The sequence below is a fragment of the Balaenoptera musculus genome, chromosome 10 (genome assembly GCF_009873245.2).
Source record: "Balaenoptera musculus isolate JJ_BM4_2016_0621 chromosome 10, mBalMus1.pri.v3, whole genome shotgun sequence".
NCBI lineage: Eukaryota > Metazoa > Chordata > Mammalia > Artiodactyla > Balaenopteridae > Balaenoptera > Balaenoptera musculus.
In genome coordinates this window covers 99949939-100090787 of record NC_045794.1, presented here as the reverse complement: position 1 = coordinate 100090787, position 140849 = coordinate 99949939, and the positions used below count along the sequence as shown (strand labels likewise).

The 140849-nt window shown below is 53.8% G+C and overlaps 1 protein-coding gene and 1 long non-coding RNA gene across 5 annotated transcripts; one reads left to right on the top strand and one right to left on the bottom strand.

Moving 5' to 3' along the window:
- The first annotated feature begins 31276 nt into the window (after positions 1-31276).
- PHF21B (PHD finger protein 21B) lies at positions 31277-131674 on the top strand. Of its 3 annotated transcripts, none has more exons than XM_036867113.1 (13): positions 31277-31705; positions 32564-32629; positions 106601-106693; positions 108737-109087; positions 111415-111555; positions 119477-119528; positions 121917-121993; positions 124369-124423; positions 125167-125189; positions 126192-126350; positions 127703-127778; positions 128102-128205; positions 129680-131674. In XM_036867113.1, exons 1-13 carry the CDS (start codon positions 31652-31654, stop codon positions 129896-129898), a joined length of 1470 nt encoding a protein of 489 aa, XP_036723008.1. In that variant the 5' UTR covers positions 31277-31651; the 3' UTR covers positions 129899-131674. The 3 variants fall into 3 exon arrangements, with proteins under 3 accessions (XP_036723008.1, XP_036723010.1, XP_036723009.1); XM_036867114.1 differs by lacking the exon at positions 31277-31705 and adding an exon at positions 32250-32394; XM_036867115.1 differs by lacking the exon at positions 111415-111555.
- LOC118902590 lies at positions 117401-122286 on the bottom strand. 2 transcript variants are annotated; one of them, XR_005021580.1, is made up of 3 exons: positions 122111-122286; positions 120734-121128; positions 117401-117619 (listed from the first exon to the last, which is right to left on the bottom strand). It is a non-coding gene; the product is annotated as an uncharacterized LOC118902590 (long non-coding RNA). The 2 variants fall into 2 exon arrangements; XR_005021579.1 differs by lacking the exon at positions 117401-117619 and adding an exon at positions 119113-119389.
- Positions 131675-140849: the final 9175 nt, after the last annotated feature.

The following is a 140849-nucleotide window of genomic DNA, read 5'->3' as shown; positions in this document are numbered from 1 at the left end:
ACATGTTCCCATTTGGTGAATGAGCTGAAAGGAGGCGGGGCAGGGCAGCAGGGCCACAGGAGGTCTCCAGGTGAGAGAAGCATGCGGGTAGTCTTGGACACGGGAAGAGCCACTTTGCTGTGGGACCTGGGGCCTCACTGTCCCTGGGGGCAAGAGCCGGCTTGGGGATGGCCCAGGCTACTGGGCAGCATGGGTGGGGGGCCATTCACCCAGGTCCCAGATGCAGGGGGAGGAGGGGGCTTGGGGAGAGGGGGTGTTCTGTTTTAGACACATTCTGTTTGCTTCTCCGGGGGGACGTCCTCACAGACATACCTGGAAAGTGCACGTGCGGGAGGCCACCTGCACAGAGACGGAGATCTGGTAGCAAATGGTCATTTCCCTTCCCCCAGTTCCAGCAAAATCCTAACAGCCAAGCATGACAGCACTGGAAGCAATATTAACAATATTAACTTTAATATATACATCAACATGTAAATATTTATACTTATTTATAAATTTTTGTTTATAAGTACTTATATTTAATATATTGTCTATTATATATTAATACATATTATAAATCTATAAATATTAAATAATCTTTAAAAATTTTAAATTTAGAACAAGATTTAAAGAAATCCTTGGACACGATTTAGCTCCCTTGCCCGGAGTCTTGAGTTGGTACTACTCTGCTTAATCCCACACTGTTTGTTTAATCCTAGGCTCGAGGCAAACCATTTCCGATTCACTTTAGTTTTTTTATTTTTTATTTTTTAAAAATATGTATTTATTTATTGGCTGTATCGAGTCTTAGTTGCAGCTCGCGGCCTCTTCGTTGCAGTGTGTGGGCTTCTCTCTAGTTGTGGCGTGTGGGCTCCAGAGCACGTGGGCTCAGTAGCTGCGGCGTGGGCTTAGTTGCCCCGCAGCATGTGGGATCTTAGTTCCCTGACCAGGGATCAAACTGGCATCCCCTGCCTTGCAAGACGGATTCTTAACCGCTGGACCACCAGGGACGTCCCCTGATTCCCTTTAAACTGCTCGTCTTGTCTTCGCTCCATCTCAGGGGCCCCTCCTGCTTTGACTCCAGAACCCCTGGGACCGGCTTCCTCCAGCTGATGGAGGTTTGCTCTGCCATCGCTCTGGCCCAGCACTTCGTCTGTTTGTCTCCTGATGCGAAGCAAAATGAAATACTTTGGAAAGCAGGGCCTCCTGGTGATCTCCCGAGCACTCTTCACATCGGCTTTGGACAGATATTCCAGAGTGTCCTGGGGTAAGTCCCCCTGACCTAATCCCCCGCCCACCCTTATGCTGCACACCATACAGGCCTGGCTTTCCTTATTTCCTCTCTGGCTTTGCCACCTGTGGTGGGTAGAATGGTGGCCCCCAAAAGATATGCCCACATCCTAACCCCTGCATCCTATGAAGGTGACTGAAAGTTCTGGGACCAATTCCGACGTGAAGTGGGGTCCCCACCCCTCCAAGCAGTGCCCCAACACCAGCGGGGCATCCTGAAATTCAACTCAATTCCGACACTATCTACCCGGAGACGGCAACAGATCCCACAGGTTAAGGCTCTGTTTCCTAAGACCGCCCCACTTCAGTGCCAATCTCAAGTCCAAGTTCTTACCTGTGCTTACAAATCAGAGGTTCCCATGACCCCCGCCTTGGGTTCAATTAATTTGCTAGAGTGGCTCACAGTACTCAGGAAACCTGCTTCCTCGCTAGATGACCAGTGTGTCACAGAGGACATTAACAGATACCAGTCGACAGCCAGATGGGGGGATACACAGAGCGAGGTCCTGAACAAAGGACTTCAGTCCTCGTGGAGTTTGGGGCCCTGCATCGTGGAAGCCTTCTGGTTCCCCAACCTGGATGTTCTCTGAAGCCTGTCCTTCTGGATTTTTATGGAAGCTTTATTGCTTTGGCACGGTTGATTAAATCATGGCATTGGGCATGGGCATTGATTCAACCCTCCAGCCCCTCTGCCTGGTCCAGAAGTCATGGATGTGGGGCTTGAAGTTCCAACCCTCTGACCACACAGTTGGACCTCCTGGTAACCAGCCTCAGCCCTAGGTTTCCAAAAGGTGCCTCGTTAACATAACAAATTATGCCCTAAGTGATGTTGATGAAGGGGTACGTACAATCAAGCGCACATCCTGGAAGAAGGTTACCGCTATTCTCCAGGAGCAGATACCTCAGTTAATGGTTTTAGTGCTTTTCTAAGTATGGGAAGATGCAAGAATCCAGGTTCATAAAAATTTTCTCCTGAAAATATCTGACTCTCTCAGGGCCACTTCTGTCAGTTTTCCCAGAGCACAAAGTGCCTCAATCTGCTCTTTGCCCTGAATTCCTTTCAGCGTGTATTGTGGCCACTACAGTGGATAATGACTTGATTCTTGTAGAACTGGAGGGCGGGCAACATTCTTTAGTTTATAATCCCTTCCCTTTCGATCTTAATTTCAACCAAAGTTTAGGAGACATTTCTCCACCAGTTTCTCCCACTGGTCTAGGAATGCTCATTCCCAGGTCAGGTGAGGATTTCATTGATAGGCCACTCAATGTGCTATTGGTAGACTGTTAACAGCAGCCAAAAGCCTCTGGACCACCTGTCTTACTAGTCTGTTATGGTCAAGGAAATGGTTCCCTCTTGTTGCTTCTTCCCATAGCTAGAGTTACACTATGACAATCACTGATCTTATAGGACTATATATTTGGTCAATCATTGCAAGTTGCCTAATCATCGTTAGTTTTATCTGAGGCTCAGTCACACATCTGGTAATGCAAGAAACAACAATCATGCATTTGGTAATGCAAAATAGGCAGAATACATGTAATATAGCTAGTGACATTAATTAGGTCATAAGGAAGTATTTAAGCTAAGAACTTCAATTAGGTGCAGCCCAGTATCTCCCCAGGTCATCTGACCAGTCTGTTCTGCACCAGTCATTATCTTTAAGGGAAATGTTATATTGGCATTGTACGTAAAGCTCACCAAAGATATCTGCACGTACAAGGTGAGTGGTGGGTCATCACGACCCCATCATGATTGAGAAAGGAATGTTATCTCCTAAGGAGTTACATGGCTGGGGCCAGAAGGAGAAAAATGGATTTTTATGGTTGAGCAGGTATTTCTGCCGTTGGGGAGGTCTGGCTAATGTAGATGCACAACGCACACTAGAGGAGAGGGAGGAGGCCCAAACAGGCAGAGTAAAATTTTATGTTTAAATATTTCTGGTGTTGCCTTAAAATATGAATTTTTATTTCATCACCTAACACATTGCCTGTCACAGTTAACCTTCAAAAGAGTTAACTTTTGGGGTGAATAGTGGGATACGTACATTCTCATTCTTTTGGTATATCTTTAGCCAAACAGACCTTAGACATTTTTAATTAGAATTTGAGGAACACCCTCTTGGGAGCTGGCCTTTCAGCAGGACAGGTGCCCAGATTGCTTCTGGGTCTAGCTGGGATAAACGCCTGCAGGAATCTGCACGTCAAGAAATAAAAGTTTATGTAAAGGAAAGAACAGACCTGTGGAAAGAGCACAGATTTATTATAATCTCTAACTGAATAAAGAAATAGAATGTAACGCATATGAGTTGTTTTTTAGTGGATAAATAGTGAACAGGGTATAACTAAGATCTATATTGATGAATTTTTTAAAAATCCACAGATAAGTTATTTCACCAAAAACATTTTTTTAAGAAAAAAGCCTTCTGTTATAAATAGAATGGTGTAAAGTCAGGAAACAAGGGAAAGAATAATCAAGCAATTCTCTGGAGAAGTCTCCAAGAAGTATGACTGTAGGAGGGCCCTTCCTAGTGATTAACATTTAATACAGTCTCTGGAAAAACCTGAGTTCCTGTTGCTCTCTCTTCTGGGAATGACCTGACAAGCCGAGAGGGAGAAACTCAGTCAGCCTCCTAAGGATGCTGGGGGGTGGGGAGCTGGCAGTGGAACTCCAGGTCCGCAAGCATCACTTCGTGGCTTGAGGGGAAATAATGCCGTCATGCTGATAAAATGATGACTCTGAGCTATCAGTTATGATTCAACAAAGAGCGTTCAGAACAATGGCACGTGGAGTGATGGAATTCTAGAATTGGAAGAACCATGCTGACGATTGGATCTGATCTCTGTTTAACAGAGAGGAAGCTGTATCCTAGAGAGGTGAACTGACTGGCCCAAGGTCATTGTGTACCAAAGAATTTGGCCTTGGCCAAAGACGGGTCTGGCTTTTGTCCCCGGCAAAAATTTAGATTTCTTCTAAACCCTAGGAATTTCCCGAGTGATAGAAGTGTCTTTATTATTCGTGGAGTTTCCCTCAGACCACACCTGGCAGCTTATGCTGATAAAAGAGGCTCACGATGGGCTGCAGAATGGAGCCCCAGTAAAAACCCTGGACACCGAAGCTTGGCTGTGCTTCCCAGGTTGACCGTGCTATGTGCGCATTGTCACACATGGATGCTGGGACAGTAATGCATCCTGAGGCCAATGGAAGCTTTGAGTTTGGAACTTCGCTGGACTCCACCCCACACATCTCTTCCTTTGGCTGCTTTCAGTCTGTATCCTTCCCCTGATAAACCATAACCATGAGTATAACAGCTAACAGCGAGCTCTTCCAGTGAATTATCGAAACTGGTGGTGATTTGGGGAACCCCTGAACTTGCAGTTGGTGTCAGAGGGGAGGGTGGTCTTGTGTAGACGATTCCCTCATACTCTGTAGTTGACCTTGACTCCTTGAGGTTGGGATCAGCTGTCTTGAGCAGACAGGGCCAACTCCAGGAATTCATGTAGTGAGTTTTGACTGAGCCAGGGCTGGCATGCAAAGCAGAAGGGCCCTTTAGATGATGACAAGGCCAGTGGTGGGACGGAGTGCGCAGAGGTGGAGAGCCTTGTGTGAGCAATCGAGTGGAGTTAGAGGACAAGAAAACAGGAGCCCCTCCCAGAAAACTGTTTCCACGTTTGCAATGCAGAGGGAAGCCAGGCCAGCTCCTCGTGTGTAAGGCTCTCCAGGGTGGTCGGAATTCCAGGGAAAGGCAACCTTGGGATTGAAGGGTCTCCACGGTTTGCAAAGGCAGAGGCTGGTGATCGAGAGGCGAGGGGCTGCCCGAGTGACCCTAAAACCAGGAAGGACACACGCAGTCCACGTCCAGTCTTGACCCCAGATCTGTGTTTGTCTCCTGTGGCTGCTGTTACAAATTATCCAAAACAGTGGCTTAATTAATACAACATTGTAAATCAACTATACTTCAGTTAAAAAATGGACAAATATAAATAGCTAAAAACATAATCGAGTCATAGGAGTAGAATCATTCGTTAATTAAAAAACAAAAACAAAAACAAAAACACAGTGGCTTAAAACAGCACGAATATATTCTCTTAAAGGTCTGGAGGTCACAGGTCTGAAATCAGTTTCATAGGGTAGAGCCAAGGCGTTGACAAGGCTCCACTCGGACCCCTCTCTCATCTCAGTGCCAATGACATTCATCATTGTCACAATCTAGTGTTGAGAGCCTACAGGCAGCTCCCAAGCCGCGGCAGGACTCCCGTCTGTGGGGTCCTGGGAGAAGGCTCGCTAAAACTTCTTCCTCTCCTGGTCAATGGCCAGCCTCATGGGTGTGTACCCTGGGCAGTTACACAGGGTCTGGCGCTCAGAAGGAGTCCATGCTGGATTGAATGCTCTGCTGTCACTGCCTTGAAATTCTTAATCATTTTTGAACAAGGGGCTTGCGTGTTCATTTTGTACCGAGTCCTGTAAATTATGCAGCTGGTTCTTGCCCAGCCCTAACCCCTTACCTCCAGCAAAGACACCTAGAAATGAACTTCATAGTTTTTTGGACACTTGACATAATTTTGGTTAATATTTCATTGCATTTTTCTGGCCTAAGCATTCATAAGTGTTATTACTGTCCCTGGGAATAAAGTTTGTGGCAACAAAGAATGTCCTTGTAAGGCGTTCTTTTCATTAAGAGAGGCAATCTTGTCAATGAAGATTCAAACACAGGCACCATTTGAATTAGGGAGTGATTATTCCCATTAAGAAGATGTTCTCATTTTTAGAAAATGATTCCCTATGGAATTCCTTTAAATAGCCCGCTTTCCTAATGCATTTTTAATGTGTTTCAATATATTAAAAATTATTTACACGCAGTCCTCCCAGGTCTGTTCATTTAACCAGCTCGCTGACTCCCACTCGGTGTCGGCCCTGCAGTGTTCTGGAAGGACTGTGGCCAGCGGGGCGGGAAAGAAGGTGGTCCCTCCCAGAGGAGCTCCGCCTGGTTGGGAGTGGCCCGCCCTGCGGTGAGCAAGGGGACAGGGGGGTGTGTGAGCCCAGGGAAGAGTGCAGCTACCCAGGGAGCCCGGGACGTTTTCCCAAAGCAGGGGAGATGCAGATAGGACCCAATGGGTTGCCCTGGAGCTTGCCAAGCGGAAGCGGCAGAAATGCGAATTCCAGGGACAGAGGAGCTTGTCACAGGGGCTGAGGTTGGAAAGTGGGTGAGGACTCTGGGAAGACCCCAGGCATCGTGTGTGGGGAGGAGGGGGGTCGGCTTGGTTGGCTGCAGATCAAGGGTCCTCGTGCTAGTCTGAGGAGCCAGGTATTGGGCAGTGGGGAGAGAGGAGTGTCACCCCCAGAGCCGTGTTCTAGGAAGATAACTGCCCAGGGGAAGGCAGGTCAGAGCCTCAGGATCCTGGAACCGCGGGCAGCTGAGAGGCGCGGTAACAGTCATCGGAGAACAGTGGGGCCGGGGCAGGCGGAGGCCCTGGGGGCTGGCATGTAGGAGGCTTGCAAACAAGACCTGCGGACGGCTGACCCTCAGAGGGTCCTGAGGGTAGAACGCGTTGAGGGGAGAAAAGACTTTACCTGCTGCACGCTCCACCACATCTCAGGATCGGGGCAGGAGGGGCAGGTGTCAAGGGAAAAGGGGTGCAACGGGCCTGGTCCAAGTCAGGTCTCAGGGGGAGAAATTGTGTCCCCGGCGTCACAGAGAACCTGGTTTGTGGGCCCCAAGCCAGAAGGCGCTATTCGATGGGTCAGGACGGCACTTGTTTTATTTCCCGCAGGTGCTACTCTCTCCTCCAGCCAGAGTTCCACGTGACCAGAGCCTCTTGCAGACCAGACGGGGTGGGACCCCCGGATGCCATGGGACAAGCAGGGCCATCTCTTCACCTGGGTGGGGAGAACCACAACTGGCTACGGCCAGTCCATCGTCAGAGATGAGGAAGTGCTGGAGCTTCACTACCCTCCTTGGTCCTGGGGTACAGGCTGATAGGTGGCATCTCTCCCCTTTTCTTTTTCATTCAGAAAGAGCTATTGTGGGGCTTCCCTGGTGGCGCAGTGGTTGAGAATCTGCCTGCCAATGCAGGGGACACGGGTTCGAGCCCTGGTCTGGGAAGATCCCACATGCCGCGGAGCAACTGGACCCGTGAGCCACAACTACTGAGCCTGCGTGTCTGGAGCCTGTGCTCCACAACAAGAGAGGCCGCGATAGTGAGAGGCCCGCGCACCATGATGAAGAGTGGTCCCCACTTGCCGCAACTGGAGAAAGCCCTCGCACAGAAACGAAGACCCAACACAGCCAAAAATAAATAAATAATTAATTAAATAATTTAAAAAAAAAAAGCTAGAAAACATTATAAAAAAAAAAAAAGAAAGAAAGAGCTACTGTGTGTCCGCGCTGGGCCAGCTCAGGGTGTCCCTTGGCTGCTCCCAAGCTCCGTTTCCCTGTCATTGGCCAGGCAGTGAGGGAAATACAGGCTGGCCTGTGGGGCTGGGGAGGGGCAGCCCGTGGTTTTGGGGGAGCAGGCTGGTCTGAGAAAATGAGGCAGGGGTGGCTATGGCCAAGGGGAGGGGTGATGCAGCTTCCCTGGTGGTGGCCAGGCCCCTTCCTTTTACAGACGAGGTGCCTGGCTTGGGGAGAACAGCAGAGCATTTCTAAAGTCTCCCAGCAAGGAGGGTGCAGGGACCAGAGGGGAGCCCCCGAGCTCGGGGATCAGCCCCCTCTCTCCCCAGCCGTGTCCTACAGTGGGAGGTACCGTGGCCTTGTGCTGGCGGAAGTTGGAGGTGCTGCCCCCTGCACCTCTTACCTGCAAGGACCTTGGCAGATGCTCTTATCTCTTGAGCCTCTGTGTTCTCACCTGGACCGCAAGGCTCGGAGGCCCCTCCGGTTCCGAACCCTCCCGGGGTCACATGGGGATCAGACCAAATGAGGTGCCTGGGCGGTCCTCTGTGCGAGTTCCAGACCAAAGCCACCCAGGCCTCCCCCCAGGGGCCGGCTAGTGTCCTGGGCCCCCCAGACAGAATGCGGGGACAGGCCACTTCCTCTGTTAGAGGCAGCCAAACAAGAGAGGACAGAAAGGGCCGGATGCAAACATTTGTTCCCAAGGGAAATGGGTGTTGCTGGCAAACTGGAGTGTTCTCTTCTGCTTTCAAAGCGCACCAGGTCAAGCAGACCCAGGATAAGCCGCCAGGCGAGTTATTGGTGTGACACACATCTGTGGCCACCGAGGAAAACAGCATCTAAATATCACCCAAGATCAAGGCCATTCACTAGAGGGCCTGGAACAGGGGTCGGTGTGCACCTGCTGAGGAATGTTTTTCGTGCTGGGACAGGGTGTGGTGCCAACGATCTGGTTTCCTTTGTGGAAATTTGCAGAATGTGGACAGAACTGACTTTCCTTCCGTGGGCTGAACAGAAAGATCTCCTGACAAAGACGTTCCTGTTCCAGTGTCTGCGCCTTCCTGGGCAGGTGGGAGACTTGAGCCCCCAGGTGAGACCCCACGGGGGGTGGGTAAGATAAGTCCTTAGAGACGCTGTGAACACAAGTGCCCTGGGCTGGCCTGGCTCCGGCCCCCTGCTCTTCTTCACCCCTTAGCGGGCGTCAGGAAGTGAATTCAGTGTCTACTCCAGACCTTCGACTGCCATGGGGTTCAGCAGCCCCTCCCTCCCCCAAAGGGACACAGAGCTAACATTTTGATGAGTCCCTCTTATGCAGCAGGCCCCCTGCCCACTGATTTCATTTTGCAGAGTGGACACTGGGGCTGGAAGTTTAGGCAGCTTGCCCAGGCCCCCCACTTCATCGGGGAAGGCTGGTGTGGTAGTCCAAGGGGAGGATGGGGTGTGGGCTCAGGGGAGGCCAGACCCCGGCCCAGGTCCCCTGTCAGCTCACTTCGAGGACGTGCCAGCATCCCGGGGTCTCGGTGCCCTTGGAGGGTAGGACAGAAGGAACTCATTCCAGACTCCCCACCTCACAGAGTATTGAGAGTTTCTAGCGAAAATAAGGTCACGGCCGCCTCAGGACTTCTTGGTTCCCAAAGCAGTTTTCATTTCAACCCTCACTGTAGTCTGTGGGCAGGAGGGGGCAGGAATTATCCTCCCCTTCAGAGGTGCCCCCAAGCGCCCCCCAAGTCCAGAGACCAGTCCAGCTCACCTGATCCCAAGTGTGGGCCCACGTGTGGGTCCACAGGACCCACCGGGCACGTCACTGCCCCAGGTCCTTGTCCTCCACACAGCTCAGCCTCTGAAGGCGGTGATGTCCCTGCAGCCCCGAGCTGTGGTCCTGACTCCACCTCTCATAGCTCTGTGACCTTGGACAATGACCTCTTTGGGCCTCAGTTTCATCACCTATAAAGTGAGGTTAAGAACTCTGAACTGGGGACTTCCCCGGTGGTCCAGTGGGTAAGACTCCGCACTCCCAATGCAGGGGGCCCGGGTTCGATCCCTGCTCGGGGAAATAGATCCCGCGTGTGTTCCGCAACTAAACGTGCCGCAGTGAAGATCCTGTGGCCCGCTACTAAGACCCGGCGCAGCCTAAATAAATATTTTTAAAAAAAACAATGAATATTCTCTTTCTGACTTACTTCAGTCTGTATGACAGTCTCTAGGTCCATCCACGTCTCTGCAAATGACCCAATTTCGTTCCTTTTTATGGCTGAGTAATATTCCATTGTATATATGTACCACATCTTTTTCATCCATTTGTCTGCCGATGGGCATAAGTCAGAAAGAGAAAAACAAATATCATATATTAATGCATATATGTGTAGCCTAGAAAAATGGTACAGATGAACTGGTTTGCAAGGCAGAAATAGAGACATAGATGTAGAGAACAAAAGTATGGACACCAAGAGGGGAAAGTGGTGGCAGCGGGGGTCATGGTGTGATGAATTGGGAGATTGGGATTGACATGTATACACTGATGTGTATAAAATAGATAACTAATAAGAACCTGCTGTATAAAAAATAAAAGAAAATTCAAAAAAAAGAAACAATGAATATTAAAAAAAAAAAAAGAACTCTGAGCTGGCAGGGTGGTTGTAGGGAAGGGTGATGAATACAGAGGTCCCAGCCCAGCTCCTGGCAGACAGTTGGTGCTCAGTTAACAGCTGCTTTGGTTGATGTCTGCAAAGATGACACTTGCCATGAACACGGAGGCTTTCTGACAGCGTCTTGGGGCTGCTCAGAGGATGATGCTGCCTTTGTGCGCCCTCCCTCCCCCCTTCTCCCTCCCCCTTTCTCCCTCCCCCTTTCTCCCTCCCTCCTTCTCCCTCCCCCTTTCTCCCTCCCTCCCTTCTCCCTCCCCCTTCTCCCTCCCCTCTTCTCCCTCCCTCCTTCTCCTCCCCTTCTCTCCTTTCTCCCTCCCCCTTCTCCCTCCCCCTTTCTCCTTCCCCCCTTTCTCCCTCCCCCTTCTCCCTCCCCCTTTCTCCCTCCCCCCTTTCTCCCTCCCTCCCTTCTCCCTCCCCCTTTCTCCCTCCCTCCTTCTCCCTCCCCCTTTCTCCCTCCCTCCCTTCTCCCTCCCCCTTTCTCCCTCCCTTTCTCCCTCCCCCTTCTCCCTCCCCCTTTCTCCCTCCCCCATTTCTCCCTCCCCCCCTTTCTCCCTCCCCCCTCACACCTCTCTCCACCTGCCCTGATTCCTCCCTTTCCTCCTTTCATACATGTATTTGGAGTTGTAACTTGCCAACTTGTAAAAAGGAGCCAAGGTGGCCATTAATAAAACAAAACTAATACAATCACTACAATGGGGGGAAAAAGAGAAGCCGATGTCCCTGGAGATGGGCAGTGAGTGACACTGCCTTCAAGATCCTGGTGAGGTGTAGCGTCCACCCCTTTACACAGAAAGTGTTTGAACGCAGGGCCGTCTGCATCTTCTTCAGGAACCAGGGTTCCTGGGGCAGGTCTGGAGCTGGGAACCTTTTCAGGCCTTCAGGTCCTCCTGTCACCTTCTATTTCCAGGTGGGAAGGCTGAGTCCCACGGTCAGTGTGAGATGGGACTAAATATCACAGCTCTGGACGGTCTGAAGCACCGCGTTCCTTGGCTGTACCTGCCCCAGCAGGCAAACACCTGAGACAGGAAGGGAGTGCGATTTCCCGTGTGACGGGGCAGCTCTGGGGAATCTGCTTTGGTGAGAATTCAGGTTTCAAAGTCTAGAGAACATGACGTGGAGTTGCAGTTAGTGGGGATTTGCTGCTCTCGGCCACTCTCTGGGCTGGAATTCACACGTCATCCAAGCCCCATCTCCCACGTCATCCATTTAGAATCAGACTTTGGGGAAATCACACTTAACTTGCGTCTTGGTGGGGTCTTTCCTGTAAAATAGAAATGATACTTCCTCCGTCTGCTCACGGGACTTTTTGTGAAGGAAAGGAGAAGGACGTTGAAGTATTTCTTAAAGCACAAAAGTGCCGCCAAGGGTAGGATGTCACCAGACTCACTTGCCTTGGTCCGGGCTTCCCTGCCCCATCCATCTGTCCATCGGTTGTGACTCAGAATGCCTGGAAGTTCTGGTTCCACCTTGCGCCCTTCAGCCCTGGAATCCGTTTGCGATTCTTGCCCCAGGTTTCTCTAAGACTTCCTTATGTGCCTCTACTTGGTAGCCTATCAACACGTCATTTCATTTTTTATTTTTAGATTTTTTTTTTGATGTGGAACATTTTTAAAGTCTTTATTGGATTTGTTCCAGTATTGCTTCTGTTTTATGTTTTGGTCCTTTGGCCGCGAGAAATGTGGGATCCTACCTCCCTGACCAGAGATCGATCCTGCACCCCATGCATTGGAAGGTGAAGTCTTAGCCACTGGACCACCAGGGAAGTCCCGACATGTCATTTCATTTATAAACTCGTCCACACTGGCTGTTTGACTTGGATTTGTGTAAATGGACTGACTTCTACATTGTGGTTCTTCTCTGGATACGTGTTGTCACACATCCAATATCATACGGAGAATATTAAGCAGAAGAAAGGCTTTAAATAACGTAAGAACTACCAAATCTCTCTGCCCTCATTTCTTTTAATAAACTAAATTCCTTCCCTCCCTCCTAAATATAGTGCCGACTGTATCTGCTCCTGTTCACCTGGAGTTAGTGAAAAACAAACCCTTAGATAACAAACAAACTCCTGTTAAAATGTTCCACCTTGTACTTTGGGGCTACTCCCCAGATTCTGAGCTCAAATCTCAGATTCTGAGCTCAAATCTCAGGGTTCTGAGCTCAAATCTCAGGGTTCGGCTCTGTCAAGTTTAGCAATCTTTGCCCACAAGGCAGGAACCGAGCATCATAAACCCCACCCCCTGAAAAAGACCTGCCCCGCCCCCGGCCTGTCTTGGAGAGGAGGCAGCTGTGAGGGAGTGGGCCCTTCCTGTTGGCCCTGGGCAAGGGTTTCAACCTGTGTGTACCTTTGGGGTAATGGTTGTATCTGCCTGGTCCAGTTGGTCTCATCAATAAATGGGGTTCCCATCTTGGCACTCGAATTCCATTGTAACACCTGAATTCTTGCTCCAGGGATGCACTAGTTTCCCAGGACTGCCTTTAACAAACTTGGTGGCTTAAAACAAGAGAAATTTACACTGTCACAGTTCTGGAGGCCAGGAGTCTGAAATCAGGGTGTCTGCAGGGGTGCACTCCCTCCGGAGGCCCTAAAGAAGGATGCTTCTTGCTTCTTCCAGCTCCTGTGGCCCCAGGAGTTCCTTGCCTTTTGGCTCCATCACGCCAACTTCTGCCTCTGTCTTCACATGGCCTCCTGCTCTGCTCCCACTGGGTGTCTCTTACAACGACACTTGTCATGGGGAAACCCAGGATGGTCTCATCTCGAGACCTGTAAGTTAATTGCATCTGCAAAGACCCTTTTTTCCAAATAAGATCACAGTCACAGGTTCCAGGAGTTGTGACGTGGATACCTTTTTTTCTGAGGCCACCACTCAACCCGCTAGGGGTACTATGTCCAGATCTCCTCCTATTGACTGCATGGTATCAGGTGATCAGTCTCCCAGCTGTAAAATGGGGGACACAGCCCCCAAGAGCCCTGAGTCTCTGACACTGTGATTTTGAGTAGTCCTAGCTTCGCCTCTGCATCCCTGGGAACATTGGCCGGCAGCTGTTCCCCTGTGCTTCCATTTCCCCATTTTTTTTTTAATAGTACTATTTTTCCAAATAAGTGTTCCTTTTTTAAAATTAATTAATTAATTAATTAATTTATATTTTTTGGCTGTGTTGGGTTTTCGTTTCTGTGCGAGGGCTTCCTCTAGTTGCGGCAGGCAGGGGCCACTCTTCATCGCGGTGCCCGGGCCTCTCACTATCGCGGCCTCTCTTGTTGCGGAGCACAGGCTCCAGACGCGCAGGCTCAGTAGTTGTGGCTCACGGGCCCAGCTGCTCCGTGGCATGTGGGATCTTCCCAGACCAGGGCTCGAACCCGTGTCCCCTGCATTGGCAGGCAGATTCTCAACCACTGCGCCACCAGGGAAGCCCTCCCCATTTTTTTAAATTAAGAAGCTTGATGGGATTGGCTGGATGATTCTCAATTAGAAGTTGAGGGTAAGAGTCAACTTACCAAGTAAGTAAGTCAACTTACTTGGGATATTTTCAAACTCTAAATGGCCAGACCCTGCCCTGGGTCTAGTGAACTGATATCTTACAGGGAGGAGGTGAGACTCACGGGACAAACTGATGCTACAGGCTTGTCTAAGATTAATAGTCTCACAGTTTTACTCATTTTATTGGGACAGAGGTAACATAGCAGCCAGCTATTCACTGGCTTGTTTAGTTAATTCTTTACTATCCATTGTCCTAACACTGAAGGTAGAGCTTTGGGGAAATGGAGGAGTTTGATGGGAAGAGAAATCAAAGTCCCAGGAACGTGGAGACACTAGATGTGAGAGGTCACTTAGAGCTGTGGTTTTTCACATCGCACATGTGGGACATGAAATCAATTTAGTAGTTGAGAATACTATGAAAAATAGAATTGAAACTATCAAACTACATAGCTGTTTTGTCCATGAAGCTCTGATTCAGTTGCACATGTGTACATACATGTCTGTGGGTCCTGGGTTTCTATGTAAAGTTTGTCTCTTACTGTGGGTCAAGGCCGAAATAGTACGGAGGCTGCTGCTCTGGGGGAAACCCTCAAAGAGAGGTGTTGGGGTCTCAGAACTGGCCTTCTTCCCATTGGTAGAGGGCCCACCGGGCAGGTTCCCCCCCATAGTCCCTGCTGTCGTGCAGAGACCCACAGGATCTCTGGCTGTGGCTGGCGTTGCTGACACAGCTCCCAGGGGACAGCATGTGCTGCTGGGGACAGCTGGGAAGGTGAATAGGACCAGCAAGTTACCAGTTAGTGGTGGCTGCCTGGCAAGCTGTGTTGAGAAGGATTTGCAGACCGAGTTCAGGCTCAGCCCAGAAGAGAGCTGTGATTGATTGCTCATGTCTGCCTCGGGAGCACATGGTAGCACATGTGCCTCGTAGTTGCTCTCTCGGTCTCGGGAATTCCCTGGTGGTCCAGTGGTTAGGACTCCACGCTTTCACTGCCAAGGGCCTGACTGAGTTCGATCCCTGGTCGGGGACTAAGATCCCACAAGCCGCCCGGCAAGGCCAAAAAAAAAAAAAAAAGGAGTGGGGCCTGGGCAAAAATCATCCCCCGGCTGCTGACTTGAGACGTAATCAAAGTTCTCCAGACCATCCTTTCTTCATCTATAAGGTGAGAGAACGGGCAAGGTGAGGTCTCTTCAAACTTTGAGGATTTAATTGGATTAATCGGTCAGGGTCTGTCTCCACTCAATTTTGCCTAGAGTCAGGGTGGTGGTGGTGGTGGTGGTGGTGGTGGTGGTGGTGGTGGTGGTGGTGGTGTGTGGTGTGTGTGTGTGTGTTTGTGTGTCTACTCAGGGGGCAGGGGGGCCGGAGAGGAGTCTCTGCTGCTCAGGACACGGTGGATGGTTTTCTTTGGCTTGAAAATGGGGAGCTCCGTCAGGGTTGGGGACTGGGAGAGAGGTACAGGTGACACAGCACCCGAGGGAGGTTCCAGGCCACCTCCACTCTGCTTCTCCTAATAGGGCTCTGCACCGTCAACCCTGGACCGGCACTTACTGAGTGCCTACTGTATCCCAAGGATGCCTGCTTAGCACACGCCCCCAGACTAACTGACGAACCACCCCTGGAAGACCCACAGGGCAGAGAAAGTCCAGAGCAGGTGTGGGTGGGGCTGGGGTCTGGGGCCGCTTGCTTCAGCGTACTTTGGCTCATGCTTCCAGGTGGCCAAGTGACATAGTTCAGGTCAATCACCCTTGGTCATCCGGACAAGGGAAAATAAACTGTGTATCTTCTATCTGCCTCATGTTCTTCTTGGATATATTTTTACCCCTCAGACTATTTAAAAACGCCGGGTACCCGCTCTACTCAGCGCTGCAAACGCGCCCCTGCGTAGGACTCCTCCTCCCTCTCTTGACCCATGGTGGTCCGCATGCTGGGACCTGGGCTGAACTCTGTGGGGCACGTGGGCAGGAGCTTCCTGGGGTCAGACAGACAGACACGTACCCAGATGACAGTGGCACAAGGCAGGAAAGTAAACCTGACCCCGGGGGGCCCAAAGGAGGGAAGAGGGAAATTCATCGCTCTGGGAAACTGCTCATCCAACAAGCATGGAGTGCAGGGCCAACACAGCAGGAGAGACCCCGGGGGGGTCAGGCAGCGGGCGGACACACCAGGGGGCCGGGAGCAGAAGGGAGGGTTGATGAGGCTGCAGGAAGCACGGGGAGGGGGCCCCTGGGAGGTTTTCCTCTGTCATCACTCCAGTCTCTGCCTCCGTCTTCACATGGCCTTCTCCCCACGTGTGTCTGCATCCGAATTCTCCTCTTGTAAGGACACCAGTCATCGCATCGGGCCCCGCCCTAATCCAACATGACCTCACTTAACTCCATTACATCTGCAAAGACGCTGTTTCCAAATAAGGTCACATGCACAGGTGCTGGGGGTTAGGACTTGAGCCTGTGTTTTGGGGGGGACACACTTCTACCCACTACATGCACCAAGTGCCTGGGACATAGGTTTAAAGGTATAATCCTCCCAATGGCCCCATGAAGTAAGTATTGTTCCTGCCCGCACTGTGAAGTTAGGGAAACTGAGGCACACAAGTACTAAAACCACCCTCCCGTGGGAGGGCTCTGAGGTCGTGCACTGACCACTGACTCTTCCAAGCTTCCAGGTAAACCTGAGGTCACTATGTAAAGCCCCTGCCTTGCAGCCGCCTTCCCTTCCCATCACAGTCGTCGGAAAGCTCCACTGGCCAATGAATTAATTTGGATGTACTAACTCTTTTCGATACTAATGTTTTGCTCATTTGAATTAGACTCTGATTATGAAAGCCTGGGTGGATTAAACTTTTAAACATTATATTTGAAAACTCAGCCTTCATTTTCACCCAGAGGTACCCTGATGAGGGTTTAGGGTTTTGTCTCATCTCACAAACGAGTCTCCTTTACAAAAGAAGCAGGAAGAAAGCCAGTGGAGTAGCTGCTGGTTCTTCCTGGCTATGTACGTTAACCTCCAACCTCTGGGCAGCTGGAAAGCAGACGTATAGACACAGGTGATGCAGGCAGAAGTGTCAGCGGACACTCTCACCGCCGTTTAGATGGACAGAGGGCGTCTGGGGCTTGTTCTTTTCCTGTGATGTGCAAGGATGTCTAGGATCCAAGGCTGGGGATGCTTCCTACACAAAACCTAGGTTTGCTGCTATTTCAGCTGGTCAAGGTTGATCCTGCAGCCCCGAGGTTTCAGCGCACTTGGGGGAGGTTGTCAGGGAGGTTGGGTTAATGACCCTGCGATGAGGAGCTATTTGACACTGCACTTCTCAACACCCTTGTCTCCTGCTCTGGATCCATCCCATGTCTCTGTGAGCCAGGTGGGCAGAGGCTGTCACCTACGCATTCACAAATAAGAAAGCATCGGTCAGATTTTGCAACCTGAATCTTTTTGTAGTGCACAGTTTCGAGTTGGAAATTTAATGACAAACCACAAATTTACACAGCTTGCCAATTTTTAGAAAGTTTATTTAGCACCAAGTTGAATCCATATTGGAACACAGAGGCACACAAATAAATACACACACACACACATGCAAGTGTACCTAAACCAAAGCCTCTGTTGGTCTTACCTTAATCAAGAGGAGCGGGGGTAAGCCAGTGGTTGGCTGGATGAAATGCCCCAGACTTGGTGTTCATTTACGGTGACACTCCTACCAGAAATGACAATCACCATCACTTTTTTAAGCACCCACCCCGTGGGACACTGTGCTTCCCCTCCCCTACTCTTCCCATCTGCCCCTGGGTTTAACTGTGCTGCAGGCTTGGTATCTAAACAGCTGACACCTTAGCTTGAAGCCTTAGAATGATCCTGGGGTCCAGGGTGTCTTGGGTTTTTTTGCTTGTTTGTTTGTTTTGCATTTTTAGGAGATCCATTACATCATCAGCTCTCCCGGGAGAACAGCCTTGGGTAAGCAACTGTTTTGAAATTCTTCTCTGGCCACTGTCAGGCAAATCTTCAGAACTTCCAAATTCACATATTTTCTCACATACTTAGCTTTCTCGTTCCTCCCTGATTTACAAACCTTGAACCATCTTCTAACTCCCCAATAAATTAGTAATTATTGCCATTGACACCAGTTCATGGCCCCTCTCATCGTTATAATAATGATTCTCATCTCATCATTATAAATGTTATTAATAACTCATAATTCCTTAACTACTATTCTCGCTAGTGACTGCCACGTGGCAGTTGAGAGATTTTTACCTGTGTCCTCCCCAGAGAGTGACAAAGCAGGGACTAGAAGCTTGTACCCCTCCCTCCCAGCCAACAGTGTGGTTCACAGGCCACAGCGGTCAGCCCTCTGGCCAGTGTTTGTTGGGCATCTTTTGTGGGGAAAAGGATCTATTGTTTTAATTAATTTTTATTGGAGTAGAGTTGATCTACAATGTTGTGTTGGTTTCAGGTGTACAGCAGAGTGAATCAGTTATACATATACACATATCCACTCTTTTGTAGATTCTATTCCCATATAGGTCATTGTTGGGCATCTTTTGTAAGCCCAGCAGAGCTGCGACGTGGGAGTTAGGACACCTAGCTTGGACCTGGGCTAGTTTCGGTCAGAAACAATTACTTACCAGCTGTGCTTCCTTAGCTAAGTCATTAGATAAGTTGGCCTCAGTTTCCTCATCTATATAATGGGGCTGATAAACACCTACCTCAAAGGATCATTGTGAAGGATTAAAATGAGACAACATGGAAAGCCCTTAGCATGATGTGTGGCATTTAACATGCACTTCACTCAATAAGCATCTTATTCTTATGATAACTTTAAAAGCCTGTCAGGTACTTGGCACATGGTGGGTGCTAACAAGGGCTCTCTAATTTGGACTCTGCATGCTAGATGAGAAGCAGGGAGACAGGGTGGGTGAGACAGGAAGCAAGGCACTCTTCTCTTCTGCTGCTTTGGCATTCAGCTAACTGAATGGGTAGAGAATAAAAGAGATTTTTTCGAAAGTCCTTGAAAGTTTTTGATGAACTACGGAAAAAATATGTGCTGAATATGTGAATGAATAATTGAACTCACTTTCTATGCCTGCAAACATCAGCCACCACAGGAAGAGGTAGTGGGATTTGAGGACAGTAGAATATCAAGGTTGAAGATGGTTTTTCCCCCTCATCATGACCAGAGGCAGAATATTAAACCCAACCCTCTGGAGAGTATGGGAAGTACTATCTGATGAAGTCAGACCGGGGTGATACTAATTAGGAGAATCAGGTCCAGCCTCACCCCTCCAACCAAGGAGATTTAGGACTTTGATCAGGGTGGCTCCGAGAAGGAGGTGGAATTCTCAGATAGGGTGAGGGGTGAGCCTTGGTTGAGGAAGGAAAGACGGGGAGCGTATTGGTGTCCTGGGGTGGCCATGACAGAGTCCCACAGTGGGCAGCTTTATTTTATTTTAATTTATTTTATTTTTTGACCGAGCTGTGCAGCATGTGGGATCTCCTTTCCCTGACTAGGGATCGAACCCGCGCCCCTGCATTGGAAGCGTAGAGTCTTAACCACTGGACCACCAGGGAAGTCCTCCGGTGGGCAGCTTTAAACAGCAGAAATGTATCCTCTTAAGGTTCTGGGGGCCAGAAGTTTGAGATCAAGGCGTTGGCAGGGCCATGCTCTGTCTGAAGGCCCTAGGAAGGAATCTGCTCCATGCCTCTCCCTTGGCTTCTGTGTTGCCGGCAGTCCTAGGTCCGATGTCACGTGGCGTTCTCCTCTGTGTCTGTCTCCGTGTCTCTCCTCTTCTTGTAAGGACACCAGTCATACTGGACGAAGGGCCCACCTTACCCCAGGACGACCTCATCTTAACTTGATAACATCTGCAAAGATCTTGTTTCCAAATAAGGTCACCTTCTGAGGTTCTGGGAAGGTTGTGAGTTTTTCGGGGACATATCCGACCCCATACAAGAAGGAATGTGAAGGAGAGAAGGAACAAACGGGACTGACCACAAGCCTTGCTCCCCCCTGCCTGCCCCTGCACCAGGACCTGGCCGTTTATGGTTCACAAAATGTCCCCCAAACAAGCCTGGGGGAGGGTGGGACCATAACACCCCAACCTTGTCATCTCCCCAGCCTCCCCTTCCCCGCTCACCCAAACCCGCTCCACTGTCCCGTCCCCCAGGCCAGAATCCTGAGGCTGCCCTGGACGCCCTCCTCTCTCTCGCTCCCCTCCCCTCCCTGTCAACCTGTGTCACTTTCACCCTTCCTACCCCATGGGTCCCACTGCTTCGCTCCATCCTGGGTCCCCGTCCCAGCCTCCAGGGTCGGGGGCTGAAACCCCTCCATCCAGTGGTGGCCGAGTGACTGCTGATGACCGGCAGGTCCTCGCCGCAAACCTTCAAGGCCTGTCCTCTCGGCCTCTGATGCCGGGACTTCTTCCAGGTGGCTGTTTCGCAGCGGTGCCATGTGTGCTTTGGGGATCCAGCTGAACCCAGCACTGGCAGTTCAGGGGTGGGGGCCACGTTGTCTCCTGCCCACTGTAGCCCGGGCACTGGTGCATCTCAGCACCCACTGCACAGCTCACTTAGCAGTGTTGCCCAGGGGGAGGAACTCCATTCTCTTGCTTGACGTTGCCCCGGCACATAGTGCCTACCCTGTGACTGTCTGCAAGTGCGTGATCCCCCTTTTATACGGAGAGATGGACACTCAGAGAAAACAGCTTGCATCGTTCAGCCAGTGGGTGACAGCCACGCTTCAGACCCCCCAGCCTCAGCCAGCGGAAAAGACAAGCGCAGGACCCCAGAGTGACACCATGGCGCCCCGTCACCAGCCCCCAAGAGGCTAAAGTCTGGGCAGATTTGGGGCAGCACATCAGGGACCACAGAGAGTTACTGAGCTCTTCTCTCGGTGCTCAGACCAAACTTGCAGCCCCTGCTTGGGGTCCCACCCAGATACCCTAACCACCAGCGTCTCCCTCGGCCGCAAGCCCTCCCTGACCTGCCCCTCGGCCCAGCAACCCGGTTTGTTTGGGGCAAGATCACTGTCCACTTGGGCTCACAGGTCAGACACGCAGAAGTACTGGGGAGTCGTCTCTGTCCCCGCAGTCTCGCCTGAGGTTGGCCTCAGCTCTAACCATCCCCTCAACCCACCTGCCTCTCCACCTGGGCAAGGCCAGATCTGGCCCGTCCTCCCAGGGCTGCATCCTAACCTGTCGCCCTGACCCACATCCCCCGACATCTGGAATCTGCAGACAGTGACACTGTCACGGCAATTTACGTGTCAATGGCTCCCCTCGCCTACTGACCATCCCAACTGCTTTGGGAAGCGTCTGGCCTCTGTCTCTGTTCCTGGCATATCTCCTATCCTCTCAGGATAGGGCAGTTGCAGCCCTGCCCTGTCCCTCCCGTGCCCCCTGAGGCTTCTGTGATCACCTGAGACGCTCCAGTCTCCCAAGTGGGCGTGGCCTATGGGTTCAGAATCAACAAGAGAGAAGTAGCTCAGCTCTCTCCCCTTGAGTAGGACAATTCGGGAACCCTGGGTCCCATCGCGGTAACCTGCTCCTTAAGTCACCTTGCTTAGGCTTCCTTCTTAGACCCCACAGGTGCTTCCTGGGATCACCCCCGGGGATCACCTCCCAGCTAAACTCCTTCACTTGAATCCTAGTTCAGGGTCAGCTTCTGGCTTAAATCCAAGCTAAGCCACCACCTCCTTCCTCTCCAGGCATAGCTGTGTCCACACTCACCTGTGCATTTATTCCTCCACGCCAGGGCTCACTGGGCCCCTCGCCCTGCAATGCCCTGCCCCACAGCTATACTTTGAAAGCAATGGAGCTCAGACTCAAGCCCAAGCCTCCAGGATCTCAGTCGTCACTGACATCTACCAACTAGGTGACTTGCAAGTAAACTAACCGCCTAGAGCCTCAGTTTCCCCACGCAGAGTGGAGGTATGGCAATCCCCCTGCCCTCACCCCAGGGTGTCGTGAGGGGTCAGTGAGATAATAGAGTGTGAAGCCCGCCAGTGGCGATGGGGACTGCCTTCTCGGTGCTCCCCACCCTGTTTCTACGTCTTGCTGGCATCTATTCTGGGCCCTCTTCTGAGGTGGTGGGTTGACGGTGTTGTCCCCGTCAGACTGGGAGCCCCTTGAAGGTACCAATGTCCCCATAGCCTCCAGCACGACACCTGTCACGTGGAGCAAAAGCCAGTTCTTTCTCACTCTGTCCCCCGATAATCACTCCCCTGGAAGCACTTTGGCTTAGTCCACGGAGAGAAGAACCAGGCTTGGGGTCAGACAAATAAAAAAGAACTTCCACTCTTGCTCTGCAGAAAGGTTCCAGGCTCAGAATCACGGCTGTGTCAGAAGTCTGGAAGTAAAACCATCACCAAATGAGAGAGAAAACCAGAGAACCAATTCCACTCTCGGGTTCGTTCGGTCTTGCACGTGCAAAGGTGAGAGAGACCAAGGGCTTGTCCCGCTTCCCCTCCCCGCCTGCGTGTTCCCTTCCTCCTTATAGAGGGCGTCCTCCATGTATGTGCAACACATTGACACGTTCTTGAACAAGAACTGCACAGCTGACTTAGAGCCTCTGATGATGTGGGTGCGAAAGTACTGATTAGGATGGAGCTCTAATAATAGGAGCTTTGGGACAGAGACAGTGTCAGGTGGGACCGAGGCTCGGCTCCCGTGGGGACCGCGCTTGCCTTTGCAGTACCCGCAGTGGGGCTCCAGGCCATCAGGGATGCACCCGGGGAGCACCTGTCCTTCTCTGGGCACCTTCTCACTGGATGCACATCAGCCACTTTCACCAGGGGAACCAGGCCTTGAAACCAGTTTCTGACTCCCAAGATGGCGAGGTACCACCTTCCCACTCTGTCCTTCCCAGAGAAGTTTGTGCTGGGAGGTGGTGCAGAGATGCTCCCCTGAGGCTGTGGGCATGGCGGCCGCACCTTGCATACAACCCCAGTCTCTCCTGTTCCTGCTGCTTCTCCCGACGGGGGTCCCGGAGTGTCTTCCTTTGGGGCTACCTCCTCTTGAATTACTGAGAGCTGACATTTGGGGATCTGGCAGACCCGGGTTCAAATATAGGGCTCCCAACACACAGGCTGGGTGACTGGGTTAGTTCACATCGCTGCACCTCAGTTTTCCCATCTGTAAATGGGGCACCATGTTACTATTTCCCAGGGCTATTATGAAGAGACAATCAAATAACATACGTAACGATACCTAGTCAGTGCTGGCACTTGAACGTCCTCTGCAAGCGCTAATTCTAGTCTCCTTCCCCGCCCAGCCGCCACCTTCCTGGTTCTAATGCTCTACCTCAGCCCAGTCGACATCCGTTTTGGGGGAACAGAGGTGTCCACTGGGGCTGAGGCAGAGGAACAGATTGGAGGTCTGCTGTAGAACCTAGCACTTATCATTGGCAATGCTGTATGGAACACTTGAAATTCTGCCAACAGGGTAGATCTGGTGTCATGTGCCCTTACCACAAAAGAAAAAAGTAAATGAAAAACAAGTTTTTAATAAAGGAGGCTGGGGGAAACTTTTGGATGAGTAAGTTCATGGTCTCAATTGTGGTGATGGTCTCATGGGTGTATCCTTATCTCCAAAACTCATCAAGTTGTACACAGGAAATATATACAGCTTTTTGTATTCCAATCATACCTCAATAATGTGGTTTCTCTGGGTTTTAAATTCTGCCTCTGAAAATCATACTGTTGCTTGCAGCGTAGGTAAGAAAATGCGTGGGTAATAGAAAAACCACCACCCCACCCCTGCAAAGCTTTTTTTTTTTTTTTTTTTTAAACGGCTCTGATGTCCTGCTAGCCATCTTTTTTTTTTTTTTTTTTTTTTAATTTATTTTATTTATGGCTGTGTTGGGTCTTCGTTTCTGTGCGAGGGCTTTCTCCAGTTGTGGCAAGCGGGGGCCACTCTTCATCGCGGTGCGCGGGCCTCTCGCTATCGCGGCCTCTCTTGTTGCGGAGCACAGGCTCCAGACGCGCAGTCTCAGCAATTGTGGCTCATGGGCCCAGCCGCTCCACGGCATGTGGGATCTTCCCAGACCAGGGCTCGAACCCGTGTCCCCTGCATTGGCAGGCGGATTCTCAACCACTGCGCCACCAGGGAAGCCCCTGCAAAGCTTTTGATTCTGAACCTGTAATAACATGAGGAAGGAGACCCAACCAGAAGGGCAGGTGGCCAGAGGTGGTGGAAACGCCCTGGGTTTGGAATCAGACAGCCCTGAGTTGGAATCTTTTTTTTTTTTTTTAATAGATTTATTTATTTTTATTTATTTATTCTTGGCTGCGTTAGGTCTTCGTTGCTGCTCGCAGGCTTTCTCTAGTTGCGGTGAGCGGGGGCTACTCTTCGTTGCGGCGCGCGGGCTTCTCGTTGCCGTGGCTTCTCTTGTTGCAGAGCACGGGCTCTAGAGCGCAGGCTCAGTAGTTGTGGCGCACAGGCTTAGTTGCTCCGCGGCATGTGGGATCTTCCTGGGCCAGGGAAGATCCTGGACCCGTGTCCCTTGTATTGGCAGGCAGATTCTTAACCACTGTGCCCCCAGGGAAGTCCCCTGAGTTGGAATCTTGACTCTAGCCCACTCTGGCCAAGACCTGGGACAAGTTATTAGCTTCCCTGGGCTTCTAAAAACTCCTTTACAAAAAGCGAGTAATTACATCTGCCCCCCGGGTGGGCAGGAGGCATGAGATTTACTTAGATGATGACGTAGTGAAACAGTCTAGTCGGCCTGGCGGGGTGGGCACATATGGTGATGGGTAACCCATCCATGCTGGTTTCCTTTCTCATCTCTCCCTCTTTAAATACCCAGGGAGCCTCAGCCTCAGACCGGCACCCTCAGGACCTCCATCTCAACCCATCAGAACCTTCCCCATCCTGCCCCTCCAGAGCAGTCTTGTGTGTGTGTGTGAAGGGATTTGGGATTGCAGGAACAACCTGGTCTGGTTGATTGTCAACCTATAATCCACAACACAGAGGACGCGTCCTTCCTTGTCAGCTGACTTATCAAGAGGTGTACAGTTTAGAAATGCGACTGTGGATCAACGCAGGTTTTTGCAGGGAAAAGCTTTGGGACTTCTTGGAATAACTGTATTTGAAACAAAAATGTCAAACTGTAGTCAACCAATGTGTGGCTGATACCCATGAGGAGAACCCAGGAGGCCGGAGCTCCAGTCTGTCTCCCCCTTGACCTTGAACAAGGTCTTTCCACTGAGTGCTGGGGCAGGAAGGGCCCGCCCAGGTCAGAGAGGGGAAGCACCACCCAGGGATCCCTGGTCAGGGAACTAAGATCCCACGTGCCGTGCGGCGGGGCGTGGTCAAAATAAATAGGAAAAAAAAAAAGCGGGGGCGGGAGGGGGTGGGATTTGGACACAGACACACAGGATGGAGGCCGCGGGAAGACCTAGGCAGACATCGGGGTGAGGCGTCTACAAGCGAAGGAGCGCCAAAGATGGTCAGAAAGCCTTCAGAAACCAGGGGAGAGGCCTGGAACTGTCTCCCTGGGAGCCCTCGGAAGGAACCTGCCCTGTGCACCCCTTGATCTCGGATTCCGGCCTCCAGACTGTGAGAGAGTAAGTGTCTGTTGTTTAAGCCTCCCTGTGCGTGGTGCTTTGTTAAGACAGCCCCAGGAGACTTCCACGGGGGCCCTGTAGTAAGTGCTCATTTCTGCTCCGGACCAATCAGCCACACAGAGTTCCTCAAGCTCACTTGAGCCCGGCTGCATCCAGAGTGGTTGGATCCCCTCTACTGAGAGGCTGTGGGAGGGATTGAGTGGGCACCTCCAGTGGACAGATGCTTAAGGGAAGATCTTCCTTTCTGGAGATCATTTCCTTTTTTTTTTTTTTTGGAAAACAGCACTTTTAGGAAAACATATATCTATAAGTCTGAGTTCAGAGCAGAGGCCCTGAACACTGCAGGGCCAGTGGGTCCTGTCTGGTGCCCGGAGGAGGGGATGGGCAGCCCTCCCTCCAGGGCGTCAGCGAGGGTCCAAGGGGTGGGAACTGTGCTGTGATGGACGTGTGTCCAGGGCATTCGTGGCGCCCCAGGTCATGTCCCCGTGACCGTGAGCAGGTCCCGGTAGCTCCTCTGTGCCTGCGTTTCCTCACTCGCTGGGGGGGTGATCATCACTCCTGCCCTCCCAGGCCTCTGGAGCTGCTGTGTTGGTGGCATCAAGCAGGCTCTCCGAGGGCCAGGGCGTGGAGTTGACAAGGGATATCAACGCGTTTCTGGCGCGCCGTCCACGTGCACAGCCCCCCGGGGGGAATTCTGAGGCCCAAAACGTCCTGAGTTTCCTCCACCACCAAGTGTGATGCTTATTTGGCAGGAAACCCCGCCCTGAGCTGACAGGAGACTCTTCACTGCTCTTATTCCACTTCTGGTGAGTAGAAGTGCATCTGGCTGTGGAAATACCGAGGTTTGATTATTGAGGAATGAGATGACCTGCTGGAGAGGTCAGGAATGTTTGGTACATGCTTCAGGTGACTATTAAAATCTGAGAAATTTTGGTCACTGTGTATCAGAACGTACCTGGCCCCGTGCTGGGTGCTTGCTGGACATCGTGCTGTCTTCTTATGAGGAGATGCAGGAGCGAGGGTCCCAGAAACCGCCCAAGAGGCCACAGAGCTGCGGGGCAGTGGGACCTGGAGTAGAGCCTCATTGGAACTAAACTGTGTGTGGGATTCCTGGGGCCACTGTAACAAGGTACCACCGACTGGGGAGGGGGCGCTTAAAACCACAGAAGTGTTTCTGTTCACAGTCTGGAGGCCAGAAGTCCTAGATCAAGGTGTCAGCAGGGCTGGTTCCTTCTGGAGGAGAATCCTTCCCAAGTCTCCTCCAGCTTCCTGTGGTTCCGACAATCCTTGGCGTTCCTCGGCTTACAGACGCCAACCTCTGTCTCCGTCATCACAGGGCCTTCTCCCTGTGTGTCTCTCTCCGCTCCCCTACTTATAAGGACACCAGTCACTTTGGATTTAGGGCCCACCCTGATCCAGTACAACTTCATCTTAACTAATGACCAGAAGTGTGTGTGATATGGGGCTGGAGAGAGGAGAGCATGACCCCAGGAACTGATGGGTGGGGCCGATGCCCTGTGGGGCTGCTGAGCTCAGACTAGGATGTGTTGAGTGGAGATGCCCAGCAACATCCAAGGAGATGCACGGGGGCAGCTGGGGTACAGGTCTGAGCCTGCCAGTGTCTGGCAGATGTCTCCCAGGTACGATACCGCGCAGCCTCTGAGCTGGTAGGCAAGTGACCGGACAGGGTCTGGCCACCCACTTTGCAGGAAGCAGAGTGACAGTCTGTCACACTGCTGTTGGCTCTGTGGCTCGACGCAGGTGAGGCCTGAGTCTTCTGCGCCAGCGTCCCAGGCTCTAGACAGCACCGTCCCTGACCTCCAGCCACCGCTCTGGACCAAGGGGAACTGTGCCAGGGTAAGATGAAGTGGAGCATTGGGAAGACAGCAGGCCCTGGAGTCACGAAAACTGGAGGGTGAATCCTGTCTCCATCCCTACAGCTGGCTGACCCTGTAATTCATCATCCAAGCAGGGACACATTTGAGAGTAGAAGGGGGCACAGTTAAGTATTACCCAGGACAATAGGCATACACGGGACAGTCCTAGGCACCTGACATGTGTGGATACCCCATCTGCAGCTTAGGAAAGTTACTGAACCACTTTGAGCCTCAGTGTTCTTACCTGTAAAGTGGGGATAGCTGTACTCACCTTCATAGGATCAAATGAAATACAGGATGCCTTCTAGAGAGGGCAGAGGGAAGGCTCTCAATAAATGGTACCTACAACAGTAACACTAATGGAAGTCAAATCTGTACCCTCCCTGAGAACTCACTCATATGCCTGTTCAGACATTCAAGCCCCCTCAAACCCTCACTTCCTCTGTGCTGAGGCTGTGGTAGCCCCAGGAATCTGCACCTGCCTCCCTGAGCTGCTTGTGAAGTCCTTTTTCAACATTCACCTTGGCCTTTTAGGAATCTTTCCCAGGGGGAAGAAACTGAAGACTCATTCTTTAGTCTGAGAATATTCACGAAGATGTTTGGTTCTTTCCAGTGGACTAAGGGCTTCTGTAGACGTGCTCTCATTAACCCTCACCAGAACGCTGCGTTATGAGAGCTATAGCTATTCCCCTTCTGAGTCAGGGGTCCTTCCAAAGCAGAGGCCAAATCAAGCTTAAAGTCTGTTTCTGACGTGCAATCCTAGGGCAGCAAGAGTAAGGGAAAGAGAAGGAGAGAAAAATCACGGGGACGGATTATTGAGCTGTCCGCCGCTTCCCACGAATGACAGCTGTTTGCTGGGTTCTGTGGGATGTTTAACAGGCCTCCTGGTGGGCCCACTGGGCCCCAGAGCATTCTAACCAGCTAGGGACGGAGCGATGTTGATTTGCTGGCTCCTTGCTGAATCCTGTTTCTAGTTGGTCCAAGTTCATTTGATGAAGTAACTCGCTCCCCTGGACTTCTGAGTTGTGTTTTTCAACCCGTTGGTCGGTTCACCCCAAGGTGCAGAGCTTCACTCAGAAGCCAGAACAGGGCTTCCCTGGTGGCGCAGTGGTTGAGAATCTGCCTGCCGATGCAGGGGACACGGGTTCAAGCCCTGGTCTGGGAAGATCCCACATGCCATGGAGCAACTAGGCCCGTGAGCCACAACTACTGAGCCTGCGCGTCTGGAGCCTGTGCTCCGCAGCAAGAGAGGCCACGATAGTGAGAGGCCCGTGCACTGCAATGAAGAGTGGCCCCCGCTTGCCACAACTAGAGAAAGCCCTCACACAGAAACGAAGACCCAACACAGTCAAAAATAAATAAATAATAATTTAAAAAAAAGAAGCCAGAACAGGCGGAAGCAGCAGGGCCCCCAAGGGTCCACAGGGTTGGACACGGTGCTGGAGCCACTGCAGCTCCCCCTGTGGCAGGAGCGTGACTGAGGCTGTGCTCCGGCCCTCACTTCGAGGCCAGTTAAGCTGGGGGTGGGCAGAGACCGCGATTGGGGCTCTCCACTGAGCAAGCAGCCAAGGTCTGGGGCCAGGAGGAGCCGAGTGGGTCTGGGGGTAACTGTGGTTGGGTGGATAATTCCCATTTTACATCCGAAGAAATGGAGGCTAGGAGATGTTCAGTAACTTGCTCAAGAGGTGGACCCAAGTCTCGAACCCAGATATCCAAGCTCCAGCCCAGGCCCCCGTCCCCTTGACCACCATGCAAGTAAGAGAAATGTGGACGCTGGGATGAATTGCAGACACGGCTCATGTCTATGGCCATGATTAACAGCCCACCTTTCCAAAAATGGAACCTACCTTCCTTTTAACCTTCATTCATCCATCCCCGCGCTCACTTATTCATCAGGTAAGCACCTACTTGGCTCCAGGGCCCTGTGCCTTCCTTCAACACCCGTATACTGTGCTCTGCCCACAAGCCAGACTCAGAGTCGGCTCAGGCTCCAGCGGGGAAGCAGTTACCTTTACTCTGGGGCAGAATGTCCCCCTTGCTAAGTAAGCTCTTCATGGTGAGTCTTCAGTGGGAGGAGTGAAGAATTGATGTGTAGGAATTAGAAGAAGTTCCCAGAAAAGGTGGCATTTGAAGTGACTCTTGGGGGATGAAGAGGATTTTAAAAAGCGGGTTCTGAGAGAAAGGGCATTCCAGATGGAGGGCATAGGGAGGGCACAGCATGGGCCAAGGGAGGGTGTCCCGGCGTGCAGGACGCTTTCAGGGAAAAGTGTGTCTGCAGCAGCAGAACAGGACTCCTTGTAGGTTTTTTTTTTCTCCACATAACCGGTTCCCTCACTGTCAGAGAGCACCCAGCCCTAGGCCTTTGTCACTTGCTCAGGAATTAGGTAACTGAAAACAACAGAGAGGCATGTAGAGGATCATTGACGGAAACTTGCAAACAGCACTATTCCCCAGCCAGTATCTGCCTGAGGCTGTGTAGGTCATGGACAGCTTGAATATCCTCTCTGTTGATTTAATTACATACATGGCCAATGAAATGATTATGAAATTTTACTAAAAAGCCAGTGACATTTACAGAGATTACAATAGGAACCCTCTCGCATGCACTCTCCCTCTGGCCCTGGGAACACTGGTCCCTGGGCAGTCCACTTTCCCTGGCTGGCGTCCAGGCCAGCTAAAGTGCTAAGTAGAGGGGACACCATCCAAGTTGGGCTGAACCTGGAGTGGAAGGAGCCAGAGTCAGACTTTTTGTTTTGCATTTGGTGAGCCCTGCTTCTCCCCAGCTGGCGCTAGACGAAACCGATGACAGCACTTAGCACACGCGTTAGTTTTGTGAGTTTTTAACAAAGCTCACAAAGTAATCCGTGATTCCTCATTGAGTGTTTCCCAAAGGCTAGGTGCTGGGGGTGGGGAGGAGAAGCCCCTGGTGTTTGGGGGGCCCAAGAAACACAGAAGTCACTTGTGGCAAATGTCCTGAATAGGAGGTCAGAACAACACTGGGGTCCCGACCTGAAAAAAATTCCAACAACTTCTGCTGACAGTAGAAGCAAGGGGCGGCATGTTGGCACATGCTGAAAGGGGCCATTTGTTAACTGCCTGTGCCTGGGTATTTTTTGTGCTGCAGAGGAATACGAAGCTATAATGATGTATCGGTGTAAACGTTTAACGTTTACTTTGAGTAATACGGTTGCACCATTTCTCCCCAGCGTCTCTCAAACATACCAGGATGCTACCGATACGGCACAAAGCTTTCCGACGTTAACTGGTAAAGATGGTAACTCCACGATGCTAATCGACTCGAAGACATTAACCTCCTGGCTGCGAGGCTGGGAGTTCTGAAATGCGATCTCGGCAGCTGTAGTTATAATTGTTTAATGTCACATTGACCGGGCACGTTTACGATTTTTAACAACGGTCTTAAAAAGTCCAATGACATCTGTTGAGAGTTTAATTGTGAGTGTAAAAAAAAATCATTAAAGGAACAGTCAAGAGATCAATTTTCATACTGTTTAAATAACACGGTGGCCATCAGGCGGTGGCGAAATCTGGCGACATGAGTAATTTAATCTCTCAAGTCGCAGCGCCAGTGCACAGGAGGCAGTAGGGGAGGGAGGCGGACGGAGACAGAAAAAGAGGGAGCAGGGGGAAAGAGGGATCGGCGAGAGCCAGAGGAGAACAGAAATGGAAAAGTGGACATTTCCCCTCCCACCGGAAAGTATCTCCAACCCCGGCCTCAAGCTGGGGGTCCGGTTTTCCTCGGGTTTGGCTGGGGGCGGGGGCAGAAAAGAGGAGGAGCGGCCGGCGCGAGCGGTCCGGGGGCTGGCGCCCCAAGCCGCGGGCTCGGGAGTTTGCGCCCTTCTGCGCCGCCACTTTTGTTCTGCGCTCCAGGCGCCGGGCCGCGGCGGGGCGGCAGTGCGCACGCGCGGGCGGGGCGGGGGCGGGGCGGGCGGCGGGCTCCGGCACCGCCCCCCGCCGCCCCGGCCCGCTCCATCCGGGCACTGCCGAATTAGCATCGTGCCGAGGCACAACTTTGCCGAGGCCCAGCGAGATCCAGGCGCGCGCGCCGGAGGAAATATAGTCCCTGCTGGCTGGCGGCTCTCGCGGGCGGCGGCGGCGGCGGCGGCGGCGGGGCGGGCGCGCGCGGGGCTGCGCGGGGCTCCCGGCTCCGGGGGGCCATGCGCCGGGCCGCGCCGGCAGCCTGGGGACCCGGCGCAACTTGCCGGGCAGCCTGAGGAGTTGGGGCGGCCGCGGGCTCGGCGCCGCGGCGCCCGGCCGCCTTTCTTCCCCCTCGCCAGAACCCGCCTCCCTTTTGGCCGTGGGGGAGGGGGCTCGTGTCCCCCCCTCCCCGGAGACCCGGTCGGCCCCCGTCCGCTCCAGCCCCCGCGGAGCCGCGCAACTTCCCCGGAGCCGGGGCCAAAGTGAGCGCAAAGTGCTGCCCAAGTTGCCGGGATGGAGCTGCAGAGCCGGCCCGAGGCGCTCGCCGTGGAACTCGCGCGCCACCAGGTAGGCGGTCGGGGGCTGCGGGCCTGGGGTCGGGGCTACAGGCACCGGAGACCCGCGTCCTCTTCCCCGTCGCAGGGTCTTCAGGGCTGGAGGGGCTCGGAGGGGCCCCTCCTTGAGCCTGCCCCAGGGGCGGGGGGAGTATGTACATGAACGGACCCCCTTTGGGCTTCCCCTCTACCCACCCCTTTCGTACAATCCTGCACAGTTTGGGGGTCGAGGGCCCGTGGGACCCGAGCCTGGTGTCTTCTCTTTCTCAAGCAGGGTCTGCAGGACAGGGGTCCCGGGAGGGGACCCCTTGGTGCGCCTGCCCGGGGTGCGTGTGAGAGTGTGTGCGCCGACCCCCTCCGGCCCCCATCCGCCGGTGCAATCCTGCACAGTTTGCAAAAGTAGTTTTGGCGATTGTTGCTCGGGCGAGCAGCGGCGTGGCGGCCGGAGCCCGAGCGGTATTGCGGCGTGCGCGTGTGTGTGTTGGGGAGATTAGGACGCGACTTGAATATTTATGAGCTTTGCTCGACACGGACTCGCCGTGTTTACTTGGCTCTTTGTTCCTCCCCCCTCCCCCGGCACACACTCACACTCACTCGCACACGTACCCCGGCCTGCAAACTTGCACGGCTCGGGCCGCGCCGCCGGGTGGCCACGGCCCCCGCCCCGCCCCGCGAGCTGCCCAGATGCGGCGGCAGCCACAGGTAAGCGGCCCCGTGCGGCACTGCTCGGCCGCCGCGCGTGCGGGACACGGCCGGGGGAACTTGGGGCGCGCGGCTGACGGCCTGGGCCAGGGGCTGCGGCCCGCGGGGCTCCGGGCGCACTTGACGCCCGGGGCGGCCGGCCTGAGCCCGCTCCTCCGTGTTTCCGCAGAACGGCGACCTCAAGAAACAGCTCCACGAGAGGCAGCCGCGGATCGCCGCGCTCAGCGACAAACAAGTAAGCGAGCTGGAGCCTGCCCCCTGCCTCCCGCCCGGGGTGGGGAGGAGGGGTCGCCGGGCACTTTGGCAGCACCCTGAGAAGTGCCGGCCTCGGCGCCGCGCGCTTAGACTCCCAAAGGAGTCTCTCCAGCCCTCAAAGTTACCCGCCCCCCCTTTTCTGGAAAGAAAGAGCCGGATTCTTGGAGGCCGAGGGGGGAGATCGCGGCTCCCGCGGTGGCCGAAAGAGAGAAGCTGCACTTAAAAGGCGGCGAGCAGCCCGGCGTCCATTTTGAGTTGGTGGACATGTTTTTGGAATGTGGAAATTTCTCCCGGCTCAGTGTCCCCCGCCTCACGCTCTTGTGAGGGTGGGGGGAGAGGGGGCGGTAATTCGGGCCTGGACACCAAACTACTTGGAAGCGATTTCTGGGTTCCGTTGCAAATCTTATTTAAAGAATCGTTCCTCCGGGCCCCCCTCCCCTCCACTTCTCCAGCATCACTTTTATTCTTGGAACCTGACGCCAGCTCCCGGGGAACAAAAGAAAGGCGCCCCCAGGACCCCCCCAGTTCTGCCCCAACTTTGGTCTCCGGGCATCAGGTGTAGACTGGGACACGCAAGAAGCTCCTTGCGATGAGGGGCACGGCCGCCGACCCCTCCCGGCCTCTCGGCGAGGAAAAGTTGTCCATTGTGACTTAGTTGCGCTGAGCTCAGCGGTAGGGGTTTCAGCACCACGAACAGATGCCGCCGCCGGAGCGCGGCCGGCCGCGCGCCCCCGCCCCCTCCCTCCCCGCCGCTCGCTCCCCTCCCCCTCCGCCCCTCCCCCTGCGCTCCCTGCCGGCACACGCACTCCCGCCCCTTCCCCGAGCGGCCCCGAGCCGAGAACTTTGAGCGGCGCAGCCAATGGCGCTCTCGGGGCTCCGAGGCTGGCGGGGGCGGGGGCAGGGGCGCCCTCCCCGCTGCCCCCTCCCCTCCCTCCGCCCGCCCCGCGGGCCCGCCCCCGCCCCGCCGCGCCCCCGGGCCATCGATCGCGCTTCCTTCGGAATGCCGGCCGCCGCCGTCGGCATCAAACTTGGCCCGCGCTGGCCCCCGCCCCCGCCCTCGCCCCGCCACCGGCCGCTGAGCTGGCCCCCTTCTTCTTCCCCCAACTCCCGGCGGGGGCGGCCCGTGCAGAAGCCCCCTCCCCGGAGGGATTGGCGGTGCGGGGAGAGACGTGGACGAGACTGGCGGGGGAGAACTCGGAGGCCGGGTGTTCATTTCGAGTCTTTAAAGTTGAAAAGTGGTGGGAGGGGGCGTGCGGGAGAGGAGGGGGCCGGGGGTTGCGGAAAGAAAGATGGCTGTTCCCGCGGGTCCGCGCCTGGTCGGGGGCGCCCGGCTGGACGGGAGGGTTGGGAGGAATGCATTAACCCCTTTCTGGCGGTGCCGCGGCCCCCCTCCCCGGCCGCGCGCGCCCGCCCGGCCGGCCCGCGCCCCCGCTCAGGAGTGGAAGCTTCCATTCCCGCCGGAGGGGGGGGCCGGCGCGCGGCCCCGGCGAAGTCGGGGAGTTCGCGGGGGGAGGGGACCCAGGCCCGGCATTACCATTTTGATTGCTTTGATGCCATTTTTGGAGGGGGAGGGGTTGGAAGACCCTTCTCCGCTGAGCACAAAGATGTTTAATCACTGTGTGGAATCAAATCAAATACTTTCTTTAAAAAAAAAAATCCACCACCAAATCTGGTACAGTGTGATAGCCGAGGGTTACTAAGCCTTTTTTTCACTGGGTAAAACGGCAAGTTGTTGACTCTTATGCTCGGAGTAGAAGATTTAAAAGCGAGAGAGAGAAAATCCAATAATCCGGCAGCTTTTATCGCAACAATGTCTCTTTATGTATGCTTCTACATGGCAGTAGTTTTACTGTTTGGAGTGGCTTTTCGGAGCTTAGGTTTGATCATCTCTGTATTGTAGCAACTATTTCAAGGCTGTTTAAATTTTGATGATGATAGTAAATGAGTGGCTATTTATTATTTGTCATGCTTGAATTTAGATGAGGCAGAGAGAAACATTTGAAAATCGTGTTTGAAGGTTGCGGTGCCGCTCGGCGAAGGAACTGTCCTACTCCAGGCTGCCTTTGCCTTTAAATTAGAACTCGGAGAAGGATGCTTGTGAACGGAATGTACCTCCATCTTTTTGTGTGTGTGTGAGTGTGTGTTTAAAAAAAAAGAAAAAAACAAAAACTTTTGTTCTCTGGCCTTTTAAAAATATTTCTCTTTTAAATGACTAAAAATAACATCTGGTAAGTATCCAGCGTTTGTCCTGGCCCTTGGAACTTGTGTTTGTAACTGAAAGTGTGTTGTTTTTCCTTTTTCCTTTGTGGCATTTTATATAGCAAGGGCTCATAAAAGAGGGAGGGAGGGCCTGGGGCTGTGGTGTAGCATGCTAATAAAGCTGCCTTGTCTCTCCCAAGCTCCGCGGTGAAATCCTTCAGAGGTCACCTATGAAATGAGTTGGGCAGACTTAACATTTACTGTCTTTCTCTCCTTGGGAGAGTTTGGTGGAGATTGGCAGCTTGGCTGCGGAAAGGTCGATGCATGAGCTCTTGGAGGTGATTCGGGCTGCAGGGCTTTGAAGAGGAGTAGGCTCTGCTTGGTCACCCCAGCGCCTGCCCAGGAGGAGCTGAAATGCCGGATCAGGGATTAAAAAGCCAGTGTTTCAGAGTTTGCTTTTAACTCAACAGAAGAGTAAAGGTAGTATCCCTTTAGTGATGTGCTTGGGGAAAAACTCACACCATCTTCATCTCGGGAGATGTGGTTTTGTCCTGCTCCCGCTTGGAATACGGGATAGGAAGGTCACGTTTCAATTAAAAGTGCACATGAGGATGATGAGCTTGATAGTAAAACGGACAGATGACCCCATTATCCACATTCGTTAGAGATACAATAGCAGTGAGTAATACTTTTTGGTGCCTAGCCACCAATTTCCCATTCATGCCCTTGGCACTGGAATTTATTTAGTTACTTCTAGAAACATGGACAAGTGCTTAAAGATGTTTATCAAGGACTCCTAGAAGAAGATGGGTTGTTTGTTGGTCAGAAGTAGAGAGATACAAATTCTGTGTTAAGTGTCCAGCGTTTTTCCCACCACTGGTGGACTAAGGGATAAACAAGAAACCAGTTTCCATAGGACCGTGCTATTTGAAAACAGAGTTCATATTTTTAACTTAAAAAAGAAATAAAATGGAATAGAGAGCTGTGGGGCGGTTGGTCAGATCTGAGTTGTGGGCCAGCCCGCTTTGGCCAGGCTGCATTCCCAGGTGGGGCGGCCCCTCACCACTGGGTTGTGATTCCGGTGGAAGATGGACCCCTTCCTTGTCTTTAACAAGATACGATGTGTGATGACTTCATTAGTTGCTCCAGTGGTTTTACGCCATGAATTTGCAGCACATGCAGAGAGGCAGTAACATTTTCATCGAAATTGTCAAGCAACAAGCACTTCCGTGTAAATGACAGACCCATCGTAAATCCTGGAGGGTTTGTTTTTTTTTCCCTCACTCTTTGGAGTTCTCGGCACAACATGTAGATGCCACACGAAGCAGGCATCTTCAGACCTGAACTTCACGCAAGTTCAGCTTCACAGAGTGAGAGGAGCCTCCTGTATCAACTGCATTCCGAGCTGGCGTGGCCGAGAGAGCACCGGCCTCCACCCCGGTGAACTTGGGGCCTTGTGTGCTGCTCCATCCGTCGACTTGATGGGCTCCGGATTCCGAGGGGATGTCCTCAAGTGCAGCAATAAAAATATGTCTTCTTGAAAGGTATGACGTATGTGGCATTCGCCCAGGCGCTGAATCACGTCTTCACTGTGATTCACTAGCTATTGTACATTGGACACCAGAGGGATTCCACAGTGGAAGCGTCCACCAAACAAAATTGCAGGGTGGGTTTATTCTGAAAGCTCCCCAGTTGTTTTCAGTCCTTCAGTAAAAGGATGTGCCATTGTCCAAGCTCTGCCCCCGAGTCTGCTCTCATCCAGGAGGCTAAATTTTAATCTTCCTGACCTAGAGTTCAAGATCGCATTCTTAAAATAGCACCATTACATGTGAAAGAGAAAACTAACGCTGTCTCTCCAAGCTCCGCCTTTCATATTCTGGGAAAGAGCGTGGGGTTGAGAGTTGAGACAGCAGGGGCCCAGTCCTGGCTTTGCCCGCTGCCGCCTGCTTGGCCTTGACCCCTGACTCCCCCTCCCACGGCCAGAGTCTCCCAGACCCACACTTCGATCTGAGCCATATTCCTGGGGCCCCTCTTCCTCTCCATCTGTCCACCCCTCTGGTCCCTCCCCCATCATCTCTTAGCTGGAAGATTACAGTAGCCTCCACACTGCATCCACTTTAAAAAAAAAAAAAGCTTTATTGGAATATAATTCACGAATCACATAATTCACTCATTTAAAGTTTACAGTTAAGTATTGTTTTGTACGTTCACAGATGTTTACAGCCGATCACCACCATCGATTTTAAGACATGTTCATCATCTCAGAAAGAAACCCTTTGGGTATCATCCCCGCTGCACACCCCACCCCCAGGCCCTACGCAACCGCTAATCTACTCTCTGTCTTTATAAATCTACTTTCTGTCGCTATAGAGTTACTCATTCTGGACTTTCATGTGAATGGAGTTATATAACATGTGGTCTCATATGACGAGCTTCTTTCACTGAGCATGGTTTCAGGGTTCATCCAAGTTGTAGCGCGTGTCAGTACTCGATTCTTTCTTATGTCTGAATAATAGTCCGTTGTATGGGAGACCGCGTTTTGCATCCATTCACCAGCTGATGGGCACCGGGGTTGTTTCCACCTTTAGGCTCTTGTGAACAGTGTACTGCATCTCCTCGTGCCCCCTCTGGTTCATCCTCCGCCAGAGTAAGTGTCTTAAGACTCGAACAAGATCACGGCGCTCCCTTGCTTGAGACCTTCCAGTGGTTTTCCGCTGCTCTCTGCGGGGCTGACCCTGCCCCCCCCACCCCCGCTCGGCCCCCGACCCCCCAGCCGTGTGGCTCCTTGGCTGTTATCCAGCAGGGCCTTGGGTACCGCGAGCATCTTGCTGTTCTGGAGACTGCTGACCGTTACCCGTCCTCATCTTTTCATACGAGTCCGATGTCTCTGCTAGACCGTAAGCTCCCTGCGGAGCAGGGGCTGTGCTGCCCCGCCCCCTCCCCCTGTGCTCTGAGAGCTGTGCCTTGTCGGGCTGGGTGCGTGTTGGTTGAACGAGCAGCTGACTGTCAGAAGATGGGTGTGCGGATTGGTGGTGATGTGCCGCGTGGCCCAAGAGGCGTCCCTGGGAGTCGTCCTTTGTAGGCTTGCAGTAAACAGATTTTTAAAATCGTATGTTCGGAATGAGCAGGCAGAGATGAATAAGACTAGAAGCTCCCTGGTCTCGGAAACCTCACAAGAGAGTGAGGTGTAGGTAACCATGTGTCAAGGAAATTCCAGAAAAGTTCTGTGAAAACCATGCCTTGAGGGCCCCTGGAGACGGAAGACAGCTTCCTGGGGGAGAGGGGTCCTCAAGGACGCCTGGGGTCGTGGACAGGAGCCGCTGGCCCAGCTGAGGGCTAATGGCCTGAGAAAACCTGCAGGTGCTGGTGAGTTTCTGGCAGTTGAACCATGGGAGAGAGACAGACAGACAGACAGCAGAGAAGGCAGGCTGGGGCCGGAGCCAGGAAGGCACCGAATGCCAGGTGAAGGGCCTGGGTTTTGTGCCAGGGCTGGAAAATGGCCGGGGGCTTTCAGGGCTCTGGTGCTGAGGGGAGATTAGAAGGGAGAAGCGTGAAGGAGGCCTGAACTCACTCCCAGCTTGGCCCGGCCATGAGCTCCCTGATGTCTGTCACCTGCGTAGGAGGCTCTTGCAGGGATGGTGGCACCCGTGTGTGACGTGGGAGAGGAGAGGAGGCTGCTGGACCCTGGGTGACCGGCACATAACAGGCTGTGAGGGCAGGGACTTGTGCTGACCCTCCCCCTCCTGCCTTCACCAGAGCTTCGTAGGGCTGAGAAGTTAGTGGGGGGACACTTCTGGAACCCTCTAGAAGATGACTCGGTGGGCACCTCTGCGTGGTTGGTTTAAGGGAAAAAAATGTGTGTGTGTATATGACATATTTACATTTATAGGTTATATTTTTATTGTTGACTTTGTTTTTTTACTATTTGTAAAGTGTATAATAACAAATAGTAATTACAGTTGACCTTTGAACAACGCGGGAGTCAGAGGTGGCGACCTTCTGCACAGACACTGTGTATAGAGTTGGTCCTACATATAAGGCAGGGCCTCTGTATCCGTGGATTCAACCACCCATGGATCACATAGGACTGCAGTATGCACTACTGAAAAAATCTGTGTGTAAGTGGACCCGCATATAAATGGACCCGCGCAGTTCAAACCCACGTTTTTCAAGGGTCAACTGTGTATTGATTCGTGCCAATAAATATGCGTGAAGTCTGTGCAGTGTATATAACATCAGTTGACAATTTGTCCAGGATTATATTACTAAAATGAGAGGAAGGATTTGTTGAAATAAGACAAATAATTACCACGCCCCTGCTAAAGTAAAATCTTGCTGAGGAAGACAGTGATTCTTGCTATTATTTCTGTAACATTAGGAGCTAAGGAAGAATTCGACTTTTAACAAAGTTTTTATTGTAAATGCAACACCTGCTTGTTGGGGAAAAAATTTGCAGCGCAGACGTGAGAGTCATAAAACGTGACCCCTCTTCTGCCCCATCCTACGTGTGGACGAGAGCAGCGCTGGCTCTGAGGTGTGTTCGTAGGATGTGTTCTATAAGCACGCGGCGTCTGTAACATGGATAAACATGCTTAGTGGATACGCTACTAAGCATGCTATGCCTAAACTTGCTTTTTTTGACACTTGACATTGTGTTCCGGACGTCTCTTGGGACCAACGCAGTTTAATTCCACAAACATTTAATGGGCTCCTGCCTGGTGGAGGACGCGGGGGTGATGGTGGGTGACGTGCTGTTGTTAGTAATAGCGGCATCTCATGTTATAAGGCTTTACCCTTGCGAAGTGGTTTCGCTTGGTCTCTGCTTGCAGAAAGTTTCACGTGTAGCTGGGGAGGCTGGCGTATCCACCGTTACCTCTCCTGTGAGCTCTCTGCAGGAGGGGTTTAGCTAGTGGGCTCAGCCAGCAGCAGACGGGGTGACGTGCTGTGATGAGGTGCATGGGATCGCTGTCAGGAGGTGACATTTGCACCTGTGGAGAAGCAGAGACATTGCACACCCAGCACCCTGCTATCTGCAGCACTGATATTCTTCAGCGGGTCTGTTCCATCACGTCTTTTTATTTGATTGTCGTGATCATCTCACGGCTTGGGTCAGGCGGGGCAGGTGAGAGAAGGGCAGCTTCCCAAGGTCAGATGGCTTGGGACCCCCGGAGAGGGTGCTCCCTGTTTCAGTCCCTGCCTGGCCTCTAGCTGCCTGCCTCTAGGGTCTGACAAAGCGTAGCTGGAAGAGCAGAGGCCCGACAGTCAGGACACCAGGGTTCCTATCCCAGCTCTTTGCCTCCGGCTGTGTGGCCTCGAGCAAGTCATTCTGCCTCCTTGAGCTCTGTTTCCTCTCTGTAAAGTGGGTGTAGTAGTAGTAAAAACTACCTCACTGGGTTATTGAGATGGAGTCAGATCAAAGATGAGAAAGTGCATCTATACTACCGAGCAGAGCACAGGGGTTGATTTGAAGAGAACTGCGTTGGCCGCGTCAGCGACCCCAGGACGCCCCCGCCACGCCCTGCCCTGCACCTGGGGGGCTGGAGCCTTTGCACCGTTGCTGGTCCCCCTTCGGGGCGTATGCTGCTCGTTCCTCCTGGTAGAGGGTGACGGTGACTGCGCCGCCTCCTCTGCCAGCCCAAGGAGGTGGCTCTGCTACGTTCGCCTCCTAAAACACCTGCTGTCGGAACTGTACAATTGATTTCAGTCAACTTTGAGTTTTTTCAAGGCGATGACTCTGATAATAACTTTGGTAATCCCATGATGCCTCCTTAGAGCTGCTGGCTATGATTATGAGCCCTGTGATTTAGCCAGTGTTTCCTCCAACGCCTTTGTCTATCCAGGACCGAATCGCGGGCTCCACTTGCGCGAGCTGATGCTGCACGTGGCTGCCGTCCGGTCCGCCAGCGAGCCCGGCTCGGGGCCTGAGCACGTGGCGGGGGGCCCTGCCCGCGGGGCAGCGTCGCGGGCACGCCCTGGTCATGCACGGAGGGCTTGAGGAGGCCCCTTCGCGGGGTGTCTGTTGGCTCGCCCTCCAAGGCCCTTGCCGCAGACACGGGAGGGCTTGGGGGGGAAGAGGCGGTTTTCTGGAGGAGGGTGCAGCTGCTGTTCGTCTTCTCCACACTGTTCGGAATTTACAGCTTGTAAGGAAATGTGACTCTGGATTGGACTTTCCTTGCAGAAGAGTCCCACTAAGAAGACTTTTCACTTTTGTCTCCGAGAGGCGTGTAAGAAAGAAGTTAATAAGCACCGGCTTTACAACTGGGTAGACTGGAGTTGTGAACCCCGCTCCATGCTTCGAAGGCTGTAAAATGGGGTAACGGTGCAGCACCCGTGAGACAGCCGAGCGCTGGCGTGTGGGGTGCTCGGGAAAAGATGCGGACGTGGCGCTGGCAGGATTAAATGAGATGAGACGTGACACTCGGGCCACGGTGAGTCCTCAACAGGTGGGATCCGGGCGTCACAAGTCACAGCTTTCCCATCTGATGCTGACCCTGGGCCAGGCCCCTTCTAGCGCTCTCCACGGACCAACTCGGTCACTGTTCACACAGCCCTTTAGGGAAGGCCTGCTCTTAATTACCATTTTACTTGGGGGGGGGGTGCGGCTGAAGCCCAGAGAGGTTGAGTGGCTTGTTGACATCACACAGCTGGCAAGGGGAGGAGCTGCGGTCCAGTTCTGGGCCCTTGTGGCCTCATGATCTTAGCCCCTACGCTGGAGCATGTGTCGGAGACATGACAACACTTTGTGCCCCGCATATGAAAAGTTTGGTGTGTCATGTAACTCCAGGGCATGTGTTCCAGTAAAAGGAAATGGAGATAGTACTTCAGCGAGAACCACCAGCAGGTTAGCAGCTGTTTGTGATAACGAATGGGAATTTTACCCTGAAGTGGAAGGTCGTGGAACTTGGGAGGGGGCCTGGGTCTGCATCCAGTCTCCGCCTCTGGCACCGGGCTGGGGAGTGTGGGGCAGGCCGGGTGAAGTGAGGGGTCTCGGCAGTGTAGAAGCTGAGCCAGCGGCAGGCGGGAGGTTTGGACTTGACCCCGAAGCAAATACTCCTCCACGCTCTGCTTTGTCCTCCCCGCTGTGGCCTGAGCCCCTCTCTGGCTTGGCTCCTTCAATATTTCCTGTTATCACTGTTGTTGTTGTTTTCTACTTTAAGGTGGAGGCATCTTTCTCATTTTGAAACGGCCTCTGTTCTCCAAAGGAACGAACATGCTTCCTTAAGTTTTTTTTTTCCCTTTGGGTCATTACTTATCGTTGGTAGTAGTTTCCGAGTGTGTGATGAGAAATTGCTAATGCAGCTTTGTTCTGGTGATGACCTCTGACTGCCACCAGCGGGCGTCCCTGAAGCCTCAGATGGGCTGCGCTTTGCTTTTTGTTTTTTGCTTGGCACCTGTGTTGGTCTTGTTAAAGCGCAGCAGAAAGAAGTACATCCATGGGGGATTTTTTTTTCTTTTTTTGTTCGGGGTTGAGTGGTCCTTAGCCCCCAGGTAAGATAAGGTCAGGTTGTGTGGGTCCTTGTCTCAAAGTGGGGACGGTGCTGCTTCCCTGGCAGGGTCGTCCCAAGGGTCAATGAGGACGTGTGTCTCGAGTGCCAGGTGTAATTCCTGGCTGGCCTGCAGCGGGGCAGCTGAGTAATAGGGGAGCTGTTATCAGTATAGTTTATTGACAATCATACGAGAAGCAGGGATCTGGCAGCGCCCCAGAGATGCTGCTGCCGTGGAGAGGTAGACGGGCAACTGTAGCTTTTTGTTGGGACAGAGACCTCTGGGTTGCTTCTTTGTCTCCACGGACGGGTGTGTCCGCAGCTGGGACCGGGCCCTAAATTTGGGATTTGGTCTTTGGACCCGAGACTTGGTCTGACGGCGTAAAACATAGGATGTGCAAGGCCGGGGGGGCCTTTGCGGGGCACCTCCCCAAGCCCCCTTTTTCCAACTGGAACTACGGCCCTGGGTAGAGGTGGTGATGGCACCCGGGGGCCCCGGGGGTCCCAGGGCTCCAGTCTTCCTGACCGCAGCGCGGCCACACGAGAAGCCCGTGGTTTTCCTTTAAGTCATTAGATTCTGTTCGCTGGTGTTTTGTTTCAGAAGCGGCTTGCCCACAAGGGTGGCCGCTGTTTGAGACATGCTGGGGTCCCACACACGATGTCCTCGTGCCGACAGTAGGGCCGCTGGGGCACAACACGGTGGTTTTCAGAAGGTGGTCATACTTTCAGAGCAGCTGGCTTCCGGTTGGCACAAGGCGGGGTGGCAGCTCTGGCAGGACACAGTGCATTCTGGAACTGTCCGTTTTATGAAACTTATTGCATCAGATTGGCTGTCGATCTCTGGGTGCAGGTACCTTGCAGGAGGATGAGTACCTGCCGGGCCTGCCTGCCGCCCAGACCGCCTGCACGCGTGTCTGCACTTGGCGGTGGAGGTTGGTTGTGGACGTGTGTATGGCCGAGGCCGTAACCTACACGTTCACAAACAGGGAAGTGTCTATCAGATTTTGCAAAGTCACCCTCCAAAGTAGAAAAGGTGATAAAAAACACTAATTTGGGGGGGGATCAATCTTTAGGGGAAATAATGGCTGCTTTTTGATCTCTTGGGTGGAAGCAGCAGATAGTTACTTGGAATGGCAGATGGGGGGTTGTCTGGTTGTCTGTTGGGGCCTCCCTGGGGGATACATCCCAGCAGGCCATCCGTGGGGGACGCTGCCATCAGTTTGGGGAGAAGCTTTTTGCCCCAGGAAAGAGAACGAGGCAGGGGTGGGGCAGGCAGAGAGAGGAAGGGAGAGGGGTGTGTTTCTTTTCGATGTCACTCAGGCGGAAAGCCAATCTGCACATGTAAATGAACTTGAAAATGCAGTTAAAAATATATACATATTAGAGACTGTGATCCAGAATTTATTGTGAGATGCAGGTTACCAGGTGACAAGCCGCATTTCTTACAATCAGTGACACTAACTCTTCTCCGTGATTAATGCGTCTCAGTGGTGATAAATGCACCCCAGATGAACGCCGCATTATTCCTTAAGCTACGGCCCCGCTGAGTGCAGAGTTTTCTGTGCCTTCATCACCAACGTCCTTCTCCCAGCTGTCACTGCCAAGGGGACACGGGCTCAGGAAGTTTCCTCCAAGGGCTTGTCCTGGCTCGACAAGAGAGGTGACAAAACAGTCAGCCGTGTTGTTGTGGACAGAGGTCAGAGGGGCCCTGGACGCTGTTACGGCTGCAGGCGCTGGGAAGTGGGCACGTGGCAAAGAGTGCCCGGCTGGGTCTTAGAGCAGGATCTGGGGCCTGGGAGGCCAGGGAGGTGCAGCGTCTGGGGCTGGAAGGAGCCCTGTGTGTCGCGCTCCTTTGTGCTTCCTCCGGGCCGTGCCCACCAGCGTGTGCAGAAGTGAGCGCTCGGGTGGTGAGGGTGGCAGCCTCCGCTCGGTACTGGGTGGTGACATTCGGCACATGCTGCCGGGCGCCCAGTCTGTGCCGGGCACTGGGGACACGGCAGTGGACAGAACGGGCCCTTGAGATGTGCTCGCAATCCAAGAGGGGAAACAGGCAACAGGCGAAAAACATCATAAATGAGTTACGGAGTTGGTGGGAAGGTGACCAGTGCTCTGGCAGAGGGTAGAGCGGGGGAGGCGTGCGGGGCTGGGGGCAGGTGGTCGAGAGGGGCCTCAGGCCTTGGGGCTGGAGGAGTGAGCCCTGTGGCTCTGTGCAGGAGGAGTGTCCCAGGTAGAGGGAACAGCTCGTGCAAAGGCCCTGAGATGGGTCATGCCTGGCGTTTCCCGCCGAGGCCAGTGCGGCCGGGAGAGTGAGTGACAGGTGAGTGTGAGGGGGGAGGTCAGAGAGCTGATGGAACAGGGCGGCGACTGGTCTCTCCAGCACGGCTGACCCCCACCTTTAAATCACCGACTGGCCGTGATGAAGAAGAGGAAGCGGCCCTTTCGTGGGGCAGAATTTTGACTAGAAGCTGGAAGGTACCAGAAGGCCAATTTCAGCTCCAGGTCTGGTGGAATTCCCTTACAGAGGGATCTGCCTGGGGCTAGAATTGGTTGTTCTGAGACCTTTGACCGCCAAGCCAGCACCTCATAGCCGAGGGGAAGCGGCACCGATGCCAGCTGGCTGGGAGGCCAGGCTGGCTGGCCCTGTGCTGAGGTTCTGTGGTTCAGAAAAGCCCAGGCTCACCGGGGTTCCGTCCCCGACCAACCGCAACCTGAGATGCTCTGACCCTCGCGGGATCACAGACTCCAATGCTGCGGGCGGGCCGGAGAGCAGTCCTGCCGAGGGCCGGGCCTGCTGGGGAGTCATGCCCTGCGGCGCGAGGGGATGGGGGGATTGGGGGGGGGGCGGCCAGGCCAGCGCCACCCCTGCCATCACTTGACATGGGCCCCAGGCAGCCTGCTTTTTTGATTTTTTTCAAGAGGAGTCAGAAACCCATGTTTATGAGAAATCTGCAGTTTAGATGTGGGTGGTACATTACGGCCTTTTCTAGACGCATTGGCCCAAAGGACACTCCGCAGCCCAGACCGAACCTTCATCCTCTGGTCGCCCTTCCGAGTCCCCTCCTCCAGCTCCATCAGGCTGGCCGTGATCTGGTAATTCCCTGCCTCCGTGTCCCCCGCTCACCATCCCGCGTGGTACCTACATTCAGAGCTACGGGGCGAGTTGGAGTCAGATCGTGAGCCCTGAGGTCCAGCGAGCCCGCCGCCCTGGAGCCCCCAGCGCTGTTATGGGGGGAACAGTCGATGATGCTGCGACTAGAGGGCCGCTGGGTTTCTTCAAGAGCCTTCGTCGCTCATTTAGATACAGAAGTGGCGCTCAAACATATTTCTGTAAATAAAACAGTCCCGCCCCCAGCCCCGGCCCAAGTCGGTGGCTTGTTGAAGTTAGTTTATTAATGAGCCTGCTGAGTGGGCTTGAATGGGGGCTGCGCTCTCATATCGCGGATCTAATTATAAACACGAGGGACGGTACCAAATAAGCAGCCTTTAAAGGGAGAAGAGTCTGACAGCTTGGTTTAAAGTGTCCTTTAATGAACTTCTTTGGCACTTGTATCTTAGCAACACATTTTATTACGTCCCGGTGCAGCTGGACTCGGGCACGGTAATTTATCCCCCCCCCAGCTCCCCCCACTCTGACTTTCTTTGGGGACTGGAGGGAGGAATGTACTGACCCGATTTTTCATGGCTGGGTTTGCATCCCTTCTGCTTTGTTTAGTTGATGAAAAAGGCAAACAGGGTGCCGGGAGCAGGGGGCCTCGCTGGCCGGCAGGAGGGACGGTGGCCCCAGCCTGGAAGGTGGGCGGCCGCCCAGCTCGGATGCCGGTGTCGCAGGCTGCCTTGTGGACATGCTGAATCTCTCCCCAGCGCACCCTGGGTTTGGGTATTTTTATCTGGACTTCTTTCCTGTTTTGACACTAATTTGGATACGGCGGAAGTAGGGACATTTGCAAATCTTTCCTCGTAATCAGCAAGCCTGTAAGTGGGGATGGGAAGTGTTCTAGATGAAGTGGACATGGGGGAGGGCAGCACAGGAGCAGGGCTGGGGCACTGGGCTGGGGGGACCTTCCGGCCTGGCTGCTCCTGAGCCCAGGGACCTCGGCCGGTACTTCCCTTCCCTGAGTCTTAACTCTCTCTTGTCTGCTGTATGAGGCTCCTGCGGCTGCTGTAACAGAGCGCCACATGCCGGGCAGCTTAAATTTACTCCCTCCTGGTCTGGAGGTCGGAAGCCTGAAATCAAGGTGCCGGCTCGGCCGCGCTCCCTCCAGAGCCAAGGGGAGGATCCTTCCTGCCGCTTCCAGCTCCTGGGGGCTGCTGGCGCTCCTGGGCTCGCGGCCGCACCACTCTGGTCTCTGCCTCTGTCTTCACGTGGCCGTCTTCCCTCTGAATCTGTGTCTTCTCTTCTTACAAGGACCCCAATCATTACATTTAGGGCCCCCCAATCCAGTATGAGCTCAACTAATTATATCTGCAAAGACCCAATTACCAAATAAGGTCACACTCTGAGGTTTTGGGTGGATGTGAATTCTGGGGGGACACTGTTTAACCCACTGTATCTACCAGTTGAAGCTAGTCACGCCTGCCTCAGATTATGGTTGGGGGTCCAAGTAGGTGGAGGCTCTCCCTGCCGACCCTGCCAGGGGCGCCTTCCCTATAGCCAGGAGCCGAGATGGAGAAACGAAGGTAACCTGCCCCGTTGCAGGGGTGGGCTGCTGTGTCCGCTGAACACGTTACCTTCTGCGGGTGGGAGGAAGGAGCCTGCACTCCCCTGTGGCAGGTGAGAATGTGCCTTTACTGCTTCCAACAACTTTGAGTCCTACTCCCGTCCCCATTTTCTTTACTTTTTTTTTTTTTTTTTTTGGCCACACCGCACAGCCTGCGGGATCCCAGTTCCCCGGCCAGGGATCGAACCCAGGCCCCCCTGCAGTGGAAGTGCGGAGTCCCAAGCACTCGACCGCCAGGGAATTTCCACCGTCCCCATTTTTCAGGGGAGGAAACTGAGGCTCACAGGGGTGCAGTTACTCATCCAGGGGCTTAGCTTGGGCTGCCATGAACCACGGTGGTCTGGGTCCCCAGCCCCTGCACCGACTGTGTATCATACCGGCTGCCACCAAGACAGAGCACCCAGCCTGCGCAAGCAGCTGGCCCTGCCAGCAGGGCCAGCGTGCTGCCAGCCCAGGGACGCCACACGTGTGTATGGCATCTGAGGTTCACCAACGCCCCCCTTCCCCGTATCTGATGCCGTGTGGCCCTTGGCACCTCGGGGAGTGGTGCATTGGGGGGGGGGGTCCCTGTTGCACTGAGGGTGAGGATGCCAAATCCCTGCTGCATCCCCAGGGCTGATGGATAAGCTTTGATCGTTCTGAGTCAGTTTCTGCATCTGTAAAATGGGCTAACACTTTACCATCTTCCTCAGAGGGTAATCGTGAGGGTGAGGTGAAAAAACACAAGGGGAAATCCGGCCTGTGGGCTCAGAGGGCTGGGTGTGGGGCCCACAGCATGAGCAAGAGGCCCCAAGGGTCACGTGACAAAGGGCGGGATGTCATCCCGCCAAACTGTGTAGCTGGTTGGTTGCCCAGCAAGTTGCCTGCCCAAGCGGCTCCTTTGCACATGTGCATCCCATCCCCCCAAAAGGTCCTGGAGTCCAGGCGAGACTCAGGATGAGCCATGGGAGTTGCCTCCCAGTGGACACACGTGGGTCCACGTCCTGCCTCTGCCTCTGCAGGCTTGGCCGTAGAGACCTCTTCTGCCCCGTGCCCCGGGCCGCGCGCACGTGTGTTCTCCTGGCTCCCAGACCCTGCCGACAGGTCGGGGTTTAACTGTTGTCCTCTAGGCAGTGCCTCCGTGACACCCACTGCCCTGGGCCCCTGTTCTGTGCCTCCAGTACCCGCCCCCCCCCCCCATGCTGCTGCTCCGGTGATTACTAGGGAGTGGGAGCTGCGTGAGGTAGGGCCACCCCGAGGCCTCTCCTGTCCCACTGGCTCTGGGCACATTGCAGGAGCTGGCCAATGGCCTGGCTCCTGGGGGACTGGCCGTGTGTGGTTTGTAAAGGAATCCTTTTCCCCTGGGCCACTCTTTAATCAGGTGCTTCAGTGTGGACCTGCGGAAACATTTGTTGAAAGACCATTGGTCATTCAGTTGGTCATTCAGCCGGTATTCAGTGAGTGACCATTGTGTCCTGGGCGCCAGGTGACCGTGGCCTGAGAGGTAAAGAGGAGGAGGTGGCCTGGGGTCATCGTTATTATCAATATTGTCGTCATCAGTAAAAGTCTGCTTTACCCCATGTAGGTGCTTGCGTGTCCTTTTACCCCTGCCCCCCACCCCACTCCATCCACCCCTCCTAATTCACTAGGTCCTGCCCTGTGGCAGATGTCAGGGACTTGGATGTACACAAGACACCGCCTCTGAGAACAAGAGTGAGAGGGAGGTGCGGGGAGAGGGAGGGAGGGAGGGAGGAAAGGAGGGAGGGGGAGCGAGCAGGCCGACAGCAGCTGCACCCAGTTGTCACGGGGGCTCCGGTACAAGCCTCTGGGGTGAAGCTTCCGGTAGGGGTGGTGGTGCTCAGTTCTCGCTGGGAAGCATTAGGGTGTGAATCTGCCCATTTGACAGATGAGGAAACCGACAGATGAGAGCGATTAGGTGACCTGCCCAAGGCCCACAGCGAGTGAGGGGCAGCACCTGGATTCTGGAAGCATCTGCTTGACTGCAGGAGGCCCTCTTATCCCCACTTTGCAGATGAAGAAACTGAGGCCCTGCGAGGCCAAGTAACTTTCCCACGTCGCCAGCTCCAGGTCCCCAGCCAGGTCTTTGATCCTAGAGCTTTCCCGTCCCCTGGGCTGTGCTGGAGGAGGAGTCCTGCAGCCGCGGATGGAGGAGCCCGGCCCGCCGTCCTGACCTCGAGCTGGCTCGGCCGCGCTCACACTGCCCGTTCCCTTCCCTTCCTGCTGTCCGCTCCCCTCCCAGCTGAGTCCAGTTCAGGCTGCAGCTCGTTCGCGTTGCTCTGCGCCCATCACCACCGTCCTTCCGAGCATCCACTCTGACCCGGCAGGCAGGCCAGCGCTGTCCTTACCTGCCACGTAAGCTTCAAGTGGCTCTCTCCAAACCCTTGCAGAATCCTTCCCTGGAGGGGAAGTTAGCGGTACTTCCTAAGACTGCAGAGGGCGTGGAGGGACGGGAATTGCACGGAGCTGAATTTTGTCGTAACCTCAAGAACTTTCGAAGGATCAGGGTGTGCATGGAGAGAGCTGGCTACCCCAGGAGGTAACAAGCTTCTGCCACAGTGAGGGATGCTGGGGGTATTTGCACGTGGGGTTAGACAGGGCCAAGTGGGATCCCCTCCGACCAGGAATTGGCCCAGCAGTCTGAGCAGTCTGTGGCCCCGGCCACGGCTCCGTTCTTTAGGTTGCTCATCGACACGTTTACTAAGTGCATTCTGGGAGGCACCAAAGGAAGGGAAGTCCAGGGTTCTTGGCAGCCCCTTCCCCCTCCAAACCCAGCTGACCCCCTGGCCAGCACAGAAAAACCAGTGGGGACGCTGTCCCGTGTCCCCAGGTGAGTCCTCCTGCCATGTGCCTGGATGGAGGCCAGCAGAGCCAAGAGTCAGGCTGGAGGAGGGGGCCGCATGGGGCGCAACTTGGAGGCGGGGAGGGGGGGAGGTGATGGAAGCGGGGAAGGCGATGGAGGCGGGGGAGGCGATGGAGGCGGGGGAGGCTGGGGAGGTGATGGAGGCGGGGAAGGCGATGGAGGCGGGGGAGGCGATGGAGGCGGGGGAGGCGGGGGAGGCTGGGGAGGTGATGGAGGCAGGGAAGGCGATGGAGGCGGGGGAGGCTGGGGAGGTGATGGAAGCAGGGAAGGCGATGGAGGCGGGGGAGGCGATGGAGGCGGGGGAGGCGATGGAGGCGGGAGAGGCGATGGAGGCGGGGGAGGTGATGGAGGCGGGGGAGGCTGGGGAGGTGATGGAGGCGGCGAGCGGCAGCACAGAGCCAGCCGCCAGCCAGGACACGGCCTCTGGAAAGACCCCTCCTTCTCCAGGAAGGTTTACTCATTCTCACTTCACATCCTTGGTGCACAAAGGCGAAAATTACAAACGTTCATGGCTGACTTGTGCCCCAGCTGGAGTAAAGCCCGCTTGCACTGCTCTGGACAGCAGCTGAGGCTGTCCCTGCCCCTCATGGACAGGTCCCCCGTGACAGCCCCGAGAGGTGGGCAGGCCCAGAAGTAGGCTCAGGAGGGGGACCTGTGTTGACCCCACTGTTGACCGTTGCAGCTTCCCTTCGGAGGTGCACAGAGCTCGCCTCCAACGGGCAGTTAGTGGACTTTTGCCTTTTCTTTTTCTGTTAACACGCCATGGATTTGTTAAGTAACACTGAATATTCCATTGTGGAAAAGTATATAAAACATAGGATTTACCATCCCAACCATTTTCAAGTGGACAATTCAGTGGCGTTAAGTACATTCACAATGTTATGCACCCCTCACCGTCATCTCTTCCCAAACTGAAACTCTGTTCCCACTCAACACAACTCCCCATCCCCCTCCCCAGCTCCTGGCAACCGCCATTCTACTTTCTGTCTCTGAATTTGATGACTCTCCGGTCCCTCTCTAAGTGGGATCATACAAGGTTTGTCCTTTTGAATCTGACTTATTTCACTGAGCATAATGTCCTCGAGGTTCACCCATGTTGTAGCCTGTGTCGGTGCTTCATTCCTTTTTAAGGCTGGATAACATTCCATCCTATGTATACACCACCTCTTGTTTATCCATTCACCTGTTGATGGACGTTTTAGTGATTTCCACCTTTTGGCTCATGGGAATAATGCTGCTGTGAACGTGGGGATACAGGTATCTGTTCAAGTCCTTGCTTTCAGTTATTTTGGGTACATACCAGGAGTGGAATTGCTGGGTTGGACTTTTGCTTTTCATCCTAGGCAAACCCACAGCAGAGAGAAGCCTGAGCGGTTCCCTGGTTCGTCCCGAGTGTAGACAGTCTAGGGTCAGCCCCCTCCATCCGACCGACGTCCTGTGACCTTGGGATCCCTAGTTTTGACATCATCATCTTCTAGGGAACTTGGGGTGTCCCCGCTGGCTTCCCAGCCCCTGGCCGGTCTCTGCACTGTGGGGGTGGGTCATGTGGATGCAGCAGAAGCATCCGTGAAGCCTGTCGGCTCCTTCAGTGCACACTTTACAAAGGGGAGTTCGCGTCTGCAAGGATTTCTCCCACTAGAGTTTTGTGTTGACGTTAAAAACATGGACAATGGGCTTCCCTGGTGGCGCAGTGGTTAAGAATCTGCCTGCCAATGCAGGAGACACGGGTTCGAGCCCTGGTCCCGGAAGATCCCACATGCCGCGGAGCAACTAAGCCCGTGCGCCACAACTACTGAGCCTGCGCTCTAGAGCCCACGAGCCACAACTGCTGAAGCCCGTGCGCCTAGAACTTGTGCTCCGCAACAGAGTAGCCCCTGCTCGCTCGCCGCAACTAGAGAAAGCCCGCGCACAGCACCGAAGACCCAACGCAGCCAAAAATAAATGAAATAAAATAGATTTAAAAAAAAACGGGACATTAAACATGTAACCTGCTTGTGGTAGTTTGTGCAGACGTTACAGTATGTGATTTATTTTCCATTTTTTTTCTCTTACAATGATTAGTTAATGCAGATATGGGACCGATTCCCTGGAGTCCTCTCACTCATTAACGACTAACATCTATACAGCGGTGTTTTGGTGTATCCAGCACTGCCACATATATTAACCTACTGGAAGGTCACGTTTCATGGGTGAAAAAGCCATGTCCACGGCCCCCATGGGTAAGAACCCAGAGGAGGGAGGCCCATGGGCTTGGGAGGCCGCTTCCTGGAGCCACTGTCACCACGGCCGAGTCTTGCTCGTTCCCTGACCAGGGGTTCAGGGATGTCATTGTTGAAAGGTTCCCCAAGTCTGCTCACGCAGTGGCTGGCTCTTTGACTGGTTCCTCAGCTGGGCTCCCTCGCTGTGCTGGCCTGGCCGGGCCCAGGGCGAGGTCCGCCCCCGCTGGCTTGTACACAGGTTCCTCCCGACGCGCAGAAAAGAGCAGCAATCCACAGACTCTTCGCAATTAAACTTCTCTTTCTGGCATTAGTATTTCTTAAACTTTTGTTGTTTGGGCTCTAGCAGAGGACAGAATGACATAAGAAGTAGCAGACAAAAACGTACAGTTGGCTGTGATTATTTTGAAGTCTCGGAGGATGTCTGTTTTTGCGTGCAGATAAATGCAGTTCTGTCTTCTACAGTAGTCTTTTCTTGGTGGGATTAGATATGTCATTAGTTCATGGTGTTCTGCAGTATGTTACCTCTAGGCTCTGCTTTCTAGATAAATTTGACAGATGCTGACCAAATTCTCCAAGGATTCCCTCTTCATCATTGCCACTGGTTGAGTCCTTTCTGTGACAGGGAGCTTACTACCTCCTGACAAGTCCACCCAGGCCTGGACAGCTCTGAGTTTCAGGGCAGTCCACCTTGCTTTGAGGCCCGTCAGTTCTCATACCTCCCATCCATCCATCTACCCACTGGGGGAGACCTTTATGATCCATCGACCGGTAGGCAGTGGAGTTCGTGTGTGTGCGTGCGTGTGTGTGCGTGTGTGTGTGTGTGTGTGTGTTGGGAGCTCCATAGAATTAGGAACCATAAGCCTCAGTGTCTGCCGTCAGGGAGCCACTCATTACCATGGAGAGCAGTTAGGCAGCAGCCTGGGATCAGGATGTGATGACCAGAGATGGCAGCCAGCTGTGCTCCAGGAGGTCAGAAGACGAGGAGACTTCTTTCTCTGAACCTTGACCCTGAACAGTTCCGTGTGGTTTCAACTCTCAGGTCCCATCTCTGATCCTTGTTTGTCTTGTGACCTTCAGCAGGTTATTGACTATCCTTCAGCTTCCTTTTACTCGCCTGAGAAGTGGAGATAATACGAGCACTTGCCCGTAGAACTCGAAGGATGGGGCAGGGTGATGGATGGTAGGAGCTTAGCAAAGAGCCTGGTGCACAGTGAGGGCTCCGGAGAAACGAGTTCTCACCCTGTGTCTCTAGGCCAGGCCGTTATCCTCCGCTGCTGAGCTTCGGAGACCCCCATCTCTCTGGAGTCCCACTGGCCTCAGCTCTCATCCCTGCCACCGTCTTAACCAGTTTCGCCTCCTAAATATCTCTCTCACTTTTTCCTGCCTCTCCTACTCCAGTTCACCTCTCAGCAGCCTCCTGACTGCTCTCTTTGCCTTTAGGGTCTGTCTTCCACACCACCACTAAGGTTGTCTTTTTAAAGTATAGTCCTTAGGTGACTTCTCTGTGCTTAAAAAGCATGTCCCACAGCCCACAGCCCACAGCAAGAGCTTCACATCTTCCTTAACCTCTTGCCCAGGTGAGCTGAGTCAGACAGGAGCTGCTGTGTTGAAGCTGGGGCCGGGCCTAGAGCCCCACCATACAGCCTCAGGTCCAACTCCAGGACCATTGGCAGGGGCAGGTGGAGACACCTGGGGCAGCGGGGAACACAGTCTGTAAGTCAGTAACTTGAGGAAGAACATTCAGAAGTTCTTTGCAGTCAATAGACAGGGCCTTTCATTTTCTGGTTTCAGATAACTTCTTCACACTCATCTCCCAACACGGAGTTGTTAACCATTTCCCAGACATACTAAATGCCTGTGGGTCACAGGTCTTAACCTAGGGCAGCGCTCCTGCCTGGACGGCCCTTCTCTCTTGAACAAGATCCTGCCCACCCCCCGAAGCCCAGATTAGCTCCTTACCCTCAAGAAAGGCACCTCTGGATTCATGTGGATTGGGTCCTACTGGTGGTAATGATGGTCACGGTGGTGATGGTGGTGGTGGTAGTGATGATGATGGGGCCAAAGGGGATGGCAGGGATGGTGATGCTGGTGATTATGGTGGTGAGGATGGTGATATTGGTGGTGAGGATGATGAGATGATGGTAATAAAGGGGATGGTGAGGATGGTGATGATGGTGATGGTGATGATAAAGGTGATGGTGATGATGGTGATGGTGATGATGGTGATGATGGTGATGATAAAGGTGATGGTGATGATGGTGATGGTGATGATGGTGATGGTGATGATGGTGATGATGGTGATGGTGATGATAAAGGTGATGGTGATGATGGTGATGGTGATGATGGTGATGATGGTGATGGTGATGATAAAGGTGATGATGGTGATGGTGATGATACCGTCAGTGATGATGGTGGAACTACCATGGATTGGCCACTTCCTGTGGTAGGTCTGAGTGTTTCCACTTTAACTTACTTACCATCACAACACATCCCTATGAGGAAATATCATCCCCACTAGACACTGGAGGGAACAGAGACACCTATCCGGTGCTAGTGCCTCTCAGTCTTGGCTTTATTACTTTGTGGCGATCAGACTCCTCAGTAAAATGTCTGTGTCTGACACACAGGCTCACAGCAGTTACATTTGAATTAATGGATAGTGGATGTGCCTTAGAAACCGTAAATGTGATGGAAATGTTGTTGCTGTTATATTATGTCCTAAAGACAAGATGTTTGTGTAAAGAAGAAGAAAAAAGCTTTAAAAGTTCTAAAGTCACGGATCTTGACACCTAGGCAACAAGTCCCTTGTGTACCACCTGGGAACCCCCTACAGAGTTAAAAACAAGATGACTTCAAACACAAAATGCTGCCAACATTACTTTTAAAGACTGTGGGGCTCAGATTGTGCATTTCAGTGCAAATGCATCTTTCTTTGCAGTTATTTTTGTGACATTTGATGTCACTCAGTAGGTCTGAACATCCCAGGTCAGCTCCTTGGAAGCTGTCTGTTCCTCTTCTGTCTGAGTCTGCAGTTCTGTTGGCCGCCAGCGGGCACCGCTGAGGTCCTGGAAGGAAATCACAGGCGTGGAAAATGGTATATGATTTTTCTTGAAAATTAAAACTTTAAATGAAAAACAACAACAAGATAAGTAATCCTACCACCTTAAAAATGTACTTGATAAATTGTGGAGCAAGATTGAATACAGATAAGTATACTTGTCAAGTATTTTCACTGACATAATTGCTACTTAACATATTTATTAATTCTCAGGTGACCCTTTACTCTTGACTAGTGGTTTCAGGCTTTGCAAAGACTCGGGCCCTGCTTGAATCTTCGCTCAGGGTCCCTCAGAGCCTGCCCCTTGACTGCCTGCATCTGAATCTCCCAGGAGCTCGTTTGCCAGCAGATGCCTGGTGTCACCCCACACTTGTGGAACCAGGAGCTTCACCACTGGGCCCAAGAGTGTGTGTGACGGGCTCCCCGCAAGATTCTGGAGCCCCTGAAGTGTGAGAGCCAGGGCTCAGGGTGAGGATAACCCTTCCCCTGGCCACCTGACCAAACAGAAAGGTATGGACAGCATGCTTCTTCAGCCCTTATTGGATCTGTTCCTCTTTTGTGCTGATGATGGTGATTCTTGTGGTGATGGTGGTGGCGGTGTTGATGATGGTGGTGATGGTGGTGATGATGGTGGTGATGGTAGTGATGATGGTGGTGATGGTGGTGATGATAGTGGTGGTGATGATAGTGATTTTGTGATGGTGGTGGTGATGGTGGTGGTGGTGATGATGGTGGTGGTGATTATGGTGGTGATGATGGTGATGGTGGTGATAGTGGTGGTGATGATAGTGATTTTGTGATGGTGGTGGTGGTGGCAGTGTTGGTGGTGGTGGTGGTGATGATGTTGGTGATGGTGGTGATGATGGTGGTGTTGATGGTGGTGATGGTGGTGGTGGTGGTGATGGTGGTGGTGGTGATGGTGGTGGTGGTGGTGATGGTGGTGATGGTGGTGATGGTGGCGGTGTTGATGGTGGTGGTGGTGGTGGTGGTGATGATGTTGGTGATGGTGGTGATGGTGGTGATGGTGGTGGTGGTGATGTTGGTGGTGGTGGTGGTGGTGGTGGTGATGGTGGTGGTGGTGGTGATGGTGGTGGTGATGGTGGTGGCAGTGTTGATGATGGTGGTGGTGGTGGTGATGATGGTGGTGATGATAGTGATTTTGTGATGATGGTGGTGGTGGTTGTCATACGTTGCTATAACCTCAGGGGAAGATTGAGGAGATTAGAGCCTGGAAGGAGAGGCCCAGCTTGAGTCCTCAGATTGCTCGTCTCACACACTTGGGTAAGGCGTGGAAACTTCCTGAACCGCATTTACCCTGCCTGCAAAAGGAAGTAGCAATATCTTTACTAGCTGTAAGGCTTCTGCAAATATTAGTGGTTTTATTATTCAAACTTAGAGGACTGTACTCGATTCTAATCATGTGACATCTTTACGTAAAGAGGGAGAGGTGGAAGGAGGGCTAACAGTTTGTGAATAGTCTGATGTCAGGCTGTTGTCTCTTATATTTGATGTATTTAGACATTTCCGTTCACTTGCACTGGTCCCTCTAGGTTGAATTTTAAAACACATTTCTTTTAAAACTTTAAGAAACAAACACAGAAAGTGCCAAAGATAATCTAGAGTCGTCATCACCTGCCCTTTGGCCTGGGTCCCGTGTCCCCTTTCCTGGCTCTTCCAGGCTTGCCGCTGGTACCCGTGGGCCACCCCTCCTCACAGCCTTTGCTCTGCTCTCCTCGCGGGGGCCTTGCCGCTCACCGTGCTGCCACCGCCGCAGCCTCTGCCCGGGTTGGTGAGCTCCCCGGGCCGAGTGGCCTGGGCGGCTGGTCCTCGCCAAGAGTCACCAGCCAAGACTGAGGAGTGAAAGCAGCCCGGCTCTCTTTTCCCATTTTAGGTCATTGAATAGGTTTCCCCCCACTTTGCCTTTGCTCCATCCAAATCAGATTTTGTTTCGTCCACTGGAGCTTCATCTCCTAACTCCGCTGGCTTTGATCTCGCCGTCGCAGTTGAGACATCTTCTCTTGCCGGCTGCCCCTTCGCCCCAGGTGCCTCCTTCCTGACACAGAGCCTGAAGCTCCTGTAATACATACTCACCCCTAATGAGCTACTTAAAAAATAAGCATTGATTTCTAGATAAAAATCACAATTAATTTTAAATGCCCTCTGTAAACCTTGTTACAAATAATTGCCAGAAACACACAAAGTCTGAAATTAATGAAAATCGACAGCCTCATTTGATGCAGGGTGAGCTTCTCATTTTTTCAGTTATGTATCTGAGCCACGTGGCTATTGCTTGGGCAGAAGCCGTGGCTACGAGATGCCGGGCGGGGGGATTTGCTGGAGGACACCATGCAGGCGTGGGAAGAACATGGGTTTGGAGTTGCCCAGTCGCTGCTGGCAGCCCTGCCTCCTCTTTTGGTGGTTGGATGACCTTCTGAGCCTCAGGCTCCTCATCTGTGAAATGGGTTTAGTAATGGCAGCCTCCCAGGATCGCTGGCCAGTGATGGCAAGGATGTGCCCGGTCAGAGTCAGTGGTCCGGGCTTAGTCTCACCCATCTTCCTCCCCACTCTCCCTGCGGCAAACCAGCCTTGCGAAGTCTCCATGGTTTCATTCATTCCCTCCCTCCCTCACTTCTGCTGCCAGATAAACAGAAGCTGACAGGAGGCAGAGAGGACGGGATGCCAGACAGTTCCTGTCATCTGGACAAAAGCACTGGCCTGGGGGTGGGGGAGTGACTTGGTCCAGGCCAGGCCTGCAGACCCATCCACGAGGACCTGTTTCCACCATCCCCACTCCTGTGCTCTCGAGGCTGGCAGGGTGGTCGGAGTTGGCGTTTTCCGAGGCAAGGGGAGCCGGCTGAGGGCCGTGGCTGGGAAGCTCTGTGATCACCTACCCTCCTGGTGTAACGCAAGCCCCTCTCTCCGCACTGGGTGGGTGTGTAGGGTGAGGAAATCCTTCTGCAGGATTGCTATAGTAACTGGATGCGTTTATATTAAGTTGCATTCATGGTCAACCCTTTGTCAGTTTCCATTCCAGAATTCTCAGAGTCACGCCGGTGTGTCCTTGAGCAGAGCGCCCCGTAGCCTTCACATCTCCACATCGGTCCCCATGTGGCTATTGTTTAGGCCCACGGAGGAGCCAGCGCCACCTCCCTCCCCCTCCCGCTTCCTGGAGGAGCACAGGTGCAGGGCCAGCCCTGCCCAGGACTGACTCTCAGGTCCTGCCCTTTACTGATCGCAAGTGCTGGGCGGGTGCTTGGCATCCTCAGCACCTCGGTCTCCTCAGTCTGCAGGCAAGTAGAGGGGCTTCTGCCTAATCGTGAGGCTGTTTGTTCAGTGTTGGGAAAACAGACCAGCAGCACAGGGCCCCTGCCCTCGACGAGCTCACAGCCAGGTCTGGTGACAGATCAGAGCAGCCCAGCTGGTGAGTGGAAGTGGGGGGCTCAGAGGTCTGTGGGGTCCTGAGAAGGAGCCACCGGTCCAGCCAGGGGTGCAGGAGACTGCATCCCCGAGAGGGTGAAGGGGACACAGGGAGGGTGCTTAACAGATCATGCAGGCTCCATTGTGACAGTTTCTCGCCTCCCTCCCTCCCTGCCTCCCTCTATGTCTACTTCCCTTCTTCCCTCCCAGTCCCCAGGTGTCTCTTTCCCTCTGTCTGTCTCTCTCTTTGGAAGCTCTGGACAGTAAACGCTGGTTCCGCATGAGATTCCTTCTATGCCTTTGGTCCCAGAGACAAATAAATGGCACCCCCCCATGTCTCTGCAGACAGTGGCTACAGAGAGGAGAGAACAAAGCTCGGGAGTTACTTATTTCTCGCTTTGCAGAAATGTTTATTGGAAAGCAGCGCGGCAAGGTGGAATGGTTTGATTTGATTAGCAAGTCTAAATGTATTAGCAGCAAGACAGAAACGATATTACAATTAGCGGTAATTAGCTGTGCTGATGACTCTGGGTGGCAGTGCCGGGTGACAGATGTTGCTTCCTGGTCCCGGGTTAGAGTGGGAGGGCACGTCTACCCTTGTGAAGGGACTCGGCTCCCCGGAGCGCCTAGGACCCCAGCCCAGTTGTCAGCAAGTCTGAGCAACAGCTAATTAGTCACATCACAGAGACGTACGCCAGACCTGCTGGTGCTGTGTAAAGTGACTTCGTGATGTTTGGGAGGCAGTGGGCTTGACTTTGGGGGAGCCCGAGCCCCTCCCAGCCTGCCCTGCGTTGGCACCACTGATTACAGCAGCCGTGGGTGGCTTCGTTCCCTTCACATCTCTTTACAGGTCCTTTGTCATAACACAGCCCCTCCCAACGCTGTTCATTCAGGTTTACCTGTGGTCTCTCTCCCCGAGACCAGGGCCCGGCCAGGGCTGCAGTGAGGACCTCTGGGGTGCCTTTGCTGATGCATGGTGCATGCCAGTAGTGCTGTAAGGTGCTGGCATAGACTCAGGAGACACCAGGAACTATGTGACCGCATGTTTACAAGTTAGTTGACCTCAACGTGTGTTGTCAGTGACCTTGACAAGGATGGAGGATGGGATGGAAATGCCCAAGACTCTGCCTGTCCTCCAGGAGTTTCCAGACTTGCGGCGGGGACGCCAGAGAAGCAGCCACCCTGCAGAAGCAGCCGAGAGCTTCCTGTTGAGTGATGAAATGTTTTGCAACTAGATGGGAGGTAGTGGTTGCCCAGCTTTGTGAATGTACTAAATGCCACTGAATTGTTCACTTTAAAATGGTTATTTTTATGTCAGTTTCGCCTCAGTTTAAAAAAAAAAAAAGTGCTAAGAGATATTTTGGAAGCCCAAACACTAAACTGGGCGCATCTCAGAGGCTTGAGTGAGATAAAGTTTCTGAAAACTCAGCGCTCGTAAGTAGAGATGATCATGGATGCTGAGTCTGCCTCTGAGGTGGGAAAGAGCTGGAAGGGTGAGGAGGGGAGAGGCGTGTCCGTGAGGCCTGGGGTGCAGTGAAGACCCAGGCGCAGAGGTGCGGTGCATCCTTTGGGGGAGAGGTGGAGAGAAAAGCCGGCAGAGGTAAGACCATGTTTCCTTTCTGCCTCTGGCTGCCCTCCAGGGACTGCAGGAAGGGAGCAGTGTGGGCCGTCTTCATGGCTGGGAGGAGGCTGCCCCGGATGGCCCCAGGCTGCCTGGGCACATTAGAGACCAGAGCAGCCTCTGGAGTGTGGCCACCCTTTTCCCTGGCAGCACGGGTGGACTTGGCCTCAGCAGCTGCATCTGCCAGGGCTGCTCAGAGGGGCAGCCCCTCCCCATCCCCACAGCCCCCAAGCCGTCAGGAGGGTCTGGACCCAGTGCAGCAGAGAGAGACAGATGTGGTCTGCCCACGGGAGCCGGGGAGGGGCGCTGTTTGTCCAGAGCTGCCCGAGGCCATGTGGTGGGAGTGTCAGGGGAGCTGGAAGGGGTACAGCTTGAGGAAATGCTTTGTGAACTCAAGTTCAATTTCAGTTTCAGGGATTATTGTGGGGGGGGGGGCAGCAAAAGAAGTGTTCAGCTGTGAACTGGGAACATGAGTTCTGCTGTAAAGCGAGGTCCCTAGGGTGGCTGGGTGGCCTGCCTCGCTAGGGGACTCTGTGCAGAGCCCACACAGAACACTAGCCTGTACAGTCCCCCAAAGGACACGTGTTTGGTCCCTTGGAATGAAACCGTGGTCCAGAGCTTTCCTACCGGACCTGGGGGATTGGACAGGCCTTCCTAGAAGAGGAAAAGCATAGCTGATCAACATGTGAAAAGCCTCTCGGCCCTACCTGAGTTAAGGAAATGCCGGTGAAAACCACAGTGAGATTCCGTTTCCTCCTCATCAGGTTAACCTCAGTGGTAGGTGCTGGCAGTGTCCAGGGCTGGTGGTCGTGTGGACCACCTGAACCCTATGCAGTGCTTGTGGGCCAGAAATCGGAGAATTTTGAAAACAATTTGGAGTCGTCTAGTAAAGCTGAAGATAGATACACACGCGCTGTGACCAGAAATCCTACTTCTAGGTATATATCTTAGAGAAATTCTTGCACAGGTATACTAGGAGACCCGCACATTCCCAACAAATAAAAGTGGTGAGAACTTGGATGCCACCTGATGGTAAATTGATAAACAGGTACATGCCTGGCTTGTACAGCAGCAAAAAGGGATGAGCCAGGTGACATGCAATGACAACAGTGAACTTAGGAAAGCGTGCTTGAGTCCAAAAAGGAAGTTGCAGAAAAATGCTTTGGTATGAGTCCATTTATAGAAAGTTCAAACCATGTAAAACAATATATATATATATATTCATAAACATATTTATGAATATATATAAATATGTATATGGTATATATAAATGTATATTATATTTATAAACATATTTGGTAAACTATAAAGAAAAGTCAGGGAATGATAAATACAAAATAATAGTTACTCATATGTGGGAGGGAGTAGGGAGGGCAGGCAAGGGTGTTTCAAAGCTAGTGTTCATTTTCTTTTTTTTTTTAAATTAATTTATTTTTGGCTGCAATGCGTCTTCGTTGCTGTGCGCAGGCTTTCTCTAGTTGCGGCGAGCAGGGGCTACTCTTCGTTGCAGTGTGCGGGCTTCTCATTGCGGTGGCTTCTCTATTTTTTTTTTTTTTTAAGGAAGGGTCTTTTTTTAATATATATATATACTTTATTTATTTATTTATTTATGGCTGTGTTGGGTCTCTTAGTTTTCGTGTGAGGGCTTTCTCTAGTTGCGGCAAGCGGGGGCCACTCTTCATCACGGTGCGGGGGCCACTCTTCATCACGGTGCGGGGGCCGCTCTTAATCGCGGTGCGCGGGCCTTTCACTATCGCGGCCCCTCCCGTTGCAGGGCACAGGCTCCAGACGCGCAGGCTCAGTAGTTGTGGCTCACGGGCCCAGTTGCTCCGCGGCACGTGGGATCTTCCCAGACCAGGGCTCGAGCCCGTGTCCCCTGCATTAGCAGGCAGATTCTCAACCACTGCGCCACCAGGGAAGCCCGCGGTGGCTTCTCTTGTTGGGGAGCGTGGGCTCAGTAGTTGTGGCTCACAGGCTCTAGGGTGCAGGCTCAGTAGTTGTGGCGCACGGGCTTAGTTGCTCCACGGCATGTGGGATCTTCCCAGACCAAAGATCGAACCCATGCCCCCTGCATTGGCAGGCGGATTCTTAACCACTGGGCCACCAAGGAAGTCCCTCATTTTCTTTTCTTAAGCTGGTACTTTGTACACAGATGGTATTGTTATTCTTTAAAGGTCATGCACTTTATTATTTATAGTGTCTCTTCGGTACTTAATAAAAACCTTAATAAAGTGAACCTGCGGAATGGGGCATCCTGCCTCAAACCCACTGTGAGATTATGTGCTTTAGGCAGGCAGATGGGTCAGGGCTGTCCTTGGCCATAAAACCTTCAGGGACGGGGCACCTCCAGCTTCCTAGAGGAAAAAAGTTGTGTAACTTTTGGAAATAAGGCAGAATGGTCAAAAGTGTATGAAGCCAGCTGTGTATATGGTGAAACATAAGTCATAACTTTGCTTTTTTTCCTAAAGTAGCGTAAAGGCCACATTTTAAAAGTTTTGTTTTTAACCGAGATGAATCTGGAAATGAAGCAGAACTGATTAGCGCCCCCTCCTGGGCAAGGTGAGAAGGAGCCTTGGCGACTCCAGCGGGAGGAGGGCTGTGCCCGCGCTGGTTCAGCACCACGGACAGCGCCCGCGCCCCCGCGTCCCTGCTTTGGCGCAGGCGCACCTTGCCGAGTGGGGCAGCTTTGCCGAATGAGGATGCCTGGAGCCCGGAGCCCTGGGTTGGAATCCTGCCTCTTGCGCTTGTTAGGTGTGTGGGCTTCGGCATATCTCTTAGGGCCCTGGAGCCTCAGTTCCCTCCTGTCTTCCTTGGAGGGGAGATAAGCCGGGAAGCTGCTGCCATGGTCTCCAGCATGTGCTCTGGGAGTGGGCGTCCTGGTTAGAAAACCCTTTGTGCTGTGGGAGGGCAAGAGGCTCCTTTCCACAACACAGGTGGGTCCAGCACGTGTCTCTGTGAAGTGTCTAGTTAGGTGACAGGATGGTCACGGGGGCTAGGGTGAGCAGGTCAGGGTGGGAGAAGCCAGATTCGTCCTGCCTCTGGGAGTCATGTGACATGTGGAGGACACCATGAGTGGTGACTAGTGTCACCAGGCTCTTCACACACTTCCTAGGCTGCTGGCACAGGGGGCAGGGCGGAGGGGAGCCCCGCTGTCGCTCTGCAAGGTACCTGCCCGTCTGCCACCTGCACTTCCTGCTCAGGACCAGCCTCAGGGTGGCCAGAGGAGGACGAGGCCAGGAAGGTGCCAGCATCACCTTGGGCTTGTCCCAGGGGTGGGGCAGGTGCAGGGAGCAGAGGTGTCTCAGCCAGGAGCTTGGACCCTTGACCATCAGTCTCTGGAGAGGGTGGCTTGATGCACATGGTGGTGGTGGTGGCGGTGGCAGCGGCTTCTGGAAAGTTCTCTGCTCTTTTCTCAGTGAAGTGAGAAGCAAGGCCCTCGACATGTGTGCGGCTGGGGAGCAGGTGGAGGAGGCATGAGGGCAGAGGCGAGCGTGGGGAGTCATCCGTCCAGGAGAGGCTTCTCTCAGCTTTAAATTCTGGGGCATCTGCTTCTAGTCACAACACCACCCATCTGTTAATGCACATTTCTTTTTTATTTATTTGTTCAATGATTGGGTACTGGGAGTATTATACGATCTAGACTCCCAATAACAAGGAAAACATTCCATCAGTTGAAACAAGTTGGTTGGCATCTTCATCTCCATATCCCACCCTAGCCTTATGAAGCCTAAATCACATTCACGCTGGGCAGCTCTGGTTTGAACTATCAGCCCAGCGTGGGTGCAAGGATTCCTGCTGTTTGAAGACCTATCCTTCTTTCTCCTTGATTTCTGACCTGACGTGTCATACACTGTAGTCAGAGCTGGTGAGGTGATGACAAGGGCTGGAAGTGACCAGCTGTGGGCACAGTGTTGGTCTAGTGACAAAACTCAACTTAAGGGCTTCCCTGGTGGTGCAGTGGTTGAGAGTCTGCCTGCCAATGCAGGAGACACGGGTTCGAGCCCTGGTCTGGGGGGATCCCGCGTGCCGCGGAGCGACTGGGCCCGTGGGCCACAGTTGCTGAGCCTGCGCGTCTGGAGCCTGTGCTCCCAACGAGAGGGGCCGCGATGGTGAGGGGCCTGCACACTGCGATGAAGAGTGGCCCCCGCTCGCCACAACTGGGGAAAGCCCTCGCACAGAAACAAAGACCCAACACAGCCATAAATAATAAAAAAATTAATTAATTAAAAAAAAGAAATGTATCAACATTAAAAAAAAAAAAATCTCAACCTAAGTCCAAGGGAGCCGGTGCTGTGTGGCACCAGCACATTTGGGTGTGCAGGTTGTGTCTGTGAGAAGGTAAGCATGGGTCACGTCAGGGCATGTTCGTGAGACCCCTGTGTCCTTACACATATGCGTGTTTACACCATCGCACACCAACACTTCAGGGCCAAGAGTGGAACTGATGTTTCACTCCTGTCTGTTGTCGTAACTGCTGTGACCCCAGCCCAAAGCTGATGGTGCTTTGGGGCAAGGAGGGGTCAACTTAGTCCAGGGCTCCACGGACACAACTGCCCCTGCCGGGCCATAGACTTGCATGATTCATCAAACGTCCAAAACATATGCACCCGGTATTGTTTCTGCTCATTCTGTGTTGTCTCTTTCCTGCCTCTTCTGACATACCTGCTAATCCTTTTTTTTTTTCTTTTAATTTATTTTTTGGCTGCGTTGAGTCTTCATTGCGGTGCGCGGGCTTCTCATTGCCGTGGCTTCTCTTGTTGCAGAGCACGGGCTCTAGAGCGCAGACTCAGTAGTTGTGGTGCATGGGCTTAGTTGCTCCGCGGCACGCGGGATCTTCCCCGACCAGGGCTCGAACCCACGTCCCCTGCATTGGCAGGCGGATTCTTAACCCCTGAGCCACCAGAGAAGTCCCCCTTCGAATCCTTTAGAAATTGATTTGGCATCTCCTCTGAGAAGTCTTTCCTGACTGCACAGTGCTGGGCTAGGTCTTCCCCTGCTGGTTGCACAGCTCTGGGAACAGGGACCACATTCTTTTCCCATGGTGCCCCATCCACCTCTCATGGTGCCTTGCCAAAGCTGGGAACACGGTAGGTGCTCAATATGTGTTCGTTATATTTCAGAATAGTTACTTTCCCCTTCCCCTTGCCAAACGTGAGAGGATTTTTCTTCAGTTTCACTGTGAGAACCTGATGGGATTCCTGGAGGTAAAACCCAAAAATGTGGCCCCCACCCTTAGACTGGCCCCTAGGAGTTTTTAGCTCTCAAGCTGTTCTCCACTCAGCTTCTAGCAGTTTGTTGAAGTTACCATATCAGTGTTCCTGCCAGTACCCAGTTGCCCAGCTTCTGCTCCTGGTAAGCTGTGAGTCTTTGTAGCCACCTGTCTGTCTGTGTGTCCAGGCAGCCTCCTGCCTCCATCCCCTGCCTCCCCTCCTTTGACCTGCCAGGTACCAGGCTGTACTAGGGCCCCAGTTGTCTGGCAGCAAAGACACCATCCCTGCTGAGTAAGGAGCTCCCTGTCTGTCGGGGCAAACACCCACACAGCTCTGGTGGAGCTGGTGCACTGCTTTGGAGAGGGAAAGGGCTGGGATCGTATTCGTCCCAGGGGGACAGCTCCACCAGGGCCAGGCACAGAGGAAGTGCTCCTTCAGTGTCTGTTGACTGACTGACTGAGGGCTTGCACGTCCCAGCTCTGCACCTGGCTCTGCCCAGAGCACCCCTGAGCTGTGCCACGCAGAGGAGTTTGGGCTCAACCCTGTGGGCCATAAGAGCCCCACCCGTTTCCTCCACCCACTCAGAAAGTCAGCTCAGCCAGGACTAGGTTCCAGACTTGTTTGGCTTTTCAGGGTCTTTTCCCCCCCTTAACAAAATGATGAAAAGCATAATAGGTCAAAATGCCTAAATCCATAACTCATTATACATTTTCCCAAAGTAAAAAAAAAGAAATAAAACAAGAAAGAGGAAAAAAAAGAAAAGGAGTTCTCCTTAATCACCTTTCATATTTTCATTAACATCAAAGCAATTAAGTCTGGAAAAACCAACCTGAGTCATGGTCATCTCGGAAGAAGTTGGTGAAGAATGCAAAGGCATTTGAATTTCAAAGCCCAGCCTTTATCTCTCATTAATGTTTTCTGCTCTGAGGGCTCCCCCAAGACTCAGCTGTGGTCCGTCAGGGAGCTCACGCGTGTGAACGAAGTGGCATCGGTGCCCGCTCTAGAGCATTCGCTGCCACAGTGTGGGAGCTCACGCGTGTGAACGAAGTGGCATCGGTGCCCGCTCTAACGCATTCGCTGCCACAGTGTGGGAGCTCACGCGTGTGAACGGAGTGGCATCGGTGCCCACTCTAACGCATTCGCTGCCACAGTGTGGGAGCTCATGCGTGTGAACGGAGTGGCATCGGTGCCCGCTCTAACGCATTCGCTGCCACAGTGTGGGAGCTCACGAGTGTGAACGGAGTGGCATCGGTGCCCGCTCTAACGCATTCGCTGCCACAGTGTAGGCAGCCTCCTCGTGAGCCCGCGGGACCCTCCTCCTCACCCCCCCACCCCGCCCTAACCTGGGAACGCTTAGCCTTGAGGTTCCGAGCCGGCTTCCTTTCTGTTTGTCCGCAGCTGTGGGGCGCCTGTCCGGTGCCCAGGTGGGCCGCGAGGCTTGTAGGATGCAGCACCTCTTAGGGCGCCCTCGGTCCAGCAGGGAGACAGACCCAACCCCTGTGTGTGAAGGGTCAGCACAGACTCAAGTCACGGCACACTGGGACCCAGGGGACAGAGTGTCTACTGGGCACATGGCGGGGGCTTCCCAGAGACAGAGGCATGGGTGGGTCTGTGTTCTCCAGCGGGCGGGCGGGCGGGATAGCGTGGGGAAACCAGACTGCCCGAAGGCCAGGCCCCCTTTCGGCTGCCCGTCCTGCCCTGGGGGTAATCAGGGCTGCGTTGGGTCCCTCGGGCGTCTGCAGGTACCTGCGGTCAGTGGTGGACACACCGTGGACACGCCCAGGGTGGAAAGTAAAGCCCCTTCTTTCCATCTTCCCGACTCTGGAGGGTGGGTCTGCCTTGCGTGCTGGGTGCCTCCGGCCAGTCCGGCCAGCCCTCATTGGCCCCTGCAAGAGGCTGAAACCCTGAAACCAGCTGCAGTGCGTGGAGAAGGGCCACATCCCAGGGACTTGTAACAGGCTTTGTGGGCACGGGGTGAGGGGTGTTGAATGAGGAAACGCCGTGAGTGAAAGACTCCCAGGGTGTGTTAGCACCCCCTTCTGCCCCGTCCAGCCCTGGGGGCAAGGAGGGGAACACTTGAAGTGGAGGCCGGACCCAGATGCGAAGGCGTCGTTCCCCAGAGCAGCCGGGGGAGCCTTGACCACACAGGTGCCCAGCCCCACCTTTGCCCGCCGAGCCCACAGCTATAGGGAGGGCGGGTGAGTCCAGCCTGGGAATTGCTGCTGCTGAGGGTGGCAGTGGTGCAGAGGTCACACTCCTCTGTGCAGGGGGAGGTCGCCTGCACGTGCCACACTGAGCTGGCTCAGGGGTCTGCGTTGGTGTGTCGCCGGCAGTTACGCAGTGGGCAGCGGCGGGACTGCCTTCCAGCACACCTGGCCCTGCCCGGCCCTGTCCTCTCACCTGGCCCAGATGCTGCCAGTGGTGTTGTGCCAGCATCTGCCCAGTAGCCTTGCAGAGTGGACTGGGAGATGCTGGAGTCCATCCTGAGAAAACAGTGTGCAGAAAAGGAGTCCCCCGGCCCTTCTCTGCAGGAGCAGGTCACTCGGCCAGCCCAGCTTCCGGGGTGGGGCTGCACCACCAGGTCATGTTGCCCAGGGCCTCGAACGTGGGGAGGGTCAGGATTTGCCGACCTTTCTGCCATCTCAGGACCCTTTTAACGTGCCTCCCTAGAAGTGGGCATGCTGAGCGGTGAGGCAGGCATGCCGTCCTAGCTTTCTGACGAGCAAGCTGCGTGCCCTTGGGCTGGCCGCACAGCCTCTCTGGGCTCTGCTTTTCCCAAGTATCAAATGCTGGGAGGGGGCTGTGGTCTCTGGGCCTTTCCAGAGCTCACCTCCTGTGGCTTCATGAGGTGACCGTGCTGTTGGGGGACGTGAGGGTGACAGAGCCATGACCCTGAAGGTTGCCCGAGAAATGAGGCAGGGTTCAAGTCTGAGCTCTGCCACTTAGTAGCTGGATGTCCTTGGGCCAGTTAATTAGCCTCTCTGTGCCTCCATTTTCTCATCTGTAAAATGGTCTCTATAGGATTGTGATGAGGAGCAAAGGCGGCGGTGGAGATTTATCACATACAGCCTACATGGCAAAGAAACGCTAGACTTTATTATTATCAAGCTCCACCTGGCTTCTCGGCCTTTCACACACCTGCTCTCCTGTTACGCTCAAGCATCTGTTTGTCGGTTGGTGAGCACAGGTCTGGAGGTCGAACCCGAGCCCTCCTGACTCCACAGGTCGTGTGCTGTGCCAGGCCTCTGACGAGGAGCGGGCACTGCGGGGGGCGGGGGGCGGGGGGGCTCTGAGGGGCAGGAACCCCACAGCTGTTAGATGTTTGTGCCGCTACCTGCAGGGTGTCCTTGGTGCTGGAAACGCCCTTTGTCTAGGGATCTGCTACCTGACGGGAGCGGGGCCAGGCCGCACCACCATCGCATGGAGGCCGTGTTGCTCAGACCCTTGTCAGTTGGTTCCACGAAGCCAGGGGTGACCCTGGCCACAGGAAGCGTCCTTGACCTTCCGAGCACCCGCTGACGGTATCCAGGTGATCCTGGCTGGGGCTCCAGCTCCCGTGGGAGGGAGTGGTGTGTGCAGGGGGTGGGCAGCTGTGGGGTGGGCGAGTCCTTGGTATTCCGTTTGCACCCAGGCTGCCGGGGTGGGCTCGTGCCTGCCATCACCTGGCACCTGGCTCTGTCTCGCGTGTGACTTCCCAGCCAGTGGGCGGTGTGGCCTCAGCCTGCAGGGTACCGTGTCCAAGCAGAGCAGGGCCTTGGGGCAGAGGGGTGCCTCGCATGGCTGACCGAGGCCACGCTGCTCCGGGGTCCACCGGCTGCCTCCGTTGCCCAGCTGTGTCTCAGCCGTGCTCGGACAGCGGCTCCAACACCTCCCCTGTCCCCCTGGGCTGGCCACGCCAGGCTCGAGGCCCTGCAGGAGGAGGTGCTGGACAGACCCTTCCTGAGGCCCTGCCCGCTGGGTCCTGGGTCAGGCACAGCCCCTCGTCTGGAGGAGAAGGGCTGGGTGCGATGGAGGGGACCCCAACGTGGGGGATCAGCTGGGCCCTCGGGGCTGGGAAAGGAGTCGGGGAGGAGCCACTGGGCAGGTCTTGAAGGACAGTTGGGAACGCAGGCTGCAAGTTGGAGGGATGAGAGGGGATGATGAGGAGGCCCAGGGCCAGGAAGTGTGGGGAGAGCCTGAAGAGACGGGATGCGGGGTGAGGAGGGAGGGACAGGAATGGCGAGGCTGCAGCTGGAACGGGGGATGAGCTCCGATGGGGGCGTTTTGAAGCTCGGAATCCTGTTTTCCTCCCCTGCCCTTCTCCAGAAGGAAGGCCCAGGTGGAAGTGGCTGGAGGGGTGGGAACGGGGAGCACGGTAGGGGGTGTGCTGTCCGGGGCTGTGGTGCAAGCACAGATCCCAAAGGACCAGCATCTCGTGGGTGGGGAGGGGCAGGAGGCTGGGGGAGGGGAAGTCCCGCAAAGCCCACCTCCAGGCTGGTGGTTCAGGCCGATGGATTCCAAGGCTGAGACTCAGAGTAGCTGGGGCGTCCGCACCAGGCGAGGCAGCCTAGCTGGGAGGCCCACCAACCACAGAGGAGAGACAGGGTGGTAATGAGCCCTGCGATGCATCGTTTCCCGACCACCTCATCTGCGATGTACGGACAGGAAGCTAAGATCAGGGAGGTGAAGGTGCTTGCCCGGGCTCACACAGCAGAACGCAGCGAGAATAGGTTTGAGCCACAGGCTCCGCTCTGAGAACCATCCAGAGAGGCAGCTTCAAGCTCAGTGTTTAGTGGGTCTCTGGGAGGCCCAGCGGCAGGTCTCTCCCTTTGGGCTGCGGGTGACTTGGGCCCAAACCCGGGGGTGGAAGAGCTTTTATCCTCCCACCGCCACCTAAATAAATAATTCGAGGAGACCCGTTTCTTGTCTAAAGCCACATTAGAACCTTTGCTGTAGGCAAGAACTTTCCCCCAGAAAGCTCACCCTGGGAGGTGTATCCCTTTAAAACGTACTTATTAATCACTGTAGCTGAAATTAGCATAATTGGTTCGTTTGAATGCGGGACGCAGTGAGTGGGGCTCTCTCCTGTGGGGTAGGGGGGCTGCTGTCTTACTGCTGGAGGGGGGGTGTGGAAGGGACGCCCAGTGTGCAGGGTCAGGGCCAGGGGTGGGCCACACGCCGTCCCCGCCCTCTCTCAGGGCTGGGCGCTCTGTCAGCAGAGGGACTCGACTGCAGAGTGTGTCTTGGCGGGTTCTGTGTTTTGAGGGAGATGATGGTAAACACCACGCGGGGAGGACAGAGGCCTGGGACCTGCGTCAGGAATCGTGTCATCTGGCAGCAGCCCAGCCAGACGCCTTCGCATTGGCCTCGTGGTGCTGAAGGGAAGCTGAGACCTCCAGGACCCTTCCCAACACTCAGCTGGACGCGACGGGGCTCGGGTGGGAACGCAGGCCGTCTTTCTCTGGAGCCGGTGCCCTTTCAGAGAACTTCGAGTGCCCTCTGTCCGCCAGGCTTTTCTCCATCACGAGGGATTCAGTGAGTTGAGCTGAAGGCGGGTCACACGCATGTTCACAGAGTTGATCTATGGGGCTGGTCCTTGGCTCCTCCATGTGGAGAGGAGCCCTGAGTAGTGGGCTCGGGGTGGGCCCTAACTTTGCGGGTGTTTGCCCTTACGAGAGTTTCCTGGCTCCTGTGGTGCTGGCGGTCAGGGAAAGACCTCGGGGTCTCGGAATTAAAGCGGAGTCTTTGGTTAGCGGTTAGCGTCTGAGCTCTGCCTGGCTGTTTAGAAAGCACCTTCTTTCCTTGAGCAGCACTTCTGGCTTTGGGATGAATGATAATGATGCCAATAATCGCCCCAAAAGACTTGCAGAAACAGCAGTTGAGCCATCTTGGGGCCACCGGACCGGCTCCCTGGAGGGGCCTTCATAGCAGTCGCTTTTTTCTGGGTAAGACAAACCCGTAGGCGCTGGCACAGCAAGAGTCGCTTCATCCCGAATGCCCTGCATGTCAACGTTCCCGGGTGACATGTCACCCTGTACTCATCAGCGGTTGCCTCACTCCCCTGGGCCACCGCCCAGGCTCATGTGACCGTTCCCTTCTCATCCTCAGATGAAGAGGGGGCCGGGAACCCATTTCACAGCTGGCAGAGGGTCTCCGTGGAGAGGGCGCTTGGCTTGGAGCAAGACCTTGATTCTGCTACGAGGTGAGGCCTGGGGTGAGCGCTTGCCACCCAGAGAACTCAGTTTCCCCATCTGCAGAATGGACTTAGCGCCGCCTGCTCCCTGGGTTGCTGAGAGAATCAAATGCGCGTGGAGGAGCCGGTCCTTTGTCAACCACGAGATGCTGCACGACTCGCAGAAATCATTGCTGGTTTTATCATCGTGGTCACCTTGGCGCTTGGAAGAACAGTCCTGCAGTGTGTCGATCTGTTTCAGGCCAGCAAGGCGTTCCTGGGAGACCTCGGGCCTCTGGCCACATCGTGAATAGGGTCTGCCTTCCTCTGTCCCCCGCCCTGCACCCCAACCCCTGTTCTATGAGGAATGAGAGCAACTCTCCTTGTATCCACCCAACATCGTGTCCCCTGTGAGCAAGACATGGGGGTACAAGTGACCCAGCTTGTGTTAGCTACTCCAGGGAAACAGGACCAGTAGGATGGGGATAGATAAAGTGTAGATATAGATAGATATACAGTTGACCCTTGAACAACGCGGGGTTAGGGGCGCCGACCCCCTGAGCAGTCAAAAATCCACTTGTAATATTCCAGCTGGCCCTCCGTTTCTTTGGTTCCCCATCCACGGATTCCGGCAGCCTCGGGTCGTGTAGTTACTATGGTCTGTATTTATTGAAACATCTGCGTATTAGTGGACCACGCAGTTCAAACCTGTGTTGTTCAAGGGTATGTGACTTATGATAAGGAATTGGCTCAGGCAGTCCTAGAGGCTGAGAATTCCCAGATCTACAGCCGGCCAGCTGGAGTCCCAGGAGAGCTGGTGGTATAAGTTCCACTCCAGAAGCTGATGGGCTCGAGATCCCAGAAGGGCCCACGTCAGTTCAAGTCCAAAGGCAGGATAAGGCCGATGTCCCAGCTCAAGCGGTCGGCAGGAGGGGCTCCCCGTTTCTCAGCCTTTTGTTCTCTTCAGACCCTCAGTGGATTGGGTGAGGCCCACTCACATTGGGGAGGGCGGTCTGCCGTCCTCAGTCCATGGAGTCAGGTGTGACTCCCAACCAGAAGTGCCCTCACAGACACACCCGGAATCAGGCGTGACCACCTGTCTGCAGCCCCACAGCCCAGTCAAGCTGACACATGATATTAACCATCACACAGCTTTTGGGGAGACCGGGCCTTTGAAAGAGCCAGCAGCCCCGGGGGTGCAGGACACATCCCCTAATGCAGCCCGGAAGCTGGAGCAGCCAGAAGTGACTTCTGACTGGCAGAGGAGAGACGGGGGTTTGGGGGGGTGTCGCAGACAGGGGGTGGCCTTGGGCCTGAGGAACAGGAGGGCCTGCCGTGTCTGCACGTGCCACCAAACTGCATTGTGCCAAACAGATTTCCTTAATTTTTAAGGCAGTGAGAAAAAGAAAAGAAGTCTTGACGTTATCTCTCAAAGCCAGCGTTTGACATTGGAACTTAGGTAGCCGAGGATGGAGGTGGGCAGGGCATCGTCTCTGCAGGCCTAGGACAACTGGAAATAATCAGCACAATACATTCGGGAAGTGGGTCCCTTGGCTCATGGAGGACTAGCCTCCAAGGATGTCTTGGGATGGTTGTTTCTTCCAGGTGGATGTTTATTTAGCATTACCCTGTGCCAGGCCTTGTGCTGGACATTGGTGCACGATGGTGAATAAGCGCCCTTGGAAGTGGGCTTTCAGTGAGGGTGGCATGTGGAGAGAAGCGTGTGGTCGCCTGAGCACCGTGGGAGGGCGTGCTCCCAACTGCTCACTGGTGGTGCGTCCGCTCTGCTCCGATCCCGGGGCTCCCGCGACTTTGGGGAGCTGGCCTGGCTCACTTGTGCCTGGCTCGCCCCACGCCCTTGCCTTCGCTCCAGTTGGAGCGCATCCCTGCGTATCCCTAAACACACTGGCCTTGTTCCCGCCTCTGGTCTTTGCCTAAGCTGTTTCCTCTCCTAGAGCGTCTCCCTGCTCTTCACCCATCTACCATCCACACATTTTTCAATTCTCAGCTCTTCGTAAAGACCTTCTGGCTCTCTTTCCCTTGGGTTCCTTCCGCTGCACCCAGCACGCTGTCCTCCAGAGCCCCTGGGCCCTCTCCTGCATGTCTCTAACACCTGCCCACCTCCCCACCCCTACCCCCCGGCTTCCTCTGGGGGTGCGAACCACTGCAGCAGGTGTTACAGATGCCTGCTGAGTGAGTGGACACTTCCAGAGGGCTTGGGGTGGGATCCTTCATCTGGAGCACAGTTAGAAGAGGGACGACAGCAGGAGCAAAGGCACTGAGGCACCAAGGGGCCCAGGAATTGTGACAAGTTCCGTAGTTGGAACATGAAAGCATCCAGTAGGCCGTGTGAACAGATGGTTCAGGACACAGGGCCATCATTTTGTAGAAAACTTGATGACGCAGACAGACCCCCAGAAGGCTTTCCAGTCCCTTGTTCTGAAATGGGAGCATATCGTCAGTGGTCACCGTGCATTCAGGGGGTGCTTCTAACAAGGAAGAGACCAAGACAGACCAGAAAACAGGGTTGAAGAGGATGAGGAGAGGGGCTTCCCTGGTGGCGCAGTGGTTAAGAATCTGCCTGCCAATGCACGGGACACAGGTTGAGCCCTTGCTCGGGAAGATCCCAAATGCGCGGAGCAACTAGCCCATGTGCCACAACTACTGAGCCCACGAGCCACAACTACTGAAGCCCGCGCACCTAGAGCCTGTGCTCCTCAACAGGAGAAGCCACGACAGTGACAAGCCCGTGCACCGCAACTAGAGAAAGCCCGCGTGCAGTAACAAAGACCCAACACAGCGAAAAAAAAAAAAAAAAGTAATAATAATAAATAAATAAGTTTATTTAAAAAAAAAAAGAGGATGAGGAGGCCATGCAGGAAGCAGGAGAAGCTCCCCCAAACTTTCAGTCAAAATCCTCCAAGAAATCAGGCAATCTGCAGCATCCATGAGATCAGAAGAGGCGCTAAAAGGAGGAACAGCCACAGACCCACAAGAACCGTTGGAAATAAAATAGACAGTAGTGGAATTCAGTAGTCAACAGGATGGTTGGGAGGTCTCTCCAAAAGTAGAATAAAAATGATAAATAGGTGGGAATGGATAAGAGCAATGGAAGAAATTGACAAGAGGAATTCCAGATAAAACAGGGAAACTGACAGAACAGGACCAAAGAAATGTGAACATTCTCCGTAATTGAAGGGCACAAGTTTCCAGATTGAAGATGCCTGACGGTCCACCGGCACTGCACCACCATGAAGTCCAGAGCACGGGGTTTGAGTTTAGTATCAAACTTGGGGAGCCGGAAAGCACCATCACTCGCAAAGGAATCACGAAGGCAGGAGCTGTCTCAGCAGCGGCCCCGGAAGCCAGAAGCCGGTGTAGCTGGTGTTCAAAAAGCTAGAGGGTAATGCTTTCCAGCCTAGAATTCTGCTTGAAGACACACAAGCCCTTGGAAATGTGTTCACATGCTGCCTTTCTGGGTGAGGTGCTCCACCAAAATAAAAGAATTAAACCCAGAAAAGCAGGGCATCTTAACAGCAGGAGAGGGGCCCAGTAACCTTGGGAGAAACCCCTTTAGGTTGGAGCAGGAGATGGAAGCTTCCAGAAGAAAAAGGAACTGACACCTGGTTGTACAGAAAAGGGGGTTTTCTAATTCAGTCAGGGAATTCAGGAAAAAGTAGCAAGAGGATCATAGAAAACCAAGCCAATGAAAACTCAAGGCCGGAAAAAAAGTAGTTGTGAGAGAGAGTTGACTATTGATTATGGACATGCGTTATTTAAATACAAATAAAAATTAACTTAGAAACTCCCCCTGGAGGTGGCATGGAGGTAGAACAGCAGCAAAGTGCCCGGGACCTCGCGCACCAGCCCTTCCACACAGGCCTGATCCCCGTCATTCACTGCACGAACCTGCTTTTGGCCTTCATAAGGTACTCTGTGCGTATAATCAGGGGAAAAATCTTTTCAAAGAGAGTTAATCCTTGTAAAGAACGCCGTCCTGTGCTTGACCCACAAAAGGGCTGGTGAATACTTCTTGGCCGTGCTCGCAGCCCGGGCAGTGGAATCTGGTCCCTCTGCAGAAGGGCGGGGGCAGCTGGGCCGTAGCTATGGGTCCAGGGAAGCACCCTGGGTGTTGGGTGGGGCTGGAGGAAGCCTGGGGAGGGAGCAGGGCGGGAAGGATATAGGGGAGGGTGGCGGGAGGGGGGGCAGCGGCCACAGGGAGGGCTCCCACCAGGGGGAAGGAGGATGCAGGATGTTGCTCCAAAGCATCTGGGATGCTGCCTTCAGAAGAGCCCTTCCTCCCGTCCCAGCTCCCGGGAGACCAGGTGAGGGAGGTGAGAGGATCAGGAGGTACCACCCATCCCTTAATTCTTCCTAAGTTTCTTGTTTCCAAAGAAGGCCAAAAGAGGGGTTCAGAAATGGGAACCACTGCCCTGGGAGGGCCCAGCAGTGGCCGTGGGGTGGGCTCCCCGAGGGCCTCGTGCTCTCCGAGCAGTGAGTGGAGGGTCCCCCAGGGTTCCAGCCCCCGCTCGCCTGGCCAGCGGCTGCCTCGTGCAGAGAGCCCACCAATTCTGAGTCCCATGATGAGTAATAAATCCCAGTATATCTGCCATTAAACAATAGCGTCACGAGGGCTGCATTGCCACCTGCAATGAGTAAATTAAATATTGACAATTTCATTGACTGTTAGATTTAATTTGGAGCCATCTTGCTGGGGCTGTAATGGGGCTGGAGATGACTTACTATTTAATCCTGGCTGTCATCCCCGTTAAGAGTTGAGTAATGAGGAAAAGATGTACTTGTAATGGTGACACGGTCCTGACTGTCGGGCCTCCACCCCATCGATCTGGTGCCCGGGTGGTTGGGTCTGCTCTCCATCTGGACAGCCCCCGTCTCTGTCATTCCTACTCAGCTCCTCCCCAGGCCGGCTCGCAAAACCTTGTCCTCCTGCTGGGAGATCTCACCTCACTTTGTTTCCCATGGAGGAGCCTGGATCTCTGGCCTTCGGGGCCAGCCTGTTGGGACTTTGCTTCGGGACGTACACGGAGCATCTGCTCCATCATTTCCTGTATCGTCGCAGTTAATGGTCACAACCACCCTGCGATCACAGGTCGTGATTACCCAGATGAGGAAACTGAAGCCCAGAGAGGTTCCTGATCTTCCCGAGGTCACACAGCCAAGGAGTAGTGAACAAGATTCTGCACCAGGCTGAGTCCAGAGCCATTGCTTCTGACCAGGGACCGTGCCACCACCTTCTGCCCACTCAGGCCTGAGCCAGCTGGATCGCTGGCCTGTGGTCCATTCTGTGGTTGCTTTGGGCTTAGCTTGACCGTGGCCGCTGGGCTGCCTGCCTGCCCACCCACCCCATGGCACTGCTGTCCTCGTTGGCTCACACCTCCTTGCCTTGGACATCCCTTTTCTTGTTCCTGGAGGGCAGCCCCTGTGCCGTGTGTCAAGATGTGCCCCTTCTTCAAAGCCCGACTGGAGTGCCCCGTCCAGCGCCACCTGTACAGTTGGGTAGGACGGCTCTTCCCTGGGGCACACCCTTGGATGGAGTGGATCTGGTGTCAGAAGGCCCAGGTCTAGCCAGATCAGCTGCGTCTTGCTGGGTGGCCTCGGGCAGGTCACATCACCTCTCTGAGTCTATTTCAAGAGATGTTAACAAGGATAAGAATACTTAGCCCACTATGTTGTTTGGGAGCTGAGCTGAGACAGACGAGTAATAATAGCAGCAGCTGCGGTGTCCTGAGCACGTGCCCTGCGTTGGAGTTTGTCCTGCTTCACGTCTGTTCTCTCTATTCCTTACAGGAGTCCTTCAGAGTAGACAGTGGGGGAGACGAGGCCCAGAGGGTATGTGCCCTCCCCAAACCCTCGCAGGAACGGAAGGACAGAGCTGGGAATCAAACCTGAGCCCATGAGATTGCTTAGCCCAGGCCCGGAGCCCCATCCCCTCGTGGTCCAGGTTGCCCTCAAATTGTCACAGGGCCACCACACTCCTCTGCTATAGAGTCTTCTCTGTTTCCAGCTTCATCAGTGCTGCGTAGGTGTTTGCATTCGAAAAGCACCCCTCACATCCCTCCCGACACTGGCAGCCTGGGTTCTGAGTTAGCTGTGTTTCGTGGTAGCTGTACTGTGGGTGACCTGTCCCTCTGGCTGTCCCGTCTGGAGCCCTTGGTCCAGTCAAGGCTCTTCCTCCTGAATGGAGTGGATGGTGAGGCCCAGCCACGAGCTTTAGCCTTGTTTGACCTCCAGGTGTCCCCGGAAGTCACAAGCAGCCCCAGAAAGAAACACATCGTCTGCACGCATGTACACACGGTTGGATCTGGACACGTCCTTCATCGTCGCTTAGCTGGGGGGGGGTCACCAGACTTCCTGAAAAGGGCCAGACGGTGCATCTTCTCAGCTTTATGGGCCGCAGGGCCTCTGTCGTAACTGCTCAGCTCTGCAGCTAGCTGTCAGGCAGCTGTGGACAGTACGGAGAGAGCAGGTGCGGTTGTGTTCCAGTACGACTTCATTCGTGGGCACCGAATATGTGAATTTCATGTAATTTCCACATGACACAAAATATTCTTTTTTTTTAAATTTTATTTTTGGCTGCGTTGGGTCTTTGATGCTGCACGCGGGCTTTCTCTAGTTGTGGCGAGCGAGGGCTACTCTTCGTTGCGGTGCGCGGGCTTCTCATTGCGGTGGCTTCTCTTGTTGAGGAGCTCGGGCTCTAGGTGCACGGGCTTCAGTAGTTGCAGCTCTCGGGCTCAGTAGTTGTGGCTCGTGGGCTCTAGAGCACAGGCTCAGTAGTTGTGGCGCACGGGCTTAGTTGCTCCGTGGCATGTGGGCTCTTCCCAGACCAAGGCTCGAACCCGTGTCCCCTGCATTGGCAGGCGGATTCTTAACCACTGCGCCACCAGGGAAGCCCCCAAAATATTATTCTTTATTTGATTCCCACCCCCGCCCCCGCCACTGCCGCCGCCACCGCGAACCATTTGACAAATCCTAGCTGGGGGGCTGTGCATAATCAGGCAATGGGCCTGATTTGACCTGTGAGCCATAGAAGCCTGGTGGCCTTCCGGGGACCCGGGGCCCCCTTGTTAAAGACGGAAGGAGCAGAATCCGAGTCAGCATTCCTCGCTCTCACACGTGTGTTCTGCAGGTGTGCTGGGGGAGGGTTTGAACCTGATGGGGTAGACTCCATGGACTTGGTGCGAGAAGGGATGTTGCTGTTGGTGAAGTGATGGTCTTGTGCTTCTCCGTTAATCTGGAGACCCCAATGGCCCCAGAGAGACCAAACAGATGCCTGCGGAGAAGCAAGTGTGACAGGATGGAAGCTGGTAAAGTCGGGGCAGGACCTAACACGGAGATACATCCCGTGTGGCTCAGGTTGGCTGGGTTGGCCTGAGGGGCCCCTGGCCACAGAGGCTTTGCTGGGGAGGGGGCAGCTTCATTCGCTGAGACTGTATAACCCAAGTCTTCCCAGGACAAGAGAAGAGAATTGGGCAAGATCCCTGTGTGTGCGGGGCTCAGAGGTGAAGATGAACCGCCTGCTCACAGGAGTGGCTCAAAGTCCCCCAGTGTCTCTGAGATGAAGGTGCTCGGGCCCAGAGGAGGGAGGGGCCGATGTGTGCTGGTGGCTGCGGATTCTTTCAGGGGCTGGAAAGTGCCGAACGAGCACTGCGAAAGTGTCTTCCAAGGGGATTTGGAGAGAGAAAGGAAGAAACTGTGGCGGATCAGTGCCTTCAGGGAAGGTGATCTTGACAGCACTGCTTTAACCTCGTGGGTTGTGCAGCTTCCCTTACTCCCTGCAAAAGCAGAGGCCCTTCCAGGGGCCGAGGAAGCTCCTGAAGAAGATGGACTGAAGCTGGAGGACTGGCCTGAGGCCTGGGAGCAGTGATGGGAGAAGGGCGAGTCCCTCCGGGAGAGGAGGCAGGTGGGGAGCCCCAGCTGATGGGGGAGGGGGCACCTTCAGGGCCTTTGTTCCAAATCAAATAAGACAAAGTTGCAGCTTGGAGGCAGCATAACCCCGGGAAGCCAAACCCGCACACCTGGAAGCTGCGGGTCTTGGGCGGGGTCGGGGCGGGCTCCCCTGGGGAGTCTCCATTGTAGCAGGAAGCCCCCGCTCCGCTCCCCTCCCCAGCGCACTGGAAGAGCTGCATTAGAAGATCTCTCCGGGGCTGGGATTACGTTGCGAGCAGAGAGACTAATTAATAACTCAGAGCAGGAGAAATAAAATGAAAGGGAACATGGGAAACCGAAAAGTGATCACACCACGAAAGTCCAGCGGTGCCTGTGACTGGTCGGGTCTGCGGAAGACTTGGGGGCGACTGGAGGGGCCCTCGGGAGCTTCCAAGGTGGAGCGCCCGCGTGGTACAGTTTCCAGTTAGAGCCAAGCAAACTGGGAAGCCACGCTGAGACCAGCAAGTGCCTCCTGTCCCAAGCTGCGGGACCAGCATCTTTTCCCTGGTGGGGGTCCTCGGTGTCCCTGAGGAGGTCACAGTGGGGACTGTCTCCTCTGGCTCCAGTGCTCAGGCCAGGGTCCAGCCTGGAACGTGGGCTCCTGGCACCCAGCCCACCCACCCCCTGCTCTCCCTGGGCTGCTATGGAAGAAACCCCAGGGTCCCCAGAATGGGGAGGAGCTAGGTCAGTAGGCTGAGCACCCCCTGCTCAGCTTTCCTGAGGGCCGACCAAGGGGGGCCCTGAGAGTTTCCAGTGCCCCCAAGATTCCAAGCCCACCCCCTCGTGCACTGAATAAAGTGGTGACTTAGGCAGAGCGAGGAAAGAGTGATCCGGGCAGAAGGCACAACCGTCGGCCCTCTGTGGAGCCCCAAGATTCGGGTGTGTCCAGGCTGCCCCCCTTGTGCTTGCCCACAGCTGTCTGCCAAGGTCAAGGTAAGCAGGGACCAGTTACCCCTGCCGTCAGTATTTGGGGGGAGCCTTGTCAGGTGGCAGAAGATGGGGATCCCAGGACCCCCACCACTGTTCCTGCCTCCACTGCAGCCCTCTCAGAGGTGCTTTGCCCTGAGCCCAGGTGCAGGAGCCCCGAGCAGAGCAGAGATCTGGGGCCAGGGCCACGGATGGGAGACAAGCCCAGGCTGCCCGCTGCTGTCCCGGGACCCAGGCCACGTTCACTCACGAAGCAGGGGGTTCGTAGAAAGCAGAAGCTTCGTGAGCTCTGGGTTCCATCTCGGGAGTGGAGGAGGTGCAGATTTAGGTGTGTGTCTGCACGGGAAGCACCAGACCTCACATCATCCGGCCAGCATGAAATCGCCCCATTTCACAGAGGAGGGGGGAGCCGGATCAGACCCCCATCTCTCCCTCACCCTCTTCCTACCGGCTCCTGCGAAAACCACGTTGCCCATTCTTCCCGGGGAAGCACGGAGCCTATGGGCCTCCTAAGATGCGGGAGAAATATGAAAGAATTTACTCTTGAGTGAGAGCTCGAGCCCTCCTCCTGCAGCCCTTTCTGCGCACTAAGGGCTTTTCTACTCGTTACGACGTGTTCAAGCGTTGTCAACCGGCAGTTGACAGGAAATTAAGGCAGGAGGAGGTACGAGCAGGCCGTTAGTGAGCAGGTCCTAGACACACAGTCCAACCTTTATGCAGAAATCTCGTGTGATCCTATGAGGTAAGCATCTTGCTCCGGCTTACAGGGAAAGGAAACTGAGACTCAGAGAGGTGGATGCCGGACAAGGCGAGAACGAGTGAGCGAGCGAGGGTCCCGCTCTGCCTGACCCCGAGCCTGACACGCTCTTCCCCATGTCCTTCTTTGCATGTCCACGACTTTATTTCTGGCTTCAGAACACGTCGTTCCTGGGGACTTCCTGGTGGCACGGTGGATAAGACTCCGCGCTCCCAATGCAGGGGGCCTGGGTTCGATCCCTGGTCAGGGAACTATATCCCACATGCGTGCCTCAACTAAGAGTTTGCATGCCACAACTAAGGAGCCCACGTACTGCAACTAAGGAACATGCCTGCCACAACTAAGGAGCTTGCGAGTTGCAGCTAAGACCTGGTGCAACCAAATACATAAATAAATAAATATGAAAAAGAATACGTCGTTCCTCAAGTCACTCACTCATTCACTCACTCTCAGGAGCCCTGCCCATTTCTTCCTCCCCTGCCCTGAGGACCTTCTCCTCAAGGGGGCACCCCATCTACAGGCCTGGCGTCCCACACCCATATCCACCGATGGGTAACCAGGGTGTGCCGGCCTAACCCAGGGCCGGGTCAGCTTGCTGGTTGGCAGGCAGGGGCCGGGTGTGGCTGGGCGTCCTGTGTGACTGTCAGTACCTCTTCCAGCTCTGCTCATGCTTGTCGGTGGGTCCCCGGTTTGTCCCTGTACTGAGGCAATAATGCATTCGTGTTCCTGATGGCCAGGCGCTTGTCAGGGCCTCCTGGTGGCCGTCATTAAGTCATGATCATTCCCAGAATCCAGAGGGCCTTTAAGTGACTGGGGGAGGAAGAACAGCTTGAAGTGGATTTTAGAGGCAAATATATGGTCTGGAGGCACGCCCCCCACCCCACCCCTTGCCCAGGGACGCCATCCCTGACGCCACCAGGTGCCCTGAAATGAGATGCACGTGGAAAGGAAGCTTATTTCCCCTCCCTGAATTTCCTTTGAAGGGATGCGGTTTTAGAGCACATTCGTTGTCAGAGTTTACGCAGCCCGAAGATGCGAGTGGTAGATCAAGCTGCCTAGGTTCAGAGCCCTTCACAGTCTACAAAAACGTCCCCACAAACCCACATCCCACTTGATTCTTACCAGTGGGTGGTGATGTCATTCCCATGTCACAGATGGGAAAACTGAGGCTCGAAGGGGCTCAGCTGTTACCGAAGGTGAAATTGTCAGTAGGGGGACAGAGGACGGACGGAGAGCCCTGCACACCCTCTTCCTGCATTGACCCTTCACGTTGGACCTCAGGGCCCATCGTACAAATGGGGAAACTGAGGTCCAGCCGAGACGAGTGCTTTGCTAGAAGTGAACCAGGTCCCTGCACACCCACCTCCTTCCTCGGCTGGTCTCCAAAGACGTACTTGTGTCTCCCTGGCAGCTCGGGCGGTCCTGCCCCCCACGCGGTTTCCCTGCTGCTGCCCTGGGTCTCGGCTCAGACGCCAGGCTGTGCCTGAGCTGCAGGCGCACAGCTGTGAGAGTGGTTAGAGCAGTGGTCAGAGCACAGGCCCTGCGGCCGGCGCCCGGTTCAGACCCAGCCCCCTACTCCTCCCAGCTTGGGCAAGTCACTAAGCTCAGTTTCCCATATGTTGAGTGGGGATGAGACTGGTGCCTTTTCAAAGGGTTGTCGGGGGAGACCAGCCGCGCCCGTCACGGGCCTGGACCAGGGCTGTTGTGCCCCGTGTCCCTGTGGCTGTTCTGCCCCAGGTTCTGTGTTCCGCGGTGCTGGGGCCCGGGGCAACCCTCGGGGCCAGCCCACTGCCCCCGTGAGTGGTGCTGGCGCTGTGTTACCAGGTCCCACCTCCAAGTTACAGGTGAATGCCAGTCTGCTTCCTGAGTCCAGCTGGGAAAGGGGAGTGAACCCTCGGGCAGTGCCAGCACGAGTGTGGCCCCTGAGCCTGGGCTCCGAGGCCCTTCTGGCCCCAGACTTGCTGTCTGGCGCAGGCTACTCCCCATCCCCAAGGCCCCCTGCTCCTGGCCAGGCTTTTGCTCAACTGTGCCCTTTCCTTTTGTGGTCTGGTTCACTGGCACCTCCTCTGGGAAGGTGACATGCTCCCTCTGCCTCCCATGAACAGAGCAGACGGTCTGTCCCCACTGAACCGCAGGCTCTTGAGGATGGGCTGCACGGATTCGTGCTTGGAACAGAATGCTGAACGAAGGAAGGGAGGAAGGAAGAAATCGATGAAGGAGTGAGTGCAGCTCCGAAGGCTGGGCAGGGCCGCCCCACTCCCTCTGATACGGCCCCCAGTGCCCTGACCTTGGCCTGTCACCACAGACTGGACCAAAGGCCTGCCCACAGCTCCCGTGCCTGGCACACAGTAGGTGCACAGCGCAGGTCTTTGAATGGGGGAGAGGCTCTGAGAGTCCGGGTTGCGGTCCCCCCACCGTTAGTGTGGCTGGTGGAGTTGGCCGAGTTTCACCAGTTAACACTCCGTGTCCAGCAGCAGGTTAGAGAACCAGGACATTCTCGGCTTCCGTGGGACCTGTAATCCTCTGGTCTTTCTGCCCCCCGCCTTCTGCGCCTGTTGTTGTTCTGAGCAATTGAGATGAAAAGCAGGGCTGCAGGAGAGGAGGGGGCGAGCCTGCAGGTGCAGGACCTGAGCCACAAAGGGGCAGGCTGGCCTGACCCACTCGGGCAGACCGCCACACCTGGCCCTCGCTGTGAGCCCAGTGCCATGCAGCTCGCGGGGAGGCCTGGTGCCGGGGACATGGGGAGGGGCTGGGAGGCAAGCCTGCAGCCGGGACCTGGTGGTCCTTGCTGCCCCCCGACCCGGGGTCTCTGGGATTTCCCTCCAGTGGTTCTCGGGCTCAAAGCCGAGTGACCTTGGGCAAGTCACTCAGCCCCTCTGGCTCTCCGTGTCCTCCTGTGTGAAAAGGAACAGTTGTCGTGAGTGCTCTCCGGGGTCCTGAAGTAGTAAATAAATTCCGGGCTGCGTGACACACGGCAGGGGCTTGGTAAAAATGCTGGAATTGTCATTCTCTAATCCCTCTACTCATTCAACAAATATTTGTTGAGCTTTTAAAAATTGGAACGAGCTGGAATGTTTAGAAGTTGGCATACCAACACGAAATTAAATTGCACGGAACGGCGGTAAGCTGGCCAGTCCCCCTTTGCAGGTCAGGTGGGCACCCTCCTTCCCTCCATGCCCTGCAGCCCCGCCCCCGCCCCTCGCTCCTGCTGCCCCTGGACCTCAGGTCCGCCTCCCTGGAGGCCTCGGGCCCTGGTTTGTCCCGCCGCACCCCCGGCCTGGCTGGAGCGAGCGGGCGGGAAGGGGAGGTCCCAGTGGTGGGAGAGCCCCCGTGTGTCTGCCGCGCCGCTGCCCAGCCGACTCCGCAGCAGGGCGATTCGGGGATGAGGCATCCCAGGTGCAGAGCCCTCGCGAGGGGGTTTGTCTGTTGGCGTCTATTCCCGCCCTGGCCTCCTGTCTGGTCCTCTCCTTCCTCGAGAGCTGCTCGTTCATTGTTTTCACCCTCGGCACTTTGGGGGACTCCAGGGCACCCACCGTCTGCACCGGGGACAGGTGTGGGTGCACTTGGAGGGCTCCCTGGCCAAGGGCAGGGGGTCATGGCTGAGAGCGACGCTCCTTTTCCCCCCGAGTGAGGGCCGATGAGATGGGCTCCCTCTGAGCCGTGCCCCCTTTTGTGTCCTGGCCCCCTGGGTGTGCAGGGACAGACCCAGGCAGGGATGGTGCGAGGGGCCCACTCATCTGTGCAGCTTGAACAGAAAGCCCCCCCTCCAACCCCGAGAGCCCCGCCTCGCTTCCCAGCCTGGTCCACGGCATCCTCCGATAGACCGACTGACCCGGGCAGTATCGGCCTCCTGCTCTGGCCCCCTGGGATTGTGCCTCCTCTTCCCTCTGGTCGTCCCTCATAACTTGAGACCCCAAATGTGAAATTAAAATATCTTTCCATCCAGTGAGCCTTGGTGCTCGGCACGGCCTCATTATTCCGGCTTATTAACACGAGGATGGAGAAGATGCGGTGCTGGACCACGGCCACCTAGGAAGTCGCTCGCAGCGGGAGGGCGGCAGATCAGCAGTGCTAACGCCGATAATTAGAACTGTGCCGAGGACACAGGCTCCCGCGGAATTTAAGGACCCGGTTTCATGTTTGGAGTGTGGAAATAATTAAGTTGCCTGGAGGGTTTGGAGCAGGCCTGCCCAGAGACCAGAGGATCAGGCCCTCTTGCCATGAGGAGGCGTGAATTTCCTTGTGATCTAACCGCATGGTGCCTGGTGGAGGGTGGTCATGTTTTGGGCATGTCTGCGTTTTACCTTGACAGTTCCCTTTTACGGATGGGGAAATCGAGGCTCAGAGCAGCAGTAGTTTGCCCACGCGCTGTACTCCCCCAACCCCTGGTTGTGCGTTTCTTGAAGACAGGGACTTCACCTTTTTCATAGCTTTGTCCCGACCAATGAACTCTGGGCTCTCGCTGGGTTTTTCATGACTTGTGTCACGTCCTGCTTCAAACACCCCCAAGTCTCCATGCCTTGTCCCTCATATCACCTGGCCTCCCTGGGGCCCCCTGCACTCCTCCCTGGCCTCCCTGCCTCCACTTGTGCAGCCTCTGGTTCCTGTTGCATCTCCGAGCTGTCCCTTCACTGCGGGAGCTGCCGTTGATTGGTGCAGCTCTGCGCGTTAGCTGCAGGCGCCGCGTGCCCGGCCCAGGAGCCTGAGTGAGGTATGGGGCGTCCTCCGTCCCTCTTAGTCCTCAACCGGCACCCCTTCCCTGCTGTTTCAGGTGCTTTTGATGCTTTTCAGAGACATGAGAACAAAAGTATGTAACAGGACAGTAAAGTCCTGTCCACGATTGTGAGGCCCGTCGCATTTTATTTCCATAAATGGCCCTTGTCCATTTCAGTGCTTTCCTCAGCGCTACCTGGGAATCATACTGACCCTGATCCCGATTCTGGTCCCGGGGCCCCTTCTGGAGACAGGACCTTGCTGTTCAGGCCCTAATTGACGTAACTAAGACTGAGGATTCCCGTCCAAATGCAGCAAGGTGCCCGTGAAGCCTCTGAAAGGTGGCAGGGGGCTGGATGTGGTGATCCACGTTCTCCCCCCAGCTGGGCGTGGGTCTGCGCTCCCCTCCAGTGGCACCCCCTTTTCCTTTCTTCCCAATGAGTGCTGGAGCTACAGCTCTCGCTGGTTTTTTTAAATATATAATTTTTTTTCTTTAAGATATAATTTACAAACATTGAAATTTACAGGTCTTAATTGTACTGTTTGATGAGTTTTGACAGTTGTATACACCCAAGTAACTTACACTGCGTTGGGGATGGAGATACAGACGTTCCCATCTCCTCTGGAAGTTGTCTCAGGCACCTGCCCCACCAGCTCTCCCCCAGGGCAGCTGCTCCTCTCCCCTCAGTGAACTTCGTGTGGATGGAACTGTCAGTAAATGGCCCTCCTGTCCCCCTGCGTTCTCTCGAGGCCCCTCCCTGATGCTGGCATAGCTGCCGTCCATTCCTGTGCGTCCCGTGGCCCTGATGTGTCACCACGCTTGTCCACTCTCCAGCTGATGGACATTTGGGTTGCTTCCACTTTGGGGCAATTATCAACGAGGCTGCTCTGAACATTGGTGTGCACGTTGTTTTGAGGACACTTTTTTATTTTTCTGTGTCAGTACCTAGGAGTGTGAAATTGCCGGGTCCGAGGGCACAGGGTGTGTTTGATTTGCTAGGAAAACTACCAAATTCTTTTCCAAAGTGTTGCACCATCTCCCACTCCCCAGCAGTTTGTGAGGGCCCCAGCTCCCACCTGGCCCGGGGAGATGGAGAAGGCTTCCAGGACAGGAAGAGGGGCAGAGATGAGCCCAGGTGTGACACGGGCAGCGGGGGGCACTGAGGGGACCCCTTCCTGCCGTGGGAACCCAGGAGGAAGAGGTGGCTTGAGAGGAAGGGGAGGGGCTGGAGCTCAGAGGAGAGGGGTTTGGGGGTCGGTGCGTGCACAGTGAGAAGATGAGAATTGTCGGCCAGGGGCCAGCGTTCCTGCCAGGTCAGGGGGAGAGCGTGTGGCCTTGTGGTTGGGTGCCCACAGAAGCCTCTGCAAGGAGATGCTTTGAACTGGTCTGGTTGCGAGTGGCTTCTCCGTCCCTGTCCCCGCTGCCCCGGCAGCCCTGCCCCAACCGGATGCTGCTGGGAGGAGCCCTCCAAGGCCGCCTGTACGTGGGGGTAACGAAACAGGCCCAGCCCCATTGCCATGGCACTCACCATTCGTCCCAGGAGCGAAGACAGCCGCGCTGCTTTCCTCGGGACTCTCCCGGGAGGTGTTTTCCACTATATTTAGCCTACAAGGATTTGTCCCTCCCTGTTCCCCGCTCCCCAGCACATTTACCTCAAATTCTAAAGCTTATTTTTAACACTTTACTCATTTCCAGTCAGAAGTACTGTTCCCTTCTAAAAAAGACCTCAGCAAAGAGGACAGAGTGTTGAGTGTCCTCCGAGGGCAGCGGGCTGGGGGCCCCCCGTCCACAGGCACGGCACAGCTCAGCGGGTCACTGGGTCCAGCTCGGCGGGCTCTGCCTGAGGCCTGGGCATCCTGGGGGAGGGCAGAGACGGGGCAGGACCACCCCGTCGTGAGCTGAGCTCCTTATGTTCCTAATCTCACTGATTCTTCACCACCCTGTGGGTCTGCTTTCCACACACCCATTTTATAGGTGAAGAAACTGAGGCTCGGGGGGGGTAGGGAGCCTTATCAAAGTCCCAGCTGCCTGAGACCGTGTTGTCCTCCCTCTCATGGTAGCTACCACTTTTTCCAGGACTCCTAGGCTCCAGGTGTGTGCCACACTCTTCTCTTTTACCTGTCACAGCAAACCTGTGTGGATGTTATGTGTCGCTGCTTTACAGATGAGAAAAGCGGAGGCTCAGGGGCTTTGGGTAACCTGTGCAGGGTCTCATGGCCCTACGGTGGCAGGACCGGGCTCTGACTACAGCGCCCCAGGCCGCTTTCCTGCTGCTCCCCGCTGGCCTCCTGGGGAGCGTGTTGGGGGTGCGGGTGACAGTGGACTGATCTCCACGACTCTCCTGGGAACCATCAATGGCAGCTCTCGTACGTGTGGGCACTTGGCTGGAGTGGCATTTTGAAGGCTCTGCTTTTTTCCTTGATTCAGAGTAGGTATTTATATTGTGTGTGGGCATGTTTAACCAGGTGTCAAGATTTCAAGGGCCCCAGGAATTTCCCCTTGGGCGAAGCAGGCACTGCTCTCACTTCTAAAGCATAGAGCTGCATATACGGGGCTCCCATCCTGTGTTCTCCCCTCTGCTCAGTGTGAACCAGCCCAGTGGCAATGCTCTGGGGCCCCAGGGCTTGGGGGACAACCTCCAGTCCTTGAGCAAGGAGGACGGCCTCTCTCTCTGTGTCGGAGAATCACTCCCAGGGAAGGATTCTGATTGGCTCTGCTGGGTCACATGCCCACCCACTAGCCCATTAATAGTTCCCAGATAATCCATTGCTGTGATTGACCAGGCTGGGTCTGGCACATAACAGTGCACTGTTGTACCCCAGCCTGTGTGTCTGAGATGACCGCGCTGAACCCCGCAGGGACCCCGAGCTCCTCTCCGTGTGTCCTCCCTTCCTCCTCTGGCCTGGTCTCATCCTGCGGGACAGGGTTAGGAGGAAGAGTAGGAAGGGCAAGGTTGACGTAGTGGAAGGACCATCCACATTGAGGGCCAGGGTCCCCCTCAGGTCCCCTCCCACTTGCATCTCACCAGCCTCTTGCCTGGGGCAGGTCACTTTGCCCCCTTCCACTTTCCTTGTCTGCACGCCGGGGTCCTGAACTCACCTCCTAGAACCGAGGAAGCCGCCTAGACACAGAGGTGCTTTGTCAACAACGGTCAACACCCTCACACCCCTGCCTTCCTGGCGGGACCTCCATCCACCTGCATCTCCACTGGCTGAGCAGCGTCGGATCCTGGTTCACATCGTGGCCGAGCACTTGCTTGGAGCTTGTTCCCCACAGGCAGGGCGGCCACCTTGCCTTGCTCCCTTCTGTCCACATGGGGCCTGGCGCAGGGTAAGCTGCTCAATAAACGGTGCCAATTAGTGCCATCAGGGTGAGAAAGTAGTGGCGATTTAATCCTGTTTTTCTATTGGCTGCTGGGTCAGGAAATCAAACCAGGAGCCGATTGCCAAGGGCAGGACCTTGCTCCCCCAGCCAGACCCTCTTTGCAGGGCTCTTGGGAGCCTCCAGGGTTGCTAGTGTGTCCTGTATCTTGGTCTGGGTGGTGGTTACTTGGCTGTAGGCATTTGTCAAAATCCATCGAGCCATACACTCAGTTCTCCGGTTCACCGTAAGTAAACTGTCTCAGTCTTACCTGTGGGCCCCCCCTTTGGAGAGCCGGGTGCCTCTGGGGGACCGGTGCTCCCCCCACCCCCCGACTGCCCACCTGAGGCTCGCCACAGGGGGCCTCTGCCGATAGGGGAGCGAGTCGTGGCCGTTAGCGGGCTCCCCGGTGCGCCGTGCAGATGTGCGTCCCCTAAATTAGATTCTGGGCCGTCGGAGGCCGCAGGATGATGAAGCCGGGGCCAGTGGGGGCGTGCGCCAGCCTATCACACGTGGAAATTAGGTTTCCTAAATGACTGCTTTCCGGATGTCCAGGGTCGGCGGGGGGCTGGCGGGGGCAGGCCGTTAGGACGCTCCTGTGGATTGCATTTCGCCGTCACCGTGATTCGTTTTGAAGACGTGCGGTGGGCGGTGGCTGCCTGGGGCCCCCAGGGCCTGGGGAGCGGCTCCGGAGCCTCCTGCCGAGGAGCAGACACGACTGCTCCCGAGTCTGGGGTAGCGGGGGGCACGAGGCGAGGGGGCCAGGCGGTCCATGGGGCCCAGGGGACGGAGAGGGGCCGGCACCCGCCGCTCCGTGCCTTCTTCTCGCCCCAGGCCCGGGGGGCATCCCCTCTCCTCCGGGGGAGGGAGCGGCCCTGGTGACCCCTCTCCTGAAGCCCTGGGACAGGAGCCCACGCCCTTCTGGTATCGGGTTTTGCTGCGTTGTTCCAGGGGACGGACAGAGGAAGGAGAGCTGGCCCCAGGGTCTTCCCAGGGTCCCCGTGAGGCTGCAGCCCCAGCCCCTGGGTCCTCTGTGGGTGACACCACCTCACCCATCCCGCCTCGGGGCTGAGAGGCTGGCCTCCTCCCTAAGAGGCGGCCCCTTCAGTGGGGGCGGGGGAGCTTCCAGGCAGGGGCTGCCATCCAGGACTGCCCGCCCCCCCATCCCTGTGACTTTGGACGTGCCCCACAGGCAGAGCCGGACAGCAAGGCGGGTGCCTCGCCCTCAGGATACAGGTACCCAGGGGGCCCGAGTAGGGGGATTCGACAGGGGGTCCTGACCAGCTCCAGCCTCCCCCAAGTTCAGTTCTCTTTCAGACACGGCGTTTGCTTCCCAGCTGAGTTGATGGGACGCGGCCACGTAGCTGGCCCTGCGGACACCACCACCCCAGATCCCGCGTGGCTTCAGAGACTGCCGTCTGTGGGGAGGTTTCCGGCGTGCACCCACCCCGCACCTGTGGTTGCCAGGGGCTCGTGGCTGTCTTTTTCCCACACTCTCAAGATCACAGCCCCCAATACTTAGTCCACGATGCCATTTAGAGTGTGTATCTCCTACTAAATAGCATAAAATTACACCCTTTCAAGTTAATTAAACCACTTTGCCACACTGGGGGCTGCTGAAAGGGTGTTTTAAATGTCAGCGCCGAGTAGCCACTTGTGTTTTCTGGGGCTTTCTGATTAAGAACGGCCTCCCCTGTAAAGACCTCTGCACTGGTTAAGTGACCCCGGGCAGCCTGCCTCGCTGGCCCCGCTCGGTCGGGGTCACCGGGACCCAGCCTGGCTGGGGCCACCTGTGCCAGCAGCTGGTTCCCCCAGGCGCACTCGGTAAACAGGTTTGCTTTGAGGTGGGGAGTTGGCAGCAACCCTGGGATCCGAGCCTCGGAAAATGACTCCCCTCGCGGGGCTTGAAGAAGCGGGTTTTGGAAGAGGGTTCTTGTTTTAAAGACCCAGTGTTAGGGTCTCCCGAGAGTCCCCTGGGTATAGCTCCCTTCCCCCGGGAGCTGCAATATACTGGGGACCACTCCCCAAACCCCGGGAGAGAGCAGGATGGATGCCCAGGGTGTGGGCGCCCATGGGCAGGAGCCTCACGACAATGGCCAGCACCAGGAGGGGACATCTAAACCGGCCTCTGCAGCACTGTTGACCACTTTGACCCCTTGCCCCTCCAGGGAGGCGGCTGGCATGTCCCAACAGGTGAAAATCCACCCCAGCCCCCCGCTGCCCCAGCCCCAGAGGGCTCCGCCCTGGGCCACAGTTGACACTTTACACCTGGCCTCGGGTCCTGCCTCCGTTGTAGCAGCCCCGCTCGGCCCCCTACACCGGCCAAGAGCCTGCACTGGCTCCCCGTCACCCTCGGGGAACGGCCCGAGCTCCAGGTGCGGCATCCAAGGCCCCTGCTCACCAGGAGACACATGTACGGCGGTTCATTCACTCTGGCGGCTGGGAGGTTTTCCATCCTGAGAACATTCCCGTTGATCCATCCCCTGCAGATGGTCCGACGGCTCTGTTCCCAGTCTTGCCCATTGCAAGTGCTGTCGTGAGACTGCTCCCGTGTGGTCCCTGCGCACGTGGGCACGGGTGGCCCCGGGTGCGCCCAGAAGGGGAACCGCAGGCTTGGGCGTGCTGGTCTTCACTTCATCAGGGGACCCCACTGCCCTCTGTGGTACCAGTGCTGTCCCCCTCGAGTCCTTCCCTCTCCCTCCCTTGTCACCGTGACAGCTGGTCCCTGATGTGCATTTGTGAATCGAGGACCCATTGAATGACTCATAACAGTGGCTCGGTGCCAGGTGACTCCCACCCACCCCTCTGGTCCTGGGAACAGGGAAAGTGGTTGGTTTTTTGTTTGTTTGTTTTTTAATATTTAATTAATTAATTAATTAATTTGGCTGCTCCGGGTCTTAGTTGCGACATGCGGGATCTTTAGTTGTGGCATGCGGGATCTTTAGTTGCAGCATTCGGGATCTAGTTCCCTGACCAACGATCGAACCTGGGCCCCCTGTGCTGGGAGCATGGTGCCCTAACCACGGGACCACCAGGGAGGTCCTGGGAAAGCGGTTCTTGATCCTCTTGCTTCGGAGGTGAGGACAGGGGTGCTTGGTGTGACCCAGGCCAACAGGGGAGTGAAATTCAAGTGCAGGTTGGTTGGTCCCCACCCAGGTGTGTGCTGGGTCCCAGCTGTGGACACGGGCGTGGGCTGGGAGGAGACATGGGGCAGCAAAAGCAGACGTGCCTTTCCCTGGGTTTTCACGTGAACCCCCAGAGGCCTCTGAAGGTCCCATGGGGACGAGCTCGGGGCCGGTGGAGGCGGAGAGCAGGCATGGGGGCGAGGAGCTGGGGCCAGCAGAGTGCGCCGGCAGCACAGGGAACGTCTCAGTCGGTCCTGACGGTGATAAAGGGGCAGTCGGATTTCATCTGTGAATGATAAACTGGTTTCACACGACAGGGAAAGTGGTGCTTACGTTGTATTAATACTTACTGGTACTTGCTGACGTTGCAGCTTCGTTGTTGTCTTTGCCCCGCATCAGAGTGATTCCATAAAGATACGAGGAAAGCTGCAGCTCGAGAAGCTGCCCAGGCGCTCAGTGGGCGCAGGGTGGGAAGCAGGCCGCCTTCTCCCGGGGCGCCCGGCGTGGTTCCTGGATGTCTGGGGCTACTGCCCCACTTTCCTCACCCAGCCGGACAGAGGCAGGAGCCTCGTGGGGTGTGGAGAGCAGGGCCCCCTCTCTGGTCAGCTCAGCACACACTTTCCCGGCCGCCGGAGGGGCTGGAGGAGCGGACGCCCCCTTCCCTGCCGTCCTTGAAGGCCCGCAGACCTGACGGTGAGCGTCCGGGGCCCCAGCTGCCCTGACCTGACCCCAGGGCCCACGGTGGGACACCAAGCCTCCCGGATGACGTTAATCGAGGTCACGGGCACTGTGCCCGGATACAGGACGCTCAGGACACAGGGCATTCATTCCTCCTCCTCCTCCTCCTGCCGGGAGCCAGGTCCCGGGTGACTCCTGCTCTGTGTCCACGCTGCTGGCTGGAGCCCAGCCACGCAGGTCAGATGAGGAGACAGAGGGACGTGTGCTTTAGAAACGTCCGTCTCTGGGTGGTTAGCCTCGTTCCTCGGGGACCACCGCTCCGGTGATGAAGCCTGAGCCCCTTAAGGGTCAGGCTGTGACCCGGCCTCGGCTCTCCCTGCCCAGCCCGGAAACCCTCCGCTGGCTGCTAATCACCCCACGGGCTCCCGGCTCCCAGGCCGCGCTCGCCGGCCCTCCTCCCCACCAAGCTCCGGGTCCCGAATCCTCTCCTCCCGCCCAGAGTCCCAGCCCAGGGTTCACCTTGCACCATGAGGATGTTTGTGGGCACCTGAGCAGGGGGTGATGCCAGGGAGGGGCCGGCAGCCCACCTGGGATGAAACCAGGGGACAGGCCTGCAGGGACATTTAGGGACTGAGGACACGGGGGTCCCAGGAACCGCCCCCCCCGCAAATTGTCTGGGGTTCTTGGCCACGTGGTGGCCAAGGGCTCAGGCTCTGGCGAGAGCCGGGCCTTACCAGAGGCTGGCCGTGGGGCACCGGCCCCCTTTCTCGACATCCCTCGGTGGGGAGGAGGCATGGCAGAGGTAAATGCTCTGGTAAATGGGAAGGGAATCGGCAGTACCTGGCTGGCTTCCTTTAGCAAAACTCAGCTTCTGCTTTTTCTTTCCTGGTGGGCGATGAAGAGACACAGAAGCCCTGGTCGAGCTCCTGCCCGGTCCAGGTGTGGCGCGAAACCCCCTGCTGTTTAGACACAGCAACAAGTCGTTCCTGTGCAGACGACCATATCCCCAACCACTCAGGATGCAGACCTTTGCCGTGAACTGATTTGGGCTGTGCTTCCGGAAGTGGGCGGGGCGGGTGGCTGAAGGTGACCAGCTGGACGGCTGCTTTCCCTGCTCTTTTTTTTTTTAACATTTATTTGTTTATTTATTTAGGCTGCGCCGGGTCTTAGTTGCAGCATGTGGGATCTAGTTCCCCGACCAGGGGTGGAACCCGGGCCCCCTGCATTGGGAGCACGGAGCCTTCCCCACTGGACCACCAGGGAAGTCCCTGCTTTCCCTGCTCTCGAGTGATGGCTTTCCCCAGAAGGAACCAGGAAGCGTATCCTGGGGTGGGCCCCGGGGGCACAGACGACCTTCCCTTTCGCCTCGGCAGAGGGCAAAGGCTCAAGGCTCTGGGTCAAGAGAGTGGCCTCGGGACGTCCCTCTCCAGCCCCAGGGCCTCAGTGGACAAACACTGCCCTGCTGGCTGCCCTGTGGTGGCAGGTGAGCTCTCTTAGGAGCCTCGCCCACCTTGTTCAACGCAGTCTCGACAGGAAACACATCGTGTGGATGTCATTTCTTTAGGACGGCTTCCCTGTCGGTTTTTCTAGAGTTTTATCTGCATATCTGTGTTGACATAGACACTGGTCTTCATACAGATGAGGAGAAACCCAACCCTCCTGAATGTCCCACAGCAACGGCCTGGTGGGGAGGGGGCTGAAGACCAGAGACACTGAACTGTGGCCACTTGACCAGCCCGTTCCCTCCCCAGGGCGGTGGTGCCAGTTTCTGGGGCTTAATCCCAACGTCCATGGCTAGTGCTGCCCTCACCTTGAGGGGGCCCTGGGACCCACTTGGAGCTCCATGAATATCACTCCCAAGTCCTCAGAAGCCCTATGAGAGGGGAAGGCTGAGCTCCCATTTCTCAGATGGGGAGACTGAGTCCCAGGTCACACGGGCAGCACTGGGTGTGGGAGACGGGAGTGAAGACTGCACCCTCTCCCCAGGAGGCCTTCAGGAAGGACCTGGCTTAGCCGGAGACTGACGTCCAGGGCCACCAGGAGTGTCCTGTGGGAGGGAGCTGGCCCTGCACAACCTTCTTCAGCTCCCCCCTTCCACCGCCCGCCGGCCCAGCACCTCCTTGGATGGATGGACTCTTGACGTCTGAGTCATCCATGGCTCGGCCAGTCATCCTGACCTCCTGACGGCCTTCCTTCCTGTGTCTGCTGGCGCTCCGGGCTCCGAGCGAGGTTAGCGGACGAGGAGCCATCGTGGTTTCCTGTGTGTCCTGTGTGTCCTGCACCATGGCGTGGCCCATTCGGGGCGGGGCAGGGCAGGGTCCAGCCTTTCTCCAGCGGCACGTTCCTTCTCTTCTCGCGGCTGCCTGCTCTTAGCCGAGAAGAGGCCTGAGCTTTCAGCCGAGAGTCCCGTGGCCTCAGGAAAACGCCTTCAGCCTCTGGGCCTGAGTTCCTCCACCTGTAAACCGAGGGGGAGACTGCGTGGTGCCCACCAGACACTCGCTTCACGTCGTTTGGTTTCTCTGAAGGGAAAGCAGAGCTCCCTTGGCAAGTCCACTGAGCACCGACTGAGAAGTTTCTCTCCTCTGGGTTCTGAGATTTTAAAACAGAAAACTTTTCCCTCCATCCATATCCCGCAGCCTCTGAACGGCAATCTGTGGCCCTTTCTGCCCAGTGATTGGGTCATGACACGAGGACGTGAGTTCAGAGAGCAGGATGTGTCTCTCTGGTGACTGTCGGTGCTCACGGGGTCAAGGCGCTCGGCCCCCTCCCCATGTGGACAGGAGCCCGGGCCCCCCAGATCGTGAGAGCCAAGTGTCCCCCAGAAGGTAGCGCGAGACCACACGTGCATTCACACGGCCACTACCCCCCATCACTGCATTCCCAGGTGGCTCTTGCCACGGCAACCCCTCCCTGGTGCCATCATATGAGAAAGCCCCTCTGTGCGGCCAGCTCTGCTAGTGCTGAACGGAAATAAGTTCTTAAAATAGCTTCTGGTGGTGGGCTTCCCTGGTGGCGCAGTGGTTGAGAATTTGCCTGCTAATGCAGGGGACACGGGTTCGAGCCCTGGTCTGGGAAGATCCCACATGCCGCGGAGCAACCAGGCCCGTGAGCCACAACTGCTGAGCCTGCGCGTCTGGAGCCTGTGCTCCGCAACAAGAGAGGCCGCGATAGTGAGAGGCCCACGCACCGCGATGAAGAGTGGCCCCCGCTTGCCGCAACTAGAGAAAGCCCTAGCACAGAAACGAAGACCCAACATAGCAATCAATCAATCAATCTTTAAAAAAAAAAAAATAGCTTCTGGTGTCCCGGGTGCAACCGGAAGCAGGGTTGGGTCTCCTCTGGGGGCACGTGTCTGAGGGTCGGTGGTTTGGGTTTGGTGGGTCAGGCTGGGGAAAAGGCGTGTGGAAGCCCTCAGTGTCTGTACATGCAGTGTCTGTACAGTGTCCCCCACTCCACCAGCCTCCCAAACTCACACTCCAGGGAAAACCTCTGTGCCACCAGCGTTAAATCGAAAACGTGTGAATGTTGCCAGTTTGGGGATGGACGCCCACTCCAAGCTTCTGGAGGGGCTGTGTGTGGTCTGCGTTTGGTCCAGGGCTAAGCTTGGTCTGCCTTGTGCCCTGCCGCCCACTGCGACAGTTCACGCTGACAGCCGTCCTGAGAGGTTGGTGTGAGGTCGTCTGTGGTTGACAGTTGTGGAAACTGAGGGACGGAGAGGCTGGGGAACACCCCCAGGGCATGCAGCTGGTCAGGGTCGGAGGTTGGGTTCAGGGTCAGGAGGAGACGCGTGGTCTGTCCAGGGACAGGCCGGGTGGGACAGGCCGGGTTAGAGCAGGGGTCAGCCCTGAATTGTGAGTCCCGTGAGTGGAGAAAGTTCTGGAAAAGGGCGTCCAGGTGGGGCATTGCCCTGCGTCTCTGCCTCCCCGGCTGTGAGGCTTGGGGAACTCTCCCCAAGAGATATCTGCATATCTGTGTTGACATAGACACTGGTCTTCATACAGACGAGGAGAAACCCAACCCTCCTGAATGTCCCACAGCAACGGCCTGGTGGGGAGGGGGCTGAAGACCAGAGACACCGAGCTGTGGCCACCTGACCAGCCCGTTCCCTCCCCAGGGCAGTGGTGCCAGTTTCTGGGGCTTAATCCCGACGTCCATGGCTAGTGCCCTGCCCACGTGGCCTGGGGGAGGGGCCCTGAGGCTACGTGGAGGGTGGGTCAGGGCTCAGTGTGGCCCCCATCCCACTCCTGCCCTCCTCTCCTCCTGCAACCAGGAAAGAGGACTGAGTTCACCGACCTGCTGCGTGTCCCAGGACCAGGGCGCGTGGGAGACACAGCTGGCCGCGTGGCTCTGGCGCTTCTCGTGCCGCTGGCTGTGACTGCCAGTCTCCCTGCTGCCAGCGTGCAAGGCCCTTGGACTCAGCTTAGCAGGCCCGTTTGGAAAGCCCGGGCAGGAGGCCTGCTCACGGATGGTGCCCGAGATGTGGCAGACGAAGGCCAGGGTGGACCCTGGCTCGGGGTGCCGCGTGCTGTTGTCCTGTCCAGTCCTGGAGACGGGCTGGTCCCCAAGACTGGCTTTCTGTCTGCTTTGGGAACACGTTTACATAGACAGGACGGGGCCACTTCAAAACCCATTCACACACGCCAAGGGTCCCGCTGAGAGGGAGGCTCTGTGAGGTCTGGGGTCTCGCTGGGCGCAGGAACTGGAGCCAAGCCCAGGGGGTCAGGGGGCAGGCTTGCCTCGTGGAGTGGGGCTCTGGGTGACCGTGTGTGCAGGTTTGAAGGAGTCCTGCTCCCCTGCCCCTCAGCGGTTCCCTGAGCATCTCCTGTCAGGGTCCCGGAGTTGGACCCTGGGGGCCCCCGGCCCTCCTTGTCTGACGACATCCACCAGACACTTCACCAAGCTCCTGCTTGGGCCGGTACCTGGGCTGGACTCCAGGATCCACCATCCAGCAGGGCAGCAGAGATGAGAAAGGCCAGCTCTGAGCCATCGGGTCGGGGTCTGGGATGAGAGCAGCCTTTGTGAGGCCGGGCACTGCCCGCCCTGCTCAGCACCCTGTTCCCTTTCCTGAGCCACACGGTGAAAGGCCTGGTTGCAGGCTGGCTCCGGGGTCTGTCCCCTGACGAGGGAGAAAGCTGTTGAACTGAGCGCAGCAGGAAGCCTGGGACGCTGGTTTCCCGTTCTTACTTCTTCACACTTCCTCATGTTCGTGTACTTTACTCTGGTTATTGCAGGGGAGGTGAGCACGTACACCCCGTGATGGAGACGGGGAGATAGGAGCTGGCGAGCGGAGGGGCCTTCCCCAGGTTGGCCCAACAAGAGAGGGGCCACTCCAGGACTGGCACCTGGAGAGGCTGACCCCGAGGCTGTCCCTGCCGGGACACCAGGGTGGACGTCCCTCCCAGGCACCCGCTCGGCGCCCCAGTTCCGGGCACAGCCGGGTCTGACCCGCTTCCTGCACCCAGACGTGCGCCAGGCTTTGTGCTGATGCTTGGGGCCCGCTCCCTTTAGCCCCCTCCCGCCCCTGCAGCAGGAACTCTTCCTGTCGTGGACGAGGAGACTGGGCACGGAGAGCAAGGGTGCCACACGTGGCTGGTGTTAGAGCCAGAACCCCGAGCCCAGCCCCAAGCCCAGTCCGTCCCCACCCCGTGTACAGACACCTGCCTCCTGGGCACCTCCCACCTGCCTCGGCCGCGAGCGGGCTTCTCCAGGGTTTCCCAGGTTGCCCCAGGGACTCCACCGATGGAGGAAAAATGTGAAGTTATCTTTGACTTTCATGCCCCTTTTTGTCCCCCTTAAAATGCTTAGAGCTGTGACCGCGGTCATAAGGAGCTCGTTTTTCTTGGCAAAACTGCGGCTATAAACTCTCCGGTGCTGGTGAAATAGGCTCTGAGATGATTGTTGCTGCTGGTATCGATAAATTCCAACACGGAGCAGAAAGGTCAGGCCCTGCCAGATAAAATGTCTCTTCGGCTTGTTAATTAAAGGTTTATAAGGATGTGGAAAAACGCGCTCTGGGGTAAGCCTTGGAGCGAAGAGAAGCAAATAGGTGTCGATCAGAGGATGGACAGGGGGTGGAAGGGGGCTTTGGCGTTCCCGGAAGAAACCCACGGTTCCCAGAAGCGGGGTGGCGGAGGGACCCTGTTCAGCCGCCTCTTTGTAGCAAACTCCTCCCCAAAGCCTGGGACTTCGGGCTTTGACCCAGGGAGTCATCCGTTCTTCCGTGTTCCTCCTGGTGCTGCGGCACAGAGGGCACCCCACACACGGTAAGGTGCTCCTTAACGAGCCATCGGGCACCCTGAGTCCCTGGCAGTCATATAAATGCCAGCCGTCGGGTTGGAGTCAGGCAGTATTTTAGTTCATGGAGTCAGCAAGCGAACGATCTTTGTGCTGTGAACATCCCGCAGGCGTTCGGTATTCCCCCCGTGGCGGGTCCTGTTCCTTTCTTGGTAACTGAGTATTTGAGAACGAGGTCAAAGTAAAGCTCCCCCTATCTTCCCCCGTACCCACTCCGACCTCGGGGTCTCTGCCCCCCCAGCAGCCTCCAGCCACCCCTCCCTCTCGTGGTCCCCTCCCTCCCCCTCCCTGATTGCGAATTTCTAAGGTGTGTGGACAGATGTTCCCGGTGTCCCAAGTCAGGAGAGAGGACTGAGCGCCGACCTGCAGTGAAGGCTTAGAACCACAGACGGTGGCATCCGCAAGACACACGGACCAGAGCAAAAGAGGTACCCAGAGGAGAATCCATATGGAAACACACAGGACACAGGCGCCCAAGTGGATGCCAGAGAATGGAGTAGCTGGTACAAAAACACACCCGGAAACGGACACACAGCAACCCTCACGCCTTGCCATGTGCAGAGACACACGGGCTGGAAAAACACACAGACGGCACACACCCCTCGTCTGGAGGGCTTGACTGGGGATCTTAGCCAGAAGGGAGTCCCCGGGGAAGGCAGCTTTGTGCCTGTTCTCTGGCTCCTGTAGGTGTTGGGCATGGATTTGCCCTTCTGTTCCTGGGGCCCTGGGATCTTCCGGCTGCCCGTCACCCGTGCAGGAACCCCTGCACCCAGGGGACCACACAGCTCCGCTCACTGATGGAGTGAAGTGCCCGTGTGGGCCTTTCATCACAGAACCTGCTGGATGGACAGGCCAGCTTCTTCTCATCCTGTGGTCCCCAGGTTGATGGAATCGTCTGGAAGCTTGTGAGTCAAATGGTGCTCCCTCCGTGCCTGCCTCTCACCTGCCCAGGTCTGGGCCGGGGCCCAGGGGTTGTGATGCCGATGAGACAGCAGGTCCAGGGGAGGGAGAGGGCACAGCCTTCTATGCCCATCCCTTTGCAGAAGGCGGGCAGAGTCTTTAAAATGGGCATTGGGCAGGGCTCACCTAGCAGTGCTGGAGAGGGACTGAAAACGGCACTGTGGATTGAGACGCTTCCTCTTAAAGTGACCGCATCTGTTCGGATGCTCTCTGCATTGCATATAAAGCTCTGTTCCAACAAACGTCCACAGTGAATTTCCAGTTAAATGTGGATAATTTGGCTTCATGCAGAGAGGCAAGCAGCTGGCTGGAAGGACGTGAACCTCAGAGTTTTGCCCACTTAGGGCAGGTGGAAAATTCCACAGGGGGGAGGAACCATCCCATCATAATCAGGAGAAGCAGCTCTGTGGGTTGTGGGCCTCTGCTGTGTCATTTGGAGAAGGATGACACTCATTGCAGGGACAGAGAGCTATAAGGGGGGAAATAGGGGGTTTATTTTTAGCAGCTTTGTTGGAATAATATATACAATAAATTATCATATTTAAAGTGTGCAAGATGTTTGACATATGTCTACACCTGTGAAACCATCACCGGAATCAAGATAGTAAACACACCCTTGACCCTCAAAAATTTCCCTGTGTCTTTGATCCCTTCCTCCGATCCCCTCATCTCCACACAACCTCTGATCCCTTTAGATGAGTTTGCATTTTCTGGAATTTCATATAAATGGCATCATACAATAATAAGTCCTTTTTTTTAGTCTGGCTCCATTCAGCAAAATTACTTTGAGATTCATCCACGTTGTGTGTATCAATTGCTTATTCCTTTTTTATTTCTGAGTCATATTCCATTGGGTGGATTTGCCACAGTTTGTTCATCTGTGGACCTGTTGATGAACATCTGGGCTGTTTCCAGTTTGGGCGATCACAAGTAGAGCTGCTGTGAACATTCCGGAACAAGCCTCTGTGTGGGCGTGTGCTTTCACTTCTCTTGGGTAATGCCTAGGGGTAGAATGTTTTAGTTGGGACTGCTATAACAAAATACCACCCACTGGGGGGGGTGGTGGTGGGGGGCTTAAACAACAGACATTTATTTCTCACAGTTCTGGAAGCTGGGAGGTCCAAGATCAAGGTGCTGGCTGATTTGGTTTGCGGTGCAAACCCTCTTCCTGATTTGCAGATGGATGCTGTCTTTGTCCATTCGGGCTGCTATAACAAAATACCACAGACTGGGTGGTTACTGTAAACAGAAGTTTATTGCTTACAGTTCTAGAGGCCGGAAGTTGGAGATAAGGGTGCACCCAGCATGGTCAGGTGAGGGCTCTCTTTCCGGCTGCAGACTTCTTGGTGTATTCTTGCCTGGGGGAAGGAGCTAAGAGTCTCTGCAGCCTTTTTTGTAGGCACGAATCCCATTCATTTCATCAGGATTCCCCCCTCCTGGCTTAAGCACCTCCCAAAGGCCCTGCCTTCTAACACCATCACATTGAGAGTTAGGATTCCAACAAGCGAATTTTAGGGGGACACAAACATTTTAAACCATGGCAGACTCCTTGCCGTGTCCTCACGTGGCAGAGAGAGAGGGGAAGCAAGCCCTCTTAGGTCTGTCCTTACGAAGGCACTAATCCCATCGTGAGGACTCCACCCTCATGACCTGATCACCCGCAAAGTCTCCATCTCCAAAAGCATCACACTGGGGATTAGCGTTTCAACATACAAATTTTGGGGGGACGGACATCAACATTCAGTCCATAGCAGTAAATGTATATTTAACTTTCTGCGAAACTGCCAAACTGTTCCAGTGTGATTGCACTGCTTTATGTTCCCAAGAGTAGGGCATGCACTGCTCCACGCCCTCACCAGGTCTGGACTTGGTCAGCCTTTTTTATTGTAGCCGTCTGAATGGGTGCATAGTGGTGTCCTACTGTGGCTTAATTCGCATTTCTCTAACTAATGATGTTTAGTATCTCTTCGTTTGCTTATTTGTCATCAGCATATCTTCTTTAGTGATGTGTTCTGTTCAAATCAGTTTTTAATTGGGTTGTTTGTTTTCCAGTTAATTGGGTTTTGACAGTTGTTTTATATATTCTGGATACAAGTCTTTTATCAGATAGGTAATTTGCACATGTTTTTTCCCAGTCTGTGGCTCGTTTTTTCATTCTTTTAACACTGTCTTACCAACGTCAGGAGTGTTTGATTTTTTTGAAGTCTAGTGTATTAATTTGTCCATATATGGATTATGCTTTTGGTGTTGTATCCAAGACACTGTGCCTAACCCACAGCCCCAAAGATTTTCTCCTATGTTTTCTCCTAGAAATTTTACAGTTTTAGGCTTTACATTTAGGTCTCTGATCCATTTGGGTTTTTTAAAAATATATGAAACATATGGATTAGTTATGTCTTGTTTGTTTTTAATATATGAGTATCTACTTGTTCCAACACCATTTGTGAAACTATTGTCCTTTCTCCACTATGTTAATGGACTTTGCAGCCTTTGCTGAAAAATCAATTGACCATATATGTTTGAGTCTATTTTCGGACTCTATTCAGTTCCGTTGATCTATTATTTGCATAACTTAACACCTATACCACACTGTCTCGATTACTGTAGCTTTATAATAGGTCTTAAAGTTGGGAACTATAAGTCCTTCACTTTGTTTGTTTGATGTTTTTTGTTTGTTTCAAGTTGTTTTGGCTATTCTGGGTCCTTTGCATTTCCACATGCATTTAAAAAGGACCTTGTCATTTTCTACCCTTTTTGGGGTGAATTTTGATGGAGGCTGTATTGAAGCCATAGATCGATTTGGGGAGCATTTACATCTTAATAATACTGGTCTCTGATCCATGGTTATGGTATGTCTCTCTCTATGCAGGTCTTTTTAAAATTTCTCTCATCAGTGTTTGAAAGTTCTCAGTGTACAGCTCTTAATACAGCTATTGTCGTATTTATCCCTAAGTATTCCTCATTTCTTGATGCTGTTGCAAATGGCAGGTAAACATTTTTTTAAACTTCTAAATGTTTGTGCTAGTATATAGAAATACAGTTGCTTTTTGTATGTTGAACTTGTATCCTACAACCTCGCTAAGCTCAATTATTAGTTCTAACAGCCTTTTTTTGTAGATTCCGTCAGATTTTCTACATAGTTACTACTGCCATCTGCAGAGACAGTTTTATTTCTTCTTCCTAATCGGAAGGCCTTTTATTTCTTTTTCTTGCCTTATTGCACTGGCTAGGACTTCTAGTCCAATGGCAACAGGAGTGGTAAGAGAACATCCCTGCCTCATTCCTGATCTCAGTGGAAAAACATTCATCATTAAGTATGATGGTAGCTGTTCATTTTTTATAGATGCCTTTTATCAGGTTAAGGAAGTTACTTGCTCTTCCTAGTTTGCTGAAATTTTTGATCATGAATGGATGTTGAATTTTGTTCAGTGCTTTCTCTGCATACATTGAGATAACCATATCATTTTTTTCTGACTGATTTTCACATGGTGATGCAGCCTTGCATTCCTGGGATAAATTCAACTTATTCAGGATATATTATCTTCATATTATTGCTGGGGTTGATTTGCTAACACTTTGTTAAGAATTCTGGCTTCTAAGTTCAAGAGAGAACCTCTCTGGTCACTGGTGGTTTGGCTGGCCCCGAGTGAGAGATGCCTCTCCCCATCAGGCAGGCTCATGGGGTACAAATGTGGCCATGTGGAACCTCCCCTTCATCAGCTGTAGGTAGTGTTGATTCCTAGAAAAGGGACCTTAGGCAAACGGGCACCCCAAAACACATCCTCTGTATTTGTGTGGGCCTGGAGTCCCTGGGAGGGTGTAATCTCCCATCTCCACACCCTAAATAGCCACCCTGCTGCAGGTGTGGCCATCCCATCATGCGTTGGAAAGAGCCCCGACTCGGAGGCTGAGATCTGAGGGTGTGTTGGGGTGAGCCCTGGTCATGGCCCCTCCTGAGTTAGCACAGTGGGGACATATATCAAGGGCCCAAAATAGTCCTACCTTTTAAAATTTCTACCCATTGATGGACTTCCCTGGTGGTGCAGTGGTTAAGAATCCGCCTGCCAATGCAGGGGACACGGGTTCGATCCCTGGTCTGGGAAGATCCCACATGCTGCGGAGCAACTAAGCCCGTGTGCCACAACTACTAAGCCTGTGCTCTAGAGCCCGTGAGCCACAACTACTGAGCCCAAGTGCCACACCTACTGAAGCCGGCACGCCCTAGAGCCTGTGAGCTGAAACTACTGAGCCCACGTGCTGCAACTACTGAAGCCCATGCGCTCTAGGGCCTGCGTGCTACAACTACTAAGCCTGCGTGCTGCAACTACTGAAGCCCACACACGTAGAGCCCGTGCTCCGCAACAAGAGAAGCCAGCGCAATGAGAAGCCCCTGCTCACTGCAACTAGAAAAAAGCCTGCGTGCAGCAGTGAAGACCCAACGCAGACTAAATAAATTAAAAAAAAAAAAAAATTCCTACCCATTGATTCCTGTTTTCAGACTCTGTGCTACAGAAATACTTTGTGATGTGGAAATGGCTTTCTCCATAGAGATGTATATTGCACCACTGTTTATTAATCGGAAAAGGATGGGAATAAAACCCGAATTCCTAGGAGGATGGGATTGGCTGAGGAAATAGCATGATGTCTGCTGAATGAAAGACTCTATAACCATTAAAGGAGTGATTTAAGGAGATTGTAACAACTTCAGGAAACCTTACATGTGTCCTTAAGTAGAAAAACAGGTTACACATCACATTCTGTTTGGTGTGAGTGGTGCTGTGTCTTTGGGTAAAATGAGAGTGGATTCCACTCTGGGGGAATGAGAAAAGACAAGTCCAAGGAAACTGGGAAGGAAGGAAGCTCCAAGTTTAGCATGATTTTTTCTTAATTAACCTTCACTGGTTCTTTTTTTTATTATTTATTTATAAATTTATTTATTTATTTATGGCCGTGTTGGATCTTCGTTTCTGTGCGAGGGCTTTCTCCAGTTGCGGAGAGCGGGGGCCACTCTTCATCGCGGTGCGCGGGCCTCTCACTGTCGCAGCCTCTCCCGTTGCGGAGCGCAGGCTCGGTAGTTGTGGCTCACGGGCTTAGTTGCTCCGCGGCATGTGGGATCTTCCCAGACCAGGGCTCCAACCCATGTCCCCTGAACTGGCAGGCAGATTCTCAACCACTGCGCCACCAGGGAAGCCCTTCGCTGGTTCTTATTAGTAGTCTCCTTTATTTTGTCAAGACATACATCATGTTTACTAAATAATATGTCCTGAAATTTGGCAGGATTATTGAGGGCACAACTATAGGCAAATTGAGCTGTGTGTACTCTGTAAACTTAAGGTAATTTTTATAAATCTAATAAACTCCTTATTCTCCCTTCTCTGTCTTTCCTGCTCTATTCTCTCTCCCTCTTCTCTGTCTCTCAAACTCTCTCCTTCCTTCATTTTCTTTCTGCCCCTTCCTCCCTCCTCTTCACTTTGCATGTTTGTGTGTTCATAGGTCAAATAAAATAACAAAAAATGTTTGCAGGGAATCAATATGAAAAAAAAAAACAAACAGGTTACAGAATTCCCTGTACAGCTATAGAGAAAACGTACTTAAAAGGAAGCTAATGTGAGACAGTGATAGTTTTCCGGGGATGCCATTCTCTTTCTTTTTCTGGTTTCCAAAATTTCTTGCATGATACATATTACTTTCGTGATTTAAAAGCTTATCATTAAGGGGCTTCCCTGGTGGCGCAGTGGTTGAGAGTCTGCCTGCCAGTGCAGGGGACACGGGTTCGAGCCCTGGTCTGGGAAGATCCCACATGCCGCGGCGCAACTGGGCCCGTGAGCCATAATTACTGAGCCTGCGCGTCTGGAGCCTGTGCTCCGTAACAAGAGAGGCCGCGATAGTGAGAGGCCCGCGCACCGCAATGAAGAGTGGCCCCCGCTTGCCACAACTAGAGAAAGCCCTCGCACAGAAACGAAGACCCAACACGGCCATAAATAAATAAATAAATACATACATACATACATACATCGAGGTGTTTAGCACAGGGCCTAGCATATAGCAAGTGCCCACAACAGTAATTATTAAACAAACAAACAAACAAACAAACAAAAAACTTACCATGAAGAGAGAGGAGAGCAGAGTTCGCTGTCTCCAAGGCACCCCTGCGCCGCCAGGCTGGGGAGAGTCGCCGGGTGCCGACTGGGTGGGGTCGCATGGGTCCCGGTGCTGTGTCCTGTCTCAGTGCCGCCCTCCTCTGTCTTCCAGGCTTTGGGAACCATCACTGCAGTGCCTGTCACGGGTCCTCAGGTGAGCTCCTTGCAGAGGTTGGCCGGGCAAGGAGCGGCAGTGCTACCTCAGGTAAGCAGCCTGCGGGTGGGCCCCGGGCTGTCTGTCTGTCTGTCTGTCTGTCCACAGCCCCTCAGCAGTGAGGTTTAGGTGAGCCCTGAGCTGGGTGCGACGTCGTGGGAGTCCCTTTCCTCTCCTGCCTCCTCTGCCTGCCCTTCAGAGGAGATGTTTGGACCAGACCCAGTTTTTCACACAGTGAGGAATTGAGAAATCAATTTAGTGGGTCATGACCAGGATTTTTTTTTTAATGGAATAAACTAGGCTGGACTAAAAGACAGCAGAAAATACCAAGACCCATCGTAAGCATTTTTTCGTGAACAGTTTGTTTCTGGACTGGATCACGACGTAACGGAGATTTAAAAAAAAATAAATTTATTTATTTATTTATTATTTTTGGCTGCGTTGGGTCTTCGTTGCTGCGCGCGGGCTTTCTCTAGTCGTGATTAACGGGAGCTACTCTGCGTTGTGGTGCGTGGGCTTCTCGTTGCGGTGGCTTCTCTTGTTGTGGAGCACGGGCTCTAGGCATGCTGGCTCAGTAGTTGTGGCACATGGGCTCAGTAGTTGTGGCTCGCGGGCTCAGTAGTTGTGGCTTGCGGGCTCTAGAGCACAGGCTCAGTAGTTGTGGTGCACGGGCTTAGTTGCTCCGCAGCACGTGGGATCTTCCCAGACCAGGGCTCGAACCCGTGTCCCCTGCATAGCAGGCGGATTCTTAACCACTGCGCCACCAGGGAAGTCCTAATGGAGATTTTTGAATATGGGTCACAGTCAAAAAAGTGTTAGAAACTCTGGACAAAAGGGTGCATTTCAGGAGACGGCGCAGACGCCAGGCCATGGGCCTGGGTTCCAGCTGGGGTCCCCCATTGGGCTCTGCACTTTGGGCAAGTCACCTGGGCTGTGTCTCCTCGTCTGCAGAGAGGGTGGTGCCAATGCCTCCCTGGCGGCCGTGAGGACTGAATCAGGGGGCGCAAAGCCTTTGTAGCCGGGCCTGGTCTGGAGCAGAAGCCTGCTGGGTACCGCCCAGTACGCAGCTTTGCGGGACACCTGCTGCTGAGCTGCGAGGGGCTGCCAGCTGCACAGGCGACAACGGCTCCTGCCTGTCCTGGGGCTGCAGGCCTGGGCAGATGCCCCCAGCTCGAGGACAGTGAGGGGCGGCTGCCCTGGGCCCTCTTGTCCTTGTGGCAGCCTCGCTGAAGGCCCACCTGTGCTGAATTAGACAGGATCCTGTCCCCAAGAGGCTCAGATTCCAGGAGGGGGACAGACAAGGAATCAGATGATTTGAACCCAGAGTGATCGGCCTGAGTCAGAAGGATTCGCGGGGGCTATGGGAGCCTTGAGGAGGCTCATAGCCTGCCTGGGGGTCAGGGAGGGCTTCCTGGAGGAGATGGTGCTAGAAGCAGGGCTCCGAGGGTAGGACGTCTTGGTAGTCCAAGGTGGAGGCAGGCCTCGGGGCGAGCACCCCAGAAGGATCCTGGAGCGTGAGGACACGGGGGTGAGAAGAGGAGGCAGGTGGCAGTGGGGAGACCGGAACCGCAGGCCTGGCGGCGCTGGGAGGGGACGTGAGAGCAGGCATAGCACTGGAGACGTCAACAGGGGCCTTCTGGGGGCCTTGGATATTGAGTAATGGAGTTGAGCTTTGCCTGTCAGTGACTTGATGGCCATGGGGAGCTATGGAAGGCTTTTGAGCAAGGGAGGGTCAGGACTGGGGCTCCAAGGAAAGGCTTTTGCTCAAGGTCAGTGCTGTTTTCCTAGGAGTTTTCACTCCCACGTACACCCCTCAACTGTAAAAGTCCAACGGCCACCTCTCCCTCTGCCCCAATATATGCGCGTGCGCACACACACACACAGGCACACACCCGCGACCAGAGCCCCGGGCCAGTCAGTGCACGCCCAGGACCCGGGCAGCCTTGGCAGGTCCACGGTCTCTCCGCTGCCGTCTCCTCACCTCTAACGTGGGAGTCCCTGACCAGGTCGTGTCTGTGCCCCTGTCATCTGCCGTGGCTGTCATCACCCCGTCTGTGTGTCTATCTGACCGTGCCATTGTCCCTCCCTCCCCAGGTTAGGCCAAAGACTCTGATTCCAGACAGCCTCCCCATCACCCCGGGCCGGGACCGGCCACCCAAGCAGCCCCCAGCCTTCCAGAAGGCCACCGTGGTCAGTATCAAGAACCCCAGCCCAGCCCTCCCCACTGCCAACAACACCGTGAGCCATGTGCCAACGCCCGGCAGCCAGCCCCGTGCCCTCGCCGAGCCTGCCACCGTCACCTCTCCTCTGAGCAGCGCCGGGGTGGCCTATGCCCTCATCTCCACCGCCCCCAGCAATGCCACCGCCATGGCCCCCAGCACCGCCGTGTCTGTGGTCAGCGACAGCGTCAAAGTCCAACCCCTCCTCATCAGTGCCGACAACAAGGTGAGGGCGCCCGCGGGCAGGCTCCCCGAGGGGCCAGGTGAAGGGGGCCCGGGCAGAATGAATGACCGGATGGCGGAACGATTCGGTGGCCAAAGGAATGGATGGAGTGTGAACAGAGGACTGAATGAACAGCGTGGGAATGAAAAATAAGTGAATGAATCAGTGCGTGAAGGGGGGGGGGGGGGGGGGTACAAATGAATGAATGAGTCAGTGGTAGAATGAATGCTGCGTGAATGAGGGTGTGGATGAATGAATGAATTGGCCTGGGAATAATGGGGGTACAAGGGAATGAATATGTGAGCAAAAGACTGTGTGGCTGAATGAATTAATACCAGTAGGAAAAGAATGATTGGTCGATGGATGAATTACTTCACCTGTTGGAATAATTAATTAATAAAATGTGTGGCCAAGTGGACAACTGGAAGGGTCTCTGCCGATGGAGGGAGATAGTCAAGGACTTTTTGGACCCTGGCTGCCTGAACGGAATATCTATGATTTGTTGCCAAGATTTAAAACTAAAACTAAGATCCTCTTTCTGTTCCCCTCTGAGCTCCTTGATGATTGTGTGAGGCGTTTGGGGCTGCATAGGAGGTGCCGTTTCCTCTCTTTGGCCTCTTTTCCTCTGTTTCCAATTCAGGGTCCACCAGGCTGCCCTTCTCTTGCTTATGGCCTGTGTCCCCTACTTCCCAGCCCGAGTGTCAGCCGCTTTCCTGCAGCCGTATGTTACTGCACTCAGTATATTTCTGGGTATGTTTTTGAGCTCTCCCACTTACGGACAGTATCCCCAAGGATTCTCCAAGCCTAAAGAGTTATCGCCAGCCAGGGTCGGATGGCAAGTTCCAGTGAGGAAACGTGTACCCCAGGATGGTACCTGGTCCAGAGGGGGTGCTTAGCAGACGTTTGTTGGTTCAGTGTGCCTGTTTCACTGCAACCTCACTAGCATTCAGTGTTGTCATTTTTAAACACTTTTTGCTCATTTAGTTGATGCAAACAGATGCTGGTCGTTGAAAGTGGAACTCCTTTGGTTAGTATTGAACTTGAAGGTTTCCCTGTACTTTTCAGGAATCCTGTCTCCTTCCACGTGACTCATCTGAGGATATTCTTTGCCCTTTTTTCTGTGGGGGATCTTACTGTTTTCTTCCCATGAATATAAAAAGGGAGCATTTTTTTCCATCCAGAGAATTCTGGGATTTCAAAATTATGATACAAAGAAGAACAAAGTCCTTTCCCTTAAGCCAGTAGAAAAATGGGATGCATTTTCTCTTCATATGTAAGAGCTTCAAATTCACAAGTCACAGAAAAAAAAAAAAGAAAAAAAAAAGTCTGCTGCAAGTATCCGAGAAAAAAATTCACAAGTCACTATGTGTTCTTAGGAGGGAAAAACAGTTCGAGTCACTCCTGGTTGAGGCCAGACCCAGGGCTGCTCCTGGTAAATTCTTTTACCTAGATCCATGAAAAAGATAACGATTCTTTCCCAATTCAATGTCCAAAAAAATAAATAAGATAGATGATTCACAGGTGAAGGAGTCTGTGGCCTAGGGAGAGGCCGGGCAGCAGAAGTCAATCTCAAACTTCTCAGCTCCAGGCACCTCACCCCAACCAATGAGACCTGAACCCCATGAGGACCGCTGGATCGGGTCTACTCTGCCTGATGCTGAGTGGGGTCTAGACTCCCCTCCCCCTCTCCATCCCCCCAGGATTGGCAAGGCCCCTCAGAGTGAGCAAAACGGGACCTCCTTCCTCCCACCTGCCCGAACCCCCAGGCCAGGTTTGAGCACCTCGGAGACAGTGGGCTGGGTCGGGGGGGAGGAAGGGGCAGGGCAGGCAGCCAGACAGACCCGGGAAGGGTCCCAGCGCGTCTGCTCCCTAACCTGATGACCTCAGGCAGCGAGCAGGTCTGAGCCCTCTCAGCCTCAGTTTCCCTGCATGTGAACTGGGGAGAAAGAAACCAACCTGCCTTGAGTTCTTGCCGCCTGAATCTTCACAGCCTGCCTGGAAGTAGGTATTGCGAAGGTGTTACTGATAAGGAAGCTGAGGCTCAGAGATGTGAAGTGACCTCCCCGAGGGCACACAGCTGGGAGACAGTAGCATAGGATTGGACCCAGGCCTTCTGGTTCCTAAATCAGGACCATTTCTCATGCAGACTCTCCTTAGGGTGCAGGCACCCCATGGACTGGAGAGGTGGGTGCAAGCCTCCTCGTTCCTCTGTGATCCCGCCATTCGAGGCCCCGTGCCCGTCTGGGGCGGACACGCCTGGCCCTGGGCCCTGTGGGCCTGCCCTCCCTGGGCCCTCCAGTTCCCCCCTCACCCCTCTGCCCCGTCTCCAGGTCATCATCATTCAGCCTCAAGTGCAGACGCAGCCGGAGAGCACGGCGGAGTCGCGGCCGCCCACAGAGGAGCCATCTCAGGGAGCTCAGGCCACCAAAAAGAAGAAGGAAGACCGGCCCCCGAACCAGGAGAACCCCGAGGTGGGTGGCTGTGGTCTGGGGGCCGCTGTAGGACACGGCTGCCCGGGGAGTGGGGACGGGCCTCACTCCGACAAGCCCAGAGCACAGCCGCCCTGGGCAGTGGGAGCTCCAGGCAGCACTGGCCCAGTGAGCCGAGGTCTCAGCCGTTGTGTGTCCTGGATTTGCTGGCCAAGCGGCAGCGTGGGGCAGTGGTTAGCACCAATCGTAGACCAGACTGCCTGGATTTGCATCCCAGCGCAGGTGTGGCAGGGTGCGTGGGTGTGGGGAGCAGATTGCGTCGGTTTCCTCATCTGTGAGGATGGCACGGGTGAGTCTGCCTTCCTGGCGGCATTTTTGGGAGGATCCCATGAGTCAGTGTCTGCCGAGGCCCCAGAACAGTGCCTGGGCACTGCTGGCTGTTACCCACCACCCCAAGCCCCCGCTGTCCCCACCCGTCCCCTTGTCCTCAGGACCCTCCGTCCAGGGGACAGCGCTGCTCTTGGCACGTGTGGCCCTAAAGCAGCCCTGCTCCTCCCTCCACCCCACTGTTCACTGAATGTCTGAAGGTGGCACAGCGGGACCCTGAAGGTCTTAAACGTCAGCTCTTTGTGGAATTTTTGGTCACAGCAAGTGACGTCCTTGTGTTCCTGCTTGCATCCTCAGCCATCCTGGGCCAGAATCACCACCCCCTGGGCCTTTCTCCATGTGACCGCCCCTGCCTGGCCCCCGTTTCTCTCCCTATTGACTGGTTTATCTTACAAGATTCCCTTCAGAAACCATCTCCTCCAGGCAGCCTTCCCTGACCACCCATCTCCAGCAGGCAGAAGAGATCCCTCTGGGCTCCTCCAGTTCCTTCTGATTCTTTTTATCAAAGTGCTGTCATCCAAAGAAGTCATTCATCCATTCATTTATTTGTCAATCATGTCTTAGCCTTTGCTGCAGGCCAGGCTCTGGGCTGAGGGTGGGGACACTGAGACGGGGCAGATGTAGTTCGTCCCGGCTCCAGGGAAACTCACTCCTACTGGCAGACACAGGCACGGCCACTAGGACTTGAACTTGGGTTAAAAAATGTCAGGTGTCATCAAAGAGTTACAGATTCTGAGCTGTGGGAGATCCAGGGAGAGGGAGAGAGCCGTGTTTCCATCTGGAAGGACTGCGGAAGGCCTTGCAGGGGAGGGGGCACAATCGAAGGGACCAGGGGAACAGGTAGGGTTTCAGTAAAAGAGCCAAGAAGCAGGGGGGGGGCACTGCCCGGGCAGAGGGGAAAGGACTCAGCACTCCCAGGAAAGTCAGCTGGTCTGTTTGGACCATGGGTAGCATGTGTGCATGAGAATTTCTAGACATGGGGTTAAAGATAGACGTCGAAGCCCAATCCTGGAAGACCCGACGCATGCTGCCGAGGTGGAACTTGATTCCTTGGGTAGTGGGGAGCCATGGAATATCTTTGAGCAGGAGAGGGACTTGGCTATTGTCCTTTGACATGTCTAGAAAGCCTGCTGGGAATTCAGAGTCGACCACTCACCGAGCCTGAGATGGAGCCAGTATCCTCTGTGGACTCAGGCCCAGTTTTGTCTCAAGAGAGACAATCCGTTCCATTTGGTGGCAGTGTATGAGCACCTACCGTGAGCGGCGTGAGGCCTGGGGCCAGCTCGCAGCTCAGGCTCCCATGAGCACACTTCTGTCCTCCCATGGGGTTTGCTGCACCCTTAATTTTTTGGGAAGGTTTTCTGGGTAGATTCTCTTTGTTCTTTCAAAGTATATCTTAGTCAATTATTGTGCATTTATACAATTAGTATAATTACATCTAATTACATAATTAGTGTAAATACGTGTAATGACTTAAATAGAACTTGCAATTACAACACGTCCTGGTGTAAAAATCCTTATTAAAGTTGCTTTCAGAAGAGGGCTGGGACCAGTCGTGCTGCACAGACGCGGGTTTCGTGGTGGCCTTTGAACCTATTCGTGAAGAATCTAAGTCAGGAGCGCTTGAGGCCAGAGCAGCAGCTGCCCCAGAAACTTCACCAGCTGAGCCAGACGCGAGCTCAGAGGTCCTGGGGTGGGGCGTGGATTTGGGGTCAAGAGACACTGACGGTTGTTTGTAAGGCTCAGCTGTACGGTGGCTTCTGGGGTAGCGGCTGTCAAGGTCCCAGTGTCCACACACCCCACACGCCCAGCACCTCTGAGCCCACAGGCGCCTGTGAGATGAGATGAGATGACAGTGCCCACCCAAGGCATCGAAGGGACCCGTGTGGTGAGCCCACCTCTCTGCCGAGTGAGCCTTCATAGCTAACCGTGCTTCCTCCCCTTCTCTCCCGCATCCTCCCAGCAGCTCTGCGAAGTAGGTGGGGCAGGAATTACAACGTTCATTGTACAAACGAGGAGGCGGGCTGAGAGAGGCTAGCGTGTCTGCCGCTCAACCCAGACAGAACTGGGGCTCCAGGCTTCTGCCCCAGGCCTCATCAGCTCCTTCCTGGTCCAAGTCCTCTGCCTTCTTTAGGACAGAGCCTGGCCTTTTCTGTGCTACTCATTATCCTGGCCTCAGGCAGCGTCTGTCCAAGCTGGTCACCCTCAGATTAGCACGTGCCCTGTGGAATGACAGCCAGAGCAGGAGTTCCAGCCCTGTTCCAGCCCTGCCACACGCCAGCCCCGGCCGCCTCTCTGGGCAAGACCCGTGCACACAGATGCTCCCTCCTTCCACGCCATCCCTGCTGCCACAGCCCCGGTTCCTGCCCTGGCCCTGCCCAGGCTCCCAACCCCTAGATGGGTTCTTCCCTGCAGCTAGAAGGATCTTTCTGCAATTCAGAAATAACCAAGTCACCCCTCTTCTTTTTAAAAAAATTCTTCCATTTAGAACTTATTGAGATGTAATTGGCATATTACATGGTATAAGTTTAAGGTGTGCAACATAATGATTTGCTATATGTGTATATTGCAAAATGATCACCAGGGTGATTGTAGTTTAACACATCCATCACCTCACATGGTTATTTATTTTTTGTGTGATGAGCACTTTTAAAATCTACTCTCCTAGCAACTTTCAAATTTACAAGACAGTATTGTTAACTCCAGTCCAATGCTGGACAGTACTTATTTATCATATAACTGGAAATCTGTAGCTTTTGACTACCTTCACCCATTTCCCCCAAGCTCCACCCCCTGCCACTGGCAACCACCAATTTGTTCTCTGTTGCTAAGAGTTCATTTTTTAAAGATTCCATGTATAAGTGAAATCATAGAGCATTTGTGTTTCTCTGTTTGCCTTATTTCTTTCAGCATAATGCCTTCAAGTTTCATACATATCATCAAAAATGGCAGGGTCTCCTCAATTTTGTATTGGTCACCCCCCTTCTTGAAACCCATCAGAGCACAGCACCCATTGGGATGGCTTTGAGTTCTCGCTTGGACCATACCTCTCTGCTGCAAACCCTCAGCAACAACAGATAGCATGCAGGAAGAGCCAGTGGTAAAGATGTAGCTGTGCATCACTGTGTCCCAGAAACACAGGCAGTGAGCACAACGGATGCTCCAGACTGTGGCCCCCAGGTTCAGAATCAGATGAGGGTGACCAGGCAGCTCCCAAGGGGCAGTGGGTCCCCAAAATTCTTCTGGCAAGAGAGGAGCAGAACCAGGCTTCCCTGCTAGTCCAGGAGCCAGCCTGTTCCTGGGGCCACCCCTGGGCTGGGCAAGGCCAGGGTGACTGCAAACTTGCTATAAGACGAAGGTAAGCAGTAGGGAGAGGAAATGAAACATAAAACAGAGAAGAAAAGAAGCAGTGCCCAAGGTGAGTCTGTAGACAGAATTGTAAAACACATGATGCAATCTAATGCTAAGAAGGACAATCAATAAAATCAACTTTTGGAACATGAATTTATTCAAGGTAAAGCTAATTTTGTGGCATATTCATAGCAATGACTTTTAAATATGTTTAGGATACTCAAAGAAGTTAAAGATAAAGGAATAACATCCACTTGAAATAAATAAGGAATAATGAAGCAAAAAAATCATGAAAATAAAACATCAGACGGTTACAAAAATTATTTGAAAATCTGGTAATGAAAAACATGGTGATTGAAATAAAAAATTACTAGACAGGATGAACAGAGGTAATTAGTGCTTTGGAATATGGCACCACAGAGATGCAAAGAAGCATAAAAAATTATATCTATGTAATTTTATATATATATAAAATTATATATATATGTATAAATTATATATTCATATATATATATGAAGCAGCAGAACTGAGTGGTGTGGGCGGGGCCTTGCTGAAGGCCAGGGAGCTGCAGGTTGCAGAAAGAGTCATCCATAATGAGGATCACAAGTCTGTATTCAAGTGCAAAAGGACAGGCAGTGTCTATGAGCTGCACTTAGGGTAGACAGGGCTGGGACCACACAAAGGAATATGGAAAGAGAACCTCCGTAAGGCCTCCAGGAGCAGAGGAGGTGCCACAGACCCTCCTTGACCTTGTTGGGCAGCAAGGAGGTGTGATAAAACAGAATCCCACTGAGGCACCATATTTGAAGAGTGAAGTCAGTATAAAGCCACCGTAAGGAGAAATATGAGAAAGAGAAGCGATTTTTACCATAAATAAAAAATACTACCCTCGAAGTCCAGTATTCTACTATGAATTAAAAGAAAGAAATCAATACAATAATCACTACTAAGAAGGAAACTGCAGTGCTGAAAGACAAGGACTGAGGGAAGAGATGGCTAAATGGCCGAAGTACTGGAGAGAGGGAAACGTGAGCTGAAAATTTTCAGGAAAAAATAGTAAGACCATCACATAAATACATAACTGGAGGAGCACAGGGCACCATAGACACAGCAGAAGACAGAGTAAGACCTAGGAGGCAGGAGTGAGAGAAGGATACAAAACAAAAAAGAAAGAATGGATTTTTAAATATTAGGAAGTGGTACCTAGAGAAGACAAGCAAAGAAGATACAACAGGTGGATAATTGGAGGCTTTAAAGAAGAAAAGCTAGATGACGGGGCAGAAGAGCTCCAGTAAAACTTTCCCACGGTTCCCTGCGATATGAATTTGGCTATAATGTGGTAGGCAGTTTGCTTCTGTTATGTCAGTGATGGTGGGCTGAAGTTATCTTCTGTGGAGGAAGGGCTGGAGGGAAGGGAAGGCTGAGTGGGGAACCAGGAGGCAGAGCATGGGCTCCACTGGTATTGGCCCAGCCCAGTCTTCCCAGTTCAGGCCAGTGAAGGGGGTGCCAGGACTGGCAGATTCCTAGAGGCCACTGTCCATTCAGCCACAGGACCCTAGAAGTGACATTGAAACCAGGTGGAACCAAACTGCAGCCTGTGCTGGCATCAATTGACTGAAGCTTGCTGGACCTCAGAATCCCTGTTTGAGCAGCTCTGCGGCCACCTCAGTCATTTTTAGTAGTCTTGTGTTGACGTGAGCACACGTCTTACAGGATTGAATCTGATGGGCCTGACTTTTCATGGTGTGGTGATGCTTCACTGTTTTTAAAAGATAATTCAAGGGACTTCCCTGGTGGCACAGTGGTTAAGAATCCGCCTGCCAATGCAGGGGACACGGGTTTGATCCTTGGTCCGGGAAGATCCCACATGCCGTGGAGCAACTAAGCCCGTGAGCCACAACTACTGAGCCCGCGTGCTGCAACTTCTGAAGCCCACGCACCTAGAGTCCGTGCTCCACAACAAGAGAAGCCACCGCAATGAGAAGCCCGCGCACCGCAACGAAGAGTAACCCCTGCTCGCTGCAACTAGAGAAAGCCCGTGTGCAGCAACCAAGACCCAAAGCAGCCCAAAAATTAATAATAATAATTTAAAATTTTTTTAATTAAAAAAAAGGTAATTCAAGAAAATTTATTGAAATAAAAGGAGACTCTAATTTCTATACTGCAAGGACACACTAGGTACCAGGGGAAGTTGACGCGTGTGCTGGGTTAACATTGGGTCACAGCCCAGTAAAGTCACTGACTTTCAATGGAAACAAAAGGATCCGTAGGCATCCAGGCAAAAGCAATCAAGTCGCTTTAGAGGGAGAACAACTGGGCCGGCTTCTAACTTTTCCACAGCAACATTCAGTCCAGAACACAGGAGAGCTGGAAGAGAGAAGGGGACCCAAGGATCTTATGTGCAGCCAAGATGTCCTTCACGTTGACAGGCCACAGACTAAAGGTTTTAAATCTGCCAAGAACTCAGGAAATGTTCCCATGAGCCATTCGTGAGAAACTACTAGAAACTCAACCCCCATTGACCACGAGACGCTTGGGAAAGCTTGGCACCAACGCTGGTTGAGCGTCGTGCATATTTAACTACAGAGTAAAACAAACAGGATAAGCGTGCTGGAACAGAATGTAAATATTACACGTATAAGATGACACATAAATATTAATGTGTAAGATTCACCTAAGGGAACAGAGAGTGAGGGAGAGAAGGTAGAGAGGAGGAATAAGCTCTCAGATTGTCACGTTTGTAGCATTGGGACTGTCAGTGGATCGAAGAATATGATTTAAAGCTGAAAAATTGAGGCAAACTATTTTTAACAGCATTGAAGTAAAAACTGGAAAGAAGGAGTAAACAGTCGCTATTTGAGATGCTGTAGAAAACCCAGGAGAATCTCAATGGAAAAACTGCTGCAGACAATAAGAGAATCAGCGTGGCGGCGGGTGTGATATTAACTTACAAACGTCAGTAGTCTTTAGAGAAACGCATAGCAACCTGTTAGAAGCTTTCTAGACAACTGCATTTGCGATTGCAACAGAAGGATGAAATGCCAAGGAATAAACGTGATAATCAATACCTATTTGAGGAAAAGTTTGAAACTCCTGAAGACAAAGAAAGAACAGAAGCACCTTGTGGTTTTGGAGAGGAAATTTTAATATTATTAGGCTGTCATTATGTCCTAAGTTAATTTATAATTTTAACATCATCCCAGGAATCATACCAACTGATTCCCTCATTCTCAGAACTACCAAAGATGGTTTCTAAATTTCACATGAAAAAATAAACAAGAAGAACCGAAGAAGCTCAGAACAGGAAAAAACAGGGACGGGATTCTAATGCTATCAGATTACTGTAAAGCCTTGATAACTAAAAGTGAGGTGGTAGCTCATGAATAGATGGGAAGATTTAAGGAACGGAATAGAAGGCCGTGTGTGTGTGTGTGTGTGTGTGTGTGTGTGTGTTTGATAATCTAGTGTATGATTCACTCCTCAAATCAGTGAAAAGCAGAGAGATGGAATTTTCAATCAATGGTATTGGAACAAACGAGTGGCCACATGGAATAAAATGAATCCATATACACCGTATACAACAGGATGAATGCCAAACAGATCAAAAATTTAACTGGAAAAAGTGAAACTCTAGGTACTAAGATAAAACATAAGCAACTTGCTTTCTAAACTCAGAGTCTCTAGCTAAGATGCAAAAATCCAGACACTGCAAAAGAAAATATCAATAAATTCTACTACGTACAATTTTTTAAAAGTCTATATGGCCAAAAAAAAAAGCACCAGTGGGACCTAATCCCCACCTCCCTAGATGTGAGCCGTACATAGTGACCTCCTCCCAAAGAGGACAGCGTAGACGGGGGTGGGGTAAAGAGGGACTTTGCAGAGCAGACGCCTGACAGCCACACCTCAGCCAGGTGATCAAGGTCAACGTCACAGTGATCAGCCATGTTGACGGCACGTGCCCTGAGGGGATGGGATGAGGGCCCTTCACCTCTGTGGTCTGCCTACAAAATTCCTGGTCAGTCCTCCTCAAACGACCAAGGTCATCCAAAACAAGGACAGTCTGAGAAACCGTCACAGCCCAGAAGAGCTAAGGAGACAGGATGACTGATGTCATACGGGGTCCTGGGTGGGGTCCTGGGACAGAGAAAGGGCATTAAATGAAAACTAAGGAAACCCAAAATAAAAAAGCCGCGTTAACCCTTCTCTGTTTCCTTCCCTCAGAAAATCGCCTTCATGGTAGCGCTGGGCCTGGTGACGACGGAGCATCTGGAAGGTGAGGACGCTTGTGGCGGAGCTGGGCCTGGCCCACGGGATGGCGGGGGGTGGGGGTGTGTGCTGAATTGGCATCAGACAGAAGCGGTGGGTCTCGGATTCCCGGTCAGATGGCAGCGCCCGGGTATGACCCACCTTCTGCGTGGTTGGTGCCAAGTGCCAGGTGGTCATCATAAAGACCAAGGCTCCTGCCTGCTCTCCCAGCTTGTGACTGTGCACAAAACCCACTGTGTCTATTGGAGGGACCTTGTGGGTTCCCTGCCCCCAAGTTGGAGGCAGCACAGTGAAGTGATAAGAGCAGCGTGCCCAGCTCGGCCGTTACTAACTACTCAGGCTTGGGCAAGTCACCCAGCTCCTCTGGGCCTCAGTTTCTCTGTCTGTGAAATGGGATAATAACCCACTCTTCCTCCTGGGATTGTCGTAAAGAACCAAGAGGAGTGCCCAGCACCACCTCCCCTGCTATCGAACTGGCCCATGGGCTCTGTCTGCCCCCAAACCCATCGGTGGAAATCAGAACATTATTTGAGCAGACAGGTCAGCGTAACACTACAGGTGCTGTTTGACTTTACCGAAAAGAGCAATCACAAATGAGCTCTGTGCATCGTCATAGAATCTAAGGGCCTGGAAAGCATGGAAACCAACCTTCTGGTTGCACTCATGGGGAAGCTGAGGCCAGAGAGGTTGATTCTCTTGCTCAAGGTCCCACAGCCAGTCAGTATCAGGCCCAGGCTGGAATCCAGGTCTCCCGACTCCCAGCTCAGGGTGTTTTCCACGATTCTGACCTCACCGCTAAAGATATTTTATAAAGTGAAAACATCCCTACACCCCAAGTAAATCTGGATTTGGGAAGGAAAACTAACTTGCTTTTCCTCCTTAAAATCGAGGAAAGGAAGGGAATGAACTGAATCCCCCAGTGCCCAAGGCACTTACAGGCTTTAATCTCGGGTGGAGGTTCTCTCCATCACAGCAGGTAAGTGACTGAAGCCCGGGGAAGGGAAGGGGCCTGGGGACCCCACGCAGCTCGCCGGGGCCTCCCGTGCACAGCTTAGACAAACGTGCCCAGGAGGTGGGTCCAGGCCTTTCCACGGCCGCCTCCCTTTGCATTCCCTGGGTCTGACTCGCTCTCTGGCGGCAGCTGGGGTGGAGATGTGGGTGGAGAGGGACAGGGGTGTGGCCCAGCCACCCAGACCCCCAGGCTCCACTCACCTGGCCCCAGCGGGCAAGTCTCATCTGAGCAGCCCCTGCTCGTGGCCCCCTTCCTTCTGCTGTGCAGGGCTGGAAGGGGTTCTCTGAGCCTTCCATCTGAATGTCTGAATACGCCTGCTTGAACTTGAGTGTAAGGAAGCCAGCTGTGCTTGGCGGCCTTTGAGAGCTATTTATGCTCTGCCTTTGGGGCCATGGAGGCAGCCTGGGGCAGTGGGGCTGGCCTGCACATGCATGTCAGAAGTCCCGTGTTCGGGTCCTGGCCGTGCTGCTTACGGCTGGGTGACCTTGGGCAGGCTCCTTCCCCACTCTGAACCTCAGTCTCTTCGTCTACAACGTGAGGAAAACCACATCTTCAGACTTCGCAGGGGAGTCGTGGCGACTGAGATAAAAGCACTCTGCGAATACATTTGGGAATGTTATGATTTTTCTAAATCATCCTCATTGTGAAAACTCTCCTCCCTCTCGCCCATGATACCCTAAATACTTATTTATTTGGACCCTATCTTTTCCCAAAGAGAGTGTGAGGTGCCTTACAGGAAACACACGAATAATACTGAGGCAGTTTCAAAGAATAAATCAGGTCCAAGAGAGAGATGCGGAAATAATGTCAAAACAGCTACACACAGAGAGACAGGGCCCACCTGGCAGTCAAAGCAAAAGGAAGAAAATGAAAATGAGGAGGGGGAGAGAAAACCCAGTTCTCGAGCTGCATGAGGCCCACCACGCCGGGCCCCATCAGGAGGACTCGTGCCTGGCGTCCCGGGGGGTCAGGCTGCCGAACAGAGGCTGCACCTGCCCTTCCCAGGAGCCCGGAGTCCCCCCCCTGCAGCTCAGCCAGGCCAGCGTCTGACCAACGGGCATCTGCTGTCCCCAGGGTCCCATGAGAGACATCCCCGGGCCGGATGACGGCACACGGGGCCTTGCTGAGAGCAGGTGCCTGGATTCTGGGTACCTCCCAGCCTCCCACCAGTCAGGCCTTCAGCCTGGGGCCAGCAGGTCTGTCCTGCCTCAGAGTGAGCGATTCCGGGGGGCACCCACCCGCCCGGGGCCGCTCTGGGGCGCGAATGCTGGGCAGAGAGGCTGCAGGGCAGGAAGGGATGGTGGCGCCGGGGGTTTGCAGAGGAGGCATCCAGGGTCCTGGGGCAGGAAGATGCCAGTAACTGCTGCATCTGTGCCTTTCCAGAAATCCAGAGCAAGCGCCAGGAGCGGAAGAGAAGAAGCACAGCGAACCCCGCCTACAGCGGCCTCCTGGAGACAGAGGTGAGGGACCCGCCGTCTCCACACCGGGGAAGGGGGAGGCTCCCCTGGGCTGGCCTCCCTCACCTGCCCCTCCAGGGATTAGAGTTCAGGGAGTGCCGTCAGTAATTCTTTCTTTACCTCCTGGGCTCAGAATCAGCTGAGAGACAGGTGCAGAGGATCGGGGCGTCAGTGGGGCTCCTCACCTAGGCTGCCCTGGGGGCTGTGGTCGGGATGCCGGTCGCAGCCGGCTCCGATGCTTCACCCTGATTATCCGGCATGAGGTCTGGTCGCAGGCAGTGCTGGCCGCCTGGGCCTCCCGGGACCACTCAAGCCCAACTGCGGAGCCCGGCCGGCTCGGCCGAGCTCATGACTTGGAGAGCCGAGAATGTGAGGCCACAGAGAGAAAGGCCCGGAAGGGGCTGGGCTGAGTGAGGGTGGTCCCTTGTCTCCCCCGGGGAGGAGTGGAGTGGGAGGAGGGAAGGGAGCGGCCGTGACTCCGGCTGACTTCCCTCCGCGTGGAGGCGCGAGGCCAGGAACAAGAGACATGGCCAGGCGTGCCCAGCTTTCCCTCCTCCCGACGCACTGAGCCCAGCTCCCCTTCACACGGCGGTAGCCCAGCTCCAAGACTGCTTCCTCATGGTGGGCAGCGTGCACTTTCCCCGGATAGCCGAAACTGGTAAAATAGGGCATTAAAGTGAACTCCAAGGCAGGGAATTCCCTCCCAGTCCAAATCCCGTCCAGACTGCCCGCCCAGGGCCCGCTGCGGCCCTATAAGGAGATGGTGAGAGTAACCAAACACCAGCCAGTGATGCAGTGTCAGGACTTAAGGATGCCTTCCAGGGAGCACCTTGGCCCCCTCCCATCAGCACATTCCCAGGGAGGAACTGAATCCAGAATGAGATCTTCTTGCCCTTGCAAATTAAAGTCCAAAATTCTAGGCTAAAATCCAGATGTCATCTCCCAGAAGCCGGCTCTGCAGAGGCTGCCAGCGGCCTTTCCCAGATGCTCTTGGCTTTCCTAGGGAAAACTCCCTGGAATCTTCCCCTAGAACAGAAGCCGTTGCCTGAAGGCCCCGAAGTCGGGCAGCCCCCTGACGTGGAGCCGTGTCTGCAGAGGCCAGGGCCTGGCACGTTCCAGAGGCCAGCAAGACTCTGCAGGGCCCGGAGGAGGGTCACCGAAATGCCGTGCTCGCTTCCCCTGGGGCGTTCGTCAGCCTGGGCCAGTGGTCCCAAATCTAAGGCTCACAAACTGGCCCTCACTGGGAGGGAGGCTCCTGTGGGTGGCCCCGTGGGGAGAGCCCACCTGTGTCTGCGTCGCCTGGCTCCCCGCCCGCCCACCTGTCCTTGCTTGTACCGTCCCCCGACTCCTGCTCGGAGAACACACGTGTTTATACCCGCTCACTTCCTCGCCAATTTTCTGAGCAAGCCATGACCTGAGACAGGGCCCCAAGCGCTGGGCCCTGTTTGTGAGAGTCACGGAGCCGTTTCTGCATCTCCACCCAGGGAGATGGTGTGTCCTCCGTACAGTACGGGTGCTGTCCCCTTGGTTGTGTTCACTGATGGAAGCATCCGCTGCTCTGTGGGCATGGCCGTGACCTCTTCTCCGAAGCCTGTGGCCACGGCCAGAGGTGACCTGAGTAGCGAATCAAGAGCCGACGCAAAGCCCTGTGACCTTGAGCCCTGGACACATATGTAGCCCAGGAGCAGCGCTTCCGTGGGTCCCCCCCTTGGCCCTGAACACGGCCCAATCACATTGAGAGAGATGGGTTTACAGCCCGTCACCCAAGTCTAGAACCATCTTCTTGCCACAGCCAAAGCCATGTCGAACCACCGAGGTCTGAACCCACGTGGCCTGTGGTTGCTAAAGCCCAGGACTAAAGTCACCTTCTGGAATATACCAGGAACTTCCATCTACCCGTGATGCTTTGGGCACCAGGGGCCACTCTTTGTTTTCAGGGTTCCTGGAACTCATGCCGAGAAGTGGGGTTTAGCGAGCCAATCCATAATACACCTCATTTCCCCACCTGACCCCAGAACCAGCTGAGAAAGAAGATACAGGAGGAACACAGATGGACAGCCAGATGTCAGCTTTGTTACTGATTTGCCCCAATCGGAGAGCCCTAACCGTCCTTCCTGAATGGGGCAGATGTGCCCACGGGGAGCAGGGATGGACCCGTTGGGCAGAGCCTTTGCTGGCTTTTGCCCTGGCCGACCTGTCTCTCCCCATCCCCACGCCCCTGTGTCTGTACCCGTTTCTGCCTCTGGCCGCGGGTGTCCGGCTGGAGTCCGGAGCCCAGGATGGAGAGCCTGTCCTGGGTGAGCCCTGGGTGGGGTCAGTGTCGCCAAGGAGGGCTCCCCATGATCTGGTGGTTTGGTTTGGTTTTCTGTTCCCTGCAGAGGAAGCGGCTGGCGTCCAACTATCTCAACACCCCCCTGTTCCTCACAGCAAGAGGTAAGCGCTTCTCCCGCAGGGCAGCTGTGGGGCTGGGCTGGGCCATACCTCCCTCCGCTGGCAGCGGCCCGGCTACCCAGCCTGCCCTGTCCACAGCAGCGGCCACATAGCTGCTGACCGGTGGAGAGCGCATCGCGGCTCACCAGGCCCTCTGCGCCATGGCCACGCTTGCCCTCACATACCACGTTACCTCCCTGGGCCTTGGTTTGCTGATCTATAGAAACGGGCCCATAATGTCCCGGCCTCTCAGAGCTGGGACAGTGACAGGAGGGGGGAACGTGACAGCACCTTGTAAACTGTCGAGTGCTGTGTACACGCAGGAACTGTTTTCCCCACTGGATGGTATGATTTCCAGAAATTAAAAAGAAAACTGTTTTGTGATCATTAAAATATGTGGTTTGGCATCACTCACTAGAGTGGAAGTGGGTTATGGCTGAAAACGAGTTGACAGTAAGTCACTCTGAGGGATCCCTGGAGCGATGTTCCCTCCGCTGGACAGCTCACTGCTGCCATGTGCCTCAGAGAGCTCAGGGGCCACGATGAACCTATCTCTGGGTGGGTCCTGGCCATGACTGGGGCAGAGACCTTTACTTCCATGGTGCCCTGGGTGAGGACCCAGGAGTCACTGGGGCCTATGATACTCCCATCATGCTCCTTTCACACTGGGCCTCGTGGACTCCAGTCCTGATGGGTGCTCCTCCCGTGCCCTCTAACATGCTCTCCACCCTTCTTCCCTGTGCTAGCCAATGAGGACCCCTGCTGGAAGGTACGTGTCCCCTGGTCTTCACGCCTGGGTTGGGGGGGGGGACATGCTCTCCATACAGTCCAGGTAGGGTCACTCCTGGCAAGGGGCGCGGGACCCCAGCATCCTGCTGCCCTGGAGTGGAGCTGAGGGCCTTGGGCTCCGTCCTCGGTGCTGAGGCCTTTGTACAACACCAGTCCACTTCTCAACCTGCCCGGCAGAGCTGGACGTCACCACAGGGCTCAGCCCACAGGTTCAAGCAGGAGCCCTCCGGACGCAGGGACACCGGGAGCCACGAAGGCCTGAATGGAAGCAGCCGATGCTGGGTGCCAGTGTGTTCTGTCTGGCCTCGCTGTGTGACCCTGGGCAGAGCTGGTCCTCTCTGGTCCTCATTCCCTACCTCATAAGGGACTGGACTTGGGTCTCAGGGTCTCACCCCACACACCCACATTTCAGTGATCGTGCGAGACCCCAACCCACCACACGTGCACCACGTCCCTGCTTCCCAGGATGCTGGCTGGTCATGACCTCATTTGTGGGCACGGCTTCAGAGTTTATTTTCAGTGTCTTTCTTTACTAAGTTTCAGATCTAATTGTAAAGGACATTTCCAGTCCCTCTATGCCTGTAACAGTCACACCGCTAAAAAGCACCACGTGACGAAACTCCCGTTAGGCCGTGTTGTTTGCGGCCATAACCCTGCAGCGTCGCCGACTGGTGCCGTTGTGGGCAGCCTTTGTCTGCAGCCACCCTGTAGCTGTAGGCCGGCCCGGGCGCGGGGACAGGAGGTGCCTTGAGCCCGAGTCCTGCTGCGTGGAGCGCACAGACCTGGAGGGGTGCCGGCTTTGAGGCAGGAGACCCAGATGCTTCTCCTCCTCCTGGTTCCCAGGCCTGTGCCCCCTTGGTCATCACCCCTCCTCCTCCTGCCCTTCCCGAGCTGCTGAGAACCCTGGCGGAAGAGCTGGGTCCCAGGCAGGGCCTGCACCCCAGCCCGGCTGACCCGCCTCCCACCCTCCCGTCTCTTCCAGAACGAGATCACCCACGATGAACACTGTACTGCCTGCAAGCGAGGGGCCAACCTGCAGCCCTGCGGTACCTGCCCAGGGGCCTACCACCTCAGCTGCCTGGATCCGCCCCTCAAGACAGCACCCAAGGGCGTGTGGGTGTGCCCCAAGTGCCAGCAGAAGGTACAGGAGGCCGTGTCCCTGGGGAGCGGCCGCACCCTCACGCTCACCATCTCCCGGAACCGCAGGGCCCTCCTTCACCGGGCACAGTATCTGAGCCCACTCAGACCGTCTCTGCTTCCTGGGTCGTCCCCCCCTTGAACAGAGACGGGGAGGGCAGTGCAGGGGTGAGGAGAGGAGCTGGGTGAAGAACAGGCCTTCGCAGCTTGGGCACAATTGACGCCTGGCCCAGGATAATCCATTTTGGGGCCGTCCTGTGCACTGCAGGGCGTTCAGTGTCCCTGGCCTCCACCCACTAGATGCCCATAGCAGCCCCAGCATGGCCATTCCAGACACTGCCGGCTGAGGACCACGGGTGTAGTGAACAGAGAGAGGCTCTCTCTGCAGCTGTCTGACGTCGTGACTCCAGATTTCCCGGGGAAGAACCGAACTAACAAAAACCACAAAAAACAGTGCCAGTTAGCACGTTTGATCTCACTGATAATGACACGCAAATGAAAAGCTATCAAATTAGCAAAAACGACAACACCCCCTTCGGTGATGGTGCGGTGAAGCGGGCACTCTTACATGTTGCCTCAAAGATGTGTACACTTTTTAAACCCAGCATCTTGCTTTGGGGAATAGAGTCTAAGGAAATAGTTCTATACAGGAAAAGTTCTGTGCAAAAAGAAGCCCCTCAGCCTTTCTTTATAAAAGGGAGAAGAAGGAAACAGCCTGGCTTTCGCCCAGGAGTTGGTGGAGTAGATTCCAGCGCTTTACTCAGTGAGATGTGGTCATTGAAAATGATTTTTTACAAGGATTTTGCGATTCTTCGGGATTTGTTCACTATGTGGGATTACGTTTTAAAAAAATAAAAATAGGACTTCCCTGGCGGTCCAGTGGTTAAGACTCCACGCTTCCACTGCAAGGAGTGCGGGTTCGATCCCTCGTTGGGAAAGAGCCCACGTGCCATGTGGTGCGGCCAAAAATAAATAAATAAATAAAAATAAAAATAAAAAACAGGTTTTATAGCTGCTGTATAGTTTGATCATCAGCCGTCTGAGGAAAAACAGTGTGCAGAATAATAAAAACCTGGGAGAAAATACCTGTGTGTGGCTGGGTGGTGGGGAAGTATCAGTGTTTTTAAAAGTAGGCTTTTCTGCAGAATGTATTACTTGTAAAATCATTGGAGAGTCATCTTTTTTTCAAAAAACACAACTCTCGTGAGTGCCCGTCACTCTGGGTTTTGTGGGGACCTAGGGAGAGGGTGGCTATGACAGCCCAGGGAGCTCGTCCCCCCGCCAGCCCGGGTTACACAGCCAGGGCGTGGCGGGCCCCGGGCTGTCCGCCGGCTCAGTTCCCCATCTGCCCTCCAGGCCTTAAAGAAAGACGAAGGTGTGCCCTGGACCGGGATGCTGGCTATTGTGCACTCCTACGTCACCCACAAGACAGGTAAGACACCCTTGGGAGCTGGGAAAGGGCACCGATTCCCTTTTGTCCACCCCCGCCCTTAGACCGCTGGACTCACTTTGGGCCCAGCAGAGGCTGTTCTGGGCCAAAGATCCCTGGGACTAGTCCTGTGTGCAGGGCAGTTACTGCGGGGATGCAATTGCAGCCCCCGTGCATCCAGCGAGAGCCACGGGCCCCTGCAGGAGGATGTGGCCAGAATGACCTATAGGCTTGGGCCTAGGGTTCCTTCTGCCTCTCCTGCTCAGCCACGGTCCAGCCCCTGCTTGCCTGCAGTTCCCTGTGGGGCCTGGTCTTCTCTTTCACAGTCAAAGAAGAGGAGAAGCAGAAGCTGCTGCAGAGGGGCAGCGAGCTACAGAGCGAGCACCGGCAGCTGGAGGAGCGGGACCGGCGCCTGGCTTCGGCAGTGAAGGTGTGCAGGGCGGGGGCGCGGGGTCTGCCCTTAGAACCGTGGCATGTAGAGCCAAAGCATCACTGTCTGGTTACGGAGGCCCCAGGAGAAGACAGACTCACCACCATCACTTAGCGAGTCAGCAGGTGGAGAAGGCAGCTCTGTGACTCATTCGACAAATAGTTATTAAGCAACTGAGCATCTGGCTCTGCTCCTTCTCAGCTCTGTGACCTCAGCAAGGCCCTGACCGTCTCTGAACCTCAGTTTCTTCTTGTATAAAGGGAACACAGTGATTTCTTCTCTGTAGAGTGGTGATAAACAAGATGATGATAATGGTGGTGGTGGTGATGATGGCAGTGATGATGATGGAGGTGATGGTGGTGGTGGTGATGATGGTGGTGATGGTGATGGTGATGGTGATGATGGTGGTGATGGTGATGGTGGTGATGATGTGATGGTGATGGTGGTGATGGTGATGATGGTGGTGGTGATGGTAATGGTGATGATGCAGGTGGTGATAATGATGGTGGTGATGATGATGGTGATGGTGGTGATGATGATGGTGGTGATGATGATGGTGGTGATGACGATGGTGATGATGATTGGGGTGATGGTGATGGTGGTGATGATGATGATGATGGTGATGATGATGGTGATGATGATGATGGTGATGGTGATGGTGATGATGGTGGTGGTGATGATAATGGTGATGATGCAGGTGGTGATAATGATGGTGTTGATGATAGTGATGATGGTGGTGGTGATGATGATGGTGATGGTGACGGTGGTGATGGTGGTTGTGGTGGTGGCGGTGATGATGAAGGTGATGATGATGGTGATATTGACGGTGCTGCTGATGGTGGTAACAGCAGTGTCAGGCCCTGGTAAAACCCTTTAAATGTAGTATCCCACTTAATCCTCTCCGTAACTCTATGAAGAGGCTCTGTGATTATTCTTATCTTAGAGTTTGGGACGCAGACTCAAGGAGTTTATTTGCCCAGGCAGCAAATAATTAAAACTCTAACTTGAGGTGTCAGTCCTTAACCACTTCACTGTGTCGCCATGATATATAAAAGGCTAGAAAAAGCCATGAATACAGCAGGCAAGAGGAAGAGCAGAAAACCGGCCAGCGGCTGAAGGTCTTCTCCAGGGCTGCACTTGAGCCAAAACAGCCTCGGAGCTTCGTCCAGCAGCAGAGGTAGATGTGGTCAGCTAGGCAGCCTCACAACCACGAGGCAGAACGTTCCCACATTCCTGCACAAGCACATCATTTCCAGCCCTGAATGTTTGAAACAGACTTCTCCTGTGGGTCTGGCTGCCATTTAATTCCATTTTTCGCTTCTGCCCGGTGTGCGTGAGGCCCTCTTCCTGGTTTCTTTCAGCCTCTGCGGTGGAAGGGAGGGGCTTTCCGAGAAGGCGCTGAGGGGTGGCTGCCGCAGGTGGCTTGTGTCACTGAATTCTGAGACCCTTCTCTCTGACACCCTCCCCCTGACAGAAATGCCTGGAGCTTAAGACGAGTCTGCTGGCCCAGCAGAGGGGCACCCAGTCGTCCCTGGACCGCCTGAGGGCCCTCCTGAGACTGATACAGGGCGAGCAGATGCTCCAGGTCACCATGACGACCACCAGCCCCGCCCCGCTGCTGGCTGGGCCCTGGACCAAGCCCTCAGCAGCGGCCCTGCACTCTGCCCTCCAGCACCCCCCGGGGCACAACTGACCCCAAGGGACCCGTCTTCACACCCACGGAAAGTCACTGGGACCCTGCTCGCAAGACCTGAGGGTTCTGTCAGCCTTAATTCATAAACACTATGAATTTCAGACAAAAATAAAACCAGACAGAGACAGGAAAGAAGGGAGAAGAAGCTGAGTGAGAGTCCTAGAGCCAGGATGGGTGGGGATGGAGTCCTGCGCCCTTCAGGTCAGATGGGACGCCCGCAAGCCAGGTCGGGGCGCAGAGTCAGCTCCCTGCCGTTGGGGGGCTGCCCGGGCCTCCGGCTTCTGGGCACAGCTGTCTCCTCGGCCTCGTGCCGCCCCCGCGGGAGAGGGAAGGGCCGGGGTGCCCTGCGGGAGGGGAGCCGAGGACACGACGTAGCCAAGTAGTAGAGCTAGTTGGGGCGAGAGGCGGGTAGCAAATCTAGGTAGACTCAGCCGCCCGCCCTCACGGGGCCGTCGGGCTCACGCCAGGCCTTCCAGACGCCCGATCCCTGTTGTCAAGTGTTATTAGCGTTCAGAATCGCAGCTGTTTAACTTGAAGGAAGCTCCCCAGGGGACGCTGCTGTGGCCCAGCCAGGCCTCCGTCTGCCCCCTGGTCTTGGGGGCGCCCTCGCCCTGCGCCTCTCTCCGCCGACTTTTTGGACTCATCTTGCCCTCGATGTCTTTTTCTCGTGGAGTTTCTGGGCGAGAGATGGAGCTGCAGCCACGCCAGGGAGGCGTTTGGCAGGTTTTCTGTTTTGGGTTGAATCGTTCAGCTTAACGACTGAAGCCTTTTCTTTCCTCCTTTTGAAGAGCCGATAAAAGTATTCCATTCCTCTTTTCTTGCCAGTACAGACACTATGCCAAAAAATAACTTTACATTTTTGTATGGCGTTTTTATTGTGAGATATTTAATGTGAAGGGGACACTTGGTGACTTCTTTTCCTGCTCACAGTGGTCTCTGCCGCCCGGGATGAACGGAAAACCCCTCGGGCGGGGGAGCTGCCAAACTGGAGGGACCCAGAGGGTTTTTTAAGAAGTGGGGGGAGGGGGAGGAAGAGAGGGCGGTGGCCTCGGGAGACTGAAGGGTGCCTCTTGCTGTCTCCACGAGCGCGAAGGGTGCCCGCCGCCCTGCATCCGGGATGGGCCACGCGGGCTTGTCACGCCCACTGGCTTCTCCAGTCCCGAGGGACTTAGCACAACAGGATGAGTATCCGGGAGCCACAGGACTCCCGCCCCCAGCACATCACACGGTGCCGAATTGCATTGAACACACGTGTGCGTGTGCACACGTGGCCCCAGACACGCATGCACGCACACTGCCAGGTGCAGAGCAAGGAGGCCGGCCGGAACCCCGCAGACTGCCATGGTCCCTCCTGTCATTTTCACGACTCCGGGAGAAACTGTGCTGTACGATACAGATCTATTTTAATACACTTAACACTGGGTTGAACAAGATTTTTATATTCTTTTATTGATGAACAAAGTGAACCGTAAGACACACGTCTTATATATTGGTTACTCTAGATGCCAATTATGCATTACCGCGTGGCTTGCGATGTAAATGTCTTCAGGTTCCTTTTTTTGTTGGTTTGTTTTTCTTCTTGGATGGATTGAATTAAATTTTTAAAAAAATGTAACGGGAAGATATGAAAGGTTGGACCCGGGAGGGGTAGCTGCCAATGTGGCTTGAGACTTAGTTTTTTGGACCAAGGAGGACCGTCCGATGGATAGTGGGACTAGAGAAAAAGTGTTTGTCTTAAATATGCCCATGTAGTTTTCCTTCTGTACGATGCATTAAACTCGATGGATGATTTCAAAGCCCTGTGGTTTGTTTCCTTGCCTTCAACAGAGAGGCCTCTGGGAGCACATGGGGCAGGGAGGTGGGAGTTGAAGACGTTGAAAATCAGGGTCCTGCCTCCTGATCAGGTCCCCACCCCAAGGGAGGGAGGGAGGGAGAGAGGAGAGAGCTCTGGGGCGCCCTCCACACACACTTTCCCCCCAGCCCCAGGAGCTGCAGGCGCACCTGTTAGGGCCAGGATCGATGGTCGCAAGTACCAGAACCCAGGCCGGGTGTTGTGTGGAGCCCAGGGGCCGTGTCCACACTGCCCCCTCTCAGCATCAACGTGACCGCTCTCTCTGCCTCCCGGGCGGTACCAAGCTCCCACAACCGCCCTGGGGCTTAGTCAAACCGGGAACAGCCCAACTGGGAAGCCGGACCCCCTGCATCCTTGCTCCAGACATTGTGCAGAGGGCTCTGGTTGGCCCAGCTGGCTGAGGAGCCCACCGCTGGACCAGCTGTGGCCAGAGAATGCGATTGGATACAAAGTGACTGCCCCCTGGAGCCCCCAGTGGGGGTCCTGTCCCCCCCTGGCCCAGGTAACAGAGTCGGACTGCTCCAGCTTTTCTGCCTGATGACTGAACGCTGTGGACCCCGGGTCTGTGCTCCCTCCACTCCTGAATTCTCACTGGTCTTGTCCAGCCTCCTGGCTTTCTGTCTCTGTGCCAGTGGCTCCCCGGCCTTCATCTGCAGCCCTGACCGCTGCCATGGACTCGAGCTGCCCACGGCCAGCCCCACCGATGTCAGCAGGCATCTCAAACAGCTTGGTCTCCACCAGGCCAGCCCCTCCCTCACCTACCCCATCCTGCGGGTATTCAGCTTTCCTAAGATGTGGGCTGGCCCTCCACCCCTGGTCACTGGCCATCTTCCAGCTGTGCCCTCAGAATATTAGCAGGATGTGCCCATGTCTCACCACCCACACCACCACCTGGGTCTCAGCCATCCTCTCCCCTGGATTACCGCATGGTCACCTTCCCCTTCCCCCGGCAGCCAGTGTGACGGCGCCTCTATTAAACCCCTGCTATCCCTCCTTGCTCAGCAGAAGCTGAAGTCCCCAAGGCCACAGGACCTGCCTCCTCTGACCCCTTCAGCTTCCCTTCCTGCTCTGCTCCACTTTCATGGCTCTGTTCCAGCCACGTGGCCTCCGGGTGCTACTTGGAACCCACTGGGTCTGCTCCCGCCACAGGGCCTTTGCACGTGCTGTGTCCTCACCCGCCTGCTCCTCCCCAGCTGTCTCCCTGGCTGGCTCCCCCACTTGCTTGGGGACATGACCGCAGTCCCCTCCCAGTGCAGCTGTCTCCAGGCTCCCTCAACAAGACCTGGCGTTTTCTCTCCTTCCCTGCTCTGATTCCTGAGACTTTCATAACCTACTATGAGTCACGTTCGTATGGTTTTGGCCACTTCACGAAGGCAGGGAGTTTGGAGACTGGAGGTCCGAGATCAAGGGGTAGCAGCAGGGCTTGTTCCTTCTGAGGCTGTGGGACAGAATCTGTTTCTGGCTTCTGTAGACTCATCACCCCGTCTCTGCTCCACCTGACATGGCCTTCTCCCTGTGTGCATGTCTGTGTTCAGATTTCCCTTTTTCATAAGAACAAGTCGGGTCAGGATCCACCTTAATGATCTCACTTAAACTTAGTCACCCTGTTTCCAAATCAGGTCACATTCACAGATACTGGGGGGTTAGGACTTCAACTTCTTTTCAGGGGGACACAATTCAACCCGTAACAGACACCTTTCCGTAGGGTGTCTGCAAGCAGCTTCCCTGCGGCTTCTGCCCCCCGGGACCACCCAGGGCTGCCCCCCTTGCCTCGTCCCCACAGAGCCCGCAGAGTGGAGAGCCCGTGACGTCATCCTGCCAAGGAGCCTGTTCCCTGACGACCTGCCGTGTGCCCACCCCACCCGGCTTCCTCCTCGGACCTGCTCTGACATGTCAGCCCCTCCCAGGGAACCCGAAGCACAGGGACCTAAAGGGACGCACCCAGGTCACACGGCCAGCAGGTGACTTCATCCCAGGCGGTGGTTCCCGGCCACTCTGCCTCTCTGGACACCGGACACTGGTCACATCGTGGGGCCCGTGTGGCTGGCTGGGGGCCACCCCGACCAAGCTGCATGCATGCGTACTCCTGACCCGGCTAGCGGGCCAGTCTGGGGCTGTGGATGGCAACCTGGCCCCTGGGTGACTCCACCGAGGCGTGAGGGGACAGATGAGGGAGCACAGGCTAGCTAAGTGCTATGACGCACACTGCCCCTCCCCACCCTTTCAGCCCAGACTGCGTGTCCCACGGTGGGGGGCAGGGCTTCTTAACTAAACTCTGCTCTGCCCGCAACCCATCTCTCAGACTCCCCCATGGCTCCCTGAGAACAGTGCCTGCAGTTTCTGGTGATGCCGCTGGGTGGTTTCTGGTCCCCACCTCGATGTCCCGCCCTCCCCTGAGCAGCAGCTCTGACAGTGGCTGGGGGCTCCCCCAGGGACTCCTGGGCGCGCCCTGGGGAGAAGTCTGAGCAGGTGGTTGTTATCTGGGAGTGTGAGACCACCCTCCAGGCCACACCGTCCACACCCTGCCCTGCCTGCTCCGTCCCCTGGGAGGACCCACAGAGCGCTGGGTGCTGGCCGTAGCTGCTGCTACATCCACTGGCCACCTTCTGCGTGACGAGGCCCCGGCACCCACCCCCAAGGATCCCTGGTTTCCAAACAGAACGGAAGGACTCCCACCTACCGGCGGGGCAGCTCCGAACGGGTCCCTATTGTTGTCAGGTGACAGAGATCCACCGGTGCTAGTAGCAGCCCGCAGGTCCCTGCGGGTCCCTGCGGGGTAAGAAAACGAGGCTGAGGAAGGCTGGCTCCAGAGGGCGTGCGCGGATGTGCTTCTACCCGCAGTTTCTCCCACACCTGGAGTTAAGTCAGCAGGAGGAACTGTCCCCACGGCCTCCACTGCTGGGGCTCTGGTGAGGCGGAGGCACTGCCCAGAAGTGGAGGGGAGGCCCAGCCAGGGACGGGCCACCTCTGGAAGTATGGCGCTGGTGCCAGAGCAGGCTCGCGCCAGCCCCAGAGAATCACTGTGTGCGTCTCTTCCAAATCCTCATTCACTGACTTCATGGTTTTTTTTTTTTTTGGCCTCACTGTGTAGCAGGCAGGATCCTAGTTCCCCAACCAGGGATCAACCTGTGCCCCCTGCAGTGGAAGGGCAGAGTCCTAACCACTGGACTACCAGGGAAGTCCATGACTTCATGTTGATAGTTTATAATTGGCCATGGTGGGAGTATTTACACCGTGGAAATTGACAAATGCCACAAATCAGGGCTTTACATTTCTAGAGAGCCAGTGGTTAAACATTTAGAAGCAGACTGCTCTTTGTATGCATGTGTGTACATGTGTGCAGATGAGAGGGAAATCGAGGAGGGTGGGTCCAAAGTAAACTTGTGTCCAGCATTAGCCAAAGTTGCTGCGTTTGAAAAATGCAACCCTAGATTCCTTACAAAATTTCCAGACAGAAGGAAATTCTCTGGCCTTAGCAGTTCGCCAAAAATGTATGTCTCTAAACTGCAACAATCTCACAAGGAGGCTGATATGTGTTAATTAACACATTTTCCTGCACTGATGTGAATGAATTTGGCCAAATACTACAAAAATGTAATTTGACCAGTTCTTTGGGGGATCAAGAAAAATTATCCAAAACTTGGAGATAAGGTATGCCTTTAATGTAATTCTAGGGGAGCAGTTCTCAAATGTGAGTGAGAATCAGAATCATGTGAGGGGCTGGCTGAAACTCAGATTGCCGGGGCCACCCCAGCTATGTTTTGTTAAAGGATGGGCCACACGACCCAAGCCATGCAGGGAGAGAGCTCCCCAGGAATTTCACTGACACCATCAGGAAAGAAGCATCTAGCACTCAAGGTCCATGTAAGCTGGAGTACCTGGGAGCCATCTCTTTTATTTTTTTTAAACTTACAGAAGTATTTAAAGCCCCAGTTCCCTCTGTATGACCACCCACCAGCTTCAGCTTACCTGCAACCCTCGGGGTGTTTCCAGTATATCCAGTGACTGTGGATCAACTCTGCCCAGGCAACTCAGCAAACTTCAGCATCCAGAGGGCTGCAACCACACTTTTCCAAAGGGGTCTGAATCCCAGCCTTGGGGAGGGGTGTTTTCCTTCCAGGTGTCCCTTCCTTGGGTACTCTCTTGCAGTGTTCTTTAAGGATCACTTTATACCTCCATAGTTACTCCCCTGTTATACTTAGTGATTGTTTATACAAAACTTTTTATTTTAAAATTATTGTGTGGTTTCTGTTTCCTGGTTGAACACCTTATACCCTGAAACCATGTTAATCACTTATTAGTTATCATAGCTGTTTGGTAGCTCCCTCATGGCTTTCTACATAAACAATTAAGTCACCTGCAAATAGAGACAGTTTTACTTCTTTCTTTTCAATCTTTATGCCTATTATTTTTCTTGCCTTATTGCAATAGCTAGGACCTCCAATATAATTTGAATGGAAGTGGTGGGTGTAAGCATCCTTGTCTTGTTTCTGATTTTAGGGAAGAAGTTTCAACAGTTTGACCATTACGTATGTTATTTAATAGAAAGAGGAAGTTCTCTTCTATTCTTAGTTTGCTTAGATTTTTTTTTTAAATCATGAATGGTTACTAAATTTTGTCAAGTGCTTATACTACATCTATTTAAAAACATGTGGATTTTCTCCATTGTTCTCTATATACAGTGAGTTATATTAATTTTCAATGTTTAACCAACCTTGAATTCTTGGGATAAACTCTATGTGGTCATGATGTAATATCTGTTTTATATTGCTTTATTTGATTTACTAATATTTGTTAGGTATTTTTTAAAATTAATTTATTTATTTTTGGCTGTGTTGGGTCTTCGTTTCTGTGCGAGGGCTTTCTCTAGTTGTGGCAAGCGGGGGCCACTCTTCATTGCGGTGCGCGGGCCTCTCACTATTGCGGCCTCTCTTGTTGCGGAGCACAGGCTCCAGATGCGCAGGCTCCGTCGTTGTGGCTCACGGGCCCAGCTGCTCTGCGGCATGTGGGATCTTCCCAGACCAGGGCTCGAACCCGTGTCCCCTGCATTGGCAGGCGGATTCTCAACCGCTGCACCACCAGGGAAGCCCTGTTAAGTATTTTTGTATTTATGTTTGTGAGAGATATTGACTATAGATTTCTTTGCTTTGCAATGTCAAATTATGTTATTAAACAAGTGGAAAGTATTCTATTTTCTGAAAGAGCATCTTTATATTTGTTAGAATTCACCAGTGAAGCCATCTGGGCCAGGAATTTCATTGTGGGAAGACTTTTTTTTTTAATTTCAATGTATTTAATATACAAGACTATTTTATGTTTCATTTTGTGTCATTTTCAGTTAAGTTGAATTATTCAAGGAATTTTTCATCTCACCTATTTTGAATTTTGCATAAGATTTCTCATAATTTTTTAATTATCATTTTACCTTCTGTAGACTCTAAAGTGATCATTGCTTTCTCATTCTTAATTTGTGGTTTATTTTATCTTAATATATCTGGCTAGGGGTTCATGAATTTTATTTATCTTTTCAAAGAAGTAAAGTTTGGCTTTGTTAATTTTCTCTGTAGTTGTCTATTTTTTGTTATTATTTCATTCTTTATCATTTCCTTCCTTCTACTGATTTGTGTGTATATATATATGTGTGTGTGTGTGTGTGTGTGTGTGTGTGTACACACATCTATATATAAAATAGGCCCAGTAGGTTGAGGACCCCACGCCTGGATAATCAGCTGTGTCCAAAGGGCGGCGTCAAATATATATACAGGCAGACCTTGCCTTATTGCAGTTTGCTTTATTGCACTTCACAGATACTGCATTTTTTACAAATTGAAGGTTTGTGGCAACCCTGCATCAAGCAAGTCTATTGGCACCATTTTTCCAACAGCATTTGCTCACTTCATGTCTCTGTGTCACATTTGGTAGTTTTCACAATATTTCAAACTTTTCATTATTATTATATTTGTTATGGTGATCTGTGATCAGTGATCTTTGATGTTACTACTATAACTCACTGAAGGCTCAGATGATGGTTGACACTTTTTAGCAACGAAGTACTTTTTAAATTAAGGTATGTACATTGTTTCATTAGCCATAATGCTATTGCACACTTAATATACTATAGTACAGTGCAAACATAACTTTTATATGCACTGGGAAACCAAAAAGTTCATGTGACTCACTTTATCGCAGTATTCACTTTTTTGCAGTGGTATGGAACCAAACCTACAATATTTCCAAAGTCTGCCTGTATGTATAGTTTCTTAAGGTAGAACATTAGTCATTGATTTTAGACTGTTCTTTTTTATTTTTATTTATTTCTAAAATAAGCATTTAGATTTCCCTCTAGGTATTGCTTTATCTCTGTTTCCCAATTGTCGATATTTTGCATTACTGTTCAGTTCAAATTATTTTTTCTCTTCCATTATGCTTTCTTCTTTGACACATGGATTCTTTAGAAATGTGGCTCCTTTTTCTTCCAAAATTTTTTTTCACATATTTAGGTTTCTCCTAGATATGATTTTTATTATTAATTTGATTTCATTGTCATCTTCACATGATTTCAGTTCTTTTAAATCTATTGGGACTTGTTTTATGTCCCAGAATCTGGTCTATATTGGTGATTATATCACGTGCAATTGACAAGATTGTATATTCTTCTGTTGGTGAGTGTAGCACTCTATAAATGTCCATTACGCCAAGGTGGTGGTAGTGTTGTTCAGACTATCTATGACTTTACCAACTTTTTATCTAGTTAATCTTTCAGTTGATGCAATATAGTGCTAAAATCTCCAACTACAATTACGGAAATCCCTTAAATCTGTTGTGGGCTTTTTCCTTTATGTATTTAAGTGATATTATTAGGTACATTCATATTTATGATAGTTATGTCTTCTAAATAAATTGACCATTTTATCATTATAAAAGGCCACCTATGTTTAGTAATATTCTTTGTCTTAAAGCCTATTTATTATTAATATAGACACCCCAGACTTCTGACGCTCACTGTGTGCATGGTATATATTTTTGCATCACTTTACTTTTGACCTATCTTTAAAGTGCATGTAGTTATGCCTTTTTTTTTTTTTCTATCAATTTGGACAATATCTGCCTCTTAACTGTAGGGTCTAGTACATTAACACTAGAGATAATTTTATCGACACAGATGGATTTAGGTTTACCGTTTATATTATTTTTTTCCTTTTGTCCCCTCTGCTTTTCTTCCTCCTGTTTATCCTTTCTTGCCTTATTTAAAATTTTCTGAGTATTTTTAAGAAGTCACTTTTAATTTATCTATTTTTAAAGCTATATCTCTTTGCATTATTTTTTAGTAGTTGTTCTAGGGGTTGTAATATACATCCTTACCTTTTCAGTTTACTTAGGATTAACATTGTACCACTTCATGTAAAAGGTAGAAACCTTGAAATAAGTCCCTTGCTGCTGTATTCAATGCTACAGCTGTCATATGTATTACACCTACATATATTATAAATCCTATCAGACAATATTATATATATATTTGCTTCCAACAATCCAGTTTACTTCTTTTAAATTAAGAGGGGAAAGTACTCTTTTATATAACCCAGATATTTATTGTTTCCAACATTCTTTATTACCTCCTAAACATCCAGGTTTCAATCTGTTGTCATTTCCATCACCTTGAAGGAATTCCTTCGGCATTTTTTTGTGATGCAGATCTGCCAGTGAAAAAAGTTCCTTGGTTTCTTTTACTTAAAAAGAGTTTTTATTTAACATTCATTCTTGAAGAATATTTTTGGCTGATATAGAATTCTATTTTGAAATCTTTCCCCTCCTTTGGCCTTTTATTGTTCCTTTATTGTATTGGAACAAGATGTTGTTTTACTGTCTTTTGGCCTTATAGTTTCTGCTGATAGGTCAGCTGACTTCCATCCTTGGTCTTCTGTATGCAATGTGTCCTTGTTCTCTGCATAATTCCCAGAAGTCTCTGTATAGAGTGTCTAGGTGTATTTTTCTTTGATTTTTATCTATCTTGGGGTTTGTTGAGATTATTGAATCTGAAAATTTATGTCTTTCACCAAATTGTGGATTTTTTTGGCCATTAATTTTCAAAGTTTTTTTGTGCCCTATTCTCTCCCTCCTCTGCCTCTGGAGCTCCAATTATGTGTGTGTGTGAGACATTCTGATATTGTCACACAGGTCCTTAAGGCTCTGATCAGATTTTTTCAATCCTTTTACTTTTCGTTATTCAGACTGGGTAATTTCTATTGGTCTAGATTCAAGATAACTCTTTACTGTCAACTCCATTCTCCTATTGTATACAACCAATGGGTTTCTTTTTCTTTTCTTTTTAAAATAATTTTAGATACTGTATTTTGCTCTTATAGAATTTCCCTGTGTTTTTAATGATTTCTATTTTTATTTTTCACTGAGATTTCCTATCTTTTCATTTACTTTAATCATATTTTCCCTTATATACTTGAGGATGTGTGTAATAGCTACTTTTACATCCTTGACTGCAATTTCTAACACTGGCATTATTTTAAGGTTGAGCTCAATTGATTGCTTTAGAGTGGGGTTGTATTTTCCTATTTCTTTGTGTGATGAAAAAATTTTAATTGTATCTTGGATGTTGTGAATTATATTGTAGAGACCCTGGGTTCTGTTATATTTCTCTGAAGAGTGCTGGTTTTTGTTTGCTTTAGCAGGCATTGAACTTGGATGAACTCAAACTGCAAGCTCTGTCAATTGGTAGCTCAAACATCAGTTTAGTTCTTTTATCATTAGCTGGTGTCTGTCCTGCTTGTGTGGCTCAGGGATCAGGCAGAACTTTGAGCAGAGTTTATGCACAAAATGTAGGCTCTCCCTGTCTGCCTCTCTCCTATCTGGAATCCTCTCTCCACATTCTAGTGACTCTGGTTGTCCCAAATTCTGCCCCCTGTTCTTCAAGCCAAAAAGACTGTCATTTTCTACTGTTGACATAGCCATTCTATCAGAATTGACAGCTTTGGCCTGGCTTGGGTTAAAAGCCACATAATGTAAACTTATCTCCTGCCATTCTACAAGTGTGAACTTCCCTCCAGAATCTGTCCTGGTTCATTCTCCAGTGCCCTCCAGTCATTG

Bases quoted from the DNA above. Each gene is read 5' to 3' on its own strand.
- PHF21B (XM_036867113.1), top strand. From the start codon at position 31,652: ATGGAGCTGCAGAGCCGGCCCGAGGCGCTCGCCGTGGAACTCGCGCGC. The intron at 31,706-32,563 runs GTAGGCGGTCGG...GTGTTTCCGCAG, and splicing joins TGGAACTCGCGCGCCACCAG to AACGGCGACCTCAAGAAACA. The intron at 124,424-125,166 runs GTAAGCGCTTCT...TCCCTGTGCTAG, and splicing joins CCTGTTCCTCACAGCAAGAG to CCAATGAGGACCCCTGCTGG.